The 144,179-nt window shown below is 50.9% G+C and overlaps 2 protein-coding genes across 2 annotated transcripts; one reads left to right on the top strand and one right to left on the bottom strand.

The window, feature by feature from the left end:
* Nucleotides 1-43,281: 43,281 nt before the first annotated feature.
* On the top strand, nt 43,282-53,882 carry PPHLN1 (periphilin 1). The gene is made up of 3 exons (XM_078609627.1): nt 43,282-43,888; nt 45,718-45,797; nt 52,042-53,882. Exons 1-3 carry the CDS (start codon nt 43,342-43,344, stop codon nt 52,258-52,260), a joined length of 846 nt encoding a protein of 281 aa, XP_078465753.1. The 5' UTR covers nt 43,282-43,341; the 3' UTR covers nt 52,261-53,882.
* A 15,566-nt stretch (nt 53,883-69,448) lies between these two features.
* Nucleotides 69,449-120,855, bottom strand: LOC144729383 (prickle-like protein 2). Its single transcript, XM_078609626.1, has 8 exons — nt 120,112-120,855; nt 104,670-104,834; nt 91,983-92,096; nt 89,403-89,540; nt 85,339-85,542; nt 76,376-76,562; nt 74,391-75,431; nt 69,449-72,335 (listed from the first exon to the last, which is right to left on the bottom strand). Exons 2-8 carry the CDS (start codon nt 104,787-104,789, stop codon nt 71,218-71,220), a joined length of 2,922 nt encoding a protein of 973 aa, XP_078465752.1. The 5' UTR covers nt 104,790-104,834; nt 120,112-120,855; the 3' UTR covers nt 69,449-71,217.
* Nucleotides 120,856-144,179: the final 23,324 nt, after the last annotated feature.

The following is a 144,179-nucleotide window of genomic DNA, read 5'->3' as shown; positions in this document are numbered from 1 at the left end:
GTAGAAAAAGTTGGCTCATTTTAATTGCATGTCTTCGTATAAGTTGAGTAGCGATTACCCTGTTTTGCGAAGCCGAATTGTTTATCTTTAATCGGCCACTGCTTCAGTTGTTTTCACAGTAGCGTCCTGGTTATTACTGTGATTACTTGCAATCGGTCACATGTAGCCTACTTACAATCTATTCGCGGTGACCCAAGTCCATTAATTTCCACAAAATATAACGGCCATAAATCTTGTTATCCTGTTAGTGAGCGGCTCCTATGTTTTTTCAAATACTGTAACAAGTTTTTTCATTCCTTAATACCAATTGTAATCAAATCATTATTTTAGTCCAGTAAGTGATGATTATTTGAATGTACGGTGTGAAAGAAGATCAACATGTGTGTGTGCAGTACGTGGCTATAGTTGTTTAAATCTATTATGTAATCCTGTGTTGTGAATTTAATGTGCGGAATGTTTGTGTGTGTGTATGCACATTCTGTTTTTGTAAAGCGTGTACGTTGATTGTATGTATGTTGAACTTCTTTCACACCGTACATTCAAGGAATCATCACTTACTCGACTAAAATAATAATTTGGTTATAATTGGTCTTCGTGCCATTCTTTACAGTGGCCAAGCAAGGCTGGCACAGTTTAACACGAAGGCTTTCGCGACAAATATAATCCATAAGAGAGGTGTTTTGGGTTAGATCGCGTAAATATGTGTTGTTAAACCCGCCACCACCCGACACAGCCAATTAGTAAGGTTTGTCACATAAACAGAACGTGCCAATTCGTTACTAGTACAGCACGCCGGTGTGTTGGAGAGCAAATCCACAATATTTACAATTCGAGTACAAAGCTGCTCGCTCACAGACGATTGAGTATTGGCACAATTACATACAAATATAAAAAAAGTTAATTTGAAACCCGCTTAGAGAGAAAGAGAGAGTTGAGCGACAGGGCAGTTATTGTTGGGTTTGGTGGCTTGGGGAGGGGGGTGGCGGAGGAGCCAGGGGTGAAAATGCCGGGCTTGGCATTGCCAAAAAAATCTTGCTGCGGCTCACTGGATTTCATCTTCGCTCACACCTCTGCTGCCGCCCAGAAGAGAAGAGGGCGGTGTGGCAGCGGCTACGGCGGTGTTCGTGGTGGCGGCGGCGGCGACGGCTATATTTTTACATCGATCCCACGCCAATGCAACTCACCCCCGTCACAACCCTCCTCCCCGGCCCGCCCGGCCGCCCCATGTAAAAAGGCGGTGGTTGCTTGGCAACTGGCACACAACGAGAGCTAGGCTGGCATGGGCCCCCTTTGCCGCATTCCCAGACAAGGCGACGTGCCTGGCGTGCGTGCGTGCATGCGCCCACTGCTAACCCCGGGTCTCTCTCTCTCCATCGCCACACAAACCACCGCACCCCCCACCGCCACCCACCACCCCTGTCCCCCAGCCAATGCCGCCCTCTTCAACTGCCCAATCCTCCCCCTCCGCAGCTTCCACCCCCCCCCACCCAGTTCAACTCTCTTCTCTCCAGACCGCCCCCCCGACCCCCCAACCTCACCCCTACAATGCCCTGCCACCACCATCGCTGGCTGCCAACCCCAGTAGATGTGATGCCACCACCACAGAATCGGTTTTACCCCCCCCCCCCCGCTACTTCTCACCATCGTCAGGTCGCTTCAGCTGTGCCCGGGAGATTTCCACCACTCTCCTAGCCCCCCAACCCTCACCGTTCCTCCCTCCCTCCCTCTCCCCATGGGGCTGCAAACACCTGCGAATGTTACTTTTCAAATTCAATTGCCAACGTTATACAGTAGGACCCAGCTGGTGTATGCCAGGCCCCAGTGAATTGAATATGTAATGCGTATTTGTGTGCGTGTGTGTGTCTCTGTGCCCATCAAGGGGAAGAGCCACTATGGCCATTAGATGTGCAACGATTCGTTGATTAATTGTCAGCGTGCTGTGATGGGTTGGCGTGATGCCCTGCAAGCCACTCGTGGCCGCCGCAACATTCAATGCAGTGGACATTTTAAAATTAAAAATAAAATTGATGGTACGAATTAATATGTGCTTCAATCGGATTGTCAACCTTGAATTGTGACAATTTGTACAATCGCTGGCAGGAGGAAGTGAGGGTAGGGGGTTAATATAATTACATGAATGCTTAAAAATAATCATACTAATGCCAATGATGTACCCAGGAAAGTCTCATTTGAGTCCCAAGATACTTTCCGGAGGGGTCATACGTGAATTTATGATGTTTGGCAAATTCCATCAAATTACGGTTGATAGTTTTCAGAAGACATTTTCTATTTTATCTCGAATCAGATTGTGTATTTATCCTGGAGGAATCCGATGAGCTATAAAGTTATTTTTTACAGATGTCCAGTGGGGGCGGTTCAGAACGTTGCAATAAGGTGAACAAATCTCTTTAAAAAATATACAAATAAAAACTTAACTTTTTTCATAGCACCAGGTAAAGCCCACCCAAATCCCATTGTCATTGTCTTGAAACGCCGTGAGATTTTTAAAAATGAAAGCCGCTATATAATCTGTAAATATTATAATTAGTTATAATTACTCATCTAACATGCCTGTGACCAAATCACCTGGAAAACGCCCAATCAAATCTCCAGAAGCTTAGCAGCAGGTGTGAGCCTGGACGTTGCTCGGTTGGGTGACCACCACGCAAGCTCGCACGACTTATCTATCCCCTCCCCTCAGCACGCTGGGCCTGTCTGTAGGGGCGGGGGTGGTGGGGTGGGGTTTCCTGCCTTCACAAGGCAAGATGTGGGCAGGGTGGGGGGGGGCATCCGTTCTTGTCAAGGAGCCCGAGTAATCGTCCAACAACAAATATTTTGCCGATAACTATTTCCAATCTCTTCGTCGAACACGGTCGGCCGATGGGTTCCGTCCCCCTCTCGCCTCCCCCCTCCCCGAGCCCTGAACGCAACCGGGGAAACCGGCGCACGAGAGCCCGCTGTGAGCCTCTCACGGTGAGCCGCCGTGCTTCCTGCCCCTCTCCGTGCGGCATGTTGCCAGAGCGGGGGGGGGGGTGTGGGGGGCGACTTTGCCATCGCACGTTGTTTACGCTGCTGCTCCTTGCCGGGTCCAGTCCTCTCTCCCGTAGCGGCGGGCGGGCGGACGGGCGAGCGGGAATTGCACTTTACGCGCAATTTACTGGGCTCCGCGGTTTCAATAAACATCGCGCAAAACTCTCCCTGACAACAGCCAGCCGGCCGCCCGGCGGGGCCTTGTACAGTGGGACAGATAAGCAACGCACAGGCGGTGCCGGTTATTTATTTATTTTTGACTTTCTAGGTATTAAAAGATATGAGAGAGTGTGTTTGGCAAGTATAGACGTAAGAATGCTCATGATAATACCTTATTATCTGGATTAGCAGACGTTTCCGGAAAGTAATACGCACCTGTAACTTGTGGCCGGTGTCGGTCAAGTCCTACAAATGTGGTCACATATCTGCATGCATGCACGCAACTACCGGATTATAAGATGCCAACTTTGGCTTCCAATACAGGGGAAATAAATGCATCGTACAATCCGGAGAATACGGTAATTGTTATAATTTGAAGTGGTTTTGTCATTTTGCTGCTGGATAAAAGTCCTCTCTACACCGTTTGGTCTGTCAGGGGAGTGGTTTTTTTGAACATACTTCACAATGCTGGTCACTTGGCACCTAAATTTGATTTAAAGCTTTCGTAACTGCAGGGATTCATCTTCTTGGTTCTTTCGGTAAAGTCACGTAGAAGGGAAGTAATAAAATAATAAAAATAAAACATAATAAACTAATTCTCACGACGTTTCGGCCACAACGCAAGCAGCCGTCCTCAGGTGAAGAAACAGGTCTGTCTTCTCGACAGAAACAGGTCTGTCTTCTCGACAGACCTGTTCTTCACCTGAGGACGGCTGCTTGCGTTGTAGCCGAAACGTCGTGAGAATCACTTGGCACCGGTCGCTCGTCATGAGCTGTGTCCGGGAATCAAACTCAGAATCGCCTGGTTCACGTTTGCAGTGAACTAATCACTGCACTGCACCGTTAATCCGTAACACGTCAAATAGGTGAAGTGCTGCACTGCGTGCTCGTGCCACGACTGGTGGAAATTGCCTCGACTTGAGGGGGCTCTAAACAGCCCCTCAAGAGAAATGTAGAAATTCTCAATACTCAAAAAAAAATCTCTCTGCTTTGCTCCTGTGTATTTTTTTTGTCTTCTTCTGTTGCAGGTCCTTCAATAACTCCGGGCTCAGCGGCCATGGGTAGGAGGAAGGAAATAAGCCAGACGGCTCACGACATCTGCAGTTGGCCTGTCACCCCTCTCCAGCACCGTCACCGCCATTCCCTACCGCCCCCCCACCACCACTTCAATCTCAACGCCACTCAACCCACAACGCTGTCATCGCTCCTTGATGGGTGTTGTGACGAACTACACCAAGCCCTCCAAACTCCGGCACCCAACCCTGAATCCCCGCTGCCACACCGCCCCTCCCCCCCTTAACCACCCCCCCCCCCACCTCTTCAACAACATCACCACAAGCCGCCTGCAGTCGCGGTGAGAGGAACATTTGAGTGTGTTGGGGGGGGGGGGAATGGGCGGTAACTGAAGTTCACGCTGCAAGTTTATCGGCATGAAACAGAGAGAAGCGGGGCTGAGCATGGGGTGCGAAAGTTCGACGCCGCCGCCGCTGCTGCTGCCCGTTTCACTCGCAAAGTAACCGCCAAGGCACCGTGCGCAAGGGAGGAAGCAACGAGCGTGGAGGAAACAATACGAGGGCTGTCGGGGGTGGCCCCTTGGCATTACATTCAGAGACAGAAAGAGGAGCACTTGGATTAGAGAACACGTGCAGTTCATGATATCGTTTAAACAACGAGTGAGAAAGTGGGCTTGGGCAGGATGCTGTCAATGGACAGGGGGGCGGGTGGGGGGGGCTGGTGACGGGGATGGCCGATGGCAGTGGCAACCGAGGATTGAAACGCATTCCGCGAGACGTCTCCAAAAGAGACGGAGCGATGAAATCGGTTCGTCTGCAGGTGCCGTAGATGCATTGTCACATCGCAGGATTGCGACGAGGGTGGCTGCAGTTTTGGCGCGCCCTAATCCAGCAGTGGATTGACTGTGGTCCCGACGATGCCAATAGTCAGTTCCCATCGGCAGCCGTCGGGAGAGAGAGCGGGACAAGTCTCTGCGAGCTGTGACGTGTTGAGCGGCTGTCACTGCTTCGTGAGTGTTGGCCGAGGGGTGAGTTACGTTTCGGCGGATAGTGCTCCGTGCATTATTCACCGCCGCCCCCCCCCTCGGGCGAGATATCCTTGGGGAAGAACTGGCACCGAAGAGTAGTTTAAAAAAAAATGTTTAGCCTCTGTTTTTACCCTGCAGTATAAATGAGTAGACCACAGTTATTCGATCAACAAGCTGCGTGTGGTGGGGTAAGTGTGGGTACTCTCACTCTTCCTGAGACTCATGGGCAGCGTGGAACAGGAGGCCTAATGCCATATGCAGGGGGCTCTCAAGTGCTCCTACCAGTGGAAGTCGTTTTGTCAACAATGGTTTGAGCGACCAATTGTCTGGCTGCGTCTTTTACCTTCAAAGAAAATATCCAGTCTCAGAAATGTTGATTGTAATTATGGCTGCATTCGATAAACGGTGGCTGTGAGTTCCATGAGAACCTTAAATTCTTCTGCACACTGTCCAGCTTTTAAGATTGGTTCTGAAGTATTAACAGTAAAGACACGGTATTTTAATGGCTTTATAAATAATATAGTTTGTAATGCATGTAGCGTGTAAATAATCCACAGGGCAACCACGCAAACGAGATGAGCGAATTCCCGTTGCAGACAAGTGCGTTCGGCGTCAATTTCCAAACGCACGCGCCGAAGCAGAAGCTGGGCAAGCGGCGGTCTATCTCTGCCGTAGCGACGTTGGATCTGGCACGTGGGAGGGAAGGAGTTACTCGTTCTTTGAGTTGCAATTTCTCTCTTTTTATTTAAAAAAAGGGTTGGCCATCGGCCCATGCTGACAAAACGCGTGACATTTATATGCCGGCCTTAAAAAGCTCCCAATTATGTCGGAATAGTGTAGGGGTGGGTAGGGGGGGGGAGAAGCCGTGTCGTCGCCCGCAGCTATTGTGCTAAAGGTCTATTGGAGGACTGCCCTTTTGACCTCTGAATTGTGTGTTTTGACGGAGTGTTTGTGCGCCCGGCGATGACATGACATATAAGGTTGCTCCGGGGGGGTGGGGACCAGGGGGACCTCACAAGGTGGCGGCCGCTCTAAAGCCATATGGTGTCAACGCGGTGAGGGGTGGGGGGGGGGGGATTTGACCTCGTCGCCCCCCCAGGGTTAATCGCCCGTGACTGACCCCTGCCTCTCCGGGCGTGCGCGGGGGGGGGCGGGGTTTTAAGCGTGCCGGTTTGAAAGGGAGGGCGGCTGCGCGCGTGTGCGAGCGAGCGTGCGTGTGCGAGGGAGAAAGAGAGAGCCCTCGACACTTTTGTTTGCTCCAAGGGGGGGAGCGTTGCGAGGGTTCCCCGGGTGGAGGGGGGGCCGACGGGAATGTGTAGATTTTCACGGCTGTGCTGCTCTTAGCTTCCCCGACGCAACGATGTTTGGGGTTAAACCGAGCATCGATCGTCCGCGTGGTGACTTGACGTTGCCGCTGCCCGTTCTGGGAGTTTCTTCAGGAGCTGAATTCGGTTTTCTTGAGCTTCTTCGGAGATGCGTTATTATTATTTTGTTTGTTTGTTTGTTTTTGGAACGACGTGTACGTGAACTGAATTCCGTTCCTGAATAAGATGCCAGCACGTGGAGTGAAACGTCGGACATCGTGCCGAACATCACTTGCTACAATCCAAATACACAGAGAGCTGTAAATGATAATTGCGGAAATCTTAAGCACTAGAGATAATCTTTCTTAATCTCCACGTAATTGAACCCTCTCGGTTATGAGGATGATTGTTTTTTGGTTTTCCCGCGCGTTCGGGATATTGTCCGACGTTTTGCTCCACGTGCTGTAGGAGCTCCCGCCGTACGTCCTCTCAACACGGAGGAGTTGTAATTCACTTCCCGGACATCGTGCGGAACAACAACACAAGGTAAAAATAAAGGGCATCACTCTTGCGTAACATCCTACACGTTTGAACACGTCACAGGGTCTGTAACATCCACTTAAAACCCTTTCCCGTTCCAAGACGTCTGAAAGCGGCACGGTTGGTGCCCCGTTCACCGCTGAATCTCGAAGCGAGCAAGTGGTTCGGAGTAAATTTTATGTAGAGAGGCGTAGTGCTGTTGTTTTTAAAGACATTGTACTCACGGCAGAGAACCGGAGCGACACGACCGCACTCTGTGATCGCCGACGCCAAAATGTGCCACACGCCCTCCGGCATGGCCTTGTGGGAGTCTTCAGGTCGGAAGACGTATCACTAAAAGTCATTTTTTGCTTTAAGTATACGTCATTGGAACGGAATCGGAAGAAAAACTGATGACGTACATGTACATACAAGTGCGTCATCGGAAAGGGAAAGGGTCAATGGCAGGCAATGCTCTTTGGATAATTTTCTTTACAAATACGCTCTTTGTTTTACAGCGTGTCATTCGGCACGACGTCCCACGTGTTTCGCTAGGCGTGCTCGGAAGCTTCTTGAGCGAACGAATTCAACTCTTGCGCTGAGACCATATGCCTTCAGTTCCCCGAAGTATCCACAAACGCACGGGGGAATATTGAATTCGGCTACTGAAGAAGCTCTCCCACCACGTGGGTATGAAACGTCGGACAACGTGCCGAACGACACACGCAGTGCGACCCCCAAAACACATCGCACGAGAGAGGGGCGTTTTTGCCCACACCGCGTTAGTGTAGCGGTTACCGCACTGCGCTATGAACCCGGTAACTGGAGTTTGATTCCCACTCACGGACAACACCAAGTGGCGATTATCCGAACTGGCCCTAGGCCTCCCCTAGGTCGACTCAGCCTCAAATTAGTACCTGGTGTGGCTGTGTAAACATCGCCACTGAGGAGACAAAGGCAGTCGGGCGTGGTGCTGCCCACCCACCCCCTCGTGTGCCGTGCCATGCCGGCCTTCACAGGTGCTACTCGCTAACAGCACTTGCCCCGACAGTCTCTCCAGGCTACATGGGGGATCTTTGGCTCCCACCGGTGCACGTGGGGCAGCAGGAACAGAGGCCAAGGGCGCGCGGAGAGCTTGGCCGTGCGTTGGTGCAGAACAGCGTCGAGCGTGTTGGCGGGGCACAGTGCGTACTTTTGTGTGCGCGTTTAGACGGCCCCGGGTCGGCTGAAGTTTGGCACCCACTCTGCCCCTGACTGAGCCCGTTTTTGCCTTGAGCTGATGGTTTGAATTTCCAACTCCCTCCAGCTGCGCTCTTAGGATCTTATTTTTTTTGTTCACAGGGAGTTGGTCAAAACGTGGTGCCCACCGTTGAGTGGATGTTGCTGATCGTGCCATGGTATTACGCACGTGCAGGAGGTCACGACAATAAGACAAATAATACCCATTATTCAAGAAGACTCTCGTTTTTTAAGGCGGCTCCTGCGTTGTTTCGCGAGTTCCATTGATGAACGGTGTAAGGGGGAGAATCGGGCTGCCCGGATAAATCTCCCGCACGCGACGGGGAAATACGCAAGGCTCCACACAGATGTATTTAAGAATCCATTGACGTACTGTCATTACCTGGCCACCTCACTTTCCAAGGTTTACAACGCCAGGTATTCCCAGGAATTTCCACACACCGTGTGCCCATGCAATAGACGGTATCTTAAAAATGACCAGTACAGTGAAATTAATATGCAAGTTCAAAAATTAAAGAATAATTGTTAAAGGGTTTTTTTGGCTGGGTAAAAACCATTCCACTTAATTGTTATACCCAATATGTTCCACTATATGCACTCAATGTACACATATATACGACAAGTTACATTGACCTGGCTAATTTTCGTCAGAAAATAAAAATGACCCAGAATCTGCCAAATCAAAAGCTAAGTAAGCTTGAGCCTGGATATCGATACATTGCACTGTGTATGTGTACCGTATAGAATGTGAATATTTATATTGGAGGAAGCACAGATGCTCAGTAGGTGTGTGCCTGTATATATAGGGACATTTGTTGCAGTGATGAACACGCGATCCGAATTCAATTCCGGGCCACGGCGATCGCGAGTGGCGAGTGATATCCAAACCCTTTCTGGGTCCCCCCCCTAGGTCGACTCAGCCGTTAACGACTACCCGGTGCAGTGTATATATACATCCGCCCTGGAGAGACAAAGGCGGCCCGGTTCCGTTTCACACCGACCTCTCGTGTGCTTTGTTGTCGCCCTTCATGTGTGCTCGCCAAAAGCACTTTTCCCAACAGCCTGTTGTCAAGGCTACACGTGTGTAAGACAACTACGTACGATGTGTGTACAACTGGAGTGTTTAATATATATACCACAATGCACCAACACATTTTACGCGTACACAAACAATACCGTTGGTGTACGTGATTTACAATTCTGAGAATATCGAACTCGTATATTTGCCGTCTTTTCGAGCCGACACATTAACCGGCGCGGTGAAGTATGGCCACACGGTGTGTCCCCCCCCCCCCCCACATGACCCCCGCAAAGCGCCGCGGGGACGATCTCATCCAGCAGTGGATTGGCAAATGACCCCGTGCCCGTTCATTAAGAACAGGGCTTGCGTGACAACCCCCCCGCGTGCCGTGCGCACAATTCGGCCTTATGTCGATCCACTGCTGGATGGAAGAAGACCTCCCCCCAACACACACATATACACACAGACATACACACAGACATACACACATACACACACACATACACACACATACATACACAAACACATACACACATGTACACGCACACATACATACACACGCACATATACATACACATTCACACACATACACATACAGACACACACATACACACATACATACACACACAGACATACACACACACATACACACATTTACACACATACATACACACAAACACATACATACACATGTACACGCACACATACATACACACGCACATACACATACATACACACGCACATACACATACATACACACACATACACACACATACACACACATACAGACACACATACACACAAACACATACACACACATACACACATACATACACACGCATACACACGCATACACGCGCACACATACACACACACATACATATACACACATACATACACACACAGCCACACACACACACATACACAAATACACACATACACAGCCATGCCACGGTGATGAGGGTTGACCAAACACCTCGCCACGCCGCCGGTTTAGTTTGGTGTTGGGTTCGCCGCGACCGCGAATCGAACTCGGATCATGGGGATTGACGCCGCTGGTTCCGTACATGACACACACACAACATGAATGCGCATGTTGCTACAGCCCCCCTGTAAGTGTGTAGAGTATACGGGTACGTGTGTGTGCGCGCGTACGTGCGTTTTACATAACGACCGCGAAATGCGAGTGTGTAAATCCATTCGCACGGCAGCCTTGGTAAATCCACTGCTGGATGAAGCTTGCTGTCCACGCCATAGTAGGACGGATGTGTGTATACGAGCACGTGTCTGTTTAGTGCACACATTGTGTGTACACATAGTGTACATTGTCAAATGGGCTGTGCATATACACACTACACATTTTGAATATGTATACACAGTATAGCCTATGTGAATACAATCTGTACATGAAGGTGTGTGTGTGTATATACACATCTAGGTCGACTCAGCTTTAAATGCGGTGTGTAAACTTCGCTGCTAGGGAGACAAAGGCGGTCGGGCGTGGTGCTGGCCACCCACCCCCTCGTGTGCCGTGGCGGCTTGCATCGGTGCTACTCGCTAACAGCACTTGACCCAACATTGTGTTAAGGCTACACGGGGGATATTTGTTTTTGTACACATACAGGACCTGCAGGACATGGACATGTACAACCCGTTTGAATGTGGACGGGTTTGTGTGTAAACCCATGCAGGGCACACACGTGTTGTATGTACGTGAGTGTGTCTGCACCCACACACTCACAATATAATTTAATGCGCATCCCATATGAATGCTGTACAACAGACTGCGTGGTTTCACGTGCAGACTGAAGTGTATACCAGTGCTGAGTGATTATCCACTAGAGCGGTTAGCACGCAGTTCGATTCCTGCTCACGATTATCTGAACCGGTCCTGGGCCTCCCCTAGGTTGACTCAGCCTCAAATGAGTACCTGGTGCGGTGTGTAAACATCGCCACTGGGGAGACAAAGGCGGTCGGGCGTGGTGCTGGCCACCCACCCCCTCGTGTGCCACAGTGCCGGCCTTCATAGGTGCTCGCTAACAGCACTTGCCCCACCAGTCTGTTCAGGCTATACGGGGGATCTTTGTCTTTGTGTGTCCTGGTGCCGGTGGCGCTACGAACCCGGCGACACGAGTTCTAATCCCGCTCACGGCCAACAACCCACCCCCGCAACTTGCAGGCGGGTCCTGTGCCTCCCCGAGGTTGACTCAGCTTCAAATGAGTTACCTTGCAACTCATCGGGAAGACAAAGGCGGCCGAGCGTGGTGTGCCCGTGCCGGCCTTCATAGGGGGCTAGCTAACAGCACTTGCCCCAACAGCGTGTTAAGGCTGTACGGGTGATCTTTGTCTTTGTGTATCTACACCCACACATGGCATATGCGTGTATATGGCATGTCCCGCGCGACTGTGTGAGTACATGTGTCATCATAAGGGGGCGTGTGGGCTCTGTATAAACTAGACACGATGCTCTCCGTACAACGCAAGCCATCATGCGGTCACATGGATGAGATTATGTAACCAGGAATTCCGAGTACAGTAGCGGTGCTTATGTAAGTGCGGTTTGCTCGCTCTCTGCACGTGCTCGGGACGCACGTGTTCTGTTATTTATTTTATTGTAACACAAAAAAGAAATCCACGTTGCACAAACATCAGTTTCGAGTGACGGCAAATTTTGAACTTTAAAAAAAAGTTATTGGGTCTCGCCGTTATAAGTTGGTGGTGGCTTTTCAAGAAACAACCCACCACCATCGCCACTCCAACAACGAGGTTACAAAACAACAAATTGTGTACACTGGATTATAAGACGCTCCAGAAAGTAAGACACGTGTAACACCAACGCTTGCGGTTGATGTGGAGTAAAAAAGTTGTACCAACGCCTACCGGATAATACGACGCACGCCTCACAGCTTTAACATAATGGGGGGTGGGGGATGTGCGTCTTTCATAAGGCTACTATGTTCCAGTATGTTGAACTTCTTTCGCACCCTACGTAGTCAACCGCGCTAATCGGGAGGTGGGGGAAAGGCCAACGAACTAAAACACAAAAAGCCCTTCCTAGCAGAGAGAGATATGGCAGAAAGATGTTGTGGATTACCAGCACACGCAGGGTGGTCCAGATGTCTTATGATCTCCCTCAAGGATTTGACCCCCCAATAATTGTCCCTTTGCATATTCATTTCTGATTCTAAATAAACGTTTCAATTTTTTTTTTATTTTAGAGAATGAAATGGGGGTCACGTGACATCTGGACCACCACCCTGTAACATGTACAGCACTTTTGTTAATCCACTGATGAATGAGGATCTTACCTCCACACGCCGGGCGTGGAGGGGAGGGGGTTGTTGTACCATACAATCATCACTATGGTTCAGTGTGTGTGTGGGTTGTGAATGCGGGGGTTGGCCACGCGTTTGGCGACGTACGGTGCGAAAGAAATCCAATATACGACGTACAGGAGGACGATTGCTTTTGCTGTACTGCCCTCTTGCTCGTTGTGCAAGTAATTGCAGAGGAGGCAGCTGCATCTTCACTTTTTGCCGTTGCCCTTTTGCGAAAAAAAAAAACGCAAGCTCAGCTTCCAAGGGCCCTCGTAAAATGCATAACACCACTTCCGAACTCAACCCCATCCAATCGGGGTGAGGGTTTTATTTGTTTAAAGCTATTGTTAGAAGCAGAGCAACAGAACACAACACCTTTGCAATGCAGCCCCCCCCCCCCCCCCCCGTGGGGACGTTCCATGAAAATACAAAGTTCAGATTTCGCCTGCCATTGTTTTGGACGGTGGCACGAAATTTTGCAGCTGCTAGAGCTGATTCTAGATTTGAAGCTTTTGTGACTGCAAGGCTTTATACTCTTAGTTTTTTCGGTAAAGTCACGTAGGTAAAAAATGAAATTAAAATTAATAAAACAATAAAAATCACGACGTTTCGGAGGCAACACAAGTCCCCGTCATCAAGTGGGACCGTCACAGCCATATTTGCTGATTCGCCTCACTTGATACAGCAAATCTGGCTGCTAGAGCTGCCTTGGCTGGCGACTGATCAACGTGAGCGACCCTGATTTACTTGGCAGGCATTTCTTGGGAAAGGCGGGAGAGCATCTCAAATCTCATCTCCCCTTGAACGGGGGACCGCGAGGGGTCCCGTTTTTATTGGCACCAATTTTTTTTTTAATAAAGATCCCACCTCCATCCGTACGTAGATGCTCTCTCTATCTCCTCCGCACATGCACACGCGGCGGCCACGGTCAATCTCACAAAAATGAAATGTGCGAAGCGTTGTGAGTTGCTTGCTGACTTTGCGGGGTCCCCCTGGATACTTGAGCAATGTGAGCCGGCTGGGGGTTACAGCTGGGTCACATCGGCCTGACAAAAATCCCAATTGTGGTGGGCCACGTTTGACTCGACGAGTATTAGGGAAGACCCCAACCCCCCCCCCCCCATCGTAGAGATGGTTTTACAGGATTCGTGGCTTTTGTGAGCAGAGTTGTCATCTTGTTGTTGTTTGCGAGATTTGGTGACTTTGGGTTCCTCGAGTGAACTTTTTTTGTTATTCAAAGCGACTTTCTGCGACGAGGACATTATTCATATTTTGAAGCGATTATAGAGCGTTGAAAAAAAAATCAGGTAGCTGTGTACGATACTTGTTCAAATGTGTAGTGATATTTTTGATATGTTTATGGGATTTCTTAGAGACATCTAATGAATGAGGTTTTGTTTGGCAACTTCGTGCTTTTATGTGGTTGGTAACGCTACTGTGGCCTCCGACATTGTTTTACTGTACAGGGCATTTGTGGTTTTTGTTTTGCGTTTTTTAAAATATGGAAGTGTAAGTAAAGTGTTAAGTTTGACATCAGTTTCTCATCATCATCATTAGCCATTGTTTTTATCACTGCAGGATCCAAGGCCTCCACAAATTGTTACACGACAGGCTTTTGCTCACTGCGATGTTCATGACTCAGCAGTTTGCAGGACCAAATCATGCTTAGAATTAAGGCTTTGCATCTCAGCCACCTACATGCTACAATGATAAAATAAATCTTAGGCGGAGGCCATCGTTGATCGACTGCTGGATGAAGGCCCCTTTCCCCGCCACACCGCCATCCCTCTCCGGTTCATCGGCACTTTAAAAAAATCTCATCGCGCCATGGTGATCTTGGCCGCAATCGGAGTTTTTGGTTGTGCCCAGTTTTATTTGAGGCTACAAAAAAAAGAGAACAACGCGGCCTCTTTTTCCGTTCTCGTCGTTTTTTTTTGCCGTTGCTTGGTTTGGCAAAGAAGACTGGCAAAATTTAAGTTGAGCGCCCGAAGTGGAAATGGATGGATTCTGGATGTTCGCAAAGCCATTTCAGGTCTGGGTTGCCCTCTAGTGGCGAATTATCAACTTTACAGCTTTCATCTTCTTGGTTCTTTCGGTAAAGTCACGTATCAGGGAGGACGGCTGCTTGCGTTGTGGCCGAAACGTCGTGAGAATTATTTTATGTTTTATTATTTTATTACTTCCCTTCTACGTGACTTTACCAAAAGAACCAAGAAGATGAATCCCTGCAGTCACGAAAGCTTTAAATCGAAATTTACAGCTTTCAGTTGAATTCCAAGGCGCAGTTTCACCGAGTACGCAAAGGCAGTGAAGTGGCTCAATGGATGACATTTTTTTATATTTCCAAAGGGTCGCCTGAATCTTTGTGTGCGTCATGTTGTAAAGCCCCCTTTGTAAATCCACTGTTGGATGAAGGTTGTTTGGTTGGTGAAGATGTGACCACCCCCCCATTTAATTATCTAAAACTTAATATCAAAAGGTTTATTTAAAATAGAAATGAATATGCAAAGAAAAAAAATGTTTGTCAATTTGGGATCACGATACATCTGGACCGCTCTCTAAAACAGTGTGTTGTACTGCATTGCTGACTGCTTGCTCACAACGTAGCCCCCACAAGCAGTCTTAAGCACAGCGGTGACCCATCCTCGAACTATCCAGACTCAAATCTGCTTAGCTTCCGTGACGTGTGACGTGACCCATCTTAGTTCAGGCTGATTTGGTTTTGGGCACGTTCCGGTACTCGCTATAAATTGTGCTGCACGGGCATTCGTCTTGATGTGTGAACCGTTTCACAACTGCTACGGCAAATGTACGTGCTGACACGTGTTGGACTTCTTTCGCACCTTACGTAACCAACCGTGCGAATCTGGGGTGCGGGGAGGGTAAAATGAGAGAGCACTGTTCTTTTTTGTGTTTTCAGGCCAGAAGCGGCCCTTTCACCAGCCCCCCCTCCCGCCTTCCTGCAAGGCCCTGGCACGGATGGACGGTGTTGCGTGGGCTGTGCGATGAGGTAGTAGGTTGTATAGTTTTTTGGGTGCAATCCCAAACGGGTAACTGTACAATCTACTGTCTTTCCCACGGCTTCACAAAACTGCTCCTCATCCTCCTCCAACCCCTGCTGCTCGAGTGGAGAATCCTGGACAGCCATGCTCCGTCCACTGCTGGGTGAAGGCCTCCCCACAAGCTTGTCTGTTGCCATCGCCCACCTTGCACGTGGTCACTGCGGCTGATTTGATCACGTGCGTCGGCGTCTGTTGCCGGACGCTTTGCGGTCCTTGGCATTGCCGCGACTCGGTATCGAACGCCGGCCGTCGGTCAAAGAGTCATTTTTATGAGACTGTAATAACTTCCACCTTTCTGCGATCAAGCCTCGTCGGTGCACCGTTCGCAACAATTCGTTTGCTCGACTTCTGTCGATCGGGGTCCACAGGTGGATGACGGTCCCGTCCCGTTACTGTGAGTGTCGTGGGGGTTCTTTGACCGTACTTCACGCCGGTCGTGGGTTTGTGAAGGGGGGTGGGGAGTTAACCCAGGACCGGTTGAGATATCGCTCAATGCTGGTTGTTAACTGTGACCCGGCATCGCACGTCGGCAATGAGAGCGATTTGGCCATAACCGACTGCGCCCCAACGCACTCGATGCAAGTCTGTCTATACGCGTCTCCAAAAACAATTGGTGTACAATGATGATTGCATTTGAGTCCTTTTCTACGTGGGGGTGATGCCGCTGCAATGTACAGTCCTCAATATATCCGGAATGACGCATCAAAGGAATTGCATACATTTAAAAAAAAAACCACAGGCAATCTATTGAGGATTACTTTTTTTAAAGATCGCGTGCTCACTCTTACAAAGGTTCCGTATTGATCAAATGTGCACTCACGTTATCCGACCTAATTGGATTTAGATACGCTCGGTTTTATTAATCAATTGTTTTGCAAGCACGCGTGTGTGTGATCGGGACGTGTACACTAACGTACATATTTCCTGCATCACATGCTCACAATCATATTGAAAACGATTGCTTTAAGCCATCGAATGCACACAGAAAATCGTATTATGAAGCAGAACATAAATACTGTATGTCATCAGCCGTGATCAATTCACTGTTGGATGGAGGCCTCCCGCGATGTTAATGATCCAACAACGCACCTGCACAAGCGGATTTTATCGCTCCGTCTCCACGGTGGGGGTCCTTGGGACGGGTTCCATTCGTCCGTTGTGCATTTATTCGGCTCAATTGTGCTGCAAGTTCGGAGTCATCTCTTGACCAAAATAATGCAAGGCATTCTGCCCTGTTTAGTGTTCAAATCGTAATGTTTATAGAGTTTTTATTTGAAACCAGGTTTCATAATCATTTCGCGTGACCGATGAAACGTAGACAATACAATGCCCACGTATTCGTTCGCCTTGTCATTATCGATAGCAATCCACTGCTGGATGAAGGCCTCCACAAATCGCCACAATCTCTCGCCTGCAGGCGACCTGCTAAATTGTCCGATGGCACGGTTCCAGGTATAAGAAGGGTCGTCGTTTGAGTTGACCCCACGTTCTTGGTTCTTTCGGTAAAGTCACGTAGAAGGAAAATAATAAAAAATAAAAATAAACATAATAAAATTATTCTCACGACGTTTCGGCCACAACGCAAGCAGCCGTCCTCAGGTGGAGAACAGGTCTGTCCTTCTACGTGACTTTACCGAAAGAACCAAGAAGGTTGACCCCACGTGTAAGACTCGGTCACTTTTCTTGCGGCAATGTCGATGACGACTTTACAAGTTGTTTGTATCAGACGTCGTCAACATACGGCTCTTTTAATGACTGCTTCGTGACGTTATGCACATTGCATTGTGGCTCTTGAAATATTGAGGTTTTTGTTGTTACCAAAGTCGAAAAAAATTGTCTCCTATTAATGTGGTTTGCTGACCCTCCCCCCCTGGTTATATCCAGCGATATCCAGTGACTTTTTGAGGTTCGTTTGGCGACGTTTCCCGTCTTAAGGGTAAACGACACATCAGCAGACACACCATCCTGCCTTGTCACCACATTACAAATAAAAATGTGTTGTCCCATTGGCTTTCCAGGGCAGCATTCGTGCACTGACCAGCGGCATTTATTCGACCGAGCAAACTCTCCCAACAGCTACGACGTGGATCTCGTGAGCAGGGTTAAACAAATGATGCTTCGGCAGTGAATTGGGGGGGGGGGGGGTTAAATCCACACGACACTTTCAGGATGCTACTTTTGTAAACGTTTTGGGGGGTCACGGCAAGACAAACTCGCGCACGCAACGGCGAAACCACGGCGGCAACGCGAGGTGTGAATGATGACCGGCGGTGTTTTCCTGTGGGCTCCTGGGTTGAGGTAGTAGGTTGTATAGTTTAAGGGGCAGACATTCATCTACCCTTATCGGAGATAAGCTATGCAGCCAACTGCCTTTCCCAGGGCTTCGCACTCTCCTTCAACGCTGCGCGTATTCTTATCCGTCGATCGCTTTTGAAAAGCCGAGTTTTGTTGAGACAACGCGCGTTGCAAGTGCACAGTGTTACGGACAGGGCGTTCGAAAGGTTGGCCCGTTTATCGATAATCCCCGCTGATTTATCACGGCTCTTAAACCCCTCCTCGCGCGGATGGTTGTCAAACTCGATAGCTCTGTAGCTTTCGAGGCGAGCGTAAACTGATTTGTTAAAAAAAAAAAGTGTATTGACACGTTTTAGATTTGAAGTTTTCGTGACTGCAAGGATCCATACTCTTGGTTCTTTTGGTAAAGTCACGTAGGTAAAGAAAATAAAAGATAAAAATAAATAAATTAAATCACGGCGTTTCGATTGCAACACAAGCAAGCATCATCAGGTGTGACGACCATTGCAATCGAAACGTCGTGATTTTTTTTTTACCGACGTGACTTTACCGAAAGAACCAAGAGACGGTTGTCAGAAAATTTAGAGGCATTAGAATTAAATTATGTATCTATAATGTACTATATAGCGGGGTATCAATACATTGATCAGCCAGTACTACGCTGTACAGCAATAATAACGTACTGTATTGCAACGTGGTTTGGTTACAGACGATACATTTTTCTCTGAGTGTCATTATTTTTTTTAAACCAACGCCGTGAATTTTTTAAGTGGAAATATTTACCCGATTTGACTCGGGAGGGCGCCAGGCAACGCGTTGCATTGGCCGCGTTGGACCGCATTCTTTACGATTACGTGGCAGGGTGCGATAATGGGATGAATTTTTGCAGCGGGAAGTTTTGCCGCAGACGAAAAGTGCGAGTTGACATCCAGGCCTCGGCAAGGTAATTGACCCTTTTTACCGGGTTAAAGGGTAAAGGTGTCGACATGCCAAGGGGTAAGGTAAAGGGGTGGTAGGGTAAAGGTAGCCCGAAATATTACCCGGTAAACACCTTGTGTTTACCGCTCGCTAAAAGCTCCGTGGCGCAGTCCGTGGCCTCCATTTACAATTGGAATCATGGAGATTATTCTATATGAACAAAGCGCTCTACCCAGCATTTACCTGTTATAAACCTTGTTCATGTGTAGTAGTGCCCCAGCAATTACCCTGTAATCGGGTAATTTGCATGGGGTAAGGGTAGAAGGTAGGGTAAAGGTAGGCTCGTTGCTTTTGACCTTTTACTATACCTTGCTAAAGGGTAAAAGGTAAGGGTAGAGTGATTGTATTGTGGTAAGGTAGAAGGTAGGGTAAAGGTAGGCTCGTTGTTTTTACCTTATCTTCCCGAGGCCTATGCACATGTCACTGTAGTACAGGATTGCCAGAAGATACAACACATATCCAGAGACATGTTTACAGCCTTTTAAGAAGGCACGTGTAAATACATTGTTTTTTTCCACACCACAATAATTAAAATTGTCCCGGGTTTCTAAGTTGGTTATTTCAAAAATATATACTATACTGCAGTACTGCACACATCTTTTTTGTTAAAGCGCCCGTGTTGATGAACATATTTGTCCTGAATGGTATATGCTACGAATAATTGTCCATCAAGGTGGTACAAGCACAATACAGTACCTGACAATCCACAGGATTCATAAGAGGAGACAATGGACCAAAGTGCCTGGATGACAGATCATCAGTTTCATCGCGACGTCGTGTTTCCAGGTACAGTAGAAGAACAGTAGGATGTAATTGCCCGTCTAGGGGAGGCGATGTTGCGAGTTGTATCTGTTATAGCGCTGACTTCACAAGCAATTTGGAATGTTATGCTCACGCCATTCTTCGCCAATCCAATCACCATCCAGACCACTCGTTATTGGGGGACCAATGATAACATTTAGGTGTTCGGATTTTGGTAGCTATAAGCATATCGGCTGTAATAGAAATGTCAGCTTTTTAGCCCATATGTAATGCGATTAGCATTAATATTTTGAGTCTTAATCGCCTCTGTTCCTAAATAGATGGTTTTACAATGTGTATAAAAACGTCACATTTCATGTTTCTAACACTTCAAGAGCATCATAATGTAAAGTTGATACCACGTTATTCAATGTTTTTTTCCTATACGTATAGGGTAATGCATACCATGCCGTATTTGCCCCAAATTTAATATTTCTAAACGTAAGTCTCCACAGTTAATGAATTTACAAAGTCCACGAAAGCGATGTTACGCGCATTACGTACAAATAAAGTGAGCATGCACTGGAGTGGATTTAATTGTAGGGTTTTTTTAGTTTTTGTTTGCATATGTGGTTGGTGATTAAAAAAATGAGAACTACAGTTGTCTGATGAGTTGTTGTCACATGGTACTTTAAATCTGAAGCCGTGGTGCCCGTAAGAAGACTGGGAGCTAGAGCCATGGTGAAGACGGGAGGCTCCCGATTTACAAAGTGAAAGTGTAAATCGTGTTTTAGCTACACAATGTGGAGTTGGCCAGACCGTCCCTCGTCAGGTCTACAAAGCTAGGGCGATTGTTGGTCTGTACATTTAAACTATCAACTAAACGTTTTCTACTCGTTTTTTCGGTAAAGTCACGTAGGTAAAAAAATAAATGAAAACAATTAAATCACGACGTTTCGGAAGCAACACAAGCCTCCGTCGTGATTTAATTTAGTTTTCATTAATTGTTTTACCTACGTGACTTTACCGAAAAAAACAAGAGTACGGATCCTTGCAGTCACGAAAACTTCAAATCTAGAATTAAACTTTTTATTTTACCAGGTATGGCCCACTGAGCCATATAGCTGTATTTCAGAAGCAACCTGGACACACGATAGCTCAACTAAGTGGCTTATGTGGAAATGTATGTGAGCCAAATACTCTAAACGCGTGTTGATTCTAAATGTGGAGGGGGCGGGGGAAACTGGGAGGACTCGGGAGTAAAATCCACGCGACCACGTGGAGAACACGCGAACTCCAAATATACAGACGTCGGTGATTGGGATCGAACCCACGGACCTCCTGCGCACGAGGCGAGGTAGATAACCTCTCGCTACCGGGGTGCCACGAAGGCCCAGAGGTCGGCAACCTGCCGCTTCGAAGCCGCACCCGGCTGTTTGCGGCCCTTTGACTGCCCCCTTGTGGGCAGACTTTTTTTTTTAAACTGAATTAAACTTTTTCTTTGGGTCTTCCGGTAATTTTTTTTTTACAAAAAACTATGACGATTGCTTGTGTTGCGATCGAAACGAAATTGTATTTTTTTTGTTTTACGTGACTTTACCGAAAGATCCAAAGAATATGAATTCCTGCAATCACGAAAGCTTTAAGTCAAGATTTAATATATTTTTGTTCGGTCCTTAAACGTTGAGTTTTATAAGGGCACCACGGGGTGACCAGCCCCTCCCCACCCAGCCCCACCCCTCCCACCCCCCACCCAGCCCCTCCCCACCCAGCCCCTCCCTGCACGACGGACGGACACAATAAACCCCTGTAGGCTGGTGTAACCAGGAGGTTCCTACCAGTAAAACCCCGTTGTAAATCGGATCGTAAACTGAATCCTTTCCCATCGACGCAATGCCTTGGTGACGATGTGCAGTCAAACTAGAATAACTCGGGGGGGGGGGGGGTGAGATGGAAACAAACTAAATAGACGCAGTTTATTCCATCACCTATTTTGTGGAAAAGTCAGAATGTGTTCATCATCTGCCGTATACACGCTATGTTTGTGCACGTGTACAAGTAAGCTCTCTGCGTGTGATCTGGAAATATATTAGTTAAAGACAAAAAAAAGGCTTTGAAAAGTTTCCGACCCATGATCGAACTGCTCGTGACCAATGTGTTAAGTTTAAACGATAAATAGCTTCTGTAAATATGGCTTCTGTATGGTGCCTTTTTGCAGGAAGGTCCTGCCAAAGTTTTTCCCCCCCACACTGGGGAGCAATGATCGCTATGTATAGTCCAAGCGAGTAATTTTGCGGTGTAGATTTTCGAATTTGGGACCATGACGCTGTCACATGCTGTATAACACATTGTCCTGCGGAGGGAGCTGGTAGGAACGTTGGGTTGCTCGGTCAATGGCCAGGGTCAACGGCGGCGTGGTGTATTCCGCAAATATGCCCGACTGTGAGGGCGGGCACAAGCTGGCGTGAGTAGGTTAAACGTTGAGTTTTATAAGGGCACCACGGGGTGACCAGCCCCTCCCCACCCAGCCCCAGCCCTCCCACCCAGCCCCTCCCACCCAGCCCCTCCCAACCCAGCCCCTCCCCACCCCTCCCCACCATCCCCACCCCACCCTCCCCTCTCCACCCAGCCCCACCCCTCCCATTTTTGGATGCACGACGGACGGACACAATAGTCCCCTGTGGGCTGGTGTAACCAGGAGGTTCCTACCAGTAAGAATAATTAGTCTCTTGCGAATGATCTCACGGGATCTGGAACGGACAGTCTTAGTTGCCACGATGAACGCGAGAGGCGACTGACATCTGAACCTGCCCTGGGCCTCCATCCCTTCTCCAACCAACAATGGTCAGCGTGGTGAAGTATGGCCAACTCCCATGACCTCCACTGGTCCTGGGAGGGCTTCGCCCAGCGGTAGTGGGTTGACAAAAGTCTAAATCGTATTGAATTTAAGCTCGGCTTAAATAAAACAACATTACGGCCTTCAAATTTTGATTTAAAGCTTTCGTGACTGCAGGGATTCATATTCTTGGTTCTTTCGGTAAAGTCACGTAGAAGGGAAATAATACAATAATAAAAATATAAAACAATATTCATTGAATGAATCGTGGCAATTGCCCAAATCTCAATAATTAAGGGTACAATTCTGTCTGTATGCACATAGTCACTTTAAGATGTTTTCTTGTTCATGTTTTTTTGTTTGTTGCGGTTGCACCCGATTCAAGAGCCGAATGGCTCACAGGGCTATACCTAATAAGTGAACTTTGAACTTTGAAATAAATAAATGAACTTTGAACTGTGATCAAAATACCTGGAATGCGACAGATATTGGAAGCCAAGCGGGTTGGAGCCTGGGTCGTGCTTGTGTCCGGCTCCCGTTCACACTAAGCAGCCCCCTTCCGTTCCTCTCTTAAAGCCTCGCCTCTTCTCTACTGCCCCTTCACCTCTTCACTCCCCTGGCCTCTCCCACTCTTTCCCGTCCCTCCCCTGCCCTTTCGTGACCGGCCATGTATCCCTCGATCGCAGTCACTCAATATTTTGCCGTCTGATATTCTGTTTGCACATAGTCACATAGCCACTTTAAAATGTTTTATTGTTCATTTTGTTTGTTTGTTGCGGTTGCACCCGATTCAAGAGCCGAATGGCTCACAGGGCTAATAAATGAATTCTAGATTTGAAGCTTTCGTGACTGCAAGGATTCATACTCTTAGGTTTTTTTCGGTAAAGTCACGTAGGTAAAAGTAAATAATAAAAATAATTGAAATAATAATAGAAATAAAATAATAAATCACGACGTTTCGGAGGCAACACAAGTCTCCGTCGTCAGGTGGGACCGTCACAGCTAGATTTACTGTATTAAGTGAACTTGAATGAACTTGAACACACCACTCAACGCTTGCCCTGCCCACCAAAATCATTCTATTACCATTTTTTTTAAAGACTACATTAAGCGACTCAAGGCGCTTTTTGTAAATAAATATACGTTAAGATTATCGTCTGCGGGGTCACGCGTGCGTGAGCAGCAGTAGACAACGTGGTCAAAACATACGGTACCGTCAGAGCCGGCCCAGCCACTAAGCGACCCTTGCAATTGCAAAGGGCCCCGTGGCCAGCAGAGGGCCCCCTAGAGTCACTGCTAGCTTGTGGGTGAAAAAAATCATACATCAAAGGGGCCTCCAACCAAATTTTGCTTAGGGCCCCCAAAGGTCTAGGGCCGGCTCTGGGTACCGTACTTATCAACTCCCCACGTCTGTCCTTACCGTATTAATCAAACCCGCACAGACGAGCGTGATGGAAACACGGTCAAATTATCCAGCAAGATCCTTACAGCCCCTCTCCCCCCTTAAGCCATCAGTGGGATGTTTAAAGCTGGGCCGTAGCCATGGAATCAACAATTGGGGGGGACTAAATCTTCCAGGGTGTCTGGGGGTCGCAATCCAGAAAAATATCTAAATTTGAAAACGAATTTCCTGCCTAAAATATAAAAACATTCACACAAACACATGGGATGGACTTTTTATTTATTTTTTACAATAAAGTCTAATAGTGTATTGTATTACATTGCTCTGTTTTGACTTTTTTTTACCATGTCTTGTTTCATTGTATGTAATGGCAGAGATTAGGGATTATTAAAGTTCAACCATAACCACAATCATATAAACAGAAATCTATGCATTGATTTATATGAAGACAAGTCCAGATATTATGGCCAAGCTTTAGCAAATTGTTGTTTTTATTTACATAGCATAGCAATACATTTTTGATAGCAATATATTGGCGGCGGGGGGGGGACATTTTGAGCATATTTGAATATTGTGGGGAATGTGTCCCTCCCAATATATATTATAATTACGGTTTAAAGGGATGCCCACGTGGGTGTACGCAGTGCAACGTGGCTCACGCGTCGATCCCAATATTACGAACTCAAGCCACGCCGAAGCAGTGCGTGATGACGCCATCGCGTCCGACGCTGTGGGAATTGGAGCTGTGCGTAATGACGTCGCACGCTTTACGTAACCGGTTGACGGAGCGTCAGCCTTAACCACCCCCCCCTCTCTCGCGCCAACCACAACCGCAGGGCGGTGAGTGCGCGTTGACGTCATCGCGGCGCAAACAACCGAAGGTTTTACGTCGAACGTGATGACGTCACACGGGCCTCACGTAATATTCCCGAGGTGACGGCGCCTGTGCGTGGTTTTGTGATGTCATTAACAAAAACAACCGCCGTTAGCCACTCAGTGGCAGTGACGTCACCACGGCACTTGTGCCAGGCTAGGTGCACTTTGATGTCATCACACAATACCCGTTGTTCGCCACTCAGTAACGGTGACGTCACCACGACGCCCGTGCCAGGCCAGGTGCGCTTTTGATGTCATCACACAATACCCGCCGTTATCCACTCGGTAACGGTGACGTCACCACGACTATTGTGACGTCACCACAGCACTTGTGCCATGCTAAGTGCACTTTGATGTCATCACACAATACCCGTCGTTCGTCACTCAGTAACGGTGACGTCACCACGGCGTCTGTGCCAGGCCAGGTGCACTTTGAGGCTATCACGTGAAGTGTGGAAGGGCTCGCTGCTGGCAGGAAGGTCACGGGACGCGCCACCGTGGTGAGATGTTAACTACCTCGCCTGGTGTACAGGAGGTCGTGGGTTCGATCACGACCCTGGCGCGTGCTGCTGTATATTTGGAGATTACGTGTCTCTCTCATCATCATCACGGTGGCTAGGAGATGTTAACTACCTCGCCTGGTGTACAGGAGGTCGTGGGTTCGATCACGACCCTGACGCCTGCTGCTGTATATTTGGAGTTTGCGTGTCTCTCTCTCATCATCATCACGGTGGCTAGGAGATGTTAACTACCTCGCCTGGTATACAGGAGGTCGTGGGTTCGATCCCGACCCTGACGCCTGCTGCTGTATATTTGGAGTTTGCGTGTCTCTCTCTCATCATCATCACGGTGGCTAGGATATGTTAACTACCTCGCCTGGTATACAGGAGGTCGTGGGTTCGATCCCGACCCTGACGCCTGCTGCTGTATATTTGGAGTTTGCGTGTCTCTCTCTCATCATCATCACGGTGGCTAGGAGATGTTAACTACCTCGCCTGGTATGCAGGAGGTCGTGGGTTCGATCACGACCCTGGCGCCTGCTGCTGTATATTTGGAGTTTGCGTGTCTCTCCCCGTGGTCGCGTGGATTTTTTTCTCAGGGTTTTCCCTTCGCATAAAAAAAACACATACGTCGAGATTGTTTCGATTATTTTGCTGCTATAAATATCCACGTGCAAAAAAATTCACTTTGTTGAGCTATCATTTGTGACCAGGTGGCTTCTGAAAAATAAGTTAATACGGTACTACAGTGGGCTTTGCCTGGCATAGGATCGAGATGGTTTAGTTTTATTTGTAGCGCTCCTACCCGCCCTTACTGGACATCTGTGGAAACAAAAGAGCTTAATGGCTCATCGGATTTCTTCTGCAGTTAATTATTCTGATCATCAAATGATGTCATCATCAGCGTCGTCACCACCATCACACGCCAATTGACATTCAAATTGGGCGTCAAAAACGCGATGACCTAATCAGGGCGTGGTGATTTACAGAGGGCGTGGTTACGTGCGGAGGGCGTGGTGACGTAGGCGAGGGCGTGGTGACGTACGCGAGGGCGTGGTGATGTGTCGAGGGCGTGGTGACGTAGGCGAGGGCGTGGTGACGTGCGCGAGGGCGTGGTGACGTACGCGAACGCGTGGTGACGTAGTTGAGGGCGTGGTGACGTGCACGAGGGCGTGATGACGTACGCGAGGGCGTGATGACGTGCGCGAGGGCGTGATGACGTAGACGAGCGTCCGGTGACGTCATGACGCACGGCCCGAGCCAAGGGGAGTTGCGGTGGGCACCCCTTTAACGGAGCGAATTTCGCTGTCCAAGTCGAGAGAGGAGAGAGAGTGAGAGAGAGGGGGGTGGGGGGGTAACAACGGAGGCGAAAGAGTTTAACACGACTAGCAAGTAAGTGAGCGTCGTGTTCATTGCCACGAGTGTCGAATCTGTGTCTCTTCCCCCCCCCATCCCCGCCGCCGCAAAGCCTCACGCCGCGAAGTGCACAACCCCCGAGTGTAAAACACCAACAAATTGTATCCCTTTCGTGGGCGATTGTGGATGATACACAACTCGTAGGAGGCGATCGCGGGTTCACGCTCGCACTGGCGCACTCGTTGCAAGCAAAACGTCGCGAAACTTCGCGCCCTTTGCTCGTTGCGATGTTCCCGGCGCTGGGCTAAGGCAGGTGAGGCCTAGCAGCCAGCGCCTTGCCTACTAACCTAGGCCTACGGTGTTTATACACAATGTAGGGGGGGGGGGTTAAAAAAAATATGTTAAAACATTTTTACAAGTGAAAATTTTACAATCGTGAAGAAATAATCTCGCGTCGAGGTTTTTGTGATTGCATTCGTTGTATTTTTATTGCTGTTTGCACGATTGGAGGTTTCGGTAGTGTTACCGTTTTTGCCAGTTTCAAAGTATCCAAAATAAGAATAAGTGTCCACCCTTTTTTGGCAAAGACAGGGCAAAACTATAAAGTTTAGAGTATTGTAGACTAAGGTAGAGAGTGTAGTGTGTAATGTATTTGTAGGTAAGTGTATGTACTTTATCCTAGATGTGAACGTAGTGTCTGTGTGTACTTTGTTGTAGACACCAATGTAGTGTTTTACTATAAAGTTTAGTGTGTGTGTGCATTGTAAACTAAGGTAGACTGTAGTGTGTAATGTATTTGTAGACGAGTTGTATGTACTTTATTGCAGACTTGAGCCGAGTGTGTACTGTATTGTAGACTGCGGTGTGTAGTTTAGTGTGTGTAGTGTAGACTGGTGTGTAGTGTACTGTGTAGTGTGTGTACTGTAGACTGGTGTGTAGTGTACTGTGTAGTGTGCGTACTGTAGACTGGTGTGTAGTGTACTGTAGACTGTAGTGTGTAGTGTACTGTGTAGTGTGTGTACTGTAGACTGGTGTATAGTGTACTGTGTAGTGTGTGTACTGTAGACTGGTGTGTAGTGTACTGTGTAGTGTGCGTACTGTAGACTGGTGTGTAGTGTACTGTGTAGTGTGTGTACTGTAGACTGTGGTGTAGTGTACTGTGTAGTGTGCGTACTGTAGACTGGTGTGTAGTGTACTGTGTAGTGTATTGTGTAGTGTGTGTACTGTAGACTGGTGTGTAGTGTACTGTGTAGTGTGTGTACTGTAGACTGGTGTATAGTGTACTGTGTAGTGTGTGTACTGTAGACTGGTGTGTAGTGTACTGTGTAGTGTGTGTACTGTAGACTGGTGTGTAGTGTACTGTGTAGTGTGTGTACTGTAGACTGGTGTGTAGTGTACTGTGTAGTGTGTGTACTATAGACTGGTGTGTAGTGTACTGTGTAGTGTGTGTACTGTAGACTGTGGTGTGTAGTGTACTGTGTAGTGTGTGTACTGTAGACTGTAGTGTACTGTGTAGTGTGTGTACTGTAGACTGTAGTGTGTAGTGTACTGTGTAGTGTGTGTACTGTAGACTGGTGTGTAGTGTACTGTGTAGTGTGTGTACTGTAGACTGGTGTGTAGTGTACTGTGTAGTGTGTGTACTGTAGACTGTGGTGTAGTGTACTGTGTAGTGTATTGTGTAGTGTGTGTACTGTAGACTGGTGTGTAGTGTACTGTGTAGTGTGTGTACTGTAGACTGGTGTGTAGTGTACTGTGTAGTGTGTGTACTGTAGACTGGTGTGTAGTGTACTGTGTAGTGTGTGTACTGTAGACTGTGGTGTGTAGTGTACTGTGTAGTGTGTGTACTGTAGACTGGTGTGTAGTGTACTGTGTAGTGTTTGTACTGTAGACTGGTGTGTAGTGTAGTGTGTGTACTGTAGACTGTGGTGTGTAGTGTACTGTGTAGTGTGTGTACTGTAGACTGTAGTGTACTGTGTAGTGTGTGTACTGTAGACTGCGGTTTGTGTGTGTGTGAGAGAGACACGCAAACTACAAATATACAGCAGGTGTCAGGGTCGAGATCGAACCCACGACCTCTTGCATACAAGGCGAGTTAGTTAACATCTCGCCACCGTGGTGCCCAAACTCAAGTAGCCGGATTCATAGCGCACAGTTCACTAACCACTACGCAACCGCTCCTTTTCTGTGAGCTCTTGATGATTCAAACAATATTCTCCGACTCTTGTGAGGAAGCACTGCTCTGCCCCCCATACTAAATGTGTTGATCAGGTCACTTAAAAAAGCCTCTGAGAGATACCTCCGATATCTGCTCTGGAGGGGTAATTCTCAGACACGAAGCGTCTCAACCACTTCTCTGGCAGAGTTCTGAATGGGTTTAAAAAAACAATTGGTCTCATCGCATGACATCGGGAGCACAATCGGAATAAAAAAGTGCGAAACGAAAACAAATTCAGTCGACACGGCACCTGTGTACCCCTGCACTGGCAGAGATGCCTCTTGCAAGCGGGAGCTGCAGAGAGCCCCGTGTCTCGAAGGTCGAGCAAGCTCGAAAGTGGCTGCCGTGGAGTGAAAAGGGTTGAGAGGGGGCCCTGTTTTGTAAGAGGGTATTTTGGCCGACAATTTTCCCATGTATGTTGCCCGGCTTTTTTTTGGTTGTTCCCGTTGTGTAAATTTCACGATTTCTGTACAGCGTCTTGACTTGAATTTGCATTCAGATTTGCCATGTGAATCCAAATTGCTTTGCGTAATTGTCATTGTCATTATTATTGTACATAAAACACTATTTCAAGTCTCCATTGAGCGACTTTGCAGTCATTGTTAACAAAGCTACACTGGCGTTGGTTCATGTACATGGATAGGCTCGTGTAATGATTTGTATTTACTATACTATACAGTATATACACGTTTTAACAACTTTTGCATTTGAGAGTCACTTATATAAATGAAAGCACCAATCTATTATAAAAGCCCAGCGTTCCATTTTTCCGTTTGTCAACTAAATGATGAGAGCCTTTCAGAAGGCCTGAATCAAAACGTGATAGAAAGTGAACCCCCCCCCCCGCCCTGAGATGTGGGGGTAAAAAGTTGATCCAACATCTTTTCAAAAATGGTTGACACCCCCCAAATATTCCCCCCCCCACCAAAAGAGAAATGTATTTTGTAGGAATATATGCCTACAAACCCTACATACAATACAATAGAGTCAATAGTATCTGCACACATGTGCAGGGGGGGGGGACACCAGTGGGGCGATGGGCGAGGCACAAAGTGCTGAGAAGCTAGAATTTCTAGTGAATCAAACTACGAGCAAATTGTAACAAAGCTGCCACCAATTCTATAGATTTTAAAAAAATGTTTGCTCGATAAATGCTTTGTAGTTTGAATTGACTCTACAACAAAGCAATGTAAATGTCGGTTTGAACTAAAGTCCTTGTAATGTTTGCCAATATTTCGTGTGCCTTCTTGAATTGGTTTAATTAGGCGGTGAGTTACTGTTCATACATCATCTAAATAATGGAAAGGAAAAAAATCTAGCCCACCTGTCTGTGAAATACATCTATTCTTTGATTATCAGATGTCCTCATTGTTTGACTGTGGTGTTTTGACATTGCTCAATCCTTTTAAAAGCAAGCAATCCCACTGGGTTTTACACGTGTTTGTAAAGTATCCTTTGACAAATTGGTCGTCAGAAAATTGTGTTGACTGTCATTTGTTTTATTTTCTATTTATCTTAGGATACAGTGAACACGGTGGCTGACATATTTTGCCGAGTTCTCACAACCTCCCTATATTCAAGAAACATAAATATTACACCGTTAAACAGTTATTGCTGGCCGCTTTGTGCTTGTGTTCAGCGACTGTGATTAAGACAAACGTTATTGTCCACACTTGTGGTTTGATTAGCCTTTTTATTTTATGTTACACTCAAACACTTGTTGCCTTTTGACATTTCCTAAAATTCATAAACACAAGGAATATATAATGTACGGGCCTTTTTTGATGTAAAGCTTTCTTGAATGCAGGTGTTCATATTCTTGGTTCTTTCGGTAAAGTCACGTACAAGGGGAACAATAAAATAATAAAACATATAAAACAATAACAATCTCACGACGTTTCGATTGCAACACAAGCAATCATCAGGTGTGAAAACCACAGCAAGAAAATTTTAAAAAAGTGGCGTATTTTTTCCAAATTTTATTGTTTTATATTTTTTATTATTTTATTGTTTCCTTCTACGTGACTTTACCGAAAGAACCAAGAATATGTACAGGCCTTTATCAATCCAGCCCTGGATGAAGGCCTCTCCGTGGCTGTAATGGAAGTTGTTTGACCATACTTTACGACGCGAGCCAGCGTGGGTTGACTAGGTGTGGGTGCTGCTCACCAGATCCGGTATCGTTCTCTACTGATGTTAGCTGTGGCTGGGAAGTTAATCTCAGGAATTGAGTTCATAGCGCAGCGCGCTATGCACCAAGCTGCCGTCGCTGTTTATAAAACACATTGGTAAAACGTTCAATTATAAATTGTGTGCGCACATGTGTTTGTAACCAACAGTGGCGTGGCATCCACATAGCAACAAGAGGATGATGCCAATGGATCACCACGGCTACAGAGAGAAGTCAACATTTGTAAGTACAATCCTGGAGCGTTTACAGATCTCATTTGATATTTTGTTATAAGCCCCCCCCCTCCCAAACAGTAAAGTGATTGGTATATTTTACGAATGCCGGTGAGATACCTGTCAACTCATATGATTTACCCCGTATTCTTGTACAGGGCACTGATAAGGGGTTGACAGGCATGCGGTACGATGATTCAGATGTGGCCGTTGACAAGAGCTGATACAGATTATAGTCAAGAGTTACCAGAGTCAAGGATTACTTAACTGTTTTTTTTTCTACACCTGTGCATTTTTTGACTGTGTGTCAGCGTTATTTAATTTTAGTTAATTTTATAGAATATAGAAATGTTATGGATGTTCCGGTTCGGTGGGATTTTACTCAGTTTTATGTTTTGAGTGGTACAAGAGACCAGCATAAAGCTTATCTGTAATTAAACATGGTTAAAACATGTTTGTTGGAAGTAATTATAAAAAAAAACATCAGAAATTGGGATAAATAGATCTATTTATTTTATTGTGTTAATATTAATTTGAATTTGAAAGGAAAGAAGAAAAACACGTGACTACTGTCATGTTCTGTTGTGCTTTGGTTGTTTTATATGGGCCCCTAAAGCAGCACTTTCTCAAAAATGTGTGCGTGTGTTCCATTTTTTCACGCCTCTAGATGGACCAGGAGCCTCGTTGGCTGGACAACCCTGATGACGTACCGATCTATCATGATCGAGGCATGGAGCGGCGTAGGTCACCCAAAGAATGGGTATGTGTCTGTGTGTACCATGATACCTAACCCTAAGCAAAGACAAAGATCCCCCCCCCTCTATAACCTTAACAGACTGTTGGGGCAAGTGCTGTTAGCTAGCACCTATGAAGGCTGGCACGGTATGCGAGGGGGTGGGTGGTCAGCACCACGCCTGACCGCCTTTGTCTCCCTAGTGGTGATGTTTACACACCACACTGGGTTCTAATTTTAAGGCTGAGTCGACCTAGAGATGTCCAGGACTGGTCCCGCACCTCCGATTAGCACGGTTGGCTACATACAGTGCGAAAGAAGTTCAACATACATACATAATCGTCACTCGTGTTGGCCGTGAGTGGAAATCGAACTCGGGTTGTCGGATTAGTAGTGCAGCGCACTAACCGTTACGCTACCGCTCCCCCTAAGCAGACTCCTCTCTCTACCTGCATTGTTGACTTACCAAGTTCGACAGCCTGGAAACTCTTTTGGGGATGGGCTGCAGATAATTAGTGGTTTATTTCGCAGGGAGATGCTTATATATTTGTTTGGAGTTCTATATATGTATCTCTACCTCGATCTGCTTTATTTCACGCATCTACAAATCTAAGGTTTATATGAAACTGGTCTGGCAAGGCCACTGTGGCTCAGACTGATGGTGACAGGTTTGGGAAAATCACGGACTCAGCACCCGAGCATGTCAAGCGACTTATCAGAGGTTCTAAGAGCAGCGGGAGAAATGACCCAAGCTGTCTTGCGTGCCTCTCTTGTTATTTAATGTCTTTGTTCTGGAGAGTGACCACTTATAATGTTGTTACTAGGCAGCAAGCAAGTGTCTAGCACCACATTTCAGCTTTGGTGATAATTTTTTGCGTAAATAATTTTAGTTCATTGCTCTTTATCAAGGTGTGAACCTATTGAGATGTATTATCTTCTTTGCAAGGTACACTCTCTTGTAACCTTTGTTAGCGTACAAGCACGTACATTAGTTCCTCATTCTGCTACAGGGTAATATTTTTAAAGAAATTTCATAAATATTCCTCTCATGCATGTCATGTCTGTTTAGTCACGACTGCACGTGTTTTGAACATTTATGTACGACACACTTTTTTAATTAATAGTTGCCGTTTGATTTGTTTTAATCTTTAGTACGAAGAAGATCGGGACGTCCACCGACAGTGGGACAGACGTTCAGCAAGTCGCGCGCCAGAATACAGGTGAGTGAAAATGTTACCATAAAGCTACCAAACATGCCGGCTTGGCTGGGGGGGGGGGAGTCTTGGGTTCTGAAGTGGTGGCAGGGCTATCTGGATAGTGGGCAGGGTTGGCAGAAGAGTTGGTGGGGTCAGAGCGGTAGGGCAGGCCACTCATTGTGTTGGCAGACCTCTAACGATCTTTGAAAATAGATTTGTAGCTCGTCAGATTCCTCCTGAAATAAAAGGGGGCACGGTTGACTCAGGGATGGGGCTGCCAGCTCGCCGTGTTGTTCCCGGTTGAGCCTCCACCAAAAAAACGTGTCGCTTTAAATTGACAGGTATGTAACAATTCACCCTTCCCTTCACCGGGAGTCTGAATTTCCACAATTTAGAGTCATGATTGGATTCAATAAACAAATCTATTTTGTTTGTACTGCCTCATCTGGATTGTTTTCTTTATACCATGGTTTCCCAAATGCCAGTCTTCGCAACCTGCCATGCTACATCTTTCTGCATTTACCAATTTACTCCAATTCAAATAGAAATAAACAAGTTCCACTGCGCACACGCTCGATAATTATTAAACACATCCCACACGACAACGCGCTACCCGCGTCTCGTGGAACACGCGTGTACACGCAGAAGCAGAACACACGTGTACACGCAGACGCGGAACACACGTGCACACACAGATCTCAAGCTTAATTTGAAGCGGCAGCGTTAACTGCTTGCCGCGTCACGTGGGACTGGAGTTTGGGAAACTCTTCTTTGCACTGTCTTTGTCTCTGCTACCTCTCTCTGTACCGACTGTCTCGTCTGTACTGTTTTATCTGTGCTGTTTCACCCACCTGTGCTGTTTCATGCATATCATCGCATTTGCATTGTCACTCTTATTTTCATTAAATAACGAAGTAAAAGTTATTTAACCGCGGAATGAGGTGGTGCCCATCTCTTGTTTACAGCTCTGAGCCAGTAGTGGAAATTCCATCTTTGCATGGGTGGGTGGGGGGGTGCCACCTTATCTACAGGGCAACCACTGTTTACGTCCCCAGAAAGTCGTGCCCAGTATATCGACCCATTCAAGGCTGATGGCCTGAGTCAATCCCCCTACCAGGGTTTGAACTCACAACCCTTCGATGGCGGCGATCTGCTCGTCGTACCGCTTTGCCACCTGATCGGTTTGCTCTGGCCAGACGTGAATGTTGAAAATTATATGAATCGTAATGCTTTGATGATGATTTTATTGTGAATGACGTTTAATGTTTTGTAGCTTCCCAATGGCAATGTTTTGTTCTAACACGATTCGTCACTAGGTGGCAGACGCACATAACAGACGGGGCATGGTGCAGACTTTGATTCTCATGCATTAAGTAGCAATTTCTAAACGTTCCTCAGTATGTCGTAAGTAATTTTGCGACGTATAATCTTTTGCACAAATACTGAGGTCGTTGAAACTAAATGATACCAATAAAATGTAACAAAAACAAGCGTATGAGCTAAAACACTTCATTGTAAACACTGACTCAATCCACTTACATTCCAAGGCCGATGTTTAATAGATTTACTTAATGTATTTATTATTTTAAAACAAACATTAACGGTACATTTGTTTAAGTTAATTAGAGGAACCTCTCTGCAACAAACCCTGAGTAATGATGACAAGCGTTGGGTGGGCATGCAGGGATTTATTTATTTTGTCATTCCGCTTAAACTGTTTTGATTAATTGCCACGTTTTGAAATACACATTTGAACGTTTTGTTGTTAATATTCTCAAAGGGTTTTTTTTTACACAATTGAATATATTTTTTGTGTATCATTCCATTTTATCTTCCGAACCATGAGACCGAATTTGCGAATAACGGTATCTTCATATTTTGTGTTTTGATACGTAGCGTACTCAGATACACTGGATCGAGATGTTACGAGTAGGTGTGCAATAAATGTCATATACGCTTTTATCAAATGTGTTTCATCTATAATTTTCTTATACATCGAGACCCAGAAACTGAGTGATGGAAAGAAACCTGTGAGGGCATTATACATGGAGGTGGAGCAATTATATCAGCTTGTGTGCAGGTGCTTGACGGATCGTTATATTGCAGCGATTGCTGCCGCTCAGGGAGACCTTCATCCAGCAGTGGATTGATCAAGGCTGCCGCTGATGAACTTAATAGCAGTACAAGTGCATCTTTGCGTGCACAGTAGTCCCTCGGTCAACAGTGACATCGGTTAATGGTTTTTCGGTGAACGTTTCGCCTACAATAGGACCCCCCCCCATGGTTTCGACTGACGTTAATATTTTGATGAACGGTCCGTTTACGTTATGCACGCTGGCGCTAATTTCGGCCAATCTCAGCGCTCGTGAGTGGGCTAAGCATGCCTCAGCCAATCAGGGACACACATTGATGAGCGTTTAGATCTCGACTGGCTTTGTTTACATTGTTTTCTGTTTGGGCAGTGTAAACGGCTCTCTTGCAGACGCAGTGATTTTTACTTATTTTTCAACTTATAAGTGAATTCTTAGTGTTTGCAATGGCACCTCAAGTGAATTTGCAAAAGGAATAGAGGAGGAGGAAAGTAATTTTTCTTAAACAAAGCAGGAAATTATTGATAAGCATGATTATTTATTATAATTATTGATAAGCATAATCAGTGTACTCATGAGTGAGTTAGGCTTGACCCAATCGACCATTTTTACAATTTTGCAAAATACGGACAAAAAGCTGCCAATGTGACGGATTCCTCGACCAGGATGTTCAACGGTAGGGAAATCATTTTAGAAATGGAGAGACTGCTAAGGATTTGGATTCGGGATACGGAAATGCGCGGTGAGTCTGTAGATAGCTTCACCATTTGTGAGGGCGAGATTGATCTTTGAAAACCTAAAACGCAAAGCACCGCAATCCTCTGGTTCATTGTTTGAAGACTTTAAGGCAAGCAAGGGGCGGTTCGAAAAGTTTAAGAAGAGAAACTGAGATCAAAAATGTGGTTAGGTAAGAATTTTTTCACGCTCTCTATTCATTGTTTAACTATGTTGCCATTAATATGAACCCTTTTCGATATGTTCTCATAATGTGTATGAATCTTGAGTGTTTAAATGTTATAAACTATGTTTTCTAGGGTCAAAAAGGTCAACTTCTGATTGTTTTGGAATGGGTTAAAGCTTTTAACAAGTAATTCCTATATTTGATTAACAGTTATTTCGGTGAACATTCGTTTTCGTGGAACGGATTAAAAACGTTAGCCGAGATACTAACTCTATAAGTAGAATTTTAAGGGTCATGAACATGCTGGACTGTTGAAGTACACTTTTTTTTACGAGCCAACTTTGACATTTATTTAACAATAAAATCATTGGATGCCAATTTTAAGTCCTACAATTCACAGGATTACTCACTGTCAAAATATCAAAGCAGCATTCATTAATTTGCATTTGCTAGGACTAAAATGTCCCCATTCGAAAATGTCAGTCAAGGCGCAATGCTTCGTGTGAAGTCCTGGGCTAGTCACACTCGACGTAATGTCACTGCTTGTGACCTCTGTAAGGTCTGTCTGCTCGGTCGTAGAGACCACAGACCGCATTCACTGAGCTTGGGATGTGAATCCAACACCTTACCCACACCTTCACCGCCACCTAAAATTTTCTGGGGCCCAGTATGAATAGGCTCCTTTTTATCCCCCATTTTGTTATTGCCTTTTCAAGAATTTTTTTTCCGTCCAGGCGATTTTTGGGGGTTGTGTGAATTCCTCACTTTGTTCAGCAGATTACAACTGACCTTTTGCCCCCCCCCCCCCCCCCCGGTTGAAGGGCATTACGGTAGTATGGCGCGCAAAGATTGGACCTACGATACAAGCCGGGACTGTTGGATTTAAGCAGACGTAAACACGCTGAAATTAGCTTAATTGCCTTGGCTCTAGCTTTCTGGCCTCCCGTTCTGGCCTTAGCCCTGCAAATTTAATTTGGGTTGCGTAGTTGTTGATTAACCTTACACTAGGTATAGAACCCCTTTTTTGTTTTTACTTAAAATAGTTTTATCGTAAAGAGTGGCCTTGTGTGATATTTTTTTTTGGTAATACAGGGACGTATACAACATGCACGTTGCAGTCAGCGTTTCGCTGTCGCGGGTGCACGGCTGGACAGTGGAGTGAGTTGTTGGAATAAAAAAAACTGTACAGTTTCCTTTGGTTGTTAGTCAGGGAAATGTTTCTTTCATGGGATTACGGTGTAAAGCATTTCCTGGGTACTGTGTAGCAGCTATTCCTGGGCGTCCCTCGTTCCCAAACGGCTGTGCCAAGGGTACGGTGTAGAATTCGCGCTCGAACAAAGAATGTTGCAGAAAGAGCCGCGGCTGTTCAACTTTGTTTGACAATGACACGCTGTACACGTACAGCCCTGTTGTCAAGTGACTGCTGGATGAGGGCCCTCCCCCATGCCATGCGGGTTATGGGGGTTGTTTGACCGACCGTCACGCTGGTCAGTGCTGGTTGATGAAGGCGGAGAGCACTGATGTCGTAGCTTTACAAATACGGCACAGCAATGGATTTTGCTGCCCACCCTGCAGCTCCGCAGGCTACAATAACACGTCACGCACGGCGATCACGTATCCAAGTGCTTTCCAGGCTCAAAACCTGCTTAGCTTTTGAAAGCTGATGAGATCACGTGCATTCCTGGTGATTTGGTCATAGGGACAGACTGCTTAAATTCCCTTTTTTTTCTCACAGTGCGCTCAACTGGTATATGAAGTCCTTTCGTTGACTTTCCCTTGTCGTTTGTGTTTTAGCTCGGAGTCTGTCTCGCCATGCTTAACAAACTGCAGCGGCTTAGGCACCACGTCCAGGGATTTATTTTTCAGTGGCGGTTAAAACGCAGCTTTTTTTTGTCTTCCCCAAATCTGCCACCCACATCTCCGCGGTGTTTCTTATGCACCACTGACAGCAGCTTTAGCCCGTCTGCCACTTTTTCTCTCGGTTTTTTTCTTCTTCTTCTTCTCTTTTTTCCACCCTCCTGCCCTGCTGTCAACGGTGGCGGGGGTCTCCAAGATGTCCAAAGAATTTGAGGAATGCTCTGCAGAAGTGGGAGATGTGGCAGTGACCTGGAGCACCCCGCTGAAAGACAATGTTTGCCTTGGGTTTTCGCAGCTGAAACCTGCCGTGGCTGGTTCGGCGACATTTTAAAGGGATCACTGCTAAATCTGTACCAATATTTACAGTACGTTGTGGTCAAGATGCAGTTATTTGCATTCGGAGCGCTAAGCCGGGCTATGGTTTTTAAACTACTGTGCCGTGTTTTGGGATTGATGGCACCAAAAAAGCTGGTGGGTTTTGTCGCAACCTTAAGTTGGTAATTATATTTGTTATTTAAAACAGATATTTCATTCGCAAGGTGAACCCTCACTGATGTTCGATGTTTATTTTCTAACAGAAACCTTATCAAATGTGTGTTAATGTGGTTAAAGTTAATGTTTATGGTATTTTCCATTTATAATTGGTTATAAGTAGAAACTTTATGTAAACATTGTTATTTTGATTACTGCATATACAAGACATCATATTTATGTTCGTGAGCTGATGTATTGAATGAAAATTAACAACATTAAATTGAGTAGCTATTTGTGAATTGCACTGAGAGACAAAACGAGCAACACATGGATTCGAAAATGTATGCAAGTTAGAGATATATTTACTATTCAACGTAAAGTCACTGGCCTTGAAGAAAGACACGTCTTGGCCAACGATGATGCCCAGTGGTTGAGATGACAGCGGCAGTCAAATGAGGAAAAACCCTTGATAGGACATCAACCGTAGAGACTGAGCGATGTAGTAAAATTTGAATGTGACCATAAACATTTGAATGCAATTAACATTTGAATTTGACCTTCCATGCACATTGGGTGGACCATGAAATACAGCGACGTCTTGGGAAGGCCTTCATCCGGCAGTGTTATTAATCGTATCTGATGACGACGATTTACTTAACACAGGCAAATCTCGTCTTTCCATTGTAACCTCGTTTACCGCAGTGAGCAAGACCACTACCGCCACCAAATGCCTCGTGGCAGGCCCTGGGCCGACAACACGCCGTCCAGTGCGATGCCCTTCGACGCTCGCACCGTGCGCAACACGGCTCGCGGCGGCAGTGGCGACGACGGAGTTGGTGTGCGGGACCGCAGCTTCTCCCCCTACGAGCGTGGCAATGACCTGCGCCGCAGCTTCTCGCCGAACAACGACTCGTACGAGCCGGGGCCCGAGAGGTGGGCGAGTGGCCGCAGTTACGAGCGGGAGCGGTTGCCCCCGCTGCTGCCCGGGGGCCGCAGCATCGCTGGCGACAGGCGGTCTGTTTTGCCGCCGCCGTACTTACAGGGCCGCCCGAGTTTCACGGAATGGGACAATGCACCCGGGAGATCGAAGGCTGCCAGGCCGGAACCCAAGAGAAGGAGGAGTCCTCTGTTGGCGCATCCCAAGGCGTACAGGTCGACGTTGCCAGCCGCGGGCCATGCTGTGGGTGTCTCATCGAAGCCGCACACGGTCACCAGGCAGAGCAAAGGTGTGGTGGGGTGGTTGTGGTGGTGTGTGTCTATTTGGTACTTGCCTTCTCAGTGATGATAGGGTTACTCACATTTTTAGGCAAAGTGAGAATGTATTCATTTGTCCCCCCATCGGAAATTGCATTGATCAAATATCCCAATGCAGGATTATCCCGAAAGATCTTGAGACTCAAAGGAGGCTTTCCTGGGTTAATATTTGGCATCATAATTTTCAGTAGGCGTGTAATAATGAGTAATAATTCCTCCCCCCTCCAACTCAACCTGCCAGTGATTCAATTAATTGTTACAATTTGAAAGCACTTATTTCAGAATTAATTATTTTCAATTGTGAATTTAAAACCTTTGGGGGATGTGGTGATTTCCTGAACCAATTACATGCAGTGTGTCCAATCAAAATAATTTGGACACATGGGCCCGATACAAGTCGTGACCATAAGAATTGATTTTGAGTAGGGTTGTTCAACATAGTAAATGTTATATTAATACATGGTATTTTAATTATTATTTTGAATGATACAAAATATAGATTTTTTTGTAATCTTTTTTTTTAATTGATAATCAATTCCGAATCGATAGTTGAAACCGGGAAGATGTTAGTAACCTTCGGTCTGCTCGGCACGTGCGAACGTTCAAACTGCACGGCGTGTTCCAGCGTGATTGGTTAGCAGCAGCCGTTGTGTGCACCAACATTCAGTCCCTGCATGGCATGCTCGGCCAGACACAAAAGACGCGGCCTGGGTTTTTTCATTTTTAGATCCTTAGATCTGTGTGGAAAACCCAGATTTAATGTTTTTAATAGTTTAATTTTTTGCTTTACGGTTATCGTAATTGATAACTTTAATTTTGAGTGATGAATCGACCGATTGTCATGTGACTGGCACGAACCGTTTGCTCTACTTGGTGCGACCGCGACCGGGCGAGCGAGTGTCCAGGTGGCAGTTTTGGCGGTGAGGTGCACGTGCCCTCGGTGGGTTACGGGAGCAGACCCCCGTCTTAGAAGCTGCTCACCGGAGTGTTGAACCCGGAGGGTTATTTATAAAACAGTTCTTGATTTACGGCGACGTGCTGTACGTCGAATTCCAGGTTTTCGTCAGTAGTTTTTGTCCTTTTTTTATTTTCACATGCATCATTGACAAATGTTTAGGCTTAGCTGCTAACTTTAAAAAAAAAACCCGAGGTTTGAAGGGAGATCGTCTTTCGGTGTGTCGATGGACGGATAATGAAGCGGCAGGCGGAGGGTTAAGATGGAATTCACATCTGTGATCCGTGTTGCTGCTCGAAGTGAGTTCACATTTTTCATGCAACGTATGCATGAGCGCATTAATCAACGTAAAAATGTATCACTGACATGTTGGCCTTTTTTTATTTGCACTTAGATTTATGGCCCAGTGATAGTGGGCATACTTTGGAAAATGTAAATTGAAAAATATCAGTAATAGTTAAAAACCGCAAAGATAATTTAACTTACGTTTTGAGTGAAAGATTGGAGTCGTGTTCTGTTGGCAACCAAGTTCCATGAGACTCTGGAGGTCGATGGGAACAAAGTGCTGCTGATGGCTGATAGGTGACACCACTTTAATGAGAATGCATCGTCGTTGACCCTAAAGTTTAACCTTAGCCCCGACTTTTGTAGGCGTTTATCAACATTGCTTTGCTCGAAGAAAAAAAAATTGATTTCCTTTAGCCTCTTTTTTTTTGCCATCCTCTTAACTTTATTGTGGCTCTCCTCTCCAATTACAAAACACGGCTGACAGTAAATGTCTGGAACAAAAGCCACACAGGACGTCAAAGCTCCCCCTTTTCTTCTGCAGAATTTGCCGATGTCCCTGATTTATTGCCATCACCTGCGGGAGGGATGAGGCGGGCTCGGGAATGAAGAATGTCGTTACCAGCTGGTTTTATAGTGAGAGCCGGATGCCCGGCCGGTCGCTTGGAGCTTTTGTTCGAGCAAGGTCCGACGCTCAGCTGGAGTTCCTCGCCATTCGTTTTATTTACCTCCAGACAGTTTCACTCCGTGGCTCGGAAATAATGAAGGTGAAAGGCACGGGGAGGTCTGGAAACTCTATCAGGGTGCAATCTGCAGAGAAACCTGGACCATATATCTAATTATTTGGAGAATTATTAATGTGCTTGAATGTATAGAAGGGAAGAGAAAAAAAACATCTGGGAAGTAATTCAGCTTGTCCCCCCGTCCCCCTCTCGTCTGCCAGAACGTGCAGTGAATTTGTGGAGCACACCCGATCGGCGCACGATGTCATGCGGCTACGCTTGAGTTACAGTTTAACCGTGTGTTTTGAATGTCACACATTTTCCCAATTTGAAATGAGTGATTAATGTGGATTTTTTTTTTCTCCTTCAGGAAAATCTGCGGAACCGCCGAAAACTAAACTTGGTTTCCGCAGCCCGTCGGCCTCCCCCAAGGTGAGCTGACGTCTGATACGTCTCGCGTCCACTGAGAGAGAACACTGCCTGGTATATTTATAGATTAATGACTAAGAATAACAGGGCATTGAGAGAAAAGTTAGTTTTCTAAAGTTATTCGAAAGCATATTTGCTGACTTACTCTTAAATAATTTCTACACCTATGTCAGTAAAGGCTTGCTGTTACCCTGAGTGTTTTTATTCACATTATGTATCTATTTAAAAATATATTTTTTTGTGCAAGCCCTGGTTTTTACATTTTTTACAGGGCGACTTCAGCACTTGATCCGGTTGAGATCTGTGCTCAGCACACTTGCCCGCTGAACGAATTAGCAAAGTTAGAAGGTTGTATTCCTGTATGAGGAGGTTCCCTGGCTGCCTTTGCTGTCCCTGAGACTTGGTGTTGGTGCCAGTCCACGTTGCAGTTTGGCTCTCCTCTCTTTCATATTGCTCTGCCTTTACCCACCTGAGTGGCAAGATATTAACTTCCTCGCCTGGTATGGAGGAGGTTGTGGGTTTTGATCCCGACCCTGACGCTTGTATATTTGGAGTTTGCATGTTCTCTCCGTGGTCGCGTGGATTTTTCTCCTGGTCCTCCCGTTTTCCCTCCTCGTTTTGAAACACGCGTTTCGAGTATTTGGCTGCTATATATTTCCACACGATAAGCCACTTCGTTGAGATATCATTTGTGGCCAGGACGCTTATAAAAAAGAGCTATATAGCTCAGTGGGCCTTACCTGGTAATATTTAAAATAGTTTTACCTCCACCCCCGATCCCCCCTTTCACCTCAATGTGTTATTATTTACTTTTATAAAGTGTATTCTGAGATCTGCTTGCATATAGATGCTTTATAGACTATTAATCATCGCCATTGGAACGTTATTTTTATGGTTTTGGATGGTTTTCTTTGCAAAAGACCTCCCATGTTTTTTGTAAACTCTTGGCCGCTAATTCTCCCCCTCCCCCCCTTGCCATCTGTGTGTGTCAGGTGCTCGATGCCGCACAGCCACCAACGCAAAGCGGACAGAGCAACTCGAGCCTGGCCGCCGAGGAGGTCGTCTCTTCAGCGGTGACACAGGCGGCGGTGACACAGGCGGCGGTGGCGGCGGTAAAGAACGCTTCCCCCAAGCCGTCCGATTGGACGGAAATGACGAACCTCGCCGACATGATGGTCGGCGCGGACGCCCGCGTGGGCCTGTCATTTCCCACCAACGGTGTGCCCAAGGACCACCCGACGGAGGCGTTCGGCGCTACCTTTCTCCAGAAGTTTGGCCCCAAGGGCGACGAAGACAAGGGACGAGCCAAATTTGCCGACAGCAGCGTCGCTGGAAAGTCGTGCGAAGATAGGCCGGCCACGGACGCTGCGGGCGGTGCTCCTCCGGAGCCGGTGATATGGAACTGCGGAAAGCGTTTGGCGGCGGCGAGCGGAGGGATTCCCTTCCTGTCGTCGACGCTCCAGGAGCAGCAGCAGCAGCAGCAACAGGATTCCCCGAATTCTCCCGCTATGCGCGGCGTAGGGAAGCCGCTTTGTCGGGGCGGCTTGGCGGAGATTTCGACTTCCTCTGACGAGCCGGCGGCGGCACGTTTGGAGAAGGCCTCCGTGGGACCGGCGGCGGGGCCTTCGGATGGCGCCGTTGGCTCGAGCGTGGCCTCTCCGCCCATCGGCATCGGAGACGCGGAGGCTGCAGCTAAGAGTGAGTGGCGCAGTTTTGGTTTCACCTTAAAAGTACAGATTCGGTGGCCGGTGGCGTCAACGTGGCCTCTGAAGATGCGTTGGTTCACGGGTTAAGTTTGATATATTTTGCTTGTGATACATGCACTGTGCCTGTAAAATAATTGTTTTCAATAATGGCTATTATCTGCTATGAAATGGATACAAAAAATTGACAGTATACAATAAGCAAAAAACTTTCTTCCGTCTGTCGGCACAATGCATTTGAATAACAGTTTATTACCTGCTATGACAATGATCGGAAATATAGAGATGTTGACAAAAGAAGATTGAACACAAGCTGAATGGCGCGCAAAGAAGCATAGAGAGGTTGCATGCTTGCAATTGTCTGAGAGACGAGAACACTTTCACGAGAGAACATGTGCTCGTTGGAGACATCGCATTGTCAAGGAAAGAGCGAGGGTTTCGGCAGGAGACACGTCACGGGAAGAGATCATGTCCTAGTGGTCAAGACTCATGACAGTGGCAGCCAAAGGAGAGAACACACCGGAGAGGTCTTTGTGGAGATGGCACAATGAAATTAGTTCACCTGCATTACTAAACGACACTTTGTTTTCTTCTACCACGTAAGGCCCACCGAGCTATTTATAGCGCTTTTTCAGAAGTAACCTCGCCACAATTGGAAGCCCAATGAAGGAGCTTATCACTTGGAAATTTATAGAAGCCAAATACTGCAAGCGCACGTTGATTCTAAATGTGGAGGGGAAAAACCGGAGGAGCCAGAGAAAAATCCACACGACCATGGGCAGAGAGACACGCAAACTCCAAATATACAGCAGCAGGCGTCAGGGTCATGATCGAAGCCCCGACCTCCTGTAGACCAGGCGAGGTAGTTAACATCTTCTAGCCACCGTGATGATGATGATGAGAGAGAGACACGCAATCTCCAAATATATAGCAGTAGTACACCAGCCCACAGGGGATTATTGTGTCCGTCCGTCGTGCATCCAAAAATGGGAGGGGTGGGGCTGGGTGGAGAGGGGAGGGTGAGGAATGACCTCCTGTAGACCAGGCGAGGTAGTTACCATCTACCCACCGCGTACAGCTGCAAGATGGATTGTTGCATCACGAGACCTTGAGGGAGAGCGGTGGTTTGGGTAAATCCTCCTCAAGCAGTCGATACATTGTGGCTGCTAATGTTGATGACATGCCTATTATCGTTTAAAAATATATATATTTACAAATTGGATTTTTTTAGATTTAGCACATATACGTGCTCCATTTCGTCAGATATCGGAAGCTAACAAGGATAGAGCCTGGATAACATTTTTCATCACATCCTTTAATTATAATTTTTTTGCCTCCATGCAGTTACTTTTTCTGCACCGCGATAGTTGCTGCTTTGTCATTCAATGGCCACACCCGAAGGTTCACACACATTGCAATAGATACTTGTCTCAATGGGGGCTCTCACTTGGGTAACACATTAAGTCTGCCTGGGTGTGTGTGTGTGCGCGCGCGCACGCTTGACAAAGAGTGGTGGCACAGTGGCTTGGCGAACTGCGCTACGCATTCAGCCACGCGAGTTTCGATGTCTGGTAACATAATTTGTGAATATTTTAACTGGTCTCGAGTCTGCCCTAGGTCGACTCGGCCTTATACGAGTACCTGGAGCCATGTGTAAACGTCATCACTTTGGAGAAAAAGGCGGCCGAGCGTGTTGCTTCCCGCACCGCCACCTCATGCTCCGTGCCCAGCCTTCATCGGTGCACGCAAACAAAAAACAGACTTGCCCCAATAGCCTGTTCGAGCTGTATGTGTGTGTGTGCGCGTGTGCATGTGCGTTTACAGGTGTGAAAGAGCCGGAGGGCGAGAAGCACCTGGACACGGTGGACGAAGAGGTGCTGAAGAAGAGGCGTGAAATCGAGCAGGTGGGCTCCTCTGCGGTCTGCAAACGGGTTTGACCGTCGCGATGTCGGTGAAGCCGCCCGCGAAATAATAATGCCCCCTCTTGTGTACCTGCATTACGCAAAAACGCACGCTATTTCCTCCGCGGTTGTGTAATGTGCACTTAAAGGAGGAATGCCGCTTCAAAAATGATTGCAGCTGTTTAGGGGTGGGGTTTGAATCCGTCTTGTCATGTACATCGCATGCACACCTACATGTGCGGCTTGTTCAATTCCACGGCTGGATGAGGGCTTCGCCGTGCGCCGTGCGTCGTTGCGAGTTATTTTGACTGTACTTCACCAGGCGGGTCATTGTGGGTTGGTGAAGGCAGGAACACGGGAGCATATAAGTATTGTACAGCGATTGACTACTGTCGATCTATAGCCCCTCAGTAGTCGTCTATATCAGCACTATCAAAGTTCAACCCTCCTTATCTTGCGAAATAATAGGTCACACACTACTGTACGGAAAACTGTTATTGTAATCTCTTTGTTTTTAATGTGTTGCGTGTCTTACGATCATTGGACGAAATAGATTTGTGTTCCGGTGGGGATTGCTTTGTATTCAGGTTGAGGTTTGCACGCATGCCTGGGTGATTTGGTCAAAGGGCTGTGTGTATACATATGTGTGAAGAGAAAAGCCACGGTTAAAAGGGGAAAACTCGCCGCGGTCGTGTACCCACTTTAGTCACACAGAGTTGTGTTTAAGTCGTTATAATGGTGAAAGAGTCAAGTTTGGCGTCGGTGCAGACGATGTGCAGGTCTGCACCGTCTCGGGCCCTGTGGGCCTCATCTTTCAACCCCGACAACAGAATAGAAGCGTGAGGGCTTGCTCTCGGCACCTCTGTTCCTCTGCGGCTGCATTCTCCTAATGACGTTTTCAGCCTGCGAGACGCTGCTGGCGAGCGTGGGGAGGAGAAAGGAAGGCATCTTTGGTAGAGCTCTGCTTTTTTGAGTGAAAAAAAAAATTCCCGAATTTTTTTTGCGGTTTGACATCAGGCACTTAACGACGGCTCCGTTACGACTTGCCTTTGACCGGATTTTTTTTCCCCTCTGAAAAAAAGTACAAAAAAAACAACGTTGAGGTACAGTAAATTGTCGCTGGGACATGTTAAAAACCTGAAACGCTATAAAATTGTTGGCCATCTCGGGAAATTCACCGTTAATGATAGGTTCTCGAAAAACGGAGATATTTTGGTTTTCTCGATCTTGACAAGACCCGTTTTTTTTAATAGGGCTCTGGAAAATCCTAAACATGGCTAATGGCGATCGTAATGATGGCGGTTTTACTTTCTGGGCGTGCGTGTGTGTGCGTGTGTGTGTGTGCTTGCGTGCGTGTGTGCGTCTGTGTGTCCTTGCCTTTGGTCACCTTCTGGTGTTCTGTACGTGTTGGTAGATTTTTTTCTTCTGGTCCGTTTAAGCGCTAAATTAACACCCTGTCGCCTAATTAGTTGGACTTCCACGGTCGGTGGGTGATGACAGAGAGGGGCTTTTTTTAATGAGGCTAAATCCGCTTGGCACGACCGACTGCTGCCGTTTAGAAAGTGGGGCCAAGGGACATTTTGGGGGGGACGGGGAGGGGGGGTGGGTGCGGATGGTTGCCGGTGTGTGTAACCACCCTAATTACAGCTTGCCCATCGCCAGGGTTCAAGAGAGGGTGTGCGGCTGCCGCTGGTTGGAATGCACGGCGGCGATTCGATCTGCTCAGAATCCCAGGCCCCCCTGTGTACGGTGTAGCGCGCGGGGGGGTTGGTTTTGGTCACGGGAACAATGCACACGAGTCATTTTTGTGTACCGATTATTTGTACGGACTTGGTTTGTATATTTTTTGGGTACATTAGGAGAGCGAGAGAGAGAGAGTGGTGTCTGGTTCTGTTTTGCTAACGGTGTTGGTTCTTGGGAAGATAAACAGCCCCGCCGCGGTTTCCGAATTAATGAAAATCCACAAGTCTTTAATGCACGAATAATAATTGCTCTTTTTGAAAAGGAAGTGCATTCTTGCGCAAACAAGGGCCGCTTTTAATGAACCATTTCATTAAAAGAATTTCAACGAAGGTATGCACTTGAGGCTTGTGACCAAATCACCTGGAATGCGCCCGATCACATTGAATCTCCGACGGTAAGCAGACGTGCGCCTGCAGAGTGCTTGGATGGGCAACCACCGTGTGCATAACAGTCATTATAGGCTGCGGGGGGCTGAGTGGCGGACAGCAGAGGGCAGTGCCGCAAACCGTTGTGGCGTAATTGTCCTTTGCTCTCACACCTACGCTGCCCACCTTTCATCAACCTGCACCGACCACCATGGTGAGGTTGGGTCCATTAACCCCCACAACCTCCCGATTAGCACCCCACACTCCGATTAGCACGGTTCACTACGTGCGGTGCGAAGCAGAGTTCAACGTGCAAGCTGCACGGTGTTGGAGAGGCCCTAATCCAGCAGTTAATTGACAAGGGGGTGCGCACATATACATGCTCTTAATCACACATTTGTGTGGATTATTTGTATCGGTGAATATCCTTGGTTGTGCATTTGTTTCCTTCCGTGTTTTGAGTAGATATTCTCACAAAGATGTGCTTTGTAGGTATTGCCGCTGAATTTTATGTACGTAGCCAACCATGCTAATTGGAGGTGTGAATGCACAGTCGTTAAAACACCAACTGCCTATGCTGAACGGTCACATTTAAATATGAGAACTATCTCTTTCTTGACCAACAAGGCTCCTCTCGTTTGTGGCCGACTGGTGCGGCCAATGTCTCGGGAGTGATTCGAGATTGTGTTCTGTTTGAATACTTAAAAAAACCATCCCAGCACGATCGTCGGCAAGGGAGCGTTATGCGTTGGTTCTCGTAATTAGATGGGAGATGGGCGAGGCAGTGTTAAACATCTACGCAGAGGAAAATTTGGAGTCGCACGTGCTGCACGGTGGCGAGATGTTAACTCCCTTGCCTTTTATACAGGTGGTTGTGGGTTCGAACCCAACCCTGACACTTGTGTATTTGGAGTGTGCGTGTCTCTCTCCCCGTGGTTGCGTGGATTTTTCTCCGGGTCCTCCGGTTTTTCCCTCCACATTTAGAATGAACGTACGTTATGAGTATTTGGCTGCTATATATAAAAAAGCCACTTTGTTGAGCTATCATTTGTGGCAAGGTCGCGTCTGGAAAAAAAGCTATATAGCGAAGTGGGCTTTGTAAATATCATGAAGTTGATGCCTGGGGGGGTGTGTGTGAACGCCTTTGACTCCAGAACAAACTCGACAGATTGTCAATAAATACATCGTCAATTATTAAAGAATTATAATTCGACAGCCAGGGGGAGCAGTCTCACAGATGTTCGCAACACTGCGCTGCAAATCTTGCGGCTCGAGATAGACTCTCGACTGTGGCTAATGTCGGTGGCGAGTGAGATCTGAACCAGTCCTGGCTCTCCCACTCCCCCCTCTCAAACCCGCGCCGACTGGTGTGGTCAAGTACAGGAACAAAACAACCCCATGACCGACACGGCTTTGGGATGCCATCATCCAGCAGTGGATTCACAAATTGCTGTATTTTGTGTAAAATTAAACAACGGTTTGAGCTAGAGGCCATCAAAACTACTTAGCGGTACGAACATTTGTATCTCATTCCTCTAAACTTCCGTATTCCACCCTTGTCATCGGCGACACACATGTTGCATCGACATCTGTAGAGTCTTGTGGTCGCCAACGTCTCGGTTACGTTTCGTGGCATTTTTGTCGCGCGCTGTTTGAGGGTTCGCTATGAAGATTTTCAGCCGAACAAAAAAAGTTAACTATTTGAGGAATACATTGGAAGCATTTCAACCGCGTAGTTCAAATTATCATTTCATAAATGATTGATGATAGCTTCATGAACACCCTTGCAAGTTTTCGCCGTCTGTATCTAAAGGTCGTCAGATGTCTGGTGACTGCCATAGGTGAGATTAATGATCGTCTGACTTGTGCAGTTCTATGCAGCTCGAAAAACGGTGATAAAACGCAAAGTCTGAAGAGGCTAAAATGTTTTGCCCTGAATGGAAAGGGAGAAACTGGTGGTGTGTTATTTTACACTCAAAAGCTTCCTTAGAGATGTTCGTCATTTGCAGCGGATCATAGGCGCGTAATGCTTCAAACGTGTAACTGTTTGGAGATATGGACTTGACATCGGAGCAGCAGGCGGCGTGACAGATCATTTGTCATCAGACGTTGGCGTGGAGAGATGTGGCCACTTTGTTCAGAAGTGTGACGCCGGTGTCGGCAAGCCAAGAATGTGATTATTGTGGCAACTTAGTGCGAGCCTTCGTCTTGTTCTCTAGATCTGTTGTGCTTGTAGGCGATTGGAGCTTGAAATCCTGGCTTTTATTCGTCAGAGAGATTGTGTGTTTTGTACGTCGCGTCTCACAGCAGGGGAGATTTGTTACCGATGACCGCAATGCACAAGTGTACGGCAAGCCATCGCTTGACGCAGGGGTTGTGTTCCTGACAATGTCCGTGTCAAGTAAATTTGCGTTCAGCGGGGAGTAGTTTCTCCATAGGGGATAACGGTGAAGGTGGGGGTGCCGTTCCAGCCCGTAATTTTATCGTTGTTTTTAATCGACAGGACACTGTTTTACACGTTTCTTTTTAAACGTGTCGTGTTTATATAGTGTTTCCATAAGTATGCCATGTGTGACAGTCATTTATTTAAATATAACGAAGTGTGAGCGAGAGAGAAAGAGAGAGATATGGGGAGTGAAAAAGATCAGGGGGTGAGGATAATGCTACGCACAAAGGTGCCGGAACACAGACTGGGGAAGAGGAAGACATGACATGTAACACAGCACGCATCCACACAGTGCCAGTACTACATTACCTCCGATGAGTATGGTTGGCCACGTATGATCCGAAAGAAGTTCAACATACAGACATACATACCAGCTCCAGCATCACTGGACAACATTGCTAATGCCCACACCACGTAGAAAGTAGTCCGTCACATGCGCTAGACTCTCATTATAGTGAGTAGTCCATCACATGTGAGACTGCCTTATAGTGAATAGTCTGTCGCGCGTCACACTCGTTATCCCGAGCGCAGTGCACGTTAAGCGGGAAACGTTCCATAAAAGACGACCCGCGTTAAAGGGAAAACGCCGAGTGTGAACGCCACGCGTTAAACGGGAATTTATTACTGTCAGTAGAAATATGCCATGAGGGTCAGTGTTGTTGGCTCCTAGTGCAGGGAGTTAAATGGGGGGGCACTTTGTCTTCTGTCATTCATTTAATTCATTCAATTAATTTTTTGAGTAAAAACTCGCCTCCACTAAGGCGGGCATCGCAATACTTTCCAATATAAATTAAACAAAGGTAGTCCTACCTATAAAATCGAGGCACATATAAAAAAAAGATTTATCACTGGCCCCATAGGTTTCTGCGTGCAGGAGGCAAAGTTTTACGCTTGCACGTTTCCAACAGTAGGCCGAGGCTTCTTAGGTGCTACGTGGTGAGCAGGTCATGTCAGAAAAATCTGAATCGGGCGTATTGCAGGATCATGAGATAGTGACGGCTTGGGGGGGACCCTTCTTCCATTTGGCTGCTGTGAATTTCCACGTGATAAGCCACTTCGTTTAGCCATCATTTGTGGCCAGGTTACAGTGGGCCTTAGCTGGATAAATAAAAATAAATGTTTAGTTTAGACTGCCGGGGAAGAATGAGAGCGAGAAGCCGGGCCAGTGACGATTCATCGACGAGAATCATCGATGACAATCGTCGGTCCTCTTGAAGCGCAAACCCCAACCAGGCGAGCCAAGCAATTAGGATCACGCTAATCCGTGTGAATTAGCTTATAATCAGGAGGTACGCACCTGGCTCTCGGATAGTTTAGTTTAGTCATGGCTGTTGACCATGATGATGACATCATGGCTGATGACGATGATGACGTCATGGCTGATGACGATGATGACGTCATGGCTGATGACGATGATGACTTCATGGCCGGTGACGATGATGATGACGACATCATGGCCGGTGACGATGACGACGTCATGGTCGGTGACGATGATGATGACGTCATGTCTGATGACATCATGGCTGATGACGATTATGACGTTATGGCTGATGATGACGACGTCATGGCTGATGACGATTATTATGACGTCGATTATGACATCATGGCTGATGACGATGATGACGTCATGGCTGATGACGATGCTGATGACCAGCATGCGTCCTCATCTTTGTTCTGCGTCCACTTTTCGTAGGCATACCGGGAGGACTGCGAGACGTTCTGCACGGTGGTGAGGATGCTGGTGGACAAAGACCCGTCGCTGGAGAATGCCGTGCAGGCCTCGCTGAGGGCCAACATCATGGAGATGGGGCAGCAGGCCCTGGAGCAGCTCCGGAATTTTGTGGCGAGCCGCAAGCGCTTGCGGAGCAAGGAGCACTCGCCGGCGCTGCCGCAGGTCTGGCCGGCTCCGTAGCGCGTCTGCAACAGCGGCCGCGGTGGTCGAGGTGTTTCTCTTGAGAAATGGAAGTGGACTTGGGCACAGGAAGGCGTGATAGTGTTGAATGTTTATAATGTGTACGTGTGTAAAATGAGCGTGTCGAAACTTGGGTTTTGGAAAGCCCTTTGTGTTGGTTAGCAGTATTGGTTAACCATTGTCTGTATTGTTATTGTTGTTTTTTTTTACAAATCGTGTACAGATGTCAATAAGTGCGTGTGAAGTTACGTTTGCTGTAACTGTTATATTATATAAACCATCCGGATACGACTGTGGTGGTGTAACAGTTGTTTCTTCCGGAGTGGAAGTTGGACCAATGGAACTATTTTCTTAATCCCCCTCCCCCCCCCCCCATTTTAATGGATACACCACAAGGCAGTCGTCAGGTTCTGTGTGGTGGGGTAAACTGTGAGTATTCCCCGAATGCTTCTAAGGGTTCTGTCCAGAGTCGAGGGGGAGTTAGTGGGGTTTTTCTGGAGCTCCCTCCCTCCAATTGCGGGGCCTGGACCTTCACCTTTTGCCTTTGCAAACCATATTCAGATGATCTACATATTTTTTACATCGAGGCTACCGAAACGCAAAGAAAACAATACCAACGGGAGTGAAGAGATGAGGAGAAAAAAAGAAAATAGGACACAAAACAAAACATCGTTATTTAATTGGAAGGCGGCCGTGATTTCGTGACACATTCAACGAGCCGATGTGGGAGCGGTGAATCGTTACATCCTAGATTTGAATCTTTCGTGACTGCAAGGATTCATAGCCTTAGTTCTTTAGGTAAAGTCACGTAGGTAAAAAATGAAATTAAAATTAATAAAAAATAAAAAACAATAAAATCACGACGTTTCGGAGGCAACACAAGCTTCACCTGAAGACGGAAGCTTGTGTTGCCTCCGAAACGTCGTGATTTTTATTTTACTTTTATTAATTTTAATTTTTTACCTACGTGACTTTACCGAAAAAACCTAAGAATATGAATCGTTACGTCGCTTGAAGGGTGACTGCAGAGGTTCAACGGTGGGGGGGAAGTAAAGGTGACGTGGTTTTTTTATGAGCGCGACATCGTTCTATTTTTCCTAACACTCACTCAGTGCGTCGTTGAGTTTTGTTGTCTTACTCTTATTACACGGTGGGCTTTGTTGCAAGTCCCATTACCCCCTGCTGGTTCAGTAGGCAAGTGTACCGTATTGAAATGTGACACCAGCATACTGCACATACGTCAAAACACTACCGGCGTTGGTAGGGGGGGGGGCAGGCCGGGGCTGGTGAAATTGGAACCATCTGGGCTTTATTTTAACCTAATTCTCGGGACGACTGCGAGATGTTTTATTTTTTATTTTCTTCTTGTAATACAATGGTGTGTTTTCAACGTGCCGTTGTGCATCTGCCTGTGTGTGCTTTTGCCGTCGGGTTTATTTTTTTATTTTCTGCATGTTACGTTACAGAGCGTTCCCTTGTACTATGTTGGGCAGAAATGTAATTATTTACAAAGTCAACGTGCGTGACGTCACACATTGGAATAGCAAAAGCATCTGTCCGTCTCAACGAGATTTGTACATTTTGTGTCGTGGATATTCTGTAATAAAAGCCAATGTACAGTGTCTTTGCGGTTGTTTCACTTGGTTTTACGCGGACATTATTGCGCGTGTGTCATGTACTTGCAGCTTATATACCTTGGCAGTGAGGGCTCGAGTAAATTGGAAGCGATTGAAACGGCGTAAAATCTTCCCGTTCCCTCGTCGTGTTTGTTTTTTATCGAATGCCGGATTGAAGGCCTTGGCCACCGCCAAACCCAGCCGGTCCCCGTGGCGCCACGGTCCATCTCGCCGCTGGCGCACACACGATCTTCGTGGCATTGCTCCACCCTCCCGCTGTTGGTCGTTCCGCTCTGGTGTGGATCCCCTGCTTGGGCTGCCCCACCCGGCTGGGTGAGTGAGAAGGTTTGGAGTGGCTTGGCTTGGCCGCTTGGGTTGAGAGGGAAACAACCTCCAGGTCGGGGAAACGAATTTCGGTGCATCCATATCGGGTCGGGCGCTCGCTTTCGGGCAACGTGTTTGCAATTACCGCGGTGCAATGTCTTGTGTTCTGTGCTTTGCACAGGCAGAGGGGTTGTGGTGGAAATGGGTGTGGTCTTTAGCTTGGGCCTTGTTGACCCCCTGCTTGAAGGAGGAAACATTGAGCACAACTTCAAGGTAATTTATAAGTGCCTTAATGTTTTCTTGCCTCATTGAGGCTTGGCGTTTGTACGTGCACATGTTAAAGAGTTCAGCGTTTATGCAGTTTCACAGTTTGGCTGCAGTTGGGAAAGATGGCTGTAAGTGCATGCTGGTCACAGCGTCTCAAACCGTGCAGAGATTTTTGAAAGTACAGTCTGTTCAAATTTTCTTGCTGTGGATTTCACACCTGATGGTGATTGCTTGTGTTGCAGTCGAAACGTGATAATTTTTTTTATTGTTTTATATTTATATTATTTTATTATTTCCCTTCTACGTGACTTTACCGAAAGAATATAATACAGTCTGTTCTATCGCGCTGCGTGTTTTCACAACGTGAATTGGATGTAACGCGACGATGAACGTATTGGAGAAAACTTTTTTATAACGCGGATGCAAATTTGGTATAACGCGATCGAGTGAACGGAACGACGTCGCGCAATTAGGAATAAACGTTTGCACGGCTGCCTCCGGTGTAGCGTCACACAAGGCATTGGGATGCTGCTGGATGCTTCGAGATGCTCCCCACGTGCCTCAGTCTTTGGCCTGCGTACGCATCTCACGTGTTATCGCGGACCGCTTTAGCCTATATTACATTTATTAGAATGCGATTTTTCCCCGTAACGCGGTGTTCTTCAGGAACGCAACTACTACCGTGTGATAGAACAGACTGCTGTTTAATTTGTCCTCTGTAGGACAACATTTGGAACAGCAAACTGAAAAGTTTGTAAAGAGCTGTGGAGAGAAGCAATGCTTGGAGTTGCATTGAGAGATAATGACACGTGGATTTGCAAATGTACACGGGTTGAAGGAAATTATTTTGACTCGAGGAATGAAGGTTGGCCTGAGCAAAATGGGCACGTTGCAAGGAGGGGGAAGGGGGGGGATGGTTGGCTCGTGGTCAAGAATAATGATGGAGTTGCAGCCAAGGAGTGGAACGCATCCCAGCGAATGTTCGCCCAGGAGCGAGATCGGGCGATGGAATTGGATTGCGGGTAGATGCTCGGTGGATTACCACACGGCATGAGAGATGGTGGTGAATGGCTTTGGCGGTAGGCCTTCATCCAGCTGCGGATGGTGAGGAATATTTAATAACGTTGACCGGGGTTCTGGAATGGTTTTCGGTGATTTTTGAGACTTGGCAATTGTGAGTTGTGTTGATGCAAAAAGCAACAAACTTTAATTTTGGGGCTTGCAGTTTTTGTTTTAAATGGTTGTTTGGGGTACATTTTCAATGTTGGCTACCTTTTTGGGTTTTTCTGGCCAGATGCTGGAGCTGTGTTTTTTTGTAGTCGCTGCGTTTTTGGTGAAAACCCCCCCCCAAAACTTTATTTTTACATTAAGAAGGAAAAAAAATCCCTGCATGGATTGCATCTGCATTTTGTTGGATTAATTTCTGTTTATTCAATTTAAAAGTTGGGACACTCAATAGCATGGGAAATAAAAATGATGCATCCTTCCAGAAAAATATTGCACAAGCAAAAACAATTACGTGGATGTTGTGTGTGTTTATATATATTCCATGGCACATATATGATAGAACGTACATGAAAGAGAGTGGCTGTGAGCCACACACGGTGAATTCCATCCAATAACAAACGTCTCTAAACAGAAGGCGACTTTGAAAAATCATGCATTGGTTATCATCATCATCAGCCACTCATTACACACAAAATGCTCGCCACAACTGAACCACGGTACCTTGCTGCTCTCGTCAAGTACCATAAAACCATCATCACGCAAACTCCGGTCATCCTCACAGCGGCTTTTGGCTTTTCATTGAGATTGAAAATTAATTTCTTTACAACTGCTTTTTGTGTTTAATATGTTGTTCTTCCCCCGCACCTCTGATTAGCATGGTTGGCCACGTACGGTGCGAAAGAAGTTCAACATACATATAGCCGTGGTCAAACCATTGCTGTGTCACCTGCTGTTAGCCTGCTGTGTGATTGCCAGTGGCCGGTTGCGTCAGGCTCAGTTCGCACTTCATCAAATTCACAACCAGGCTGCCAACCCCAACTCTTCGTTTCAAACCGCGTGTGAAGGAAAGAGCTGCACCTGCCCTGTGTCGTTCAAGTGTGGGCTCAACGCGTCCTACTGCCTCCTACGCAGGCTGTGAGCCAGGCGAGGTGATTCCTGCGTCGAGCCCCGGACGAGTCGCTCATGCTGGACACGTCAGGCCGACCAAACCAACTAAAACCAATGAATGTTTTATGTTGTTAATTGTTTTTTTACCCTTTTATCTGGCAACAAAACTGACACCTTTTTTTTTTACAAGGAGTCATGTTTGCATTGACCACAATACCTGCAGTCGGAATGCAAACAAAAACACAACTCTGATAATGTATGCACTGTCCTTGAAATGGATTGATCCACACCCGAGACAGCTCTCTTTAGAGCCTAGTCTCACATGGTGTTGGACCAGATGACGCCATGACTCCTGGTAAAAAGGTGTCAATTTTGTTGCCAGATAAAAGGGTTAAAAACAATTATCATATTTTGCTACTGGCAAATGAGGTTCCAATGAATGTTTTATGTTGCCAGGTATTGACCCACTGAGCTCCATAGCTCTTCTTGAGAAGCGAGCTGCCTGTCACAAATGGCACCTCAACGAAGGGGCTTATCACGTGGAAATGCACAGCGTGACGTTGATTCTGAATGTGGGAGGGAAAAACCGGAGAACCCGAAAAAAAAATCCACAAGACCACGGGTAGAGAGAGAGAGACACGCAAACTCCAAATATACAGCAGCAGGCGTCAGGGTCGGGGTCGAATCCACGACCTCCTGCATACCAGGCGAGGTTGTTAACATCTCCTAGCCACCGTGATAATGATGAGAGAGAGCGACACGCAAACTCCAAATATACAGCAGCAGGCGTCAGGGTCGGGGTCGAATCCACGACCTCCTGCATACCAGGCGAGGTTGTTAACATCTCCCTGCCACCATAATGATGATGAGAGAGAGACACGCAAACTCCAAATATACAGCAGCAGGCGTCAGGGTTGGGGTCGAATCCACGACCTCCTGCATACCAGGCGAGGTTGTTAACATCTCCCTGCCACCGTAATGATGATGAGAGAGAGACACGCAAACTCCAAATATACAGCAGGCGTCAGGGTCGGGGTCGAACCCACGACCTCCTGCATACCAGGCGAGGTAGTTAACATCCCGCCCGCGTTCCCTGACCTTGGCAATCGGGAGCGTCTCACCGGTGACTCTGCAATCTTGCGAGACGTTTCCTTGTCAATGAATTTGGTTGTTGAATGAATTTAGTCTGTCTGTCTGTCTTTTTACATTTATTGTGCGGAATTTACAGTGCACCAGTAGGCGTGCTTTATCCTGATTGTGGTCAACTCGTCCGGATATAGTGGTTGCTGCCTAATAAAAAATAATGTAAAGTAAAAAAAATGTTCAGCTGGCTTTTAAGCGTTTAGTTTACACGAACGAACCACGCGGGTTCTTTTGTGCGAACGTTAACGAATTGCGTGGCGATGGTGTTATGTCTACAGCCGTGTAACATTTGTTATCGTGCTTTCTATTCCACAGAAGCCGGCCTTCTCAATTTGTGAGCAGGCATTTTCGCATGCGCCCGACCTCTTGTTAGATCCGAGAAGCTAAGCAGGTCCTGGAACCTGGATAGTGCTTGGCTCTTTGACCACCATGCATCACAGGTGTAGACGATTAAAAAAATAACAAGGAAGGGCTCACTGAGATGTTTGGCTCTTTTTCAGAAGCGACCTGGCCACAAATGCGAACTCAACAAAGTGGCTTATCACGTGGAAAATTAGCAGCTGTCAAATACTCGAAATGCCTCCTGTTCATTCTAAATGTGGAGGGTAAAAAAAAAATCCACGCGACCACAGGGAGAGCGAGACACGCAAACTCCAAATATACAGCAGGCGTCATGGTTGAGGATCGAACCCGCGACCTCCCGTATTCAAGGCGAGGGAGTTCACATTTCGTCGCTGTGGTTTCGTCGGCTTACAGGCTGTGGGGCTCCGTGGGCAACGGAGCACAAAGCAGCAAAATCTAATGTCGTATTGAACGTCTACGCTCCCACATCGATGCATTTTCATTGACAGTTTGTCTATCCACTGCTAGATACAGGCCATCCCCAACGCGATGTCAGCCACGTGGGTTGTTTGGCCAGACTTTACCCCACTGATCAGTGCGGGTGGGTGAATGGAGGCTAAGCAGTGGTTCAGATGTCAGTCACTCTAATGTTAGTCCTGGCTGCTGGAGATGAATCTCAGGTCTGTGAGTTCATAGTGCAGGGATATCTGTGCTACTGGCTCCCCACGTGTTACTTGTGTACATATCTATAAAAAAAGGTCTGATGTTGCAGAAAGAATGTTACAGCTTTGCTCGTGATTAATTGCGATCATAAAACGCACCGGTTAAAACATATATTGGTCTCGGTTCAACACGCGCGTAATTTGGCTACATTCCAGCTCTGAAAATTAAAAAGTATCGTTTGATTCATATTCTTGGTTCTTTCGGTAAAGTCACGTAGAAGGGAAATAATATAATAATAAAAATAAAAACAATAAAATACATTTCTCACGACGTTTTATTATTATTTTTTATTATTTTCCCTTCTACGTGACTTTACCGCCTGGTACACAGGAGATCGTGGGTTCCATCCGGACCCTGACGTCTGCTGGTGTATATGTAATGCGGGCGTAAACGGCTTGGCGAATATGACGTCATGGGGGGGAGGAGTTAGGTCACGTGTGAGAGAGGGGTGAGGTCTTAAGGGAGAGATACCGGAAGAGACGGGGGGAGTGTGGGAGATAGAGTTAGAGTGAGGCCACGCAGGGCGAAGGTTGGAGAGTGGCGAGATTGCCACACGCGCAGAGTAAGACTCGGCACCGTCGGCCAGCGGTGACCGAGCACGGGGGGAACGCGGAGCAGCGGTGGAGCTGCAGTGAGGGCAGCCGGAGGACTGCACAGGGGATCTGCAGCGGAACTGCAGAGGCGAGGAGGCTACGGGAGCGAAGGCAGCTGTGGAGTTGCCAAGCGGAGGGGCTCTGAGCGAGGGCCGTGTGGGACAAGTGTAAGAACCCAAATAAAGGACAACGGAGACAGACCCGGTGATCGAGTCCTTTATTACACTGGTGTCAGAAGTGAAACGGCATGTCAAAACAGCTCAGAAAAAAGAATATTCCTGCGCCATCATCTGCATCATTATCCGACGACGACGACCTTCCTCAGGCGGTGGACTTGCCTGCGATGGAGGAGGAGATCCATGCGGGAACGAGTACGGCTCCGGGAGTCCAAGATGTCGCCGCGTCGGTGGACCCGTCCGCACCAGAGGACGCAGATTGGCGATGGAGGCAGATGGCGGCGCAGCTGGAGACACTGAAAATCGTGCTCGCGCAATTGTGCGAGCTCGTCACGCCGAGGACGGCGTTGGGGAGAGCCGATGGAGGTCCGCAGGTTGCTGCCTTGCTTCCGCTGTCGGCGCCATCGGCCACGCGGCAAGAAGACGCCATCTTGGGCGTGGCAGGAGAAGAACGGCGGGAAGCCGCCATCTTGTGCTCTCCGCGGCGAGGGGCCGCCATCTTGAACACGTTGCGATGTGACGTCATTTTGAATATGCCGCCTGGTGAGTCATCGGCTGAGGACGGTGCAACAAGGAGTCGCAGTCGTCATCTCACGACCGTTAAAGAATTCTCCATCGGGGGCGATTGGAGTGCTTTCGCCTGCAGATTTTTGGCGGCGGTACGCTCAGCAAGGTGGACGGACGCTGAGGCATTGGAGGTTTTACCGACTCTTCTCGATGACGAGTCGGTGAGATTCTTCCGTTCTATAAAGGCCGAGAAGAAGAAAACATTGAGAGGAGTTTTTGACGAGATGGAAGATGCATATGAGCCACCGGATGATGCTCATCGCCGGTTTGTTCAACGTCAGCGAGCACCCGAGGAGTCGCCGGTGGCATACAGGGGTGCGGTATTGGAGTTGGCCATGGCTGCATACCCGGAGACGGAGCCTGACCTGCTCGAACCTCTCATCTTGGGTAAGATGCTCGAGCTGTCCCGGGATTTGGGGATTCCTATGCCGGTGTGTGGCCACGAAAAGCTCACATCCCGGGCGGCCGCTAAATGTCTTGATGCCCAGTTCAACCTGCGCCGTTGGAAGCAAGTCACGGCGTGGACGGGGGGGGCCCATCGTCGATGGAGGTGCCGCGGGTTGGGATCCCAAGAAGGCGGTGTACATTCCTGACGGGGGGCCCGCAGGAGCTGACGGCCGCCTCTGCTCAGTGGTCGGCCCGCAGTAGGCCGGGGCCACGATCTGCGCCGCCGCCACATGAGCGTCGGGACGGAGGGCCTGCGGCGCGGCGCAACGACATCGACTGCTTCCGCTGCGGCCGTAAAGGCCATTACGCCAGGGACTGCTGGGCCCGTGTTCCGGGTCCTCCCCAGCAGGAGGCCTCGACAGCGGACGTGCCATGGAAGGATCCTCCAGGACAGACAAGCCGGCCGTGACATTGCTGGAGACAGGAGACTCTGCTCGGGGTGTGCCTACCACGGCTGCGGGGACTCCGAGCCCCGCCGCCCTTCCGACCCCGTCAAAGACACGATCGCGACGCACCCCCGACGCTGGGCCTTCAGGGACACGGGACCGGGACGTTGACGGGCCTCCAATAGCGACAGGAGGACTTCATCCTGTCGCTCTTAAAACCCCGTCACGTTCCCGGTCTGCAGGAGGGCCGCCGCCCGTCCGGGACGGACCGGCGACCCGAACGCGCTCAAAGTCCCTTACATTTCGTTGAATTTTACTGTTGTGTTTTGTTGTTGTTGTTATATTTATTGTATGCTTCGTTGTCCTTGCATGTGTGATGGTTGTGTTCGCTCGCATTACTTGTCTCGTTATTGTTCAGCCGAGGTCGGCTGGATTTTCTCTACGGGGGAGGGTGGTGTAATGCGGGCGTAAACGGCTTGGCGGATATGACGTCATGGGGGGGAGGAGTTAGGTCACGTGTGAGAGAGGGGTGAGGTCTTAAGGGAGAGATACCGGAAGAGACGGGGGGAGTGTGGGAGATAGAGTTAGAGTGAGGCCACGCAGGGCGGAGGTTGGAGAGTGGCGAGATCGCCACACACGCAGAGTAAGACTCGGCACCGTCGGCCAGCGGTGACCGAGCACGGGGGGAACGCGGAGCAGCGGTGGAGCTGCAGTGAGGGCAGCCGGAGGACTGCACAGGGGATCTGCAGCGGAGCTGCAGAGGCGAGGAGGCTACGGGAGCGAAGGCAGCTGTGGAGTTGCCAAGCGGAGGGGCTCTGAGCGAGGGCCGTGTGGGACAAGTGTAAGAACCCAAATAAAGGACAACGGAGACATACCCGGTGATCGAGTCCTTTATTACATATATTTGGAGTTTGCGTGTCTATCATCATCATGATCACGGTGGCTAGAAGATGTTAACTACCCCGCCTGGTTTGGAGGAGGTCGTGGGTTCGATCCGGACCCTGACGCCTGCTGTATATTTGGAGTTTGCGTGTCTCTCATCATCATCATCATCACGGTGGCTAGAATATGTTAACTACCTCGCCTGGTATACAGGAGGTCGTGGGTTCGCTCCCGACCCTGACGCCTGCTGCTGTATATTTGGAGTTTGCGTGTCTCTCTGCCCGTGGTCGCGTGGATTTTCCTCCGGGTCCTCCTGTCCCCCCCCCCCTCCACATTTAGAATCGACATCACGCGTTTCGAGTATTTTGGCTGCCCACGTGACGATGGCAAGCCTCTTTGGTTGAGCTATCATCATCTGTGGCAGCCCAATCCGCGGCTTCGTACGTCGTCGGCGACTTCACGTTCAGTGCCAATCGTCCACCCCGGAATGGCTGCGAGAAAAAACAAAATCACCGGACCCATCGCTCTCGATCGCTCGCGAAACCGCGTCCGCCCGAGACTTCGTGCCGCAGCTGGCAAGCTCCCTCTGGACGCCAATCCTCAGAGCTCTCTGTCACCGGCGATGATGATGAAAAAATTGCCGGGTTCTGGAAAAGCGATAATCCCTTAAAGCGGAGAAACCGCCCCCCCCAATCAATCGCACAACAATAACAAGGCATCTCACCCAGCTGCCCGCTACACAAATACGGTAACACTATCCTTTGATAACTTCCCTGCATAAGCACGCTAATGCCAAGCTCTATAACGCTTACAAAAACAACGCTCGGAACATTCGGCCTTTCTATGGCAATGCCGAGTTAGTTGATTGTCATCCACTTAGCAACCCCACCCCCCCTCCCGACGAAACCATTTCACCATAATTCATTGCCTCTCAAATCACTAACGTCAACACGTGAAGGCAGTGGCGTGTCCTGCAGCGCGCTTTGCCATAGGCGCTGGTAGTGCAAGACATTCGTGTGTTGCGGGGGTGACCCCCGGTACAATTTCACCTTATTCATAGCCCAGAGCCTTGGGTCTGCTCTGATTCACTGGGCCCAGGTTGCACGCTGGGTATCTAGCGAATGCTATTGCATCGTAAGGTACAAAATATACAGGGTGCTTACATTTGTTTTAACACTTAAATGGGACTATCGAGTTTTATTGGAAAGAGAACGGATAATACACCGTAACATGATAACAAATCATCCTTATGGTTTTACCCCGGGGTACCAAATCATACAAAATGGGCCGAGGTAATTAAATATGTTATTTCTGGGACACTATTTTTTGTCCAGGGGTGTACTCAACTCCGCGACTGGGGTACCAATCAATCCGAAATCAGTGCCACACTCCGCGCCGAAACCCTGAACGCTCGCGGTACGCACCGTTGTGGTGCATCGTGTACAGCTCGTCGAGATGAGTCGATTGCCGCATCGCCGACCATCGACAGACTAAAAATGACTGCATAGCGGACATCATGCGAGAGCCGGGGTACTATGCTTCCCCGGGGTACCGCCATGAGGTTCAAATGTAATGTTCATTACATTCAAAGAGTCTCCCACTTGTCCGCCATCGTTGTCAACACATGGCCTGGAATCTTCTCCAGGTGGTCTCCAGAGCCCGGACGAGGCACATTTCTCGTGGGTTATTGTTGCAAATTCTCAGAAGCCTTAAAAACTATTTTTGAAGCGCCTTGAATGAAGAGGTATGAATTTTTCAAAGCTTTAGTGCGAGGTCCCTTGAATGGATTAAGTAACCTTGGCGTCCGAGAGACAACTTGGCCAAGCGTCTTACATGGCTCGACTCGAAACTCGCGGCTCGAGGACTCTCCAACCGGCAGAAGCTCGCAGCGTTGAAGGCGTCACCAGACCACCACGAGACACGGCGAAAGCCTTCGCGGTCACGGCTGCTGCTTGTCCACCGATGTCGTTTCTGGGTCGTACTGCGCTGGGAGCTCCTCCAGGAACTGAATTCAGGAACGTGCAGTTCCCGATGAAGCTCCCCAGCACGTGGAGAATGAAACGTCGGATATTGTGAACCGGTTCTGGGCCTCCCCCAGGTAGACTCGGCCTTAAAATGAGTACCTGGTGCGGTGTGTAAACATCGCCACTTAGGGAGACAAAAGCGGCCGGGTGTGATTCTGGCCACCCGTCCCCCGCTCTCGTGTGTCGTTCCGGCCTTCGAAAGTAAAAAAAACACACACACACGCACAAGACTTATACGTTTCGTGAAATCCACTGCTGATTTAAGGCCTCTCTCCACGCTGTTGGCCATGGAGGTTGTTTGACCAAACTTCACGCCGGTCCGTGTGGGCTGGTGAAAACGGTTTGGGGTGGCCATGACCGGTTGAGCTTTCGCTCGCCACTGATGTTCGCTGCGGAGGGGAATGGAGCTGGGAGTCGGTGGGTCAAAAGCACAGCGCGCAGACCACTGCGCCTCCGCTGTTGGTGGTGCTGCTGATGATGATCACGTGTAGATAAAAGTCGAATTTTGGGAGTTTGCTTTCGAAAACAAAGTGGGAGCCAGTGTGGGAGCAGCCAGAGCCGGGGACGTGAACACAATTAGCTCTGGCAAGCAACATTTTCGAACAACTTCGTCGCCAGCACCAAATCTTTGCAGAGATTCCAATAAAAAAATGATTATTTGCTTAAGCCAGTGGTTCTTAACCTGGGGTGCACGCTCCCCCTGGGGGTGTGAGACATGGGCAGATTGTTTTTTTAGAAGGTGAATAATTGAAAACACAAATGTAGCACGGGTACGTCAGTACAACTTACTTTATTTCATCAAACCCCTATGCATTTATTAGCATTATACTTATTTTAACGATTGGCAACCAAATTGGTGCAAGGCTGCAGGAAAGGTTAAGATCCACCGGCTTAAGAGGTCAGGGCCTGACATCTGCGACGTTGACTTGCGAGAGTATGAAACGTAACACATTTTTTTGGTTGTGCGCTGTGTGCTCCGCCGGTGGACGTTTAAGACCCTGCGAAAAAAAAGTGTACCGGCAGATTTTCTCAATTGGGAAAACACAGAGCACACACTCATTGCGCGCTATTGCAAAAAAAAAAACGTATCAGGGCCATCTGGAAAAAAAATTCTTAAGAGACTCGGTGAATATTTAGTTGGAATATTTAGTAGGAAACTATATATTTAATAATAATAATAAATACTAATATTTAGAAAATGTGAGAAAGCCTGGTAACATTCTAGATTTGAATTCTAGATTTGAAGCTTTCGTGACTGCAAGGATTCATATTCTTAGGTTTTTTTCGGTAAAGTCACGTAGGTAAAACATTAAAATTAAAAAAAGTAACATTCCACACACTACCAAGAGGCAATGCTTCTGCAAAACACAAAACGCTGTATAACCAACCGACGCCTCTTGCCGTTGGTCTCACATCATCATGACTCGGCACGATCTATCCACTGTTGGATGAAGTCCATCGATGGTTCCGCGCGACCCATCGACGCATCTGGCTCTTGCGCCAGGAGTCCGTGCCCCCCCCCCCCGCATCGCTCCCACCCACCCGAACGGTCCAACCGAGGCAGCGGTCCACACCCCCCTGTTTGCCGCGACGCTGCGTGTGTGCCCTCTTGTTTAAAAAATAAAATGCATCCTAAGTAATTGGCTGCTCCAGGAGGAGCGTGGGGGGGAGGTGGGGCTTTCATCTGCACCCTGTGTGTCGGGGCTGAAGAGACAATGGTGGCTAAGTGGTTTCGCAACCCCTGCCCCCTCTCCACTCACCCGGGCCTCTGACGCCCCCATCTCATTGTGGGACCAGGGCCATCGCCAGCGACCGTGCGAACGAAAGACAAAGAAGGGGGCCTCCAGCAGAGCCTTTGTCTCGCGGCGCCGTGTGGCGAGATGACGCCATCGTTTCGCGGTGGCTAGGAGATGTTAACTACCTCGCCTGGTACACAGGAGGTCGTGGGTTCCATCCGGACCCTGACGCCTGCTGCTGTATATTTGGAGTTTGCGTGTCTCTCATCATCATCATCGTCACGGTGGCTAGGAGATGTTAACTACCTCGCCTGATATGCAGGAGGTCGTGGGTTCGATCCCGACCCTGACGCCTGCTGTATATTTGGAGTTTGCGTGTCTCTCATCATCATCACGGTGGCTAAGAGATGTTAACTACATCGCCTGGTACACAGGAGGTCGTGGGTTCGATCCGGACCCTGACGCCTGCTGCTCTATATTTGGAGTCTGTATGTCTCTCTCTCCCCGTGGCCACGTGGATTTTCCTCCGGGTCCTCCGGTATTTCCCCTCCACATTTAGAATCGACATCACGCGTTTAGAGTTATTTCGGCTGCTATACATTTACACGTGATGAAAAAGCCACTCCGTTGAGCTATCATTTGTGATAGCCAGATGGCTTATGAAAAAAAGAGCTCCTTAAGCTCGCCTGACCTGATCAAATAAATTTAGTTTAATTTCGACTGCCGGGGAAGACGGAGACCGAGAAGCCGGGCCGACTACGAGACAATGATTCGTCGATGGGAATCGTCGATCTTCTTGAAGCCAAAACCCCAACCAGGCTAGCCAAGCAATTCTGAACGCGCTCATCCGTGTGCATTAGCTCAGAATCAGGAGGCACTCGCCCGGTTCTGGCACAGACCTGGGCTCGACTCCACGCCGCTGCTGTTGCTATTCGCCCGTGAGAGGCGGTGTTAGTGCTGAGCGCGCTGCGATACGAACCCGGCGTACCCGAGTTCGATTCCGGCTCACGGCCATCAACACGAGCGACGATTATATGAACCGGGTCTGGGCCTCCCTTCAGGTCGACTCAGCCTAAAAATGGGTACTTGGTGCGGAGTGCGAACATCGCCGCGCAGGGAGACAAAAGCGGCCGGGCGTGGTGTTGGCCACTCACCCCCTTTCGTGTGTCGTTCCGGCCTTCATTAGGTGCTCGTCGCGTCGAGGCTATACGGGGGATCTTTGTCTTTGCGCGTCTCTCACAGCGACCCTCGACAAACGAAGGGTCAGCTCCCGGCTCCATTCGACTGCGTTAAGTCTCTGCCTGGGACCAGGGATCGGCAGCCTGCCAACTACGGAGGCGCATGCGACCTTTTGAAGGACCGCTGCTTCGTGGCGTAATTCGCGTAGCATTGCGGCTCTTGAAATATCGAGGGGGAGGTTTTTTTCCTCCCGAAATGGGGGGGGGGGGAATGGCTCTTATTTTCACTTTGGTTGCAGACCCGTGGCCCTCGACCAAGAAAATTACTAAATACAAACTCCACAAGTTGTTACCCACTTGACTAAGACTATGCCCACGTCACACCGCTGATCTCCCGTGTAAAATAGCCGGGCAAACTGGCGACACGGGGACCGTCGTCCGTTTCGAAATCGAACATCAACTCCAACGTGGTGTTTGTTGGGGGTCACCGCTTCTCAGAACGTGAATCGGAATATTTTTTTATTGCATGGAGAAATCCGATGAGCCACGATGCTCTTTATGTTTTCACATAATGTCCAGTATTCGCAGACGATGTCCAGTACTTAACGGTGGAAATCTCTGCCCATTCCACGGCAGTTGAAACAACGGAGCAAAAGTTGTGCACGTACGCACAGGATGCTGGACTTCTTTCACACCGTATATAGCCAACCGCGCTGTCGCACTGTAAATGGGTTCACCGAGGTTTGATCGGGGCAGTTTGGTGCGAGTTTTAAAGTTAATCGTGGGGTATTTCCACCTTCTCGCAGAGGAGGAGGCCAAAATGACCTCTTCGTGGAGGCGGGCCCTCTCTTCGACTTGAAGAGTATGGGGGAGCCCCTGCAGGTGCCGCGTCGTCGTGGTGTGAGCAGGGCATTGCAGAGGCCTGTACCTTCACTCGCTGTTGTTGCCGTTGGTTGTCTGGTTGAGCAGCAACAGCAGAGCGCTGCTTGGGCTGAACGAGCGAGCGAGCGGAGACACCGAGACGAGAGACTGGGACCGAGACTAACCACCCAGACAGAGAGATCCCTAAGTTTTCGTGACTGCAAGGATCTCTTTGGTTCTTTCGGTAAAGTCACGGAGGTGAAAAAAAAATTAAAGAAATTTTTTTTTAGAAATAACTAAATTGTGATTTAATTGAGTTATTTCTATTTTTTTTCAAAAAAATTTATTTTAATTTTTTCACCTACGTGACTTTACCGAAAGAACCAAAGAGTGGAGAGATCCCTCTTCAGGGCGTTCCGAGCCACGGACTTCGGCTCCGAGCTCGTCAACTTCTCAAAATCAAGAGGTGGCGGCGGTTGTTTTTCCCGGTTAACTATTTCCAATACACCACTCTCCCGTTTATTATTTGTTTTTTTTGCCTGCCTGCCTGCCTGGGCTGGCTTGGCTGGCGCATGTCGGAGCATCGGCAAACTGCGAGCGGGCCACCCACCAAGGAATGTTGATTTTGTGTGACTTAACAAGTTTCTTTTTTTACACACCCCGACCGACCGCCCTTCCTCCTCACCCTCCCGTACTTATCCATCTCCCCAGACCATTCCCCCTCCCACCCCCCACCCCGAGTCTTGCTATAACAGCTGAAACGAGAGGGGAGTCGGAGTCGAGGTAAGATGAATTGAAGGTTACATTCCCGTTAGCTTGAGTCTCTCTCGGCGACTGCAAAATAAAACACGGATGCAGCACTGCGACTTCACGGCACTGCTGGCGGAAAGGGCCGCCTCCTGTGAGAGCCACCCTGAGAGGGTGTTTGGCCTACTCTTCCACGCAGGTCAGATGTCGCGGGAGAGGTTGGAGCATCCACCCAAAGTTAGCCCCACTAAATAATAGAAATTGAAAGGCAAGCCACAGTAGTAGTGCGATTGTGGACCTGCAACCCAAACTACGGAGCGGACGAGTGATAGGAAAACGACACGAACTCTCTCTCTCTCGGTCTGCTGAAGCCCTCTTGTCCTGGCCAGCAGACATTGGCATCGAAGCTCCTGAACAACGCATTGCTGCCATACTTTTCGATTTAAAGCTTTCGTGACTGCAGGGATTCATCTTCTTGGTTCTTTCGGTAAAGTTACGTAGAATGGAAATAATAAAATAATAAAAATAACTATAAAAATAAAACATATATTATATTTAATTACGTTTTATTTTTATTATTTTATTATTTCCATTCTACGTGACTTTACTGAAAGAACCAAAAAGATGTTGCCATACTCTTAAGCGTTTAATAGAAACCTCCCCGCTGCATACGAGCTCTCGATTGCAAGTTGACTATTCCTGCTATTACACGTTTACACCGCAGCAGCAGCAGCAGCAAAAGAAAGTCACCACCACACGTGTGTGTGCGCGTGTGTGTGTATATATAAGAGTGAAAACAAAATAAATGAAATGGAGTTGGGCCAGGCACACCGAGCTCAGACATAGGAACAGCCTAAACAAGTGAACAGAGGAGGGAGGCGGAGGCCGATGGAGAGAGGAAAGTAGTGGGACGGAGCACGAGTCGTTGGGACAAAGATTTCGGAGATGTGTTGGGGGTGCAGCGAGTGACGAGCGGACGTCTGAGAAACCGCGGGACGCGGACTTCAGCAAGGCAGGCAACTCGACGAATCCCGCGCGCGAGAAAAAAAACCGGCGGGGCGTTTGAGAAAAAAAAAGATCATTTAATGTTTATTCAAAAAAATTGCATGTGCTCACCAGTTTACAAAGACATGTACATCATTTATTATTCTTGGTGTTGTTTACCTATCAATAATAACAGTAATAATTAATATTATTTCAAACAACAATGGCTTACAGAGTGAGTGCAGGTATGTGATATATATATATAAAAAAAACAATACTGATGAAATGCTCTTAAAATAATAATTATTCTTTTTTGGTGAAACTGATGGCACGCGCTCCTCCTCCCTCTCCGGCCACCATCCCGACGCACTTTCTTGTCGACACGGACGCCCGCGGACCGAAAGCGATCGAAGGCCGTCGAATTCTGATTTTTTTGACCGTTGGAAACAAAACCCGCTAAACGAGCGATTCCCAGAAAAATTCCAGCACTTTCCGCGCAAACGGTGACAAACTCCCCACCCCCCCCATCTCTCCGTTACGACAAGAAGCGCGTTGAAGGCCGGTCAAACCTGGGGGGGGGGGGGGGGGGAGACACACATCAAGTCGCAGAGGTGCTGCTGCTCGCGACGGGAAAGAAGGCGTCAAAACTCTCGGATGGACGGCGCCGCACCCCTAACGGCTCCTCTCGAGCTGGTGGTCTAGACAAGGCTGCCCGGAAGCATCGACCACTCGGGCTGCAACGCGGCGGGGGGGGGGGGGGGGGGGGGGCTCGTGTGACGGGAGCGAGCGACGCACTGTCGCTGCACGGTCGTTTTACAAACCGCGGCAGCCGCTCCCCCGAAGCCCCCCGCTTTGAAGCCCTTTGGATTCGACAACTTTGCGCGCGACGTGAAGAACCGCGAGTGGACGCGCGGAGGCACCCCGGCGCACACGCGCACGCGCTGCTGGTATTGTTATAAATACGTTACGCGACGAAATAGCGGCACCGCGTGACAAGCAAAAAAAAAAAGGTTTTACATGTTGTAATACGCGAGTTAAGAAAGTCGAAGGAAGAATTAAAAAATAAAATACATATATAGGTGCACTTAAAACATTAAAGCTCTGTTACATTTACCGTTTGTACTTTTTTATAATCAGCTTTAGCGTTACTTACACGTTTTTTTCTTTTTTACATTTGCCCTTGTTGTTTAGATGTAGAACGTGGAATCGTGTTTTGGTTCGAGGGTCAGGATACCTCCGAGGATCAACTCTTCCGCACGGCGACAAACCGAGAGCCTTGCGGCCTGAGCGCGCGTTTGCCGCGCTTTCGCGTGCAAAGTCGGCCAAATCACAGGATGATCGGTCTCAAAATGACGACGCGATGATAGATAGATAAAGATAATAAAAAAATCTACGCACGCCGACGATAGGCGCAACTTGAAAGGCGGCTCGGCGAAACGCCATCGTCCCATCCGTTGCATGAACTTCGCCGTCAAAGCACGCTCCAAGCACCATCGCAGTCTCGTTCCCCCCCTTCCACTTAAATAACCGTTCTCGCCCTTGATATGCGCGAAAGGAAGCTTCGCGATCGAAGCTCAGAACCTTGGAAGCACGTCCTCTTAGCACCATGACATCTGAAAATGTGTGGACTTTACAAACGTAACAGACGGTTCGGTCCGTTCGCACGGTAAACGAAGTGGCGTTTCTTCTCATCATTTCCAATCCCGCCCTCTCCGTGTCTCTCTCCATCTTTCGCATGTGCGAGCGCTGCTGTCCCGATTTCGCGAAGCGATCATCGCCGTTGTCCGTCGGGCTCGCTCCGTCGCGGCCGGACCCGGCGTTCCGGAGGTGCTCACCGATCCGGTGGCTACGAGATGATGCAGTTCTTATTCCTGCGCCGGCGCTGCTGCTTCCTCGACAGCGCTGGCATCGTGATGGAGTGTGGCGGCTGCCCGCCGTACCCCATCGTCCCCGCCATCGTCCCCGCCAGCGTCCCCGTCAGCGTCCCCGTCAGCGCCGCCGCGCCGCCACCGCCCTCGCGGTACTGACACCGCACCGGCACCACGGTGCGCGGGATCGGCTGCCCCAGGAAGAACCCGTCGTCGTCCGAGTCCGACGAGGAGGACGAGCAGGTGGAGCACCAGTCGTCCGAGCTGTCATCCCCCTCGTCGTCCAGGTCGAGCGCCAGGTCGGCCGGGTAGCGGTTGGGGAAGCGCTCCACCGTGATGTGGTTCTGCGGCGCGTAGATGGAGCGCGGCGCCTGCGGGTAGCCGCCGCGCGCCCCGCCGTCCCGCCCGGACTTGCGCTGCATCAGCTGCTCGTAGTCCTCGTGCGTGTGCACCTCCGGCTCGTCCTTGAAGCGGCACCGGCGCCGTTCCACCGCCGCCAGCTTGTGCAGCGCGTTCTCCGAGCGCGAGCGCCGCGACTTGCGCGATCGGTGGTGCCCGTGGTGGTGCCCGTGGTGGTGCTGCCCGCTGTGGTGCCGCTGCCGGCTGTGGTGGTGCTGCCCGCCGCCGCCACTGCCGCCGGAGGCGCGCGAGCGTCCGTCGTCAAAGTCCATCGGTTTCCGGCGGGGGCGCTCGCTCAGGGGCGCTCGCGGGAACGGCATCGCCATCGGCATCGCCATCGGCGCTGCCGCCGCCGCCGCCGCCGCCCCCCGCTCCGGTTCGAACTGGGCGAGGAAGCGCGGCTGCGACTGGGAGCGGCGCGCGCGGTCGGGCGGTCGGGGCACGGCGCCGCCGGCGCGGCCGCCGCCATCGCCGTGGAGGGGAGGCAGCTCGGAGGGGCGGCCCCGCTCGCGATCGGGGCGCTGGCTCGAGCAGAGGCCGGAGAGCGACTCGGCGCTGCGGCAGCGAGAGCTGGAGTTGAGGGTGCCCGCGGTGCTGAGCTTCTCCGCCGAGCCGAGGCCGCACTCGCTGTCAACGAACGGCAGCGAGAACTTGGACAGCTGGTCGGGCGACTTGCCGTCAATGTCCACCGAGAGGCCTGGTGATGTTTGAACGAAAGAAAAAGGGAAGGGGTTTAATTTTTTCGTGAAATAATTTACACGTATTAATCAAAGGAGAACTGGAAAACTGTCAGTTTCCTTGCATCGGCTGCGTACACTGCTGTGATTTTTCTGGACAATATTAATTTGAAATCGTCAGCGCCTTCGCTTCAGGATGTTTGAGCACACTTCACCGCATCCTGTCAGTGCGGGTTGGTGAATGGGAGGCCCAGGACCGGTTCAGGTATCGCCTCGCCACCGGTGTTAACCGTGGCCGGGAATCAACTTCAGCTCACCAGGTACGTACAAGCAGCACGCTCGCCACTACGTTATTAACTTCACCAGCGGACGACGACAACAAAGTGATTTAAACAACACGTAAATACTAAAGGCATCTCAACGATGCCAGGCAGGACTACATAAACAATAACACAAGTTTGTCAGATTGGGTCACGTTGTGACACACGGCGTACGATGTTGCTACGTACTTAAATCACCAAACACATCAGCTGTCCTGCCTTATGAGCATGTGTGTGTGTGTATTTATATCGTGTCATCCGTGCAAATCGCAGACAAAGTGGGAAAGGCAGCCAGAGCCTGAGTGAAATCATTGCCCAAGTTCTGTGGTTCTATATTGGGGGTTGTTTGGCCAACTCCATGCCATGAGCAGTCACCACAAACAAAACCAACATTTTTGTTCCATTGCTCATTAGTTGGACGATTCGGGATCGAGCGACGAGACGGCCGAAATGTTTACATTGGCAGCCTGGCTTCTCTTTTAATGTACTCACTGTCAAAATATATTTAAAAGTTAAGCTTTTAAAATCTTTTTTAAGGAGCCTAAAAGCTTACGTTGACCAGTTTCAAGCCGGAATGACCGTACACGCGTCTGCGCCCGTCTAGCCGCCCCCCCACCCCCACCCCGTTCAACTTTAGGTTGCACAAACAAATAAAAACGATCCGTCAGCGTCTCCCGTTCGAGACGCGTCGCTCCCGCCGAATGAGACGAATCGGCACGGCACGACGTGTCACTCACCTGATCCCGGGGACGTGGCGGCGACGGCGGCGTCGTCTCTTGAAGCGCGAGAAAAATGCATCGAGAGCCAAAAAAAAAAACGACGGCGTTCTGCTGCCGACAACCCATTTGCAATCGACTGAGCAGCCGAACGACCGATCGATTATTCCAGGGCGCATTTTAGAGGCTACACGGCGTAGTCGCGATTCTCGGCCGCGGATAACATGGGCGGCGAGAGACGTCTGAACCTGTCCCGGGGCACCCCCCCCTCCCTTCAACCAAGCCGCGCTGAACAAACGCGGTGAAGTACGGTCAAACAACCTCCATGACCGGCACGGCGTGGAGACACCTTCGATCGGTATTGGATCGATGAATGTATGTGTAAGAGGCTAAATGTCCAGCCCTTTTGCAAATCCACTGCTGGATGAAGGCCCCCCACCCCCCCTCCCCTGCCCCACCCCGCCTCACCGTGCTGGTCATGGGGGGCGACGTAAATCCGAATTGTAATGTAGCGTGTGACATGGATATTCATCTTTTCGCTGTCCCGAGCCGCTCTTGTGAAGCGTTCTTCTGTATCAAAACCACTCCCGTTCCTTGGCACGCGGCGATGCGTCGTACAAACGCACAAACGCACGCCCAACGAAAATCGACCCGCCCACCCAGACCAACCTTCCTGCGCACACCTCCTGACCACGAAGCAATCGAACACGCCCTAGATATTCCTCTCCGCCCCTAGCCCAACCGCGTCGGGTTATTGCCAGTGACGACTGAGGCACGCGTGCGTTGTCACGTGTTGCGCTCGTCAAACGCGTCACGCGCTTTCTCTCGGCGGCTCTGTTGACCGTCGCACGTTGCCCGGCGCTTATCTGACATCCGTGCCGACTTTGTACTCAACCCATCTCTACCCGAGTGTGACATGTGGCCCTATCTCACATGACGGCCGTTACTTACAGCCGATAGGAAGAGGCTGTCCAGGCGGAGGAAGGGGGAAGAGAAAGAAAGAAAAGAAAAAACAAAAGCTCTCGTGAACGTCGCTCACCGGTGATGTTGGAGAGAGGCAGCGACTCGATGGAGTCATGCGGCGACGCCCGCCCCGATTCCATGTCCATCAGCCCCCACACGGCCGCGCCGAGCCGCGAATGCTGCTGCAGCTCCCTGGCGCTGAAGGCCGCCGCCGCCGCCCCCTCGCGATGTCCATCCTGGATCCACGGCCCAGGCGGCAGAGGCGGCAGGAAACTCATCTCGCCCGCTGCCTTGTAGGCGGCCTGCCGGACGCCGCCGCCGCCGCCCTGGGGGCCATCTTCCGTCCGCTGCCAGCTCTTCGCCAGGCCGTACAGAGGGTTGTAGTCGACCAGCGGGTTGCCGTAGTCGCCCACGGCTTTCGGGTCCTGGAGTAACCGCTCTTTGGTGCCGCTCGCCTGGCTGCCAAGCGACTCGGCGGGGCTGCTGGCGCGCCGCCGGTATCCGGCTCCGCCGCCGGCGCCTCCCATCGCCGCCTCGGGGGAGCTTCTCCCGCCGCTCGACGCCACCGAGCGCTGCGTCAGGAAAGCCTGAGGCTTCTTCGGAGTCTGGTCCAGGCCGTACGCCGCCGCCGCCGCCGCGGCAGCAGCGCCGGCGGTGCCCTGCGGCGACTCAGCAAAGCCGCGGAATCCCGGCGCGCTCCCCAGCTTGTCGAGCGTGCTCTGCGCCGACGCCGCCTCCAGGCTGTAGCCGGACGACTTGGGCGCGAGCATTGGCTGAACGGCGAGGGCCGGCGCCGCCATCATCATCGCGGGCGGCGCCGTCATCCCCGACGCTTCGATGGCGAGCGGCTTTTGAGTGCCGGCGGTGGCGGCGGTGGCGGCGTTCGTGCGGAAGCTGCGGCGAGAGTCCCGCGAGCGCGCGCTCTGGAAGGCCGAGTCGGCCGAGTCGGAGGCGTTGCCGTCGTCGCCCAGGCTGCAGGCCTTGGAGCAGAAGACCTGGCTGCGCTGCGGCAGGAAGGGGAAGCCCAGCAGGGAGCTCTTGCAGCGCGCGCAGCTGAAGCAGCGGTCGCTCGCGTGCCAGAACTGCCCGCCGTACGTCACGCGCTCCTCCTCCAGGCCTGGTGAGTCGGAGACGGGAAAGGATGGCGGTTGAAAGACGGGGAGGGGGGAGAGGGGTAGAAGTCGTGCGTGCGCGGCGCATTCGGTCACGCTCGGTGAGTCGCGTCGTCGTGTTTGCCGTTGGCGGAGAGGGGGGTGGGAGGGTGGGGGGGGCATTTGATTCACGCGAATTTGATGGCTGTGCTCGTGCCAAGCGCGGGAAACAGCGCAGTCCGGAGGCCGAGACCAAGGGGCCCAGATAGCGTCTCTGCTGAGTGGGGTGTGGGCAATGCTTTAATGATGAGTCCCAGGTGAAAAGTTTCAATCATATCGCAGCGTCTTAGCAAGAGTTATCGTGCTCGCCGCAACCTGCCCCCCCCCCCCTTACCAATTATAGACACCCAGACAGGATAGAGCCAATGCATTGACACTGCAGTTCCAATGTGAAAGTCAACACGTCCGTAATGCACCCTCTACCCACGCCCCCCCCAGCAGACATTTGAAACTTCAAAAGCACTCGAGTAGGGAGTGGACAGGACAGTGGAACAACTTCTCCCGAGACTCCGAGTCTCTGCAGCGAGGATCGCGGCAACCCCGTAGCTACAAATCCTGTGTCTTTATTCAACTGATGTCCATGGCCACAATCGACCGTGGTCATGCAACGCAAACTATGGACCGTATGAGCAAGCCTCACTGTGGGTCTGTGTGCTCGGAGGAGGAAGGAGGAGGAGGAGGAACAGCAAAACGACACAAACTCTCTCTCTCTGCTGAGGCCCTCTTATCGTGGCCAGCAGCACCATCAGGACCTCGACATTGGCATCGACCTCCCGAACAGATTGCCACCAGTGTCAAGCGGGGGGGGGGGGGGGGCAACACGAGGCGGCGGGCTAGTGGCACGGCTGGCGAACGTGCCCACGGCGATGCCGCCTGCCCAGTTAAGCGCGGCAACTCCGGGCCTCCTCACCGATGTGCTGGTGGCAGCTCTCGCACGCCACCGTGTGCCGCGCCTGGAAGCACGAGCAGCAGAAGGGGCGTCCGTCCTTCATGATGTAGCGCTGCCCGCCCAGCACCACGTGGCACTCGACGCAGCTGAAGTGCGAGATGTGCCAGTGGCGGCCCTCCGCCTCCGTGCACTCGTCCGCAAAAATGATCTGGGGTTCGGAAGGGTGGAGGGGGGGGGGGACAGGGGGGCAGGTTCGGTGTTAACGCTCGAGACGCTACCGGAGTAAGACCAAGGCGCCCCCCCCCCCGAAGGTCTGTACGGTTCAGTGTTATTTGCAGAGGGTGTCCAATCCTGACCGAGTAGTTACCGTTGTTATTGCTCGCGGCTCAGGGAGCCGGACTTAAAGGCATCTTTAGCATTGACGCAATGGGACAGAGTGACCCATGGGAGAGAGAGAGAGTGCGATGGGGGGAGGGAGGGAGGTATTCTGGCTGGCAAACGAAAGGGAAACGGCAAACATCGTTGGCAACCATCGCCAGCGAGAACCTTCCAGAAGAATGTCTCCGGTGCGTGAGTCTCGTTCGTCCGTGGCATTCGACAACGAACATTAACTTCGTCATTTTATTGGCAATTTCGGGAGTCGTCATTGGTGATGTTGTTATTTATCAGCGTTCTATTTCGCTTCGATTGCATCGATACCTTTGAGTGTAGAGTTGTATTTTTACGTGTAGCACTGTGAGACGCTTCAATGTGAAGGAGGCTTTTATGATTGATAATAATGAATTCCTCAAGGCAGCACCCGCTTCACTAGTGGAGTGCATATAAAAGAAACAGAGAATATGATTTTGTATTTTAAAAACATTTAATCATTCAGCGCACAATATATTCCACGTAGTTCACATTCACGGGGTGTGAGATGGATTGCAGCATCGCAAGACAAAGAACTACGACTTTTTTTCTTTTTATTTCACCAGGTAAGGCCCACAGAGCTGTGTAGCTCTTTTGCAGAGGCAACTTGGCCACAAATGATAGCTCAACGAAGTGGCTTATCGTGTGGAAATTCACAGCAGCCAAATACTCTAAACGCGCGTTTAGAGCATTTGGCTGCTGCGAATTTGATAGTTCAACGAAGTGGCTGATCGTGTGGAAATTCACAGCAGCCAAATACTCTTAACGCGCGTTGACTCTAAATGCGGAGGGGAAAACCGGAGGGCCCAGAGAAAAATCCACGCGCAATGTCTGACGTTTCGATCCCAGTCACACACGCAAGCGAATCGCCGGGCATCGTTGCCGTGCGACACGATGCGGCGGAGAGCCGCGCGTCGCTTCGGCGAAAGCCTCCGCAGTGACAGACGCTTTGGTGACCGTGAGCTGCCCTGCTACCGCTGCTGCGGCCGTAGGAAGAAAAGAAAAAGTTCCTCGAGCCTGCCAACTTCTGCGTCTTTCGCAGCGCACAACCGCTAAAAGGCCCAAACGCAAATAAATCAATGTCAGCAGCGTGCGTTGCGCGTCGCAGGTGTCTCGCGTGAAACAATAAATAAGCGCTGCCTTTTACAAACAGAGCGCGCGCCAGTTTCGTTTACACATCTGCGAACTGGACGAGAGCACGCTTGGAAACGTGCGACTCGGAAGAAATGTGTCGAAAAAAAAGTGTTTTGCCCGATTAATGCGGCTACCGTATATATAAAAAAAAACGAGAGAAAGTACATTTTCACAACAATAATTTGTGTGAGTTTTCCTAAAACGGTCCAGGTGGATGGGTTCGTGTGACTCTTGGCACAGAACCCCCGCGCGGTTTGCGTTTGTGATTTGCAAGTGAAAAAAAAAAGTGGAAATTAAAGGAACAAAAACACGCCGTTGTGGAACAGTACTTCGACACCGCAGACGTCTTTAAGCAAATTAATTAAAGCACAAAAAAGTCAACCTTGCCCGGCGCGCTCTCCCCCCCCCCCTCACCGCTCGGCAAAGAATTTTAGCGAAATTGACTTGTCAGCTTTTAGCGAACGTGGCAACAGATGCAATGTGTCACTGGGCCCTGAAAACTCGCCAACCCAAACCCCCCACACCCCCCCCCCACTTACGGGAGGGTTGGTTGGTGGGGGTAACGACAAATGATATATTTTCGTTTACGGACAAGGGAAAAATGGGGCGGGGAACAAAAAATTACGGAAGAAATTAAAAAAAACGGGAAAAGTAGCACTCCATCACAGCCCTGGCTTTCGTGTGGTCACCAACTTTACTTTAGGGGGAGCGGCGCTAAAGGTGAGAATCTTACGGACGTGCGGATTTTATTCTATTACGTTACCGCAGGTCTCACGCGGGTGGGCGGTGGGAGGCCGTGGTGGGAGGTGGGGGGGGGGGCAGCGGCTACCACCACCGCCGCCACTGCCGCCAGCGCCGCAGCTGTAAATCTAGACGGTAACTCAATCAGGTGAAGCAGCCATCGGGGGTAGGAGTGGAAATCACGGTCAGTGGTGGTACTGGCCCCACTGGGCCACCCCCCGCCCCACCTCCCATCACCGTTCAAATAATAAAATCCTAATGAGATGGACAGGAGGGGTATAATAGACACAACGGCAGAAAGAAAGGAAAAAAACCGGAGACATACTTTATAGGATTCAGTGGGATGAGAAATGCTGATGGGGTGGACATCAGATAGATTACTTGGATTGTTGTGTTAATCGTCTTGTGTTGCGGATATCAGGATTTGAATATTGAGCCGATTATTAAATATATATATTTTACCCAGATAATATCTTGAGACAGAACATTTCTTATGCAAGGGTGTCCAGTGAATTATACATATTCATTCTAGATTTGAAGCTTTCGTGACTGCAAGGATTCATACTCTTAGGTTTTTTTGGTAAAGTCACGTAGGTAAAAAATAAAATTAAAAGTTAATAAAAGTAATAATGGAAATAAAATAAAAAAAATAAATCACGACGTTTCGGAGGCAACACAAGTCTCCGCCATCAGGTGGGACCGTCACAGCTAAAATTACTGTGTTGCCTCCGAAACGTCGTGATTTATTATTTTATTTTCATTTTATTTCCATTATTACTTTTATTCACTTTTAATTTTATTTTTTACCTACGTGACTTTACCGAAAAAAACTAAGAGTATGAATTATACATATTTGATGCGCCGCCAATTTGTCCACAAATCCGGGCCTCGCCTGAGCTGCTTGGCGCTCTGAGCTTTTGCCCGGCTTGCTTTACGCCCCACGACGCCACTGGGAGTGAGGATTACATTCGAAGCCTGGCTCGTGCCGCCTGAAAGGGCTCGCTTGTCTGCTCAGGGACCTAAGTGGTGCTGACAGGTAGCGGTGGGGGCGGTGTGGGCGGTTTGGGGCCTGTGTGGGCCGGTGGGGAGGGAGGGAATTATGATGATGATGGTGGTGGGGGGTGGTGAGGGATGCAAATGAGGCGAGACAGAGGCCTTTAAAAATTCACGGTGGTGGTGGCGGCAGCAGCTCGAGTGATGGATGGAAGGAGAGATTGGAAACACAGGAGGGAAAAAGGTAAAAAATAAAGTACAGACAATCCCGCCCCCACCACTCCTCTCACCTACGTCTCTGGTTAACCCATTGGCCCTGTCCGGCATCGCTGTGGGACACGCCAGTGACCGCCGCCTATCATCAGAGGACACACGTAATCACAATCGTGGCCTTCGATCATGCGGGACAGAACCTGCCGAGTCCTCAGTGCTATTCTGCCATCTCCAAGCCCACCTTGCAGCGGCTCGCAACACTTAAAGCTCTGCATAGGATAGAATTAATACTCCGTTGCGACACCGTCATCTCCCACCTCGGGAAGCGTAAACAACTAAGCCTCCGCACAAATTTGATTCAAGAGTCCACGACTGTGCCACCATCTGGCGGTCACCTCGCGTGCTCAAACCTAGGGTTGGTCTCCCATCCAAGTGCCTTCTTATTGAAATCGAGCACGAAAGCAGGGAAACCGGGAGTGCAAAAATTGCCAGGGGCATAGCTTGTCCTTCCCCCGGCACCTCCGATTAGCGCGGTCGCACGCAGGCACGCACGTTGAACCTCTTTCGCGCCGCACGTCGCCAGACGCGCCAATCGGAGGCGGGCTACGGACGGTGCGAAGTAAGTTCAAACACACGGATCGTTTCGCTTTTTTGACACTCGGGCCGAGCGAAGCGCGCGCGATTGGCGGTCGGCTCGCGTGCGTCTCAGTCGGCCCAGCGATCGCGGCGAGGGCCGCTGGCGCTCATCTCGCCGAGGAGCGACGGGAGGGGGGGACGGGGCACGCCGGGGTGGACGTCGAGGTGAAGCCCGAGATGGAAATTGGTGCGGATTTGTTGTTGTTGTTGTTGTTGTTGTCCCCATTAATGCAGAATCCCCCTACGGGGGGGCGAGCGAACGGGAGAGTGCGGTGCCGATTCGTTGACAACGGAGGAGGCGTGCGTGTCCATAAATCAACGTCGCTTCGACTCCCTGTGGCCCGTCGCGTTTCTTTGGGTTTTTAATCCGGCAACGCCCCGATGAGTCGTCATGAGACTCTCTCGCGACAAGAAGGGTCACGCATCGAGTTTGGCGAAGCGGCGCGGCGCTTCGCGAGCACCGCGCGGCGAACCCGGCGATCCGAGTTTCTATTCCTGGCCACGGACAACATCAGCGGGCGAGCGACGTCTGAACCGGTCCCGAGCATCACAGTCGCCGCCACTCACTGCCACCACCGCCGTCGTGTCGCGACCCGCACTGACCAGCGTGGTGAAGCATGGTCAAACAACCATCACAGCCGACACCGCATGGGTGGGGTATTGACACAGGGCTGCCAATTATTATTGAATCCCAATCGGTACTTGGGTTAAGAGAGACGACGGAAGGAGGCGGCCATCAACAGAGAGCATTAATGACGGGGCAGAAGGTGTCCTATTTAGTTATGTTTCGAGTCTGGCTCACTCGGCGCAATGCCGAGGGTAAGATCAGACGCAACACGCATCCCAACGAACGTGTCCGACCCTGCCCGGCACGCACGCCCCAGCAAAATCAGAGCGTTCCTTCTGTGCGCGCATCCGCCCTCGTCCCGTCAGCAGCAATCGCGTCGTCGTCATCGTCCAATTTAAACACGTGGGTTTGCATTGTTGGCCGTTGGAAACGAACCTCCGGTTAAGCACGAAGGGCTACCTACGGCTGGCCACGCAAGCTTACGTTAGACGCATACAAACGAACGCGCTCTCACGGGGAAGAGCGGCGGTGTTGGTTCAGGCGACGGGAAATGCGCGTGAAGATTGGAGGTGATGGGTGCGGGTGGGGGGGTGAGAGGGTGGAAGGGTGAGGGGCGGTGTTGGGGGGTTTGGTACGGGGGGGGGGGTGGGGCACGCACGAACATGGCTTGCAGATGTCTCCGTGAGAAGGCAGTGGCGACCAAGAAATCCGTCGGTACCATTCGGAATATAATAATAACGGAAAAAACTAAATACATAACACGGCCGTCAACTTCGCAGTGGCACGGCCAACGTGACGCGAGTCGGCGAGGGCGCAACGTTTAAACAAACGCAAACGCTGATGGACGCGCAGTTTATAAAGCCTTCTAGCACCCGAGGTCGGCCTCGATGACAGCTCGAGTTTAGAATGATTCAATACAAATTGGATGGGACCGCTGATCGAGCATCGCGGGTGGGAGCCTGGCGACGCCGGCGAGCGCGCAGCAGATTCCCCCCCTTACCGCTCCCAAGCTGCTCACGCTCTGAGCTCCACGAGGTTTGACGGCGGTAAGCCAGCCGGACAACACTGCGGTTAGGCCACCCGGTTAGGCCACTCGGTTAGGCCACCCGGTTAGGTCATCCGGTTAGGCCACCCGGTTAGGTCACCCGGTTAGGCCACCCGGTTAGGTCACCCGGTTAGGCCACCCGGTTAGGTCACCCGGTTAGGTCACCCGGTTAGGTCACCCGGTTAGGCCACCCGGTTAGGCCACCCGGTTAGGCCACCCGGTTAGGCCACCCGGTTAGGTCACCCGGTTAGGTCACCCGGTTAGGCCACCCGGTTAGGTCACCCGGTTAGGCCACCCGGTTAGGTCACCCGGTTAGGCCACCCGGTTAGGCCACCCGGTTAGGTCACCCGGTTAGGCCACCCGGTTAGGTCACCCGGTTAGGCCACCCGGTTAGGTCACCCGGTTAGGCCACCCGGTTAGGCCACCCGGTTAGGCCACCCGGTTAGGTCACCCGGTTAGGTCACCCGGTTAGGTCACCCGGTTAGGCCACCCGGTTAGGCCACCCGGTTAGGCCACCCGGTTAGGTCACCCGGTTAGGTCACCCGGTTAGGCCACCCGGTTAGGTCACCCGGTTAGGCCACCCGGTTAGGTCACCCGGTTAGGCCACCCGGTTAGGCCACCCGGTTAGGTCACCCGGTTAGGCCACCCGGTTAGGTCACCCGGTTAGGCCACCCGGTTAGGTCACCCGGTTAGGCCACCCGGTTAGGCCACCCGGTTAGGCCACCCGGTTAGGTCACCCGGTTAGGTCACCCGGTTAGGTCACCCGGTTAGGCCACCCGGTTAGGCCACCCGGTTAGGCCACCCGGTTAGGCCACCCGGTTAGGTCACCCGGTTAGGCCACCCGGTTAGGTCACCCGGTTAGGTCACCCGGTTAGGCCACCCGGTTAGGCCACCCGGTTAGGCCACCCGGTTAGGTCACCCGGTTAGGTCACCCGGTTAGGCCACCCGGTTAGGCCACCGGGTTAGGCCACCGGGTTAGGTCACCCGGTTAGGCCACCCGGTTAGGCCACCCGGTTAGGCCACCGGGTTAGGTCACCGGGTTAGGCCACCGGGTTAGGCCACCCGGTTAGGTCACCCGGTTAGGCCACCCGGTTAGGCCACCCGGTTAGGCCACCCGGTTAGGCCACCCACTTAGGCAACCCGTGCTAGACCCACGTTCGTCCGCGAGATCCATTCCGAGGGTCGACCTCGGCCCGGCGTCCCTCCTGCACGGTTTCATAAAAATGTGGTACCGATTTGTGGGAAAGGCTCTGACCTAACCGCCTAGAATTGTGCTCGGTCGGCTTGAGCCTGGGGTAGTCCCTGGGAGGGGCGACCTGAAACGCGCAAAACGAAGGGCGCTGCGACGCCACGCTGGCAATCAAAGGGTCGCGCGGCAGAAAACCCATCTGGCGCTGCGCTACGCCGCATCCTGCCACGTGTGCTCCCAACAGCTGAGCGTGACGTCTCGCCGAGCGTTATCCGGGTCGCTGGTTGACTGGAGGAGGCGGCACGCGACGCTTATCGGCACATCCCATTGTTAGAGGTGCACGGGACGTGGCGTGCCGGGGTGCGAGAAAAAACAAATTTCAGGGTTGCCGACAAGGCGGGAAGGACCCGGCAGAAGTTAGGCCCCCCGGAAGCAATGAGCATGTTGGGGCCGGGGGCCCTCGACAGTCCGTAGCTCGCGGGCAACGTCCCGAGGGTGAGCGAGCGGGGCGAGCTCGCCAAGCGAGAGAGGGGCGACTACGCGAGCAAGGGAACGAGCGAGGGGACAGAGGCGAGCGAGAGACAGCGCTGCACCCCACGAGACTCGCGCCCTCTCCTGCACGATGAGACCGTCCCGGTGCAAAATCAGACACCCCCTACTCACGAGACCTGCCCCCCCCCCATCTCCTCCGCAGCGGCAGAGGATTAACTCCGCAGCTGAGGCCGTCAAGGATTTGTACAGAAATAGACGGCCCCCCTCTGCCTGAAGCAGGTTAATAAATAAATATCGTGGGGTGGGGGGGAACCAAACAACCCCTCAGCGAGGAGGAAAAGCCATAAAGGGTTCAAATGTCAGCATGGGGAAGAAAACGGCCAATAAACTCCACACTGGCTGGGGGCGAGAAAGAGAGCGGGAGAGAGACCCCGAGGTGCATTCGGGGCGCACGCCGCTTATCCCGGGGCGACAGAATGTGCCGGTTAATGTGCGCAGGCCCTCTCCGAAAAGGAGACGAAAGAAAAAAATAAAATGCCGGACATATTACGACGACAACAAAAAAAATTATAGACGCGGAACTGTGCGGCGGGATTGAATAGAGTTGCCAGCGTTATTAAAACTCCCGTTGCGTGCGTTTGTGTGTGTTTTTTTATTATCCCTCAAAGCCACGCAAGAGTCTTCGGATGGCAAAGTGGATTAAAAAAAATATATATAAAGTAATCTTCCTCTCTTCGCTCACCGCGTCCCCCTTATAATCACCCAACCGTGGAGCGCCGCGGTTGAGTGCGGTGCCGCGGTGTGACCGGTTACCGAGCCGGCATTCTGCCATTCCGGCACGACGATCATTCCCACCGAGGCGTTACTGTTTGCCGACGCGTGCCACGTAACCGGACTCAACCTCCCGCGAATTAAAACGAGCAAGACGAACGATGAAACCGAAGAGACGTGAGGACGAATATAACGCGGGGGAGAGGGGTGCTGGCATTGGCCCTGGTGCAATGAATTAATTGAGCCCCCTCCCCATCCCAATTTCTACTCCGACGACAGTCCGTGATGATCTTGGCCGAGAGTTGGTGTTCATACACAACGAGGGTACAAGGGTGCAGCCCTGCGCTATTGCTTCCTCATGCCAGTGTTGTCAGGAGGAGCTCTGGAGTGGCCCCTTGAGCGAGTATTTTGGGCCTACTGCTCTTCCACATGGGCCAGACCATCAGGAGAGGATCGGGCACAAGAGCGGAACGAAACGGAAGCACGAGGATTGGGCGATCGCTGTGAAATCGCAACGGCGATGGACAACGTCGGCAGCGACAGCAATTTCGTTTTTCCCGACTGTTCGCTTTGTTGTCGTCACGATCGTCATTATCATCATCACGATCACGATCGTTGTCATCGTCGTCGTCATCATCCCCCCGATCGCGATCGTCATCACCATCATCACGATCATGATCGTCGTCATCGTCATCATCACGATCATCGTCGCCATCATCACGATCCGCGTCGCCATCGTCACGATCACGATCGTCGCCAACGCGACCGCGATCGTCGCCGCTGCTCCGCCTCACCTCGTCGCACGCGGCGCAGCGCGGCTTGAGCCGCTCGGCGTGGTGCCGCCCGCAGTAGAGCTTCCCGTCCACGAAGAAGTAGATGAGGTCGACGAGGAGCTCCCGGCACGCGGCGCACACGAAGCAGGCGGGGTGCCAGCACGGGGTGTGCCCCGCGCGCGACGCAAACACCGCCATCTCGCCTCCGCCGATGCCACCGCCGCACTACGGAAGAGAGGGTGGCGGGGGGGGGGGTGGATGGAGAACGGGCGCGGGGAGCGGAGGGGAACACGGAAGATTTGTTCGTTAGTATAGAGAACCGCTCTCGCTTGCTCGCTCGCTCTCTCCTCTCTCTTCCCCCCACGATGACCGGTCGCGTTCCTGTTTTCGCGGTTGCGCTTGGCGCGGTTCTCCGCTGCGTTTTCCGGGTTGTACCCGGGGCTGGGGGGTGGGGGGGGGGACAGGCGGTCAGTCGTAGGCAGAGGAGAAGAGAAAGACGTCGAGCCTGCACTTGCAACAGGCAGAGCAGTCGACAGCACGGACTGTAGGGGGGAGCTCCACCGAGGCTGCGAGGGCCAACGGAGGAGAATGCGCGACCTCCCACCGAGCGGAGGCTGACGTGGCGGGGATCGACAGAGAGCCTTGGTTGCTGGAGCGGAGAGCGCGCATGGAGGGGAGTAGAGTGAGCTCAGAGGGGGGAGAGGTAAAGGGTGCAGGGGAGTAGCGTGAGAGGGGGGGGGGGCGAGTCCACGGAGGACGCGAATCTCTCTTCTCCGCCGCCGCTACCGCCCCCCCCGTCACGGCGCAGCGGAGTAGAACGTGGCAGCAGCGTACGTTGCTGCCGAGTCAAACGGCGTCGGGAGGGACCCAGGTGGCGGTGGGGGGGGGACCGGTGGTGGCGAGTGGGGGGTGCAGAGGAAAACAACGCGAGGCCCCGGCAGGGCGCGTTTTGCGCCGCAAGCCAAAACACCAGCGGAAGTGGCGAGAGACGGGATTTTGTTTGCTCAGGGCACGCGGGGGGGGGGGGGGCTCACGAAGGATGCCCTCGTGTTTTCATTAAATATCTGGTTACACGTCGAGCGTCCCTCGCCGCCCAGACTAATTTTCTCTCTTCCATCGGGGGGCCAGCTGTGCGCCGAAAACCGTTAACGAAATAATGAAAAGTAAATATATATATAAAGGTGGGTCGGACATGGGCCGGTCAAGAGATGCCCCCCCTCCCACCCACCGGCCTGGGAATGGGCTAAGATACTGATGCGGTTGGGGTTCTCACGCGGGCTGCCAGGCGATGGCCTCGGCCAGGTGTTTTTAACAATCGCTGCTCGCGCACACAATACAAAAAAAAAACCCATCATGTTAAAAGTTAGTTTTTCACCTGATCCACCAACCCCTTCGTCACGACCCTCCACAGCGCTCGATTACAGGCAGCCACAACGCAGCAGGAGCAGCAGTGGCGGTAACCACCGCTGGTCCAATCGAGCTCGGATATGAACAGCAGCCCCACGGGCTCAGAGTATCATAGCTTGCGCACGCACGCAGGCAGGCAGCGCGCACAGCATCTACCCTGCTAACATTTGCCTCCTTTCTTGTTTTGTTATTTCCTTCGGATTATGTTTTTGTTTAAACCTGCCACCGCCAGGCCAGGCAGGTGCGTGCCAGAAACATGACATCGCCATCATCCCAAGGCTCAGGGCAAAACATTTTTATATCTAGCGCTTCATAAGCCCACGACGTGCCCTGTAACGACGACTCGGACGCTGGCGGCTATTTGTTTGCTCCGGAGTCTTTCATTAACTCCGCCGTGGCGACTGGGGGCAAATTGCGGCGCATGGCATCGCTGGCGCGTAGTAAAGTCCACGCGGCCGCAAGTCGGGACATGGGGCCCTCAGAGGGGGGGTGGGGAGAGAATGGGTGGGGGGGGGCGAGGGCAGGGGTGGGGTGAGGAGGCAACGAAGGCTTGGGGATGGACGTGACGTGTGAGCTTCTACTCCTCCAAGGGGGGTGGGTCACGTGGCCGTTATCACTTTATATGTCACGCATTGTTGGCTCTCCTTGAAACGGATGGCGGCTCTGGGGGCACGCGCGGGGCAGTGATGTCATCCGGCTGCCTCCGTAGCCCGCAGCAGAATTGGCCCGTTCAGCGATGGCTTAATCGCTCGGCCGAATAAATGTCCTGATGGTCGGCGCGTTGGCTCGTTAGCCGCCGCGGCCGTAGCGAGGGGCACGGCGGGCGTGGTGTGCCGCACGGTGTGCGCGTTCAATGTTTGCCGGGTGACTCTCTCCACGGGGCTGCTCGGAGCTCGTGGTGGAGGTTCCGCACTTCCCATGGCGGGGTCTGGTGTCACCCAAGGACGATTAATGTCAGCAGAAATAACATGCAATGGGGTGCTTCAGTAATCTGGTTTAAATAATTGTATATATTCTTTTTTGGTTATTCATGACGGGTGCCCATTCCAAGTCAATTTTGTTCGCGTAACGTGCCGTTATCCTCCTTTTTGTAATTTTAATCCTGTCTAAAAGGTACGGCCCCTCTTAAGTTCTTCACGCTCGGCTGGTTATATAGGACCCGGCTAATCCCTGGGCCAACTCTGGGCCAACTCAGCGGGGGATCTGGGTGGGGGGGGGGTTGACATGGGGGCGGGGGAGTGGTGGTGTTGGTGGTGGGGGGGGAGTGGGATGGGAAACGTCACAAAGGCAATGGGGGGAAAGGTGACGCCCGCGACTTCGGGGGAGGCAAAATAAGCTTGACTTGAACACTGGGGGCTGGGCTGTACTTTAACCCATTCACAGCATTGATTCATTTGAAAAATAAGAATAGGTTTTACCCTTTCTGGCAATAAAACAGGAGGTGTTGCGATATTCGAACGCCAAATAGAAACCTTTTGTAAGGAATCGAGTGCTGCATTAACCACACACAGCGCTTGTGATGGACATGCAAACAAACACGGCTCTGATAATTATCGACTTGCATCGTCTTTTAAACGGATTGGCCTCCACCAGAGACGGCAGCCTTCTTCGTGGCCTCGTCTCACCACCAGTGTCAGACCAGAGGACGCCAAAAGGCGAACAGCACAAAGGCAACGCCACGCGTATCGGAGCATTGAAAGCTTGGCGGCGAGCAGCTACGTCATGGGACCTTTTTTGGGACCTGTTCTTATTTTTCACTCTTTGATGCTGGCAACAACAACACATTTTTTTTTGGGAGCCTTGGGATTCGTCGCGTGCGACGATACGTTTCGGAGGGCGAACGCGGGACGACGGATCAGAATGTGACGCCGAGAAACAGGGCCGCTGCTGCCACGACACCCTTGGCTGGCCGATCGGGCCGATCGATGTCGTCGCCACCGGTGCCGTCTTCAAAACGGGGCACACGGTTTGTGTATACCGCTCAACGTTCAAATAAGCGTGCGTTCAGAGTGTTTGTCTGCGATAAAAATGTTGCACGCGATAAGCCACTTCGTTGAATTTTCGTTTGCGATGGTCCAGGTCGCTTCTGAAAAAGAGCTACGTAGCTCGGCGGGGCCTTGCCTGCTCAAATGAAAAGTAGTTTAATAGTTTGGATTCCTTTGTGGAATTACCCAAGCGCACCGTCTGCTGCCCCGAGTGGACGACCAGAAAAACCCCGAGAGATGACTCGTCAACGACGCGGGCTAAACCCTTCGGCGCGTCCTGGAGGACCCAGCAAAGAAACCCCAGTGCCAGCGAGCGAAGGAATATCATCATATCGTTGGGAGTATAAGACACGCCGGAATGAAATACGTGCCCCCAAATTTGTGCCCGGCGTCAATAAAGTTATGCAGATTTGGTCACACGCAGACACCTACCGGATTGAAAGAAGCACCCCAAACTTTTGTACGACCGATCATATCTGGATTCGAATGGAATGCCGCTGGACTCGCATCTCATTCGAGACCCAAACATCACAACCTCCTGACCTTGATATTCCTCCTCCTCAAACACATTGGTGTAACCATTAACCACATCAGAACATCAGCAGGCCAATGCGCACATGAAAATGGAAAATTAAATACAGGCCACGGCAGTGCGATTGTGGCAATGCAAATCGCGCGGCCTGGACACGTTACCTGCTCACACGTGGCGCCCAGGGCCGTGATGGGGAAGGTCTTGACGGTTCCCCGGCCGAGCGCCTCGCGCTTGCGCTGAGCGCTGAACTGCTTCAGCTCCTTCTTCTCCTCCTCGCCCAGAGAGCTGCAGTACCGCACCTGCGCCGCCGTCGCCACCGCCGTTTAACGTCGACAACAAGTCCATCGATGGGCACACCATCAACATTGCCATCGCCACCACCATCACGTCCATCAGCGACACCATCAACAACACCAAAATCATGAACGCCATCGATAACTACGACAACACCACCACCGCCGACAATGAACTACCCAATGACAACCCCACGACGACGAGCTATGTACGATGCGACAGAAGTTCAACATCATCACCATCCAAAGCACGGCCACCAAAATTCACGCGCCAAATACGGGCAGACGTGGCATCTCAGTCAGACCCTCTGCACAGACGGATTCAAGGATCCGTCTATGAACCGCCATTTTCTGTCACTCGACAACCCTGACGTTGATGCCACTTAACTACACGCCATGCCCTAATTTCTCCACATTACAAACCAATTAAATAACGCACGTCCCCCATTACGGGGGTAAATCCTCAGGTGGCACTTAGAAAACTCAATTACACCGCGGGCGATTTGCGTAGGGGGGCCACGTGGGCCGCTTACAACCACGCCCAGCCCAGCAAATATCACCAAGAGGCATCCACCACCCACACGCAAGGACAAGCCGTCCCCGTGAGGCCTACACAGGCTGCTGGGGCAAAGTGCCCCTGCACCCATTACGTGGAGGTGGTGTGGCCAAGAAGCATCACGCCCGAGTCACCTTCGTCTCCCCAGCGGAGATGTTTACACACCGAAAGGTCGGCTACGATTACGTACGATTGGCACGGTTGGTCACATACGGTGCGAACGAAGTTCAACGTACACGCCAACAAGGTACGTATTCGAGACCGAGTCGACCGGTTCAGATGATCGCCACCGCTGTTGGTCAAAGCGCACTAACCACTGGATCCCCCGCATCCACCACACGCGCACACACCACACATACATACGCACGAACGCACACACATATACACCTCAAAGACAAAGAACCCCTGTATAACCTTAACAGACTGTAGGGGCAAGTGCTGTAAGCGAGTAGCACCTATGAAGGCAGGAACGGTACACGAGGGGGGGTGGGTGGCCAGCACCACGCCCGACCCCCTTTGTCTCCCCAGTGGCGACGTTTACACACCACACCAGGTACTCATTTGAGACCGAGTCGAGCTAGGGGAGGCCCAGGACCAGTTCAGATAATCGTCACTGGTGTTGGCCATGAGCAGGAATCGAACCCAGGTCGCCGGGTTCATAGCGCAGCGCGCTAACTGCTACACTACAGCTCACTGTATACACACCACCCACACACACCACCAACGCAGGCATGTGGTATCATGCGGCCTGGCAATCGGCCGGATTGCAGATCTCCCACCCGCATGAAGCGACACACCCTTCGTGTGAGGCATCTGGATTAGTCATCATCATCATCAGCAGCTCAGAAATGTACTTTCGCTGACGAAAAATCATTTGTCTAAGACTGCAGGAATGGCATTCCACGTTAAAATTGGGGGTTCCAGACTGGCTGTGTTCGTTCCATCGCTGAGGATGCTTAGGGTGGTTGGTGGTGGCGGTGGTGGGGGGTAGGAGCGGTAATGGTGGTTGTGGTGTGGTGTGGTGGTTGGTGTGGTCGATTCTGTTGGGTCGGGCTGATCGTGAACTGCACTGGGTCACTGGCGCATCAGCCCATCTTGTGAATCGGGACTTTTCCTGGAGTTTCGAAGGCATTTAGAAATTGTGGATGTTCTGGTCTTGAAGGCGAGTTGCAATGTAATCGGTACAACTCAGAATCGATGCACGCATATTTTACGTCCCTTATTTATAACCCGTTAAGTGCCTGGTGAGATCAGAAGTCTCTTTCTTTTTCAACGTGTATGAATTATACAAACCACACAGCCAACTTGGTGGAACAAAATATGCTTTTAAAACAATGACCCGTTACAAATGTGCATGAACATCCACACTCGGCTGCGACCAGTGAACGAACAGCGACCCCGAAAATGTTTAATCCGCTGTTCATAGGTGGCAATCTTTGCACCAGGGTCTCATGCCAACCGTACTACACCGGGAAAGCCTCACGGAGCCCCATGCCTCTTTTTCAGGAGGCTGCTGCCAAGATTTCGCAGTAAGGAGGGAGATAATAATCACTAAGTACAATTCCATTTGTGTGACGTGTGTGGCAAATATGTGGAACCCCCGACGCAGGCACGCGGCCGCCAGCCCCCTCGCGAACGGCATCGCGGGGACCTTTTTAAACCTCCGCTCGCAAAGCGGGCGGGCCGCGCACGATTATGACTACGCTCGATACGCACGCCGCAGCATTGATCAGGGTGGCCACTCGAATTCGAACCGAGCCGCGGACCTCTGCAACGCCGCTGGGCCACGTCTCCGGTAACGGCACGAACACGCGAGCGTGCGAGAGAGCGCCGTGCGTGTGGTGCCGCGGGCGACATCGCGACCCCCATCCCGACTCCCGGGGTGTCCTCACCTCGTTGTCGTGGGGCGGCAGCTGTCGCAGCAGTTGCTCGATGCGGTGTTTCTCTCCGGAGCTGTTCACGTACGGCACGCGGTCCTCCGGCAGGCAGCAGAAATACCGGTGGACCTGCGACGGTCATCGTCGTTGCGGGAACAGAAAAGGGTTGTTTAGTTTACATATCGATATTTTTTTCTGTTAGATGCAGTCAAACGAACAAGTTGGCGTGGGAGCAGATTCCAGGGGTGGATTCTAGTAGCCGTGCATATCCGCACAAGTTAGTCCGCTCAAGGGTTTGCGACCAAGCACAGTGTTATTCCGATACATGTGTATGCATACAAAGGGCTTGATATCTCACGGAGTATTCTCCGGCTCTCTGGCAGACTGGAGTAGGCATGTGCCTCGTGGTCACAGCTGCAGGTGACAAGCGTGGCGGATGTGGTGTGCCGAGCGCGGAAATGTTTCGCCGACTTGGGACATGTCTGGCTGAAATGAAGCTTTGTATATGACCCGCGTGGTGAAGTATGGTCAAACCATCCCCCCCCCCTCCCTGTTACCGCCATGGAGTTGGGAAGCCTTCATCCATTGGTGGAACGAGATGGGCGAAGTTTATTTATTTCTTCTATATAAACTATATATTGAAATCACCAGAGGGGCCTTAAAGGTGTTTCTCAGAGGGGAGAAACATATTAGGCCTAAGTTAAAGGCATACCATTAAAGCGTTGTTCATTTTAAGAGCTGGCTAAGTTTACATATTGGGACGGCTTGAAGAAAAAAAAAAAGATTTTCCCCCTCCTAAAAAATTCCAAATTGTGCCCAGCGCATGCCGAATATAAATTACCTGCAACGTCTACACAGGGCGCACGGTCATAGCTCAAGTCAATAAGCATTTACATAGTCTCCAGTTATTTTGGCGGCAATAAGTCACATGGCTTGCAGGAGCAGCAGCCAGCAGCAGCGAGCAGCCATCCAAGCCAACCGGCGGAAGACGGTGGCGATATATATTTTTAAACGCAAGCGTGCGACGTTTACAATGCCCACCTGCGCTCTGCTTACCGCTATCGACAGGCAGACGATAACAACGTCCATCAGCAAACAGAGACAAAGATCCCCCCCCCGTACAGCCTTAACAGACTGCTTGGGGCGGCAAGTGCTGTTAGCGAGCACCTATAAAAGCCGACACCGGCGCACGCGGGGGTGGGTTGCCAGCATCACGCAGGGCCGTCTTTGTCTCCCCAGTGGCGATGTTTACACACCGCACCAGGTGCTAATTTCAGGTTGAGTCGACCTAGGGGAGGCCCAGGACCAGTTCAGACAATCGTCACCGGTGTTGGCCGTGAGCCGGGTTTGTGGCACAGTTCGCTAACCACTATGCCACTATACACAGACTGTCGGAGCAAGTGTTGTTAGCGATTAACTATTAAGGGTCGGCACGGCGCATGAGGGGGGCACGAGGGGGAGGGGGGGGGTGGTGGCCCAAACCACAACTCCCTGGTGCTGATGTTGTACACACTGAAACAAACGTATTCATTTAAGGCAGAGTCGACCTATTGGAGGCCCGGGACCGGTTCTGATAATCCTTATTTGTTGTTGGCCGTGAGCGGGAATCGAACTGGGATCGCCCGGCTCGTAGCGAGTCGTGCTAACCGCTGCACCACCGCTCCGCCCACGTCGGTGCTCACGCTCGCACGCTGGCACGCACGCACGCACGGAGTCACGTCCGCGAGTCGCATCCACAGCGCACAGCAGCACGAACCCATACACGCCCCATATTTGAACACAGGAACGCATTAAGAAACACACAGAGGGGGGCCGCTGTTTGAATTTTTTGTGTTTTTGTGCCGCGGTTGTTTGTGTTGACGCAACGCCAGCAGGCCCCGAATGCCAAGGGCAACATCCCCACCGCCCGCGAGAGAACCACAGTGCGATCCGTTCAAGGCGGTGTTTGCTTTAAAGCGCGAGTTGCCTTTTCTGAACCGACCGAGCGGACGAGGAGGTTTTTAAAACACGCGCGGGTATGGGCGGGCGGGCGGGCGCAGACGGGCGTATGGGCACTCGCGAGGGCACTCGGTGTGACGCTTGGGAGGCCGGTCTGATGCGCGGCGAACGCACACGGATGGCACGTAGCCTCGGTGGCGATTCTTCGACGGGGCTGTCGCGACCCAAAGCTGCGATCCGATTCGAGGATGGACGCATTATTTTGTTCTCGCGTTTGCCGTCTCGCTCGTGTCGTTTCTAACCGTCGTTATTTCTGGTCTCGTTTCTCTCCGTCGGCGTGCGTGCGACGTTCGCATACGTTTTGCATGACATTTGCAAGAAGTGAAAACACATTTTGGGGCACTTAGTCGTCGCTGAACTTTGTGACATTAGCTGCAGACGCCGCTGCGCGTGTTATTACGTCTCGAGTAATGTGCAGTGGTGTCCGCCCTGCGCTTATGAAAACATCGATTCCTTGTCACGTGATTTCACGAGTGTCCTGCAATCTACAGTGCCAACGACTCGACGCATCATTGCACCCTTGGTCACTGCCTTCTCCTCACCTCCTTTTACGTCTTACAAATTGGTAATAAAATCTCCGCTGGAAGCAGAAGCCGTTTGATTGGATCTCAGCGGTAGCTCTGTGGCGTCTGCTTCTGTGAGCCATGCTTCACTTGAAGGGTTGCAATGCTCTGCTAGAGATCCGAACGAATTCTTCGTCCCGTGGCACGATGCCGATGGACGGAAATTACCAAAAAAACGAGACAAAAATCTCCACTGTAAACATTATTCACAATTTCAGCTTGAAAAATGTATTTTGCAATAAGTTTGCGAGGGTCTGTTTCGCGTCTGTATCTGCTCTCGTAACCCACCCAGGTCTCCCTTGCAATGAGAGACTCTGTGCGCTCTCAACGGGCTCTCAACTGGTTTTTAAATACCGGCTTTTGGAGTGAGAGACATTCACAATCCTGTTCACCAGCAACAGCGATGAAGGGCATGAGTTTATTGTGCGCCAGACTTATGTAAGGAGGCTTGCTTAGCAGAGACCCGCCGTGGATTTATTTCCCGACTTAGCCGCGTCTGCTCTCTGCCCCCCCCGCCACCGCCACCAAGTGTCCACCTTCAAAAATTGTGTGTTTTGTTAAACTCTCCAGCCTTGTGTTTTCACAGCCCTGTGCGCGCGTCCCCCCCACCACCCCCCCCCCCCCCCCCACGTGTTGGCGAGCACCGTTTGATGTGCTAGAACCGCTGCCGGGTTGTGAGGGCTCTCCTCCGCTGCAGAGAGAGACGTGGAAACTCGCCGGAGCAGGGTGTTGGGTGATAACGCGTAAAGGCGCGGCCCTGCAATTGATCGCGGACGACACCGCTGGCGGAAGGGGCCGCCACTTCGAGGGAGCTCCGGAGAGCCCCTTGTATTGGGGACTTTTGGCCTACTCTTTTACTCTGGCCAGACGTCTTGGAAGGGGTGTGAGCAACCCACAACATTGCCCACACCGAGCGTGAAGCCGCCCACCGGCGAACCGTGGGTAAATATCATCATGGGACCTCCTTTGCCAGTACCAAAATATACTAACAGGGTTTTTCCCCTTTTTTTCTGGCAACAAAACTGACACCTTTTGCAAGGAATCATGCTTACATTAACCACAATACTTGCAGTTTTTTGTTTGCATTTGACTGCAAGTATTGTGGTTAATGTAAACATGATTCCTTGCAAAAGGTGTCAGTTTTGTTGCCAGAAAAAAGGGGAAAAACCCGTGGGTAAATAATCGAGGCTTTTTTTTCACTTTATTTTTACGTTACTTTTTTTTCCGTTTCCCCCACGGGAAAATTCCAAGCGCCGTGCACTTTTCTTCGTTACGTGGCGAAGTTGACAAACGAAATCCCTGTATCAAAATGTGAAGATTCATAGTTAGGATAATCTCGATTTTTTTTTACGTTTCTCTCTCTCTCAGCATTAATTCTCCTGCCTTTCTCTCTCTCCTCAGCTTCTCTTTCCTGCCTTCTTTAGATTCATTTTCTCAGACCAGACATGGCGATCGTTCGTATCCTGGTTCCGTGTTTTTTCTCCGTTTGCATTTTTGAAAATATTACTGCAATTAAAAAAATCTTAAATAATTATTCTATTTGCGTTAAAGCTCGGCCGTTGGCCACCGCCAGCTTTTTCTTAACAAGCATTTCTGTGAAATATTTTCATGCCACATAAATGATGACCTTTAGGTATAAGATAAAAATGAAATGTTTCTTTGACAAGAGCAGCAAAGCTTTATCATTACTATGTTTTAATAATGGAACCCCCCTCCACCCCAACAAGATTTCACTGCATTCGAATAAAATAGCAGTGCATGTTCACAACAATATCAAACTTGCCGTGTTACGTTCCAGGAATTAACCCCGTTAATTGTTTGCAGGGGGGCTTGATAAGCCGATAAACGCTTACTTGAAAGTTTTTTGCCCGCTGAAGAAACAACCACAACCACCGCGCAAGTACTTAGAAACACGCGCACATACAAGTTAGGTGACTTCTCTGTAAAGAGAGGCAACGCATTACATTACACTACAGGGGACGGAGCGGCGGTGCAGTGGTTAGCGCACTGCACAATGACACTGACGAACGTGAGTTGGATTCGCAACCACGGCTGACATCGGTGACGAGCGATGCCTGAACAGGTCCTGCGGTGAAATATGTTCAAACAACCCGCCGACGACGATCGACAGACAAATGGCTATAATTTACGATTCATTATGAATGAGATTTTAAATAAAATAAATTACGAATACAAACTTTGGGACTGCACTGGCGATGGCATGCAGGCAAAGCAAAAAAAAGGACTAAAATCCACGTGCACGCATGGATTCCGTCGCGCTTTCCAACGTGCGTCTGTCCTCGACATCATTTAGTCAGCCTGATGGGGTAGCAGTCCAGGCAATCGTCCGATAAATTTTTGCCAATTTTACAAACACAACTTTATATTAAAAGTTCTGTTCATATTGGATCATGGTGACGAGAGTTACGTTACAGGCGGACAGGCAGAGCCATGGCGTGAACGCTTCCAACCTTGGCTGGAAAGCGTTAAAGAATCGCTCGCCAAACCTCTACTGTAAAATAAAAAAAAATGAATCGGTGAACGGCCGCATTCCTTGCCGCAATTTTCACCCGATGCCCACCGTTCCAACCGGTGACGAACGGCTGCGGTCGTGGCCGGCATAGTTCGGCATGTTCGCCGGGCCGGCCGGCCGGACGGCCGTAGACTGTGGCGCAATGATGATAACAGCAATATTAATAATAAATATTAAAAAGCAAACTGCGGGCTTGGGGTCTGCGTCGCTCGCGGGCGTACTGACCACACTAGGGCCGGCGCGCGTTGTCATAACACAACGGCGAGGCTTGTCGAACCTCACCGCGCCCCGACGGAGCAAAGCCAGACGTTTAACCCCCTTTGATGCTAAACCTCCCGCGATCGAGGGCTACAAATGCCACGGCTGCCTCTTGACTTTTTTTTCTTCCTCCCAGCACAGCTAACCAACCAACCTCCCCCCACCCACCCGCCCGCCCGCCCGCCCCATCAGCCCCCAACTATTCCCCCCACCAACCCCAACAACCACGATACTTTCCACCAACTACTAAGAAAAATATTGTGAGAAACCCGACTGCTTCTTCTCCTCGTGGGCCAGCTGCTCGGCAACGCTTGTATGATTATTGTCGCGGTTGGCGAGATTCAGACGGGTGGACGGCTTCAAGAGTAGCCCAAGAAAAGGTTTACAACAAAATAACAAAGGAAAAGGTGCAGCTCTGTAATTTCTTGTTCAGGTCCCTGTTGGTGAAAGGGCCTCCGTCAGCCAGAGCTCTAGCGAGCCACTCTGTAGAGGGCCGCCCAGTTTTCTTGGAAGTTTACCCAAACTTTACCCTACCACAACGTGACCTACCTACCGATCAACTAAACTGAGGTGTACCCGTTATTTAAACAATTTTTTTTATTTTAGCAGGTAAGGCCCACTGAGCTATATAGCTCTTTTTCAGAACGGACTTAGCCACAAATAAAGTGGCTTATCATATGGAAATTTATAGCAGCCAAATACTCTAAACGCGTGATTATAAATGTGGAGGGAAAAACCACAAGACCCGGAGAAAAATCCACGCGACCACGGGGATAACGTACAAACTCCGAATATACACCAGGCGTCAGGGTCAGGATCGAGCGCACGACCTCCTGTGTACTAGGCGAGGTAGTTAACATCTCGCCACCGTGACGCCCACGCGTTTGCGGAGGCTGGACTCTTATCCCAAGGTATTGAAGCCAGCTTGTAAAGTCCAAGTGGGGGTCAGGGCAGTAAAAGCAACAACAACAACAAAAACCACAGAAAAACGAAAGTAGCGTTTAAGCTCTGTGCTCATTACCTTGTTGGAAAAGACCTTAAATCTGTCTCTCCCCCCCCCCCCTAAGCCCTCTGTCTAATTGAAACCAGGGCAGAGGCTATTATATGGGTTTCTCTCTCTCTCTCTCCCCCTTGCTCCGCATCTCGGCTGTGCCTGCTAATAGGATTTGGTGGCTTTTAGTGGTGACTCTGTCATGTTCTCCTACAACTCCCCCCCCCCGCTCCACAACCCCCACAAAGCCCCCTTATGCCGCCATCCTCTCTGCCACTCCTTCCCCTACCGCTTATCCTCATTAGTTCCATTCTGCCACTCTCAGCCCCTGTCCGCCATGCCTCTCCAACACAACACCCACAACTCCCGGTTTCCCCAGGAACAGCCGCTGACCACTGCCGTCCCCCATCCACACGTCCGTCCACTTTCACCCGACCGAGTGGCGGAAGATCGCGCGAACTTGCGCTTGGTGCACGGTCTCGCACGAGCGGAAGCCGCGGTTTAAAGATGTCGACTCCCTCGCCTGGCATGCAGGAGGGTCGTGGGTTCGATCCCGACCCTGACGCCTGCTGCTGTACATTTGGAGTTTGCGCGTCTCTCTCCCCGTGGTCGCGTGGATTTTTCTCCGGGCCCTCCGGTTTTTCCCTCCCCATCTAGAATCAAAATTTCTTAAAGAGTATTTGGCCGCATGATGAAAAGCCACTTTCTTGAGCTATTATTTGTGGCCTGGTCGCTGCTGAAAAAGAGCTGCATAGCTCAGTGGGCCTTACTTGCTAAAATAAAATATATATTTTAGTTTTAGCTTAGGAGAGGGTGGCCGCTGCGGAAAAGGGCGATCGTGGATTGCGAGCCGGTTCCCGCGCGCAAGACGGACGAATGGTCGGACACGGCAACGCTTCCCATCCTCGCGTCTCAAACAATTTAGCGTCGCTGCACAGCTGGCCAGCCGCGGCAGCGAAGGAGGACGCCACTTGCGCAGGAGGAAGGGGAGGAGGATTGCCAACGAAATCCTCGGGGTCCTCCCCTACTTGCCCACATGTGTTGTTTCATCTGGAAGTCAGCTCATGCGCCCAGACTGAAAACCAAGACTCTTGACCTCTATCTTGCTCGGCGATCGGCGTGTCTGCAGTGCCAGAAGGCTTTGCCCCAATTCCGATCGCCCTACCTCTGGGTCAATTCATGTCAAGCCGGGGGGGCCCTGGCGTTTTCGACGGGTGAAAAACAGCATCATTATATTCAGGTGGGCCCCCAAAGTGCATCCATATGCCTTACCGCGGCAAAACAAATGCTATTAGGCTGATGCATTGCGGAAGAACTTTAAACAAATTCCTTTTCGGAGGAGGGGTAAGGAAAAAAAAGAACCCCTGTTCGGGCAAAAGGAGCTGGAATCTATTTTGGTTGCGAGGTCACATGAGTTTGATACGTGATGAATTGCCGATTTAATGGGCTGGAGTCAGGAGCGAGGATTGTACAGAGGACCCATCGAGGTTGCAAATGAGCTCTCCCTCCCTCCCCTCCGCCCCTGCCTCTTTTTCTCTCCCGGCGTTTACATTTTTGTGAAATGAGCTTCCCTCCATAACCTCTAATTATTCCTGCAGCCCGAGGCAAACCTGTGCCACTTTCTCGCCATAAAACAAGGAACTCCAGTTTCCCAGAAACGCAGAATGCAAACGTGTACAGAGCGCGTTGCTTCGCGTTGCTGACATGAGACCAACCCATTTACATTATCATTCCAACACACACACACACTCCCCATATGTGCGCGGCGCATACACGCACACTACATCTAGATATTCCAACGAGCGAAAACTTACAAGACCGCACGAGGAAATCGCAGTGCAAAAAAAGTGAATCTTGCATTCTGGTCGTTTTGGTAATTTTTTTGCGAGAAACAAACATTGCACCGTGACCCGGCGACCTGACTTTAATTTATGGCCACGGCTGACATCAGTGGCGAGCGGCCCCTGGGCTCCCAACTTCACGAACCTGCACTGACCAGCCGCGGTGAAGTAAAGGTTAAAGCAACACCAACGACTTGATACCGTACAATTTTACAGCAACAACCCTTTTCGCACGCAAAAAATAAAAAAAACACATTACACATCAGAGAGCACGGCGGTGGGTGTGGATATACGTTACAGCCTGACCCCAGCAAGCAGTGACCTTTCCGTGAACCACGGCTAATTTTGGGGCTGGTGACCCAATCCTGAGCTACCATCATCCAATCCAACCCAGCTGTCTGCTCACCGTCAAATGCTATAGCCTTCACTGTCAGGCCCTATTAGAGACGATAAGAGGTTCCTCTCTCTCCCCGCCTTTTAACTTTGTTCCCTCTCCTGTCGCTGTTGTTGTTGTTGGTGGCAGTGTTTTTTTGGGTTGGGGTAGGGGGCATCTGATAGGGAGCGAGAGGAGGACGGAGCAAGAGCAGAAGGAGCAGCGCACGTAACACGCGGCTACAGAAAGGGGGGCAGAGGGCGAGAGGGTTAGAGGGTTGGCAGAACGGATGGGGCGACCGACCGGCAGTGGCTGATAAGGCGGAAAGCTTTATCTCCAAAATTGCCCTGAACCAATCGAGTCGCCACGCTCTGCCCCTTTTATTTTTCTGTAAACTCCCAATTAAGCCGCCTTCAAAAAATGAGAAAGAACAGGCCTGGAATCTTTTCTTCATCGCTGATAAGGCACAACTATCGTTACCCAAGACATCGCTTGCTTTTGTTGTACTAATCAGATTTTAAAAAGGGGGTGGGAGGGGGCAAGGAGAGGAGAGTGTCGAATTTTTTTTATGACTTTATGACCGACCATCCACTTTTTAACCAAACTGTCCGCTGTTTTTTTTTGCTTAAACAACTGCCGCTGGGTAAAATTGGTCTGGAGAGCCAAAATGTTGATGGACGAAAATAAATGTGTGTGCGTGTTCTGGTCTACCAATCTGAAGCCACTGGTGTTAAAGCTACCGCTGCTTTTTTCATACGTATCTTCACGTATGTGTGAAAAACGCTTGCCGCTGTTGATAATTGAGCTTAAGGGCTGGAGGGGAGGGGCGGTTCTCACTCCAAGACGAGGCAGCATGAGGAGGAAGAGTGCGAGAGATTAGGACGGCATTGGAGATCTAATGTTTGGCTTGCTGGCTTTAGCTGAACCCTTATCTGCGGATTATGGATCAGTGTCGCCATCCACGCAGCAACTAAGACGTAATCCATGCCTCATTGGGCAAGGCGCTATGCACGTAAGCACGTGCGTATTTAGGCATGATGTCCAACGTTTCACGCCACATCCTACGGGAGCTTCTACAATTCAGTCTTTGTAGAAGCGCCCGAAACGTGTTTGCGAAATGTCTGCACGTGGTGCCGAACAGGGAGACTTCGTGACTCACGAGAGCCACAGCGACGTGGAATTGCCACCACTATCTCAGGAATACCTTTTGTAATCCTTGAGCCCGCTAGGGTTTGGGAGTTTCGCAAATCTCGGGTGTGACCCTACCAACCCGCGGCGTCCCAAAGCGCCGGACCGCGCAGGCGTGTGCCAACGCGCCCGGCCGCGTCCGGACACGTTGGCTCTCCCTGGTACCCCTCGTTGGCTCTCCCTGGGACCCCTCTCGTTGGCTCTCCCTGGGACCCCTCTCGTTGGCTCTCCCTGGGACCCCTCTGGGGAATCGAGGTGGGTCGAGGTTAATCGCCGTGGACCCGAGGCTATTTGCGAACGGCCGTGTCACCGTTTACCGATTTCAATCGTACGCTGCGCCCGCAGGCATGCATGGTATACAGGTGACGACCACACACGCACACCAGAGAGGTAGAGGGACAGCCCCACAATTAATTTCTTGCTCACGTCACCCCCGGGACTGAAGGCCCTACACCCGAGGGGGAGCAGTGAAAAGTCTACCCGCCCCCCACCCTCTACTCTTCCACATTGGCCAGAAGACGTGCAAGTACCCGCACTTTACCCCACCGCACGCGGCCTGCCGCTCGACTAACCGCGGTGAACCCATTCATAACCGCTGGGTGGGACAGAGGTGGAGGGGAAACCGAGAAACTTGCCCCATCGGTTCAACCGCCGCGCCGGAAGATCTAATCGAACTGGCGACCTCTGTCTTGCAAGTCGAGTGCGTGCTGTCCGTGAAACCACGGCAGCCAATCCACCACCACCCCCCACCGCCAACATCCCCTCAATCGCCGGGTACAAAAGTCTATTTGCGAATGAAAGTACGAGCCCTGTAAAATAATGTAAAACGGGGTTAACTCTCTGGGTTTTGACGCTGCTTCACTCGCGCGCGGTCGGTCACGAGAGAGCTTTCATGTCAAAGTCGTCTCCGTCTCCAGCGAAAACCCCCCCAAAAAAAACGTGCAACGACCGCAGAGTTTGGTGCCTTTGGAAGAAAATGAGAAAAAAATCCCCACGACGACGACGAATCTGGGGCATTTCACAGCCCTACTTCAAACGCAGAGCGGTGTCGGCGGCACATGACGGCGCCGCTGCAAGCCAAAGTCGCGCCGTGGGGAAAGAGTTGCGCACGACCGAATTTTGCACCGCACTGTACATCCGAGGGGGGGCAATTTTTTGGGTCACGTGAGCTGCCTCCTGCCTCCCGTCGTTGGCCGTGAAGGTTACGTGGGCCACCGGTAAAGCGACGCTCGTTTTGCGTTCCCCCCCCTGTTGCTGTCCCGCTCGCCAAGGACTGAGATAGTAGCAAAACAAGCGCTCGCCAACTTCGTCAACAGCAACTGCGTGGCGGCCTTCAGGAGGGGCGGCGGCGGGCGGGGGGGGGGAATGCGACAGGAGGGCGACTTCTTGGGCAAAGACCGTTCGCCGTCATTCATAGCACAATGCACAGAGAGACCACAGAGATAGAGTGGATAATAAGGGTTGGACTGCACTGAACACACCCATGGGGGGGCCTTATGGAAAGTTAAGTTGAAGAATTTTTCCACATGCGAGAGAGAAAGAGTAAGCCGACGACGGTGTGTGCGCACACGTGCACGGCCTACTTGGCGCTCCTCTGCTGGATGTGCACGGCCTGATCCATGCAGTGTGGGTCACGCGGGTCAGTTGGTGAAGCCGCAGAGGAATGGACGTGGGAGCAGAGAAGTGCAGCACAACAATGGAGTTGTGACTGCCGACGAAGTCGCCCAACGTGATAACATTTTTATTTTATTTTATTTATTTAGAATCATTTGTCATAAGAAGAAATTCGCCCCTTTGTCAATGCACTGCTGGATGAGGGCTTCCCCAAGCCGTGCAGGTCCTGTATGTTATTTGACCATACTTCAGGGCAACGGTCAATAATAAAAAATGGTATTAAGCATGATATTGGCCGCGGCCTGAAATAAAGCTCGGCTGGCTGGCTTCACAGCCACAGTGAGCCAACCGCTGCACCACCACTCCAAAATGACAGAGCGGTAAGTTCCAAATGGCGGCGGAGGTGGTAGCATCTGCGTGGCCGCACGTGCGGAAGCCGCGGCGATTGGAATCGTCCCGACGGCGTTTGCGAGAGCCGGCACGGGGTTCGGGCCGTGCGATGCCGGGAGGGGGGATGTTGGAGGGCCGAGACGGCGGATTTAGGGTACGGCGGCGGCAGCGGTCAGCCCCCGTTTACGCTCGTCAAGAGACAGGTTTACGGCTACGCGGATTATTACCGATCGCCGACGCGTCCAGCTTGCATTCGTCAAACCCAACGGAAGCGGGCCATAAATATATAATGCTCGCTCCCAAGAGCCGGCAAAAAAACTAAAACTTGGGAAGAAACTATCAGGCAGCGACGAGGGTGGGGGGGGGGCTTTCTGCCGTCGTTATCTTTCCCGTCGCCAACTGTGAGGTGGATGAAGAAACTTCCTAACTCGGAGCTCTTGCCGTAGTGAGCGGTGCACCAACCTGTGTCGGAGGAGGGTCGCTGGAAGATGACGTCACAGAACTACACCACCTCTCAAGTCACTTCAGGAGGCCCTCCTCTTTAAATCAAACACTCGATGTTCACCGCTATTATTGTTATTGTGCTGTTTTACCCAGGAAAGCCTCACCGATCACGAAATACTCTTTTCAGGAGCATCCTGCCAAGTTTTCACCATAAAATATTATCCCGATTCAGTAATTTGCAGGTAATATTTCAACACTGGGACCATTTAGGCAATCCCAGTTACGTTTTTTTTTTGCTCGGCTTCGGGAGGAAACTGGAGATCCCCGGAGGAATCCCGCGCTGAACAAGAGAAGAACATGCGAACCCCACGTGGAAAGGTGAATCGAGTCGGGAAAGGAACCCAATAAACCCCTTGGTCGCTGCGAGGCACGAATGTTACCGCTGCAAGCAAGGCTGGACAGTAGCGAGAACGCGACAATGAAGGGCGGCCGCGGAAGGAGGACGCTACCTGCTCGGGCTTGAGTCCTGGCGGGACCCACGTGTACTCCTCGAGGGCGCAGCCCGAGTCGTCGTCGGAGATGGAGTTGCGCTGCATCTCGTACGCGAGCTTGCCCACCGCCTTTTCCATCGTCGCGCCACCCGCAGCGTCGCCGCCTCCTCGACGGCCACCTCCCTACGCGGGCGACAGCGGACGCACACGGGGGTTTAGCTTCGACGGTCGCACGCGAGCTTGGCACGAGCTTATGCAAGGGGGCGGCGGTGAACCCGCGGGGCCCCCATGGGCCGAGCAGGCGAGGGGCCCCCGCAGCTTCATCTCGTACCGCCCCTATGGCCACGTGTGGCCTGCCACTCTTGGGAAGGCCCGCAAAACGATATTTATCCATCACTGCTGCGGTTAAAATCGGGTGCTGCAGGGGAATTTTTCCACTGCAAAGGGCACATTTTCCGTGGCATAAACGATCGGGGTGCGTGCGTGCGTTGTCTGCCATGCCAGACGAGTCGCCCATGAAAAAGAGCTTCTGGCCCTCCAAAGGTATATGTAGTATATGTAGAAAGCCCCAGTCGGTCCCTGTGTAATGAAAAGAGTTCCCCACCCCTGGTTCGTTGTCCTTCCCCTGCACCTCCGATTAGCACGGTTGGTGACGTAGGGTGTGAAAGAAGTTCAACATACAGCACATACAAGACTACCACACATATGGGTTTAGTAATCTGATCACGTGGGTTTAACAAGTAGATCACATCGGTGTCGCACACACCAATCATATGGTGTTTAGACCACCGGTTGTTTAGCACAAATATTCCAAAGGCTTGAATTATCAACGAGATGGGTTCAACAAACTCATCGCTTGGGTTTAGTATCACGATCAGGTGGACTTAAACCAACAGTCGCTTGTGTTTTACCCAACCGGCAACGTCATTATAAAACAATAATTTACTCGTGGGTGTGAGCGTGGAGTGGTTCCTTCCATTATACATTCCATTCATGTGCAATGCATCCACTCATTCACTTTTTATCTCTGTAATTACAATAATTTTTTTCTTGCGTAATTCATGAACACATTTGGGCCGTGAGGATTTGCAGGGGTTAGTGTTAGGCCCCAGATTATGAACCAAAAACGATTTCTTTTATTTTACCAGGTAAGGCCCACAGAGCTATACAGCTCTTTTTCAGAAGCGACCTGGCCACAAATGATAGCTCAACAAACTGGCTTATGATCATGTGGAAATGTACAGCAGCCAAATACTTTAAATGCATGTTTCTAAATGTGGAGGGGAAAAACCGGAGGAGCCGGAAAAAAATCCACGTGACCACGGGGAGAGAGAGAGAAAGAGACATGCAAACTCCAAATATACAGCAAGTGTCAGGATCGGGATCGAATCCAAGACGTCCTGCGTAACAGGCGAGGAGTTAACATCTCTCGACACGACCAGGATGCCTCGGGTCACCTCGCCTACCTCCGTCGAGTCTCGTTGGCACCGCGCGCGACTTTCGCGAAACCGTCGCGGGCGCGCCTAAAAAAAAAAGAAACCCCTCGAAATCGGAATTGCAAATGCGCATTGACGATCGACGCGGGGCCACAGAACCCCGTGTCAGGTTGAGTGAGCTGTGGACAGTGTTCATCAGACAAGAGGCGAGCCGGCCTCCTGGATTATCCATTAATCCCTGGCACAACTCCCAGCCACACGGGGGGGGGGGGCGGTCTTCGGCGTTAGGTCTTCACTACAGCTGGCCATGAAGAGCCAGAGGTTGGACAAAGGTGGCAGGGCGGGGTGTCGCTGGTGATACGATAGCTGCTGTGGGGGGGGGGGTCAGAGGCTGTGTAAGCACAGGGAGAGAGGATGCGCGGGGGGAGAGAAAGTACAGGGAGGATAGATGGAGAGAGAGAGAGAGATGCACGTGGAGAGAGCATACATGGGGAGAGGACGCATGGAGTGAGAGAGGGGATACATGGGGAGAAAGCATACACGGGGGAGAGGATGCATGGGGGGGGGGGTAGAGAAGATAGATGGGAGCGAGCGAGTAGATGCACGGGGAGAGAGCAAACATGGGGGAAAGGATATGTGGGGAGAGAGAAAGGATGGGAGAGAGTGGGGATAAACAGAGAGCGAATGTCTCATTCGCATGATGTGGGTGGGCAGGGCCCAACAACGTTGTTCTGGCTTGAGGCCCAGTGCAGCCTTAATCGGGCCCCACTCTGACAACGGTAATCCACTTAATAGTATTAACGATCTGTGTTTTGACCTGCAGACCTTACTGCGGGATAAGCCGCAAATAAATATGCGCGTGTATTGTATATCAGAAGTTAAGCAGCCGTTGAGCCTGGTTCGTTCTCGGATGTTGGTGACCGCCGGACTTGGAGGCACCGGGATGCGAGGTGTGGCGAGGCCAAATGCGTGTGCTGGGTTCTCTGGGTCCCTCCGGTCCGGTTTCCTCCGCGCACACCGTTCACGACCTCCTCCACATATACTGCTGGGAAGGAGACTGTGGTGGGTCCAGCAGCTCTAGGAGTGAATCTGTCTGTACGGCGCTTATCGAGTGCCGATCGCGTCGCGTACACGTGGGTTTTCTCCGCGTGTACCGGTCCATCCTCCCCCGCCTTCACAAACCCGCACTGACCAGCATGGTCAAATATGGGGGGGGGGGGGGGTGGGGATTTCATCCAGCAGTGGATTGACGCACGTCGTTATTCAACGTACACAAGACGGCTCTTCGTGGAGGAGCGCGGAGGTACACCGAACTCGCCTGCGAGTCATGCCCGTATACTAAGCAGGCCCTCGCGGGTCAGCTTTTGTGTTCCAATTTGCCCCACATTTGAATACATTACGCAGAGCGAGCAGATGCTGCCTTCAAGCATCTGACGGGCGAGCTTTGGATTTAAATCGGTCCGGACCTCCTTAAATAGGCATCTGCATCCGGGTGCGAGCGGTCACCTGTCAAACCCCACTCATTTAGATTCCCTTGCGAACGTCACGGCGCCACAGAGCTGCGCGGGGACCCCGTTGCGGCTGCGCCGTGCCCGGCCGGCTCTCTCCGATCGGCTTGTCGCGTCGCATCCCGAGGTCGGGTTTGCGCCAGAGGTCGCAAACGGGTTTTGATTCCTTACCCGTACCCGTACCCGGCCGCACCAGGGTCGCAAACGGGTACCCGTACCCGGCCGTACCCGTACCCTACCCGTACCCGGCCGGGTACGGGTAGGGTACGGGTATCGGGTACTTGATTGCGACCTCTGGGATGAAGCCATGTTGCAGGCGCGGGTGGGTTGATTCTAGGAACTTGAATTGTGAGAAGAGACAAGACGTTGGGAAATGAGTGACAGTTACTCACCAGTGACTCACGGCCTACCCGTACCCGGCCGCACCAGGGTCGCAAACGGGTACCCGGGTACGGGTAGCCGGGTATCGGGTAGGGTACGGGTATCGGGTACCCGGTTGCGACCTCTGGTTTGCGCCGTGCGACGGGGGGACGGTGTTGCAGCGACGAATATCACACGGGAGAGCCGTGAATGTTTACGTGATTTATATCCATCCGAGCCACCGGCATCAATCGCTTTGTCGGCGTGTGTGATCGCACACGCCGACCCCGGCGACCGTTTCAAAACATAACGACCGATTCTTTCACTTGAGCGGACATTCGGATGTTAACTCGTTTGATGGTGACACGTGCTTTAAAAGCGTTGTGGTTCATACGTTTAGAGTACATTGCGGTAACAATCTGTTAATTCACACCGATGGTTAAGAGCCGTGGTAGGTTTTCTCTATATTTCACGAGGTAATGTCGTGATAGGTGCCAGATTGTGATAAACAAAAATTATCTGAGCCTTTCATATTCCTACTTGTCCTGCACTCACATATTGGTTGTTGTTTTTTTTAACGAAGACCAATATGTATGTACAGTGTGTGCAGACACGTGACATGCTTTAATTCATTCAAATGTGAAATTGATTTTGTTTAACTAGCTGAGAACTTGAGAGACCTATATGATACTCATTTACCAGTGGCCTGGGGCGAGATATTAACTACCTCGCCTGGTATACAGGAGGTCGTGGGTTCGATTCCGAACCTTGACGCCTGCTGTATATTTTGGAGTTTGCGTGTTCTCCCCGTGGATTTTCTCCTGGTCCTCTGGGTTTTCCCCTCCACGTTTAGAAACAACATCACGCGGCCGCTGTACATTTACACGTGATAAGCCCACTTTGTTGAGCAAACCATTTGTGGCCAGATCGCTTCTGAAAGAGAGCTACGTAGTTCAGTGGACCTTACCTGGCAAAACAGAGTAGTGGTTTAGTTGGTTTAATCTGGCATGCTCAGGAAACAGGATCTCGCATTTGAACTCAAACTCAGCCGAGACTTTGAGCAATGCTTTCATGTTCCCCCGCTACCCTGCCGCAGACAGATGCCGGCGAGAAGAGGAGAAAAAAAACCCCAAGGAAAATGAACGGCACATTAGCTTAAGTGGCGAGAGAGGTAAAGTTACGAACTTTTTTTTTTAAACGGCACTAAAAACCCGCCGCTAATGGCGAAAATATCGCTCTTCTGTGTTTTTGTCAAACAGAGGAGACATGGCGCCGCAGGAGGCCGTGTCCGAGTGGCGGCACAAGTAAACTAGAAAGGCCTACGGGATGAGGCTATGTAATTACGGCAATAACAATAATCATTATACTGACGTAAAAATTATAATAGCGATGTTGTGCCCTGAATCAATCTCCTTATGGATGGGGGCCACCCCCATTCGGTCTGTTGTAGGTCAAGGGATTTTTTTGTACCATACGATGGTCAGTGTGTGTTGACCGGTTTGAACGTCGCTCAGCATGCACTGACGTTAATCGTGCCTGGAATTCGAACTCAGGTGGGCGGTTAAGCAGCGCAGTGTGCGTCCCATGCAGCTCAAATAAACTGTTTCCACCACAATGATGCCGCTTATTAAAAGAAATGTCTCAGAATCCTAATTGTACACGTCTATTTTTGTTGTTGTTATATACCGAAAAAAAAAACACTGAAACGCTCTACACATTCTAAATATAGTTCTTCGCATTGTGTCACAGGAGAAAAAAAAACACAATGATGTCGAGGTTTGTTTTGTATTCTTTTTCAAACCGAAATGTTTGCTGGGAAAGTTATAATTACAAAAGCAGAATGTTTGCTCCGAGCGTTTGCGTCAACGTTGGCTCTGAAGTTTGGCATTCGTGAAACTTGATATCTCGTCTTCTGATCGCGTGGACCCAGTGATGTATACATCCCACAACAACACCGACTGCCCTTTTGCCACCCATTACAGCCAACACAGCCCACCATCCCCCTAACCCCCTCAACTCCTACACACCCACACTTAACAACCCGTCAGACACACACACACGTCAGCGCATACACCATACCAGAGCCTGCATCATAAAAAGAGACAAAGATCCCCCATATAGCCTTCACAGACAGTAGGAGCAAGTGCTGTTAACGAGCACCTATGAAGGCCGGAACGGTACATTAGGTGGGTGAGTGGGTGGCCAGCACCACCCCTGGCCGCCTTTGTCTCCCCAGTGGCGATGTTCACACACTGCGACCGTTTAAGGCCGAGTCGATCCAGAGGCCTGGAGAGGTTCGGATATCGCTTCGCCGCCGATGTCAGCCGTGGCTGGGAATCAGACTCAGGTTCTGGGGCTTTTGTAGCGCAGTGCGCTAACCACTGCGCCACTGTTCCCCACGACGCACACGCGTGCACATGTGCACACGCACGAATAAAACACGTGTTCCCTCCTTCCTCCCCCCCTCCATGCAGCCAGCACATGAGCAAACATGATCAATGTGCCAGGCTTTCAAACAAGTTAACCTGAACGGAGAAAGCGGAGGAGGAGAAAAGAGGGGGCCAGGATAAAGAAGACGCCACGGCGTACGACGGCGGCTATTAAGAGAACAGGACGAAGGCGAGAGGACATCACGGCGATGGTCGAGGACAGCGGAGTGGGCTTGGGGGGCAGGACGCGTCGCCGTGAAGGACGGCGTCCCCCGTGGTGGAGATGAACGAGGGCAGAGCGGCAGCCAAAGGGGGAGAGATCGGCTGACGCGCAAGCGGACCGGCAAGGGCCGTCGCGCCGCGTGGCCGTGAGAGATGGCGGCGGCTTGGGGATGAGGCCCTCATCGCAGCGGTGGACAAGATCGCCGGTTAATGACAGAGGTCGCAACCGGGTACCCGATACCCGTACCCGACTCGATACCCGGCTACCCGTGGCCGGGTACGGGTAGCCGTTTGCGACCCTGGTGCGGCCGGGTACGGGTAGGCCGTGAGTCACTGGTGAGTAACCGTTTGTCACTCATTTCGGGTAGGGTACGGGTAGGGAACGGGAACCCGTACCCGGCCGGGTACGGGTACCCGTTTGCGACCCTGGTGCGGCCGGGTACGGGTAAGGAATCAAAACCCGTTTGCGACCTCTGGATGATGATGATGGCGATGGCTGTAGCCGTCCTGCGTGTGTTTGCGTCTCTTGTGACTTGTGCCTATGCTCCTGATGCACGATCCCAAATGTGGCGAGGTGTGTCTATCGCGTGTATCGCTTCCATCGGTGCAGACAACTGCGGCGATTCCTCCAAATGTATTTGATGTCCATTGAATTCCTCATGAGATCATGAACTGCTGGACGGAGGCCTGCCCAAGTCGTTGCCAACTCCTACGGTGTCCTGCGATGCACCAATCCAACGCTCACACGCTCAATGTGTACCGTACATCACAGTTGGACACCGGGTTACTCGAGTCTAAATGAAGGTTCTGATGCTGGCCCCGTTAGTCCTCATTGATGGAATCGTGTTCATGACAATTCGTTTTTTGTCTTTGGGCATGTTGTATGGTACATATATAGTGTATTTACAAAATAGCAATGGAACAATGCCTACGCCACATTTTGCTATGAACCCGATGAACCTAATTTAAATTCCTTGGCCACGGCCAACATCTAAACCGGCCGTCTTGATTTCCCTCCCACGTCACCAATATGTAGTAACGAGCAAGGTGATTTATGCTCAAGCAAAACCCACGACTGACACAACATGTGGAGGCCCTGATTCAATTGTGGGTCTGACAAAAGGTTGCCGAATAACATTATTATTAAATGAACGGTGCTGCGCGCTTTGAATTAAATGAGCACTGCCACTCCAGAATAATACCCGAGACGCTTCCAGGAGACATCGGATACATAATAGATTCCCTGCTTGAAAGTGGATTAGCGCAGAGGCGTGCGGTCAAAGCAGATGTAAAACAAAAATAGATGATTAATGTGTCTACTCGACTATTCAACTCCCCACGGGGAAAAAAAAAATATACATATTAAAAAAGATACCTGCGCTCGCGTGGGACTGTCGCCGTAAATTAGGCGATCGTGGAAAACGTTTCGCGAACAAAGTCTTCGCATTCAAAGAGAGCGAGCGGTGTGGGTGAGCGGGGCGAGCCATCGGACGAGTGAGCGAGCGAGCGAGCGAATGGGGCGAGCGGAGAGAGAGAGCGAGCGCGCAGAAACCTCTCGCAACCACAGTCGAGGGTTTTTCTGAACATTCGCACCCTGAAGAAGCTTCCTGCACAACGTGGAGTAACGCAAACGAAGCGTCGGAGCCGGACGTCACGCTGCGGGCAACCCCCCTCCCTCCCCCGAACGAGCGCGGCAAGGGTCGAACGGCACCACCGTGCATATAAAGCCCACGCGGTTGTGTGTAACACTACGGTGGCTTTCTTTTCCTACCCCCCTTTAAAAAATGTGGTTCCATTTTATTCTGCACACTCAGCAAACATGTGGCACCCCTTGACCCAGCCACCCAACCACCCCACCCACTCACCCAGCCACCCACCACCAAAGCCACCACACTCCCCCCCCCCAAGCACGTAGCAAAAAAAAGGCAGATAACTCGTGGTGGGGGGCGGGGGGGTCACGTGGCGTTAACGCCAACCGCTCGTCGCGCGCCCGGGGGAAGCGGGGGGGGGGCTGCCCGGAACGAAAGGGGAGCGAGCCTCAGATCCGAAACGAGCCGTCATTTCAGCGGCTCAGCAGCTGCACTACATCACTCCCCTTGTCACCTGTTTATGAGCCAATTTAGCCACAATGGCCCGCGAGGACGAGGAAGAAGAAGCTGAGAGGGGTGGGGGGGTAAGAGCGCAATGGCGAGCGAACTACAAAGCATCGCTGCACCAAAACCCATGAGCCCACAGCATCTCAGGGGGGCGGAAGCGGTGGGGGGTCAAGAAAAAATGTGAGATCCCCCCCTCCCTCCTTCTCCACTCGGTACGGACAAGAACCCCAGCCTTCCTCGCTCGTCGTGAAAGTCCAACCCATCGTGAACGTCCACCCCGTTGCCCAATCGTCCACCACCACCACCTCCTCCCCACCGCTCACAACCCCCATGCCTTAACCCCCTGCCAGCCGCCACCCCCCCCCCCCACCATCGTCACCTCGTTGCCACCCAGCACGATTGATCATCCAGCGGCGCACAAGCAGCGTGGCCACGCAGGCAAGGCCGTGAACGCATCAAAAGGAGACGGACGGCCGTGGCGAGAGGCTGGGGGGGGGGGGATTTGGGGTGGCTTAGCGGGGAGTGGGGGCTGTGCATTCGGCAGGGATGGGGGTTGGATGGATGAGGGATTGGGGGCGATGGGGTAGGAGGGTTGTTGGGCTGGAGAGAACACTGCCACTAGGAAGCCATCCCTGCTCCAAGCCAAACAGATCACGAACAATGGCTGAGCGGTCAGGGGGCTTGCCCCTAACAATGCGCGACCACCAATTCTCTCTGCCCCCCCCTCTGCCTCCCGCTGTGCGCATGCGTGAGTGTGCGTGCGTCTGTGCGTGTGTGTATGCGAGTGCATGTGTGTGCGAGCGCGCGTGTGTGAATGTGTGCATGATGTAACTATCCTACTATAGGTATCGTCTTGATAGGTGCTCGCTAACAGCACTTGCCCCAACAGTCTGTGTAGGCCATATGGTGATGATTGTCGTTGTAGATGCCGCTTTCACATGCCACCATTCGTCAATTAAGAATAGCCCAGTGTGCTATTGTGGTCACCAATCTCAAACCGTGGCGCGCAGTGACATCTCTCCTTCGAAGATTCACCGGCAGGATCTCGGGTTTTGACCAGGCTACTCCTGAAGCCATCCCCCACTGGCTCATCCACCAAACCTCGACATGAACGCAAGAAGAAGAAGACGATGTGTATGTGTATGTGCGGTATTAGGTGCTCGCTAACAGCACTTGCCCCAACGGTCTGTTACAAGCTCCGCGGGGGATCTTCGTCTTTGTGCGAGCGTGCGCATTTCTGGCCTGGCTGCGCAAGAAAGCCGATTATTAAACGTACAAATGAATTACTAAAAGGGTCGCAATTCCAGGGACGAAATGAGACCTTTATAATTGGACGGCAGCTTTTATTAAAAAAAAACGAGGTGGGAGTGGGAGGGGTGGTACAGATGGGGGAGAAGTCGAAAGTCAAGTCGGGTTTTTGTTTTTTCCACTGCTTTACCGTGCACACTTCTTGTTGTTAGCAGCCAGCGTTTCGTCCCCGGTGCATCGAGACAATGGTTTCCGTCGGAGGCACGAAGGGACAGGGAATCGGCTCCGGTGCATTCCCCCGAGCGAGAATGTAACTCAAAGCCATCGGCTGAACCCCCCCCCCCCCACATATCCAAGCCGCACTTTGGAAGCAAAGCGGCACTCGTGCCCACGTGGCTCGGCCTGCAGCGATTCCCAAACAAGCGTCGCGCGACAAAAAACCCGCCGCATGTACACAAACGCCGCCCATTAATTTTGTTCCAGATTAAAATTTTCTAAACAAATACACAATTTATGTTACGGCAAGCAGTTGCGTAAACACACGCAAAGCCCTCGCCGGTTTTGTCGCGTTTTAAGCAAGATTGTTTGTTGTGCATTACATGTAAAACAATGTGTTTGACGCAACGTGCAATGCACAACAAGAAAGGCCCAGCATGCAATGCAAAAAAGGGCACCCTTATTCTGACAGCCTAAGCATGCTCTTGCATTACACGCTTTAGGGTGTAAGTGTTGTTGCAGTGTTCTGATAAAAGGGTGTGTGTGTGTATGCGAGCTTGTTATGTTAAGCACACAGAACCAATTTAGCTCTGTCTGAAAGGGTGGGGGGTGGGGGGTCAAGGGTTCAACCGAAATCAATGGGAATACGGAGCCATTAAAAATCCAGCCCCAGGAGGATCGGTCGTTATTTATCAAGGACGCGCGCACGGTGACAAAGACAAAGATCCCCCGTATAGCCTTCACAGGCCGTTGGGGGGCAAGTGCTGTTAGCGAGCACCTATGGAGGCCGACACGGCAACACGAGTGGGTGGGTGGTCAACACCACGCACGACCGCCTTTGTCTCCCTTGGTGGCGATGTTTACACACCGGCACGAGGCACTCGTTTGAGGCCGAGTCGACCTTGGGGGAGGAGCAGGACCGGTTCATAAAATCATCACCGGAGTTGGCCGTGAGCTGGAATCGAACTCGGGTCGCCGAGTTCGTAGTTGAGTGCGCTAACCGCTGGACTACCGCTCCCCACAAACACACAAACATATATAAGATACACACACATGCAAATGAAAACACACGCGCATGCACACGTAGAGCAACGTAGCCAGAATGGCCAAACACATCACAGCAAGCAGAGCTGGAGCGTGTCACTACGATGCAACCCCCCCCCCCCCAGAGCAAAAACTCGGAGAGAGAAACAAATTCACGAACCGCGCGTTGGCAGCAGTGTCAAATATCACCACAGTTGTCGCAAACACCGCCTGTCAACTCAAACATGTATTAGTGGGCCGACGTTCGTGGGCAGCGACTCCTGTTTCATGCCTGCATTGCACTGGCAAAAGCGGTCCGTTCCTTTATTTTGTCTTTGCAAAAAATATATATAAACGGGTTCGTTGCCTGAAACGTCAGCCTGTTCCAATTTGTTGTTCTTCTGTTGTAACGCAGGCGTTAGCCACGAAAGCGGTGCGGTTTTTGTTGTCGTTGAGAATAACACGGGACATGCGTGTCAGACCCGGTGGTTAAACTGTAATTACAATTACAGCAATCATTTGTTAGATATGGGCAGCTAAGCAGGCTTGAGCCTGGATAGTGCTTGGATGGGCAACCACAACGCACAAACAGGGCAGCCACAGAGCTGTGGGGCTACTCAGCGTGAGCAGCAGAGGGCAGTGCAGCCAACTCCATTGTTGTACTCTACTCCCGACGCCCCCCCCTGGTCTACTATGATCCCCGCCTGTACCAACCAGTATCGGGACCGTCGGTGTGGAGGAGGCCCTTATCCTCATCAAGCAGTGGATTGACAAACGGAATGCACGTGTGAATGTTGGCCTACAAACAAACAATTACACCGTTAGGTTAACTATGAATTACACGCTTAAATGTGTTAGTTACCCAAGGTATGATGTTTTTTTTGTACGCGTTCATATGGGCAGACATCAATGAAATACCTCCCTCTGAAGTGCTAGCAATGAACACGAAGCCACAATCTAAAGTCACAACACAAACGACCCTTCGTGCTGTCACCGAATCCCGACAGCTAGCCAATGACCCAACAACTGCATTCCATACGGCCCGTGGGGCCTAAGCCACATCGAAACGGCCCGCATGCAACATTTGTCCATCCACTGCAAAGCATCGTAAAAGCTGCACTAATCGGGGCCTAGAGGTGAATATTTTCCAACCTGGCCTAAATAAATAATTCGAGCACCGGTCGCTTCTGTCACTGCGAGAAAAGCGACCGGGTTTGTGTGTTGTGGCCCTCCATTAGGAGGTATCTCAAAGTCCTATTTGCCCCCCACCACCACCACAACTCCCCCAAGTACTGGCCAAAACCAAAAAGCAACATCGCCACCCACTGGCAGACGATACCCGTCTGTGAAACATCGCACCTTCGCGATAGCCTTGCGCGCATTAAACTACGTGGCGAATATTCAAATGTGACGACACTGGAGTAATTACCAAGAAAAAAGGGGGCTTTGCGAACCACCCCTCCTGGCTGCCCGAAGCTTAACGCCAAACTGCCTCTCCGCTTTCCCTCTGGGTGCCGTGTGGAGGGGGCGGAGGCTGCTGCTGGTGGTGGTGGTGGGGGGGGCACGGGAGGTGTGAACGGATGTATCGTTTTGCTTCGCCAGGAGGACAATAAATAGCCAAAGACGAAGCCACCTGCTTCGGGGCCTCGACCTGCCGGGCCCACTTGGAGCAGCTGAATTGGGGGGGGGGGGGGGTTTAAGGCACGGGCGTTGGGGGGGGCGTAGGTGTGACGTTAAAAAAACCCAAAACAGCCGCGGGCAGCCCCGGCGGTCGATGCAGTCAGGCCGGGTTCAGGAGCATGCGACCGCGTCAATTTCAAAATAAAGTAGCGGTTAAGGAGCCCGGTGAAAATTAGCCACGACTGAACGATGCAACGACAAGGAGATGATGAGGTTGACGAACGGTGTGGCAGGACAGAAGAGGAAGTAGAGAGGCGGGAGACCGAGGGTGGTGGAACGAGACGTGACGAGGATAGTGTGGACGTGGCTGACTCGAGAAGGAGTTGCACGATAGAATCACACGGGGAAAGAAAATAGAATCCCCCATGCAACAGTGGGACGTGTGGCTTAGAAGATGACCTCTTGACTAAAATGTCACGATGCAACTACGATTATCCCGTCTTAAAGGGTGAGCGCTCACACGCGCACACATCATCTGCCACGATCTATCCATTGTTGATGCCTTCCCCAAAACATCATCTCTCATGGTCCCGCGATGCAACGTCTCCTGCACGTGAGCTGACCGGTGATGAAGACTCATGGCAGAGTTACAACCAAAGGACGCAACAATGCACGCATGTATATAAAAGACAAGAACCACCCCCCTCCCGCCCAGTGCTGCTAATCGATATAATCTACAGCACTATATTCAATACACATATGCAATATAAAACAATGGCACACACACACACCACTCCCGAGACGAAAACTAGACGAACATTAAAAAGCAGGCCTCTCCTGAAAACGGACCCTGAGACTTGGCAGTTCGCATAAATGACATCATTATTTGGTTATACAAAGAGAGAAAAAAAACCCCAGAATGAATCCCAATGGGCTGTGGTGTCACCTGATTAAGGGACACTCAGACCGTGAAACGGGATCTGGGGCTGACCCACACAAAGCGGGGTTTGCGCACCGTCAATAAACCCAATACGTCGACAAATTACACCACCGACGTCGACATCAAAAGCCCTTCTGCTGGCAAACACATCGTCTCTCTGATACGCATATTACATCGCCGTGTCCTCGTGTGTGTAGTGGTTAGGTGCCCGCTGACAGCACTTGCCCCGACAATACGTGAAGGCTATACGGGGGATCTTTGTCTTTGTAGTTGTTAACGCGCTGCGCTACGATACCCGGAGAACCGATTCGATTCCCGCTCACGGCCAACGCCGGTGACGATTATTTGAACCGGTCCTGGGCCTCCCCAAGGTCGACTCGGCCTCAAATTCGTACCTGGTGCGGTGTGTAAACATCGCCACTGGGGAGACAAAGGCGGCCGGACGTGGTGCTGGCCAACCACCCCCCATCGTGTGCCACAGTGCCGGCCTTCATAGGTGCTCGCTAACAGCACTTGCCCCAACAGTCAGTTAAAGGCTTACATAACTACAGCTGGCGAGCGGCAACGTCGTGCTAGGCGCGTTGCGTTGTGAATTAAGCGGCGAGGCCCGAACGATCAATTCCCGGCCATGGCTCGACATAGGTGGCGATTATTCGAAATAAATTCTGGGACCTCCCCCTCGAGGTCCACTCAGCCTTAAATGTGCACCTGGCGCGGTGTGTAAACAACATCGGCGCTGGGTGGTGAGACAAAGGCGGCCGGGCATGGTTTTGCTGGTCCACACGTGCACCTCGTGTGCGCTGTGACCGGCCTGAATTGGTGTTGCTACTCGCCGGCGTGGGAGGCCTTCGTCCAGCAGTGGATTGAACATGGCTATACGGTAACGACGTCCAGCGGTGTCTTACGCGGATGACAAAACACTCCTCGGACGTGATTGCGCATTTGAGCAAAAACGCCCATGGTCAGCAGTGCTCAGATCCACTGCTGGATGAAGGCCACCATCATCCCTCACGACCTCGCTGTGCATTAAACCCAACCCTGAGAATCTACAGATTGAATCATGTAACGCGTGGATTCAAAATAATATATAACACCTAAAACTACTCTTGTAAGTGCTTTAGTAGTTTTTTTTTTGGTCTGCAATACATATACAATGAGAGGTGTCCGTCGCTAGGGTTTGAACTTTCAAAGAGTTAAAATTTCAAAGTGCGGTTACATTTATAATTTAAACAAAAGTCTGCCCCCGCCTCATCACGGCCACTCAGTGGCAGTACACATCACACGATCAATTTACATGCAAATTGAGCTCAGGCGAGACGGCTACTTTGTACCAGGTTCAGAAGCAAGGTAGAAATACCAAATAACACCCACCCCGCCGCCCCTCCAAAACACAGAAGCCCAAATAAATAACACAATTTTTATTAATTTGCCCACTCTAGAATTTTTTAGATGTGCGTGTTTGTGCGAGAGAAAATATTGGAGTGTGCGAGACGGGGTTGTCTGTGCGTGTGTGGGGAGCGGTGGTGTAGTGGTTAGCGCGCCGCGCTACGAACCTGGCGACCCAAGGTTCGATTCCCACTCACGGCCAACACCAGTGGCAATTATTTGAACCAGTCCTGGACCTCCCCTAGATCGAATCAGCCTCAAACGAGTACCTGGTGCGGTATCTAAAAAGATCACCACCGGGGGAGACAAAGGCGGCCGGGCGTGGTGCTGGCCACCCACCCCCTCGTGTGCCGTGCCGGCCTTCATAGGTGCTCGCTTACAGCACTCGCCCCAACAGTCTGTTAAAGGCTATACGGGGGATCTTTGTCTTTGTGCGAGGTCGTATGTGTGTAAGTGTATTGAGAAACTGCGTGTGATATAGCAGAAAGAAGCTGCATTGAACTCTGCTCATGGCTGCGTGCGTGTGTGTGCGTTCGATACTGAGTGTGTGTGCGTTCGATACTGAGTGTGTGCGCGATAAAACTGTGTGCGTGCGAGTCGGGAGTTCCTGTGTGCATGGGCGGGGGGGCTAAAACTTGTGGCGCATGCCTCTGTGTGTGACTGTTCACGTGCAAGAGACAGACTGTGTGAGTGAGCAAGGCAGACTCTGTGTGTGAGAGCCAGACCGAGTGAGACTGTGAGCCAGACTGTGTGTGTGTGCTTGTGCGAGCATGAAAGCGAAACTGTGTGAGCCGGACCGAGTGTGTGTGTGAGCGCCTGCCCGAGTGTGTGAACACAGGCGCGAGACCGTGTGTGCATGCACAAGCACACAAGATAGCAATTAAAATACCACTCGCAACAACCGAAATATAAATCCCCTAAAAAAAAACACCCCTTACGCTGCTGCACTGCGCGAGCCGACCAAGTGACTCCTCACCTGAGAAACGGAGTTTGAAGGAGAAGAACCACGAACTCTCCTCCTCGGTGGTCACCGCGAGGAGCGGACGCAGCGCATCGGAGGGCGAGTCAAGTAAGTCTCCGGGCCGATGCCTCGCTCGCAACGCCGATGCGCCGCTGCTGCTGTGGCTGCTTGCTTCTTCTGCGGCTGCTGCTTCTTCTGCTGCTGCTGCTCCACGCAGACGATGAGGAAGGAGGAGCAGACGTTGGGGGGTGGTGGGGGGGAGGAAGATCTCTCCCCTCTCCCCTCTCTCACTCAGAAACTATCTCGCTGAACCCCCCCCCATCCACCGCCGAACCCCACAAAGCTCCCTCCTCGTTGTAACTGCTGCTGCGGTGGCGGCGATGCTTGGCGGACTTCTCTCGCAGTTTAAAGCGATCGCGACATTCCACGGGATGAGGAGGGGAGGGGTGGTGGGGTGGGGGGGCCCTCGCTCCCTGATCCTGCGCCGACAGTTCCAGGACGCACACAGAGCGAGGTGGTGGTGGTGGTGGTGGCGAGGGTGGCCCCTTGACCGTACACACACACACGTCGTGTGAGCTTCTGTGTCACGCTGCGACACCCGGCACACGTCAGACGGGACGCAGCGAGCGCCTCTCTCTCTCTCCACGTCGTCAGCCGCGGCACCGTGCAGCACCGCACGACGCCTCGCTCCTGCCCCCTCCTCGGCGTCTTCCCTTATCCCGTCTGCGGCGAGCGCGCTCAGCTTTGGCCAGCGGGAGCATCTCCGCGAGCGCTCTTATAGCGGGGGGGGGGGTGTTTAAATAACCCCGATGGGGCCTGTGACTCGAGCCGCTGGCTTCCCATTGGCCCTCGACGCGGCCAAATGCTCCGCCTGTAGCGTTGGTGAAGAAAAAAGCCTCCCTCCCCCACCTCTCTCGTTCACCCTCCCTACCCACCGCCGGCTTTCCCTCCCCTCCCTCCTCCTCCTGCTCCTCCTTCCCTCTCCGTCGCCTCCCTCTGGGTGCCCTCCACACACCAGCTGGCAACTCAGCTGTGCCTGCTGCTGTTCTTGTGGATTGGCCTGAATGGCATGGATTCGGTCGAGTAGGACACGCCCAGAACGCATATGCATAACACTGCTCCCATCATCTCTCTCGTCTCGCTGGCCCTTCCTCTCTCTCTGTGTGTGTGCCCTCCTCCACTCTCCACCATCAACAATACCTCCCCCACCACCACCTCCTCCTCCTCCCTGCCCTGAACCCTATTCAAAGCCACGTACTGGCCAGTCTGTCAGTGTCTAGACTCTGATTTGCAAAAACACAATGACCACGGTGCCAAATATGTATAGGTTGCGTATTGCACAGTGCCCACATTTTTCTAAATTGTGGTTTGAGACAATGGGCTCCACTCTCCGCGCGTGTTCCCTCTTTCTCTCCTGCCAAGTAGAAATAAACATCGCACACAAAACGGGCAATCCTGGGGGTTTTCACCCAAGCACTGAGACCACCACTATCTAAAATCCACGCCTCCTCCTCGTCTTGGGTGACGGAATACACGCGATTGTTAGATGTTCTACTTTTTTAAAAAGCACATGTTGTCATAGAAACAGAAATCTTAAAGAAAAAAATTAGGAATATTTAGAGTATGTTTTGCACAAATTGCTGCTGAAATATTAGAAAAATACATCCCTCCCACCAATAACTAACCCTAAATGCACCCGGAAATAGTTGGATTACGTACACTAAGTTGACTTTAAGCCTGGTTAGGATTTGCATAATACCTGGTGTTGAGGCTGCAAAGGTAGCCAGAGATGCCAGTATAACAATGGATTAATGAATCCATCTTTGTGGAACTCTGCGCGTTACCACCTCATACCGCAGCAGTTTCCTCCGGGCTCTCCGGCTTCCACCCACACGAAGCCAAGCTCTCATTCACAGAATTGGGCCAAATATCCCATTGCGAGACACTCCTTAAAACGAGTCTTGAGACTATGTGAGGCTTTCCTGGGTTAAACCATCATCAATCCACTACGAGATGAAAGTTAAAATAAATGGCACATTTTTTTTCAAATCTATTATTTTCATTCCTATTAGATGTTTAGTTATAATATGAATTGCACAGGTTAATACTAAAAACGCGGCACAGCTTTTGATGTGGAGCTCTGGCAGATGGGACAAAAAAAAGAAACGAAGTGAGATGCGTGCCAGTGCATGTGGATGGAAATTAATTAAAAGTCTCGCCCGAGTTGCACAGAAAAAAATAATTGGCACCAAGGTTTGAAGTCTGTGATGGTGAATTTTTTATTTTTTATTTGCGTCTCTCAAACTGGCCTCGGTGTCATATCAATTGTGAAGCCATTATATTCTTGGTTCTTTCGGTAAAGTCACGTAGAAGGGAAATAATAAAATAATATTAATATAAAACAATAAAAATGCTCACGACGTTTCGACTGCAACACAAGCAATCATCATCAGGTGTGAAATCCACAGCAAGAAAATAATAAAATAACATAAATATAAAACAATACAAATTATCACGACGTTTCGACTGCAACACAAGCAATCATCATCAGGTGTGAAATCCACAGCAAGAATTTTTTTTAATTGCTTTATATTTATTTTATTATTTCCCTTCTACGTGACTTTACCGAAAGAACCAAGAATACGAATCCCTGCAGTCACGAAAGCTTTAAATCAAAATTTGTGAAGCCATTGTCAACATTATCGTCACGTGTCATCGTCATAATCTTCAGCCATGATCTACCCACTGCTGGATAAATGGCTCTGCGTGCTCGCTGTGCAACACTCTCCATCAATCTGTCCCATCTAGCTCACCGCACACGAGCCGAGATTCATCGCCCAGTCTATCGCGACCCTCCACCGACAACCGATAGACCATTTAGATAGCAGAACAATTTCGATAGACAACGAAAAAAAAACATCTCAACACGTTCATTCACAACACGGGCCTGAAACGATAAGCAATATATACGATAGGCAACGTTTCAGGCAAAGGGCCTTTTCCTCGTCGCAGAGAGACCAGGCATTTGTCCTCCAGCCCAATAATTATTGACGAATGCAGAGCTTGTGTTACTTATGCCTCTTGTGCACCACTGGCCGTTCAGTATCACGAAAATACGACCTGGGACACACAAGATGAAGTGTATTTAACTCCATGCCCTTACCAGACTAAATATTTAGTGAACACAAAAAAACCACCCCCGTAAATGTTTGTTTAAAACGGCAAGCATCCTTGCCTAACTCAGTACACCAAACAGAAACGGAAACGTATTTTCATCTATCTCAGGATGAGTCGTTAAATGGATTTGTTTGTTTATTTTAAGCCCGTAAAACGAAGGTAAAACAGAATACTCTTTCGAATACATACGTTTTACGAGTTAAATTTAGTCATAAAAGCCGTGACACAGCTGGCACGCGTTGTGAAATCTCAAGGGCTCGCGTTATCAGCTCTAACCAACCTCGACAAAAGCTGCCAAATTATTATAAATACGGCATCAAAGAGTCTGCGGGATGGAAGCTGCAGTGGTTGTGCAATGGTTATCGAAACTGGACTCGCAATCCAGAGGTCACCGGTTCAACCGATTTGATCTCCTGCTGCCACACTCGAAGACATCGGCAAGATGAGTGGATTGGCAGGTGGCGTGTGGTGAGCTAAAGTGTGGTGGGTACTCCGACATCGTCCAAGATGTCCGGCCAGCGTGAAAGAGTAGGCCAAAGCACCTTCTAGAGGAGGCCTTTCCACCAGCAGTGACGTTGGCAAGTGATTGCAGGGCGGCATCTTTACCTATTAAGACACTTTTACCAAACAGTACCATCTCCAGGGGCAGAAACTCCTCATTGCCATGGCAGGGCCCAGTCTCCACACGGGTTAACCGCTGTTTACTGCCAATAAAGCGGTACTGATTTTATTGACCGCGGGAGAGATGATGGGTTGAGTTTGACCCCTGACCGGGATTTGAACTCGTGACGCCAAACAAAGAGTATGTCACACCATCATCATCATCACCATCACCAAGCATTATATATCCACTGTTGGATAAAGGACTCCCCCGAAGCCCTCACCATTTCTCATGGTCTCTTGATGCCATGATGGAGCGTACAGCGACTCGATGCCCGATTCACAAAAAACGAATGAGGAGGCGTCGTCACCATCGTCACAGCGACGATTCACCACACAGTCATCTGGCTCATCAACCACCTGAATGTAAGATCACTACAGCTGTTACTCTACAGCAGCGGTTCTTAACCATCACCGCAGCCTTGTACCCCCTTTGGTTCTCAATAGTAAAACAAGTGTGTAATGTTAATAAATACGGAGGGTTTTATGAAACAAAGTAGTTGGACTCACGTTCTCGCGCTTAATTTGCGTTTCGATTATTTACATTCTAAAAAAAAAAGAATCTGCCTGTGTTTCGCACCAAAATGACCTAACATCAACATCAGCCACACAAAGAAGATGCAACAATTTCATTCCATCGAGCTCCTGAACACCAATCCGATCCGATTTCATCGCTTCATCTCCGCGGAAGACGCCCTGTTGATGGGGCGGGGGAGGGGGCGGCGGGGGGGGCGCGTTCCCTTTTCCTTCCTTTGGGACTTGCCCGAGAGGATATCCGCTGTCCGAGGTGAGATGAAGCGAGGTGAGCGACCTCTCCTAAAACATTACAACCGTCTGGTCACACAGCTACCGCTCGCTGGCCACATTTTTACACTCAAACCGCCTTCGTCCATGTCGTATATTGATGGCAGTGGTGGAGGGGGGGGGGAGAGAAGGAGCCGTGCATTTCTGCCAAGGCGGCTCAAAAAGGAGAACAAAAAATGAGTTAATCATTGGCGCCCCTTTGTAACCAAAGAGTACTTTGAGTTCTGAGATCAGCGCTTCGGCCACTGTGTTGTCTAAAAATACAGGGCCTCAGTCAGAGGCAGAGACACGCTTTGCAAATCAAGGGGGGTATCCTTACTCGCGAATGGTTCCGGCGGTTAATGGTTTATTGTTTAGCTTGAAGACAGAATCTGTGAAGTTATTTCCCCCCCTCCCGCCTCACCCACTTGATCACCCACACTTTATTCCGTGGCACGTGACCCACCGGTCAACTAACTCTGGCGTACCAATTATATAACTGCTGGGTGGACAAAGGCGGAGTGGTGGAATGGGGGGGGGGGGCGATATCAGAAAAGTTGCTCCACTATTCCAGCGTCTGCCCCCTGGGAGATCAACTCGTTCGCGGTGACTTCTGGATTGCAAGTCCAGTGCGTCGCTCACCGTCACCCCAAGGCAGTGTGGGAGTGCTACTCTGCTGTCACGACGTTCAATCCACGCGACTGAGCTTAGCTGCTCGTACGCTTGCCGTGTATTTAAAGCTCCTGTCGTTGGAATAAACCACAATTTGTCATCTTTTTGAAGGTAAAAAAAAGAAAACAAAAGCACCGACTCGAAAACAGCATGACGAACATTGTCCTAGGTATGCACACTGTGTTTTGAGTTTTCCAGTTGTGCCCATCCGAGGATATATCTTCACATCTGAGGCCAGCTATGCAAGTCTTCTAAATTGCGTCCTCATGAAAATGCAGGCGTACGTATGCCTGGAAGTAAACCGAGACAGACAGAGAAACAAAGACGTGGATAAGAGAAGAGACGCCGTTCAGAGACACCGTGTTCATTGTGAAGAAAAGTAAGTGGGCTTGTATGCATGTGCGCGGAACTTCTTTCGCACCGTACGTAGCCAAGCGTGCTAATCGTAGTTGCGGGGAAGGACAACAAAGTAAACACAAGCAGCAGGCTTGGGCAGGACGCGTCCGCTATACAGGACGATGGTGGCCTGCGCTGGACACTAACGACGGAATAATACATTTATTTAAAATTCAATTTAGCAGGTAAAGCTCACTGAGCTATATAGCTCTTTTCAGAAGCGACCTGGCCACAGATGATAGCTCAACAAAGTGGCTTATCGGGTGGAATTGTAAGCAGCCAAATACTCTAAACGTGCGATGTTGATTCTAAAATGTGGAGGGAAAAACCGGAGGGCCCGGAGAAAAATCCAAGCGACCGCGGGGAGAGAGAGATCGTGTCAGACTCCAAATATGCAGCAGCAGCAGCAGGCGTCAGGGTTGGGATTGAACCCACCGACCTCCTGCAATTCAGGCGAGATTGTTAACATCTCCTAGCCACCGTGGCGCGCCAATAATAAGAGCCAACAAAGAGAAACGCGCCTGACAGAACGTCCACAGCGGAGGCTGAGCGACGGCTGTGGACAGATCACGGCTGCGGATGATGATACGAAGCTGCCTATTGCTCTGCAATTGATAGGACTGCGTGAGTCACGTTCGGTCGCGTTCACTTGCGATTGGCTGCGTCCCCCCATCGTGAACGACGCTAAGCGCGTTCTGCACAAATCTAGTTTTGTGTCTGTTGAGAGAGAGAGAGAGAGAAAAAGTTGTTTACATTTTTTTTCACGGTACATTGCACGTGTTGCACTTTGTCTCTCTCTAGGTTCACGTTTATCACCTTATCGCTTGTAGCTGCCGTTTCGCAAAAGCCGCGCGTGCGTGCCGCACACACGCGAGTGCGTAACATCCCGCGCGGTTTAAAAGCGAATCGTCGAGGCCGCCCGTTAATTCGCCGATTTACCCGCGCAGCTCACGTAGCCGAGATTCGTTGGCGGAAAGCGGCCCCAGCGCTCCGGGTCGCTCGCGCGCGCGCGTGCGTGCGAGTACAACCACAAAGATCTCCCCCGTACAGCCTCAACAGACTGTTGGGGCAAGTGCCGTTAGCGAGCAGCACCTATGAAGGCCAGCACAGCACAACAAGGGGGTGGGTGGGCAGCACCACCACGCCGGGCTGCCTTTGTCTCTCCGGTGGCGATGTTTACACACCGTATCAGGTACTTTCATTTGAGGCTGAGTTGACCTTGGGGAGGAGGCCCAGGACCGGTTCGGATAATCGCCACCGGTGTTGGCCGTGAGCGGGAACTGAACTGATCCCCGAGGTTCATTGTGCAGCGCGCTCACCCGCTACGCTATCGCTCCCCATACGCGCGCGAGTGCGGACACACACGCGCACACACGCGCGCACACACGCGCACACACACACACACCCGCGTGGTCCGTGACCTTGTTTTACATTCTGTGCGCGCAGACTGCCAAAATATGAGATGGGACGATAGTTTGGCAATGGTGCATCGCGGTGCGGGGCCGCGCCACCCAGCGAGACCGACTTTGATAGAAGCTTTCGCCCGACCGGTTGGACCGAGGGCGAAACGGTTTATCAGCCTCCCAGCTAGGGCGGCACCGGGTGAGTTGCTTGTGCGATCGCCCCCCACTCGCCCCCCCACTCGCCGCCTTCTTCGCTTTTACGCACGAGCTCATCATGCGCCGCTATCGAGCGTGCGCCTGCCCCGGCAACGCTTCTCCGTGACAATGCAGAGGGAGGTTGTCTAAAATGTTGCTGATTTTCTTTCACGTTGAGTCGAACGTGGTCCCATCGTCGAGATGGGAGTCAAATTCGCGGAGATTTCTTGCTCAAACGATTGGAAGCAGTCTTGATTTGAAGCTTTCGTGACTGCAGGAATCCATGCTGTTTGGTTCTTTCGGTAAAGTCACGTAGGTAGAAGTAAAATAAATCACGACGTTTCGGGCGCAACACAAGCGTCCGTCATCAGGTGGGAAAGCGTGGTCTGCGCAGACCAAGCATGCGCCCGAAACGTCGTGATTTATTTTATTTTATACCTACGTGACTTTACCGAAACAACCAAAGAGATTGGAAGCAAGTTGCATCCGGCATCATCGGGCGAAACGTCGCAGTGCTCAAATAGTAAAAGTCGTGGATTTTACTCTCCAGCACGCAACCGGTGGGCTGAAGTAGCAACTGAATTGGCACGTTTTGTTTACGCGACAAGCCTTACTAATTTGGCTGTGTCGCGGTGGTGGCTGGTTAAACGACACATTCATACTTACGCGATCTAACCACTAACAAAAAAACGGCGTCACGGATAATATTATGTCGCGAGAGAGCCGACGTGTCAAGCTAACAACAAATTAAAAAGGGAACTGGGAACAAAAAAAAGGAAATTAACCGGAGACCCCCGCAAACGTTTTCAAAAAGCTACCCCATCAGTGTTTTTGATCTTTTAAAAAAAAAAACATAATAACGAGCCTGTGTCCAGTGGAGGCTGGCTGGAGTTAATATGCAACACGAGTGGCATGCTGAGCAAATTGAGGCTTCGTGGGGGTCCCCTTGTTATTTGCAGAGGCTGTGTACTAAGCCGGGACCATGCTGCACCCACGCACGCCCCACAAAGACAAAAATCCCCCGTGTAGCCTTCACAGACTGCTGGGGCAAGTGCTGTTAGCGAGTGGCGCCTACGAAGGCCGGCGCTGTGGAACACGAGCAGGGCGGGTGGCCAGCGCCACGCCCGACCGCCTTTGTCTCTCCCAGTGGTGATGTTTGCTACATACCGCACAAGGTACTCATTTGAGGCTGAGTCGACCTCGGGGAGGCCCAGGACCGGTTCAAATAATCGCCACTGCTATTGGGCGTGAGCGGGAATCGAACTCTGGTTCGCCGGGTTTGCGGAGCAGCGCGCGCTAACCGGGACCATGCTGCACTCACACACACACGCACCCACACGCACGCACACACACACACGCACACACACACGCCACACACGCACACACACACGCACCCACACACGCACCCACACACGCACCCATGCACGCACACACGCACGCACACACACACGCACATACCCGCACACACACACGCACACACCCGCACACACGCACCCACACACGTGCAACGCGGAATTGTGCCCCATAAATTCTTCGCTTTTAAATTGCACATGCCTCACCAGTAAGGATTCCCACACTTAGGCGTAGGCATGTGTGGGGGTGTTTTTTTATGTCAGTATTTAAACTACCAGGTGTGCCATCACCTGTGGTGGTGGCGGAGGTGGTGGCTGTACGGACGGGTAGATGGAATGACAGAGAGACAGATGCAAGTATAACATTGACAGATGAATGCACGTCCAGACACATGTGCAGACAAAGAAACGAATAGCCATTAACATGTACAAATACACCCATGTACTGATCGGACGACATACAGACAAATGTACAGGTGATTGGACAAACTTGCAGACGGACAGATGGACACATGAGTGGACAGACACATATGCAGACAGGCAGATGACTATACAAAAAGCAGATGAACACAAATATGGTTAGGTCAAAGAGATGGACATACGGAAAAATGGACAGACCAATGGACGGATGCGTGTCTGTCTGTCTGGTGCGCAGACGCGTGGACGGACGGACGGACGGAGGGAATAACGGACGGACAGGTGGATGGACAAACGGATCGACAGCCACTCGACCTGCACACCTGTGCGCACGGTGTAACGCGATATTCCCAAACCGCCGTCACAACGACCACGCTTTAACGCATCGCTCCAACGGGACGGGGAGCAGCCCCTGCCACCCCCACCCTGCTCCCCCCCCCCATCGCGCCCCCCCCCCTTCCCCCTCTTTCCCAAAGTAAAACCTCCTTGTTTGTGGATTGCACATGTCAGAGGTATTTCAAATATGCCACACACACACACACCTTTTACCTATGGGAGAGAGGACACGCGCACGCACGCACGCTCGATCACTCGCTCCCCCGGTATGCCGCGTGCACGCGCGCACGCGGCAGGCCAGGCACTTGTGATCGCAAAGCCATGCAAGGACAAAAGACAAAGATCCCCCGTATAGCCTTAACAGACTGTTGGGGCAAGTGCTGTTAGCGAGCACCTATGAACGCTGGTACGGCCACTCGAGGGGCTGGGTGGGCCGGCACCACGCCCGGCCGCCTTTGTCTCCTTCGTGGCCAGCTACTCGTTTTGAGGCTGAGTCGACCTAGGGGATGGCCCAAGGACCGGTTCAGATAATCGTCACTGGTGTTGGTGGCCGTGAGCTGGAATGGAACTCGGGTCGTAGCGCAGCGCGATAACCGTTGCACCACCGCTCCCCACACCCAGTTCCACACAATCCTTCCACACACACACAGACACACGAACGCACAGACCACAGCAAATGCGTGCAAGTATCCCAGTAAAATTTAGTTTCAATCGGGTGAGAACTCAAGAGACCATGATAGTCTCAATGTGTATACGTCAGTGCCGCCGTCCACAGCAGGAACCTTTCTTTGTCGTCTTCGTTTGTATGTACACCAGCCATATGCACGATATAAATGAGCTATGTACATCATAACAATTAGCCTCATTTCGCAGGGCCAAGAAAGTGTTCAGAGTAGGAACTTGAGGCCAGGATAGCCTCGCATGCGAGGAGTGGCCCGGGTCACCAACGATGACAAAATAAATTACATTCGCAAAAAACTACAGCCGGCGGAAATCGCAGCAAAGAAAGCCGCATTACGGAAGAGATCGAGAGAACTTTCACGGACTTAAATAGACACGAAGTTAAATTAATTTACCGGAACAAAAGTTGGCTTGGAGGGCATATTACTCATATAACCGTTCGTAGCAAAATTAAGTTACAGAAACATTTGAATGTATTCGGGGTGTTTATTGCATTCGTACGTAAACGTACAAATATATATGTCTAAACACACACATGCACGCATACAGACATGTATGTACCGAGATGTCAAATGCTTTGACATACACACGCATGCACTCATACACACACAGACCACAACTGCCATCTCAATCACACACACACACACAGGCGCGCACGCACACACGCGCACACACACACGTGTACACACACACTCACGCACTAACGCACGCTTGCACACAAACACAACCTGCCCTTATCACTGCCCTAGAGGCTTTAGTGGTCACAGGAAATGGGAATAAACTGGATGTGCCTTGGCACACACACTCATTGTTACTTATCAGCAGCCGGGGTTAGAAATCCAATGAAGTTCCCAGCAACGGGAGGAATAACGTTTAATTGCTTAAATAACGTTTTGCCGTCCTTTGTTTGATTTATCTACGAGAAAAAAACCCACCTGGAAATCACCCCTTGAAGTGGGACATCTCGCGTGCAAGGGTGCCCGGCTGATCGGCCTTCCAACTGACCCCCAAAGACCTTTGTAGTCGCCCGAACTCCCATCAGCGATGAATTCAAGAAAACTGATTATAAATTAGAAATCCCATGGAGCTCTCAGTTCCAGCGAACAAACTGGCATTATGTCGTTGCCTCTCTTTTCCCCCCACCCATCGCAACTGTCCTATTGTGTCTCGAAACGCCGTTCCAAGTGACCTTTTTGCAGTAGCTTAATTCCTACCGCTAAAATAATTAAATCCAAGAAACGTGATTATAATTGACCACGCTGCCCAATCAGTGCTGCATTTCCGTTGTAATCGATAGAGGTGCTTATCACGCATCTCCTGCCCACAGAGGCGAGCCTCATGTCAGGCATCGACCCACACAGTCGCCCAAAAAAAGCCCCATTTGCAACGTTCCTCGCCACGCCACGCTGGCTAGGAGATGCTAACCACCTCGCCTGGTATACATGAGGTCGTGGGTTCGATCCCGATGATAATTTGTTGAAATTAATTCACCAGGATTTCTGGGATATACACATTATATACATATTTCTATTATTCTCAAATGTTCTGCCTTCGGGCAGGTCCATGGCTCAAGCTCTCTCCATCTCATGTGGTCCCTCTTTGCACCTCACAACAACGAACTCCACACTCGGATTATTGAGCCATGGGACAGGAAGGAGAGTGCAGGTGGATTCTCCTGCCCTTCCTTCTCCTGCCCTTCCCTTTCCTGGCATTCACTCTCCTGCCCTTCCCTCTCCTGCCCTCCCTTCTCCAGGTCTTTCTCGGCAGCGTTGTTTCGGTGACAGCAGTTGTCAGCGTGCTGCGCCATGAACCCAGTGGTCCGAGTTCGATTACCGCTCACGTTCAATAACAGTGGTGTTTATTTGAACTGGCTCATGGGCCTCCCTGAGGTCGACTCAGCCTCAAATGAGTATCTAGTGCGATGTGTAAACGTCACCGCGGGGGAGACAAAGGTGGCCGGATGTGGTGTTGGCTACCCACCCCCTCGTGTGCTTGCCGGCCTTCATAGGTGCTCGTTAACAGCACTTGCCCCAACAGTCTGTTACAGGCTATGCGGGGGTTCTTTGTCTTCGTAATTGCACGTGTGTCGATGCGTGTCCTGGGATAACCGTACGTCGACTCAGCCTAAAGTAGAGGTAGTATGGTGGTTAGCACCGCACTTCGCTATGGCCCACGGTTGACATCGGCGGTGGCGAGTGAAATCTGAGCAGGTCGGCTTAGCCTTGGTGCAAACATCAGTACTGGGGAGACAAAGGCGGCCGGGCGATAGGCTTGCCAACCACCCCCTCGTGCATCGTGCCAGCCTACATAGGTGCTACTCGCTAAAAGCACTCGCCCCCCCCTCCCAAACAGTCCGTTAAGGCTGCACGGGGAGAACTTTGTCTTTTTGCGCGCAACACAACTGCTCGAAACGACATCTGTGCCATCGGCTCGAACGGGGCCCTGTGAAAAATGCCCGTCCGCCGATGTGAATTAAAAGTGCCAGGAGGCATGAATAGCATTCTGTCAAAATGTGTTACCCTTTACAAGTGGCCGGCCACAGAAGGTCATCTGAGCGCCCCTTTATGCATCTCGGCATCTCCCATTCATCTCCCACAGACTCGAGCGGTGGGGAGGGGGGGGGCGCCGTTGATATTTATAAGCAACGGGGTCGTTAACGCCGAACTCGGCTCCGGCTTTGCAAGGCGAGACACGTGGCCGCCACAAACCCGGGGACTCATTTCGTCCGGGTCCGCATGAAGGTCGACGGCCGGGCCGGGCCGGGCAGGGGGCGGTGGAGGAGAGGAGTTTTTCCGCACTTCGCGCACACCACCACCACCACGTGTCCATCGCACCTCTCGCTTTGGCTGCGGCGACGAGTGACTGCGCCTATTCCAGTCCACCCGTGACCTGGACGAATATTTTCGCGGGCACGGCACACCACGTCCAACGTGCCTCTCGCTACGGCCGCCACTACGACCCGTCGTCACCTACCCGTCCAACGGTGGCCTGGAAATTATTCAGCGACAAACTAAGAATGAGAATATGTATTTGTACCGGGGGAATCCGATGAGCCGTGAAGCCCTTTGTCACACAGGTGCCCGCGAAACGCCGATGGAAGAACGGACGGACGGAACGTACCGGTGGACGAACGGAGAGACGGGCGGACGGACGGGCTAATTAACAGACGGACGGACAGACGGACCGGTGGACGGACAAATACAACTCAGGGGAAGGGTTCGCCAGCACGAGCGAGCGAGCGAGCGAGCGGATGGATGGGCGGGCAGAGCGGACAGGAGGGGGGGGGGCATCCTTCAAAACAGGTGACAGCCGCCGCGGGGCTCTCGCTAGAAGTCCCGCTTTGAATGTGAAAATGTTCAAAGGGGAGCGGCGCGTGACAAAAGGAGCAAGCACCAAGAGGGGACACGTGCGCGCGTGCGCACGCGGACGCACGTGCGCGTGTGCGCGCGCGCTCGTGCGCGTGCGCGTTCGTGTGTATCTGCACGCGTGTCCTGGGACAACCGTAGGTCGACTCAGCCTCAAATAGAGGTTAGCAGCGCCGCGGCGTTACGGAGCCCGGCGACCCGAGTTTAGGATTCCCGGCCCACGGGTGACATCGGTGGCGAGTGAAATCTGAGCTGGTTCCGGGCCTCCACTAGGTTGGCTCAGCCTGGGTGCAAACATCAGTCCTGGGGAGACAAAGGCGGCCGAGCACGGGGCTGGCCAAGCCTGCCTTTGAATAGGTGTTCGCGGAACAGCACTTGCCCCTGCATTCCTCATCGCCAAACTGTGGATCTTTGTCTTTGTTTGCACAACCCATTCAGGGGTCACTTAGGTCAACAGCTATGAGGTCATCATCTCTCAGTGCAAACGCGACATCGAGGAGTTGCAACAAAGAGGAAGGGGGAGTGGTACGATGTCACGCCAAGTGGCCTTTCCCTCCCGTCAATTCCCGAGAAGCTGTGGAAACGGAATGCAGTCTGAGTTGCTTTTCATAACGCGATGTTTTTTTCTTATAACGCGGATGTCAATTGGATATAACGCGATCGAGTGAACTACGTCGCGCGAGGCGGAATAATCGGTTGTGCGGATGTTTCGCTGTAGCATTGCACTGGGCGGGATGCTGCTGGATGCTTCTAGATGCTAGCCACGCGTACGCATCTCACGTGTTACTACGGACTGTGCTTTACCCTGTATTATGTGTCATTATTACGCAATATTTCAATAAAGCAGTGTTGTTTAGTAACGCAGCTACTACCACGTTGTAGCAGAACAGACGGTGTTTGTGGGTGCATCGATCCAAGGCCGATGTCGGCAGTTGTCTCGGTGAGGGAAGTCGCTCTGAGATAACCGCAGAGGGGAGAGGCATGTTGGCAAGGTGAAAACATTGCCAGCGTGGCTCGGTGTTAAGAACCAAACAACAACACGGGGGCAATTGTTAAAATAAAAAAAGATCAGAAATGACAAGTGGATTTAAGTTAATAGTTTTCAAGCTGTCTCATTTGTAAAGCGCAACTTATACACAGGCAGACAAAGATCTCCCCATATGCTGTTAGCCTGTTGGAGTAATTTCTGTCAGCGAGTACCGATTCAGGCTGGCAAAGGCACACGGGCGGGTGGGTGGCGGGCACCACGCCCGGCCGCCTTTGTCTCACCAGTGGCGATGTTTACACATTGCACCAGGCACTCATTTGAGGCTCAGTCGACCTACGGGAGGCACAGCACCGGTTCACACATTCCTCGCTGCTGTTGGCCGTTTGCGGGAATCGAACCCAGGTCGTTAGGTTTCGTAGCACAGCGCGCTAACCACTCCGCCACCGCTCCCCACGTGTGCACGTGAACGCACGTACACACGCGCGCGCCCACTCTTGTTCACATCCCGTGGGAACCAAAAAACATCAACAGTCAATAAACCCCACGACAATAGCACGTTACGTAATGTCTGAAAGTGAAGCTGATTCAGCAGCCTCAACACACGAGCAGCTTTTTTTACTACTTTTTAGCTTCCTCCAATGCATTCTGGGGGCTTGGGCAGGTCACGTCGCCACAAGGGATGATGGCCGATAATGAAGAATGGTTACCGAGGACGTTTACCGATGGAGATGGAACAATGAAATCGGATGATGTGTACGTCTTAGGTCAGGGGTCGGTAAAAGAAAAAAACCCTAAAAATTTCAAGAGCGTCAATGCGCTGTGTGGTGAATACGAGATGGTGGTCCTGAAAGAGGCGCATGCTGTACTCTTTGGTTCTTTCGGTAAAGTCACGTAGCTATGAAATGAAATAAATCACGACGTTTCGGGCGCAACACAAGCGTCCGTCATCAGGTGCGAAAGCCGCATGCTGGCCTGGAGTCGCAGCTTTGCGACCCCTTGACCTTGGTGAATTACATCAATCGCAGGATCACGAGAGATGGCGATGGCTTTGGGAGGCGTTCAATAGCCACACAGTCGACTTATCATGGCTGATGACGGAAGGAATTGATGGTGAATTAATTACAAGACAGGAGGACTGCAAAAGGCAGGCATCTGAATCTGACTTTAAAATATTTTACGGTGGCAATCGTGAATAAGCGATGCCCGAAATCAAATAATACAGCAAGCTCGCAACTAGGTCAGGGTGGTGGCTTTGTGGGTCTCACGTGCACTCATGAGGGTTCGATTCCGGGCTATAACATCAGCGGAGAGCGATACCCGAGCCGGTCCTGTCCCCTTCGTGAATGCTCACAAACCGGCATGGTGAAGTAGGGTCAAACGACCGGCATGACCAATACGGCGTGCATGATACCGTCAACAATGTAAACATCGGACTGCGTATGCAAATGTATGGGGGGGTGGGGGGGGCATCACCACCGCCATCGCCGTGATGATTCACCACTCCGCTACACCTGACACACTACACCTGGCTCAGCCACCTCCTCGATGTAAAATCACAGTTTTTTTCTCGACAGCAGCGGTGGCCAACTGGCGTCTCCCCAGCCGCATGCGCGTCTCTTTAATCCACCACACGTGGCTCTATCCAAAGGGCATAACGCAGAACGTGTGCCCTCGCAGTAGCAAAGAATCATTATTGTCTCCCGTGCCGTGCCGAAAACTGTCGATGTATACGTTTATATGAATATCCTTGGATATTTGCAGGACACTTGGGTAACTGTATGGCTCTTGGTCTGTTCCAGGTTGGGACAGACCTTTGCTCGACATCAACATGAGCCGTGCGAAGAGAAACAAGACCCATCGAATTGTACCCTCCGAGTGAACAAAATGCACGAGGCCACCAGCTTGTCCTGTACACGAGCGGAGGTGGCATTGTTTGATTGTGACTCATTTATTTATTAATTTTCTGGAAGCAGCCCCCATCCCCCAGGGGGGCGGGGGGGGGGTGCTTGTTGTCGGTAGGAAATAAGGTTGGGGGTGGGTGGGTGGGTGGGGGGCAAATCACCCCGTGCTTTATCTCCCGCCCAGGTCTGTGCCCGGTCATCGCCGTCCTAGGAGGAGGAGGAAACGACCGCGCCGTGGCCCCCACCCCCCTTCCACGATCCCAGGGATCTCCGCCCGGGGTGGTACCCTTAGCCGGGGCCCATCGGGGAGGATGGGGGGGGGGAGGATGGGGGAGGTGGGGCGGTACCGGCGACACGGGCGGCTGGGGAGAGAGAGAGAGAGGAGGAGGGGGGGTCACATTTAAAAAAAGAGGAAAATAACAAAGGACTTGCAAGGGGCAGCTCATAAAATTCGTGGCGAGGTTTTAATCGCGGGGGGATTCGAGCGGGGAGGTTTGAGGCTCGTGATGGGAGAGGGAGTGCGGTTGGTTTTAGTCGGGGCTGTGGCTCCACGACCCTGAGAGCCGGCTTCTTTGTCAAACCTCTGCAGGATGGTTGCCTCCCCGTGCCGTCGTAACCTCTCGCGGCTCTGCGACGTCACAATGCCCCCCCTCCGCCCCCCCCCCGAAACCTCAAATGACATCGCCGCTTTAAAGGCTTTAAACGTAGCGCCTATGATGGCTGGTATGGCACACGAGCGGATGGGTGGTCAACACCACGCCCGACCGCCTTTGTCACCCCAATGGCGATGTTTTATATATATACCGCGGCAGGTACTAATTTCGGGCTGAGTTTACCTAGGGGATGCCCAGGACCGTTTCAGATATGGATGCACAGCGACAAAGGCGTGTGTACACTCACGTGCCAGGCTAGTTTAGAGCGCGTGGCTGCTATAAATGTCCACACGATGATGAGTCACTCCGTTGAGTTATCATTTGTGACCAAGTCGTTTGTGAAATAAAAAGCTTGTTCAGCTCAGTGGGCCTTACCTGGTAATAATTTGTTTTATATATTTTTAGATATATAGTTTCGGCAACCGAAATAAGAAGAGAAGCCATTTTTTCGAAATCGGGGAAAAAAAACATTTTTTTTTTTTAAACCCCATCATTATTTCAAAAGAGCCGCAATGCAACGTCAATGCGAGACGGGGCGACCGGGTCCTTAATGAATGACACGGCACGAGGCAGCAGTCCTTCAAGGGCCGCAAAGCGGCTGTTCCGGAGCCGCAGGTTAACCGATCCCCCCCTGCTTTGGACCATAGTCACCTTTACATATGAAAGCTTTCCCACCCCGACAAACTCCACCAGCTCAACCCCCGGCATCGCAGGAGGATGTCACAGAGGAGATTACGAGGATGGGCAACAGGAGGAGGAGGAGCTTTACATGTGTATCGGACAAGCCTGGGCAAGCGAGGCTGCCCGTTTTAGTTTTGTTTTAATCTCCAGCTACCTGTTGTCGAGGGTTTGTGCTTGCGCGTGCGATTGTTTAGCGTGCGGATTAACCATTAACGAGAGGGATTTGGGGGACGGATCGCATTGGATTATGCACACACACACACACGCAGGTCTACAGGCACGCCCGATCCATCTCGCCGCCTTATTTTGTAACAAAGCTGTTTATAGGATTGTAGGAATATCTGGTCCGATAGCATGGTGCGATCGTATACTCATATTATTGTTTGTTATGGGATCAAAAAAACCGACACATTTTTCAATAACATCGTGGCCTTAAAAGGAAATATATTACTGATCGCACATACTGGCAACGTATTATTTAACAAGTAATATGGTTTTCAGTAATTTGGTTATAGACAAAGAATATGGTTATAGGTGTACTCTCCTTGTATTCTAGCTGCAGTGCCTTATGCCAATGCGTCCTACTCCAAGTCAGCCTAGCAGCATTCTGGAAAATATCAAGGGAGCAATATACAAGTATGTGAGATTCACAGCCTATTTGGGCAACTTGTATATATTTTCGGATGTTTAAATCAGCTGAATTAAGTTAATAGGTTGAACGCCATCGACTGAAAAGGTGCACATTGATAAAAAAAACACAAGCGAAATTACCAAAGTCTCGTTGTATTATAGCACCGATTAAAATGCCACGGAATGAATACAAAAGATTATTTACAAAAATTATAATCGCACATTCTCTCTCTCTCTAATGTACGATCTGTTGCGCGTAGTCACTTTAAGATGTTCCTTGTTCATGTTTTTGTTTGTTGCTGTTGCACCCGAGTCAAGAGCCGCATGGCTCACAGGGCGATACCTAGATTTAAAGCTTTCGTGACTGCAAGGATTCATATTCTTAGGGTTTTTTCGGTAAAGTCACGTAGGTAAAAATAAAAATAAATAATCAAAATAATAGAAACAATAATAGAAATAAAATAATAAATCACGACGTTTCGGAGGCAACACAAGCTTCCTTCATCACGTCGTGATATATTATTTTATTTATATTATTTCTATTATTTATTTTTATTTTTACCTACGTGACTTTACCGAAAAAAAAAACTAAGAATAGGGCTATTCCTAATAAATGAAACTAAAGTCACCCAAAAATGAATCGCGAGCCAAACAAGGCAATGGGGCAAGACGGAGAGCGTGAGCACGTGAGAATGAGTGGTCACAGGTGCCAATGGAACGCTTCTTGCCGATGGGCAGGCCAAAAGGCGTAGCGAGGATATTTTGCGCCCGGGGACGAACTATAAAATTGGCGCGCCCCCCCGTTTAATCATATACAAAAATATAATTACATGACATGTAGGCTGTGTGTGGCGGGATATATAAACTTTTAGGTTGAGGTGTAGATTTGTGCAGTAGTTTCAGGCTGCCGCGCCCGCCGCAATAAGTTATCATGTAACGTTGTAAGCCTCATTTTGGCGCCCCTTTACCTTGGCGCCCGGGGACATATGTACCCCCCCTGCCCCCCCCCCCTAGCTACGCCTCTGGGCAGGGCAACGTCCGCGACTTCAGTTCATCGTTTCGGAGATCGTCGCCGTTCCGGGCAATCGGCGTTCGAGATCGAGCGACGGCGCCGATGGTGCGGCTGTGATCGGGAACCACGGTGGAGACCAGGGAGGGAGTTCTGGGCTACAGAGGGCCCGTGGAAATTGGACAAGGACGGGGAAACGCTCCCCCCCCCACCTCCACATTAATTTCCTTGCACGGGGTCCGTGCTAACGGCGCTGCGCCACTAAAAAAGAAACGGCGTTTTGCTCAAGCCTGTCGTTTAGGATGCAGTCATGGCAATAAAGCCACGAGACGTCGTTCGACAGACGCAATTTTACTGAAGACCGGAGGAGGGGAGGGGGGGCCGGGGGGGGAGGGGCGGGTGAGCGCATGGGGGGGCGACGGTAAATCGGTCGGTCACCCCGGCAATTGCCACTGATGTCACACGCACTTTACCGTTCGCTTCCTTCCGCCTGCTAGTTCCTAAGCAAGTGTTGCAAAGTCAGCAGAGAAACCCCCAAATCGACGCTCTCACCGCACGCATTGCATCGGCTTCAGGTCTTCCCCTTTGTGTGTCCCGCTGGTGGGTGACGTGTCAGCGCTTATCCCGGTAACCTGGCATCCTGCACGGCGGCCTCCTCTTCGTAAGAACCTGGTCTTCGCCAATACACCTGCACCACCTTGCTATGTTGTATTCCAAACACGCACGCTGTTCAAACCTGTGCTGCACGCACGCGTCATCGCTGCAGCATGGCGGTTGTCAATTTCTGAGATGGCTTGGACACGTGCTTCGCATGCAGGGTGGCAGAATACCCAAGGATATCTTGTATGGCGAGCTGGCATCAGGCACACGGGTCACTGGTCGCCCGGTCCTGCGCTTCAAAGATGTCTGTAAACGGCACATGAAGAGCTGCGACATCAACCCAAATGACTGGGAGAAAACTGCCGGCGACCGACTCAGCTGGCAGCAGGCTGTGAAAACAGGCCTCAGGAGAGGCGAGGAGAAAATCCACACCGCTTGGCAGACCAAGCGGGAGCGACGTAAAGAACAAGCAACAAACACCTCTAGAGCTGCCACCGCATTCACTTGCAATTGTTGTGGCAAGGATTGCCACTCAAGGATTGGCCTACTAAGTCATTCTAGGCGGCGCTGCAAAATCTACCGCTGACCTCGTAAGGCGCCAAAGAAATTGTCTCTCGAGACACAAAGGCCTATGATGATGATGACATACATGTTTCCCCGTACTGTGCTGCACTATGTAGCCCATTCGTTTTTCGCCAGGGCTGGGCGGGTTCACTCGACCACGAGTCAGGCACGGGGCCACCAAATTCTTGACCGTAAACGGGTCTCGATTTCAGCCGGGGCCCGTACGGGCCTACAGGAGCAAAATAAATGTCTCCGCGACCCGGCGGCACACCGCAATGCAGTAGACACAGTCGCTCTACGGCTGAGGCTTACGGAGTCACACGCCAATTGCTCCGGGAAAAAAAAAATTCGGTGAGAAATTAAATTTTCCAGGCCGCTTGAAGTACCGATTTCAAAACACCGTCGTCACAAACGGTGCCCGGTGGCTCAGCCGAAACTTTTGGCCCTGGGACAAAATATTTTTTTTTTCCCGGCTGGGAGATAAGAGATCTCGGAACGAGCTGAAAGTGTTGCGAAGTTAAGCGGCGACAGCGGCGACGTGAAGTGTAATTGGCATAGCGGCTGCGGTGCGTCATGCCCTCACACACTGCAGGTACCCACATCAGCTGGGCCAAACAAAGGCAACATTGACTCTCACCCGGGGATGCATTGTGGGTGGGGGAGTGCTGGTGGTGGTGGATCATATGAAACTATTTCCTCCGAAAAACCGCACGACACTGCCCCAGCAGCATCGCGTTTATGAGCCGAGCGGGAGAGGAAGGGGTGGCACGGGAGCATCCACCCCCACCCCCCTCACCCCCCCCCCTCGCCCCAACTAACTAACATCAGTGACATCTGCTGAACAAGTCGAGCCCTGCCCTTGCCCTCCCTACACATTGACCAACCCGCACTGAACAATTGTGGTGAAGTATGGTCAAACAAACCCCCATAATTGGCACCGTGTATTGTCTGGGGGGGGGGGGGGGATATTCATCCAGCATTGGATTGACAAAGGGCTGACATTTTATTTTTTAAAATAGAAATTTGGAAAAGAGACAACGGGAGGGGGGAGTTCCAAAGCGAGCGACTGTGAACGCTGACCAGTATATATACGGGGTAGTATCCCTCGGAATCTCTCATTTACTTGATTACAGCAAGCGTGCTGTGACGGTTCCACCTGAAGACGGAAGCTTGTGTTGCCTCCGAAACGTCGTGATTTTTATTTTATTTTTATTTTACTTTTATTAATTTAGATTTTTTACCTACGTGACTTTACCGAAAAAACCCAAGAATGTAAATACTTGCAGTCACGAAAGCTTCAAATCTAGAAGGAACGCGTTCACTGGGACTGAGCGAGCCTCGAGGAATTGATCGGGGGGGGAGGAGGAGGTGGCGGTAAGGCGCGATGGGAGGAGAAGTGCCAAAGTCGAGACGCGGCGAATAAAAGAGGAAGGAGGAGCGAGAAGAATAGAAACGTAGCGACCCCGCGGCGTGGTGGCTGCCGAGCAGAGCCCCGCGAAGGAGAGGCAAGCGCCCAGCGTGGCCGAGCGAGCGAGCGAGCGTTCGTGGCAAGGGCGATAAGAAGCGTCGAGGCGTGAAGTTCCCGCGAACAATGGCTGTGGTAGCGAACAAGGAGTGACGAGGAAGTGTCTGGATAACAGCGAGCTTGAGAGAGAGAGAGAGACTGGGATGAATCGACGGTGAGCGTTAGGGTCATCAATCAACCTCAGCTCCGCTTCTACGCCCGATTCGATGAAGCGGAGGCCAGGTAGCAGCGTGGAGACGCACCCCGAACGCGGCTCCCTCTCGCCTCTCTCCCCTCCCTCGCGCCCATCTCCCTCAATCTCCGCTCGTGGCCACGGAGGCGCGGGCGCTTCGCTCCAGTAATCTCATCAGCGGGGCAGAAGGGACCAGGAGACACGGGGATTAGAGGCAACGGCAGACGCGATCTTCACGCGGATTTGGAACTCTCCGACGAGGTCACGCGCACCGTGAACCAAAGCCACGATACAATTGGAACCTCATTTGCCAGTAAAAAAAAAATATGATGGTGCATTGTCTTTGAGTTGTGCGCCTTTTGGCGTCATCTGGCCTAGCCCATGTGAGACTAGGCTCTAAGGAAAGCTGTCTCGGGTGTGGACCAATCAACTTCAAGGACAGTGCACATTATCAGAGTTATGTTTTTTGTTTGCATTATGACTGCAGGTATTGTGGTCTATGCAAACATGACTCCTTGTAAAAAAGTGTCAGTTTTGTTGCCAGATAGAAGGGTAAAAAAACTATTATCAAAGCCACGATACTTTATTTTATATTTTATACCGACGTGACTTTACCGAAAGAACCAAAGAGTATGGATCGCTGCAGTCACGAACATTTCAAATCTCGATCAAACCCACAATCTCAACTTATCTCCTTCTTATCATGTGCATCAACATCATTACACTTCTTGAGTTATCGTTGAAACACTGCAGGCAGGTTTTACTGCCCGTAGGTGGTTGTGTAGCAGTGTGGAAGCACGTGTAAAGGGGGGTGAGGGTGGGGGGAGTTGGTTAGGGGAGCGGTGGCGTAGTGGTTAGCGCGCTGCGCTACGAACCCAGCGACCCGAGCTAGATTCCCGCTCACACGGCCAACACAGGTGACGATTATCTGAACCGGTCCTGGGCCTCCCCTAGGTGGACTCAGCCTCAAAACGAGTACCTGGTGCGTTGTGTAGTAAACATCGCCACCCGAAAGACAAAGGCGGTCCGGGCGTGGTGCTAGCCACACCACACACACCTCGTGTGCCCACAGCGCCGGTTGCTACTCGCTAACAGCACTTGCCCCGAACAGTCTGTTGAGGGCCTATACGGGGGATCTTTGTCTTTGTGTGAGTAGCAAAGTGATTAGTCCTGCTGAAACTACCACGGTACCACCCCCCCTCCTCCCATTTAACTCGCAGCGCCAAGGGCTACGTGCCGACCTCGTTGGGACCGGGGGGTCTCTGGGTGCGAACGTGCAGAGTTGTGTTTACAAACCGCGTGTGCACAGGGGGGGGGGGGGTAAACAAAAAAATGCTCATAATGAGATAATAAAAAGTCCCATCAAGATAACATTAGGGCCGATTGTTAAATCCAATCTCCAAGCGCCTTATCTGGAGGCAAAAATAAGTGCGCCGATTGTTCGGGATTGTGCTCGTGACACAAAACAAGAGTCGAAGAGCTGCAATTTTTAATATATTACTTCTGCAAGCAATATACCCACCACCCCCCCAACCCCTGACCCCTGACCCCCCCCCCCGCATGCACGTTCGTTGGTGGCGTCTCGCGGATGGGTGCGCTGCGGGAAGGTCTCCATCCAGCGGTGGATTGATCATAGCCGGCGACGACTCCCACGTGGGTTGGTCGTCGATGTCTCGGCGGTTTTGTACGTTTGCTGAAATGATTTCGTATCGTATGGAGCCGACCTCGCATAATCGTAGGTGCCGGGGAAAGAGAGTGGGGGGGGGGGCGCAAAGACAAACAAACTAAAACACAACAAGGCAGTTCGAAAGAAATGAGTTCCGCTCTTTGCGCTGGCGGTCGAGCGGAACGTCGGGCGTCGAGCCGAAGAAAAGACGCGACGACGGCCGCGAGAACGCTTCGGAAGAGCTGACGACGACGACG

Source organism: Lampetra planeri, chromosome 32 (assembly GCF_965212315.1).
Source record: "Lampetra planeri chromosome 32, kcLamPlan1.2.h2, whole genome shotgun sequence".
NCBI lineage: Eukaryota > Metazoa > Chordata > Hyperoartia > Petromyzontiformes > Petromyzontidae > Lampetra > Lampetra planeri.
Note: the sequence above shows the minus strand (reverse complement) of the source record. Positions and strands in the feature narration are given on the sequence as shown.

Coding starts and splice junctions, on each gene's coding strand:
- LOC144729383 (XM_078609626.1), bottom strand. CDS start 104,789: ATGGAAAAGGCGGTGGGCAAGCTCGCGTACGAGATGCAGCGCAACTCC. Junction 85,543..89,402: donor TGGGCGCCACGTGTGAGCAG/GTAACGTGTCCA, acceptor TCTCTTCCGTAG/TGCGGCGGTGGCATCGGCGG. Junction 76,563..85,338: donor GCTGCGCCGCGTGCGACGAG/GTGAGGCGGAGC, acceptor TCCGAACCCCAG/ATCATTTTTGCGGACGAGTG.
- PPHLN1 (XM_078609627.1), top strand. CDS start 43,342: ATGACGAACCTCGCCGACATGATGGTCGGCGCGGACGCCCGCGTGGGC. Junction 43,889..45,717: donor CGCGGAGGCTGCAGCTAAGA/GTGAGTGGCGCA, acceptor GTGCGTTTACAG/GTGTGAAAGAGCCGGAGGGC. Junction 45,798..52,041: donor AGAGGCGTGAAATCGAGCAG/GTGGGCTCCTCT, acceptor CACTTTTCGTAG/GCATACCGGGAGGACTGCGA.